Source organism: Patagioenas fasciata, chromosome 1, assembly GCF_037038585.1.
Source record: "Patagioenas fasciata isolate bPatFas1 chromosome 1, bPatFas1.hap1, whole genome shotgun sequence".
Classification (NCBI taxonomy): Eukaryota; Metazoa; Chordata; class Aves; order Columbiformes; family Columbidae; genus Patagioenas; species Patagioenas fasciata.
The window spans coordinates 23,567,501-23,670,427 of record NC_092520.1 but is presented as its reverse complement, the minus strand read 5'-3'; the positions used below and the strand labels follow the sequence as shown (position 1 = coordinate 23,670,427).

General features: G+C 45.7%; 3 protein-coding genes across 3 annotated transcripts; 2 read left to right on the top strand and 1 right to left on the bottom strand.

Annotated features, from left to right (window-relative positions):
• The first annotated feature begins 1,936 nt into the window (after positions 1 to 1,936).
• FLT3 (fms related receptor tyrosine kinase 3) lies at positions 1,937 to 44,889 on the top strand. The gene is made up of 24 exons (XM_065848164.2): positions 1,937 to 2,009; positions 14,971 to 15,095; positions 16,731 to 16,933; positions 17,695 to 17,810; positions 20,085 to 20,202; positions 21,041 to 21,177; positions 21,790 to 21,929; positions 22,011 to 22,164; positions 26,667 to 26,832; positions 30,772 to 30,878; positions 32,020 to 32,131; positions 33,699 to 33,877; positions 35,321 to 35,433; positions 35,535 to 35,667; positions 35,757 to 35,861; positions 37,499 to 37,609; positions 38,749 to 38,902; positions 39,255 to 39,382; positions 39,764 to 39,888; positions 40,251 to 40,373; positions 40,999 to 41,110; positions 41,200 to 41,299; positions 42,423 to 42,528; positions 43,565 to 44,889. The coding sequence occupies exons 1-24, from the start codon at positions 1,955 to 1,957 to the stop codon at positions 43,697 to 43,699; spliced, it is 3,057 nt and encodes a 1,018-aa protein (XP_065704236.2). The 5' UTR covers positions 1,937 to 1,954; the 3' UTR covers positions 43,700 to 44,889.
• Positions 44,890 to 53,589: 8,700 nt separating this feature from the next.
• Positions 53,590 to 56,904, top strand: CDX2 (caudal type homeobox 2). Its single transcript, XM_065862829.2, has 3 exons — positions 53,590 to 54,097; positions 56,320 to 56,465; positions 56,737 to 56,904. The coding sequence occupies exons 1-3, from the start codon at positions 53,590 to 53,592 to the stop codon at positions 56,902 to 56,904; spliced, it is 822 nt and encodes a 273-aa protein (XP_065718901.2).
• A 17,757-nt stretch (positions 56,905 to 74,661) lies between these two features.
• On the bottom strand, positions 74,662 to 80,705 carry PDX1 (pancreatic and duodenal homeobox 1). The gene is made up of 2 exons (XM_065856450.2): positions 80,268 to 80,705; positions 74,662 to 77,002 (listed from the first exon to the last, which is right to left on the bottom strand). The coding sequence occupies exons 1-2, from the start codon at positions 80,656 to 80,658 to the stop codon at positions 76,626 to 76,628; spliced, it is 768 nt and encodes a 255-aa protein (XP_065712522.1). The 5' UTR covers positions 80,659 to 80,705; the 3' UTR covers positions 74,662 to 76,625.
• Between the last annotated feature and the right edge of the window lie 22,222 nt (positions 80,706 to 102,927).

The following is a 102,927-nucleotide window of genomic DNA, read 5'->3' as shown; positions in this document are numbered from 1 at the left end:
CTCTGAACATCAGGAAACACTTTTTTACTGTGAGGGTGCTTGATCACTGAATAGATAGCCTGGAGAAGTTGTCCTTGGAGGTACTTAAAACCCTACTGGCTGTGGTCTGGGGCAACCTGTGCTCATTGATCATGCTTTAAGCATCAGGCTGGACTAGGTGACCTCCAGAGATGTCTTCCAGCCTCATCCATGCTGGAACTGTGTACTAGTGAGGGCTGTGCAAAAAAAAAAAAAAAAAAAAAAAAACAACCTGCCAGCCAGGAAAGCTTGTTGCCAGCATGACATTTCTCTGTTTGCAATTATGTCTCTAAGGCCTATGGAATCCTATACTTCCTTTCCTGGTTTTTGCATCCTTGCAAATATGTATCTCCTTGATTTTCATGTTATTTCACATGCTTCCTTTTCGCTGCATCACATACAAACTTGTCTTCAGCACCAGAGTATAATGCTATTGTCTCAGTTTGTGTTTCTAAGGCAATCTTGCGAGAGGTCATGTGGTCATCTTTTCTAACAACACTGGCCCCAGTGCCATTTTCCCAACTGGCCCCTGCAATTACCTTTGGGACATTTTCTGTGGCTTCTTTTACCTATGATATGTCTGTCTAGTTCTGATCCATCTACATTTTAATTTAATTTTCCTTAATGCAAAAGAAGCTATTTAGCAGGTATCAATAAAAAATCTAGATATCATCTCTGGCAGGTTTCTGAAAACACCTTACTGACATTGAGTTTATTTGCTTACGGATTCTTTTTATCCAGGTTCTGTACAATTGCAGAGTAGTTGCATAGTCCCTCACAAGTAAAAATATAACAACTAAACAAATAAAATAATGAAATACAATTTTATACATAAAATATAACAGCTGAAGGCATAACAAAAATTCCCAACATATCTTGGGGGAGATGCTGAGCTTCTCCTTTCAAACCGGATTTGCTTCTGCCTGGGGGCTGCAAGGTATGGCTGTGGAAGCCGGGGAGATCTGCCTGCCCCTCTGCGATGTCCTGTCCGGGTACAAGCAGTGGCCTTGCTGGGGTGAGAAACTTCAGCCACAGCTGGACTAGCTCGTCCCTTAACACATCTGCAACCAGGCAGCAGATCCTGGAGTGCTGCACTCTGAGGAAGACAGCGAGCAACGACAGACTGAGGACAGAGGGACTGTGTCTCTAGAGACTTGTGTCTGAGGGCGAGCCTGGAGGGCTTTATTTTTATCCCCTAGACAAGTCATCTGCAAAACAACTTCAGAGCAACTGTAGCTCAGTTTGAACCTCCCTGCAGGCAATGCTAGTTTACTGTTCCCCCTGGTGTAAACACAGCCCCGTGACACAAACATACTCACCATCTGGGTGGAAGCCCCCTGAGCTCTCGTCAGTGACCACAGCAGGTTCTCTGCCACCAACAGACCAAGTGCTCACCCAGCGCAGGAAACCTCCCTTGGCCTGTGATGACAGATGCAGCAGGGTATTCCCATGGTGTCACACAAACTTCATTTGGATTTTTTTTTTTGAGCTCTTTAGCTTGGCAGTGCCACTTGGTCTTTCCCTCATCGATACTCAGAGAAATTATGCAGACTGCTAGTGCATGAAAGCAGAAACTATAAATGCTTTGAAAATAAGAATTGAAATGAGACATGAAAAAGTCGGCTGCACCAAATTTACCCAAGAAAATATGTTTTTGTAGAAGTGTGAGTGAAGGGCTAAAGAACCAGGCAAGGTCTGAGCAGCAGAAGCGGAGGCAGCTTGGTAGAGGCGTCCTCCAACAGAAGGAAGACGTCCCTGACCCCCAGAGAGGCCCCTCTTCTCTCCATCCCACAGCCGTTTCCTTCAGGCTTGGGTCTCAGGCCCGCACTTTTGAGAAGTAGTTTCGCTGTGGGCAGTGACGTGCACCCTTAAGACAACCACCTGCGCGGCTCGGTTTCACTTGCTGGGGCCAGAGGACTGTAGGGCACCGCCAGCCATGGCAGCGGTCTGGCCCTACGGCTGCCCCGCTGGAAGCCCATTTCACCTGGCAGGTAAGGTCTCCTCACACTACCTCTTGGACCCTTTCCTCTCCATTTCACAGTCTCTCACTGCATCCATTCACATCTTGCCTTTGTTTCTCCTTTGACTTCTTATCCATTTATTTTCTTTCACATCTTTTATTTTCTGTCCCACATTTCTTCTCTCTTCTAGGGATGCTTTTCTCCTTCCCATCATCTTCATCCTTCTCAGTCCAACCTGGCTTTTGCTCTTACTGCACCTGATACATTTCATGCTCACGGCAAAAAGTATTTAAATATATTGATTTTTGTTTTCCTGTTATGAATCTGTTTCCTGGTGTTAATGTTAGCTTGACCTGATCATTTTAAACAATCTTCTGCAATTTCCCAGGTAAATAATCTGTGAATCTGATACCTTGGTGAAGTGAAATATAACAATGCATCTGTATCTAACCAGGTTTTGTTATTGTTGTTCAATAATCTAAATAGAAGAAGGCACGATATTAATATCTCGCAAATCCTTTGTTTTGTTAGAGTGAAGAGTTTTGTATTTTAAGGCTTGATTTGCTCTACTGAAAACCATCTCAACATTTAACTGTTAAGAGAAAAGGAAATAAGATTTGCTTCCATCTCAAATGCCTGAAACTATTTTTCTCTAGCTCTAAAATAAATGGCTTGCTGCTATCAAACATGATCTTGCTGATTCAAAATCCAGGACTGAAACAAAAGGACAGTGTGGTTTTTTTTCTGATTTATGTGTTTCTGATGTATGCCTGGAAAAGTTATTTAACAACCTACAGTCCATTTTCAGCTCCATGTACAGGGATAATAATATTTACTTCAAAGAGCAATTGTTAGATATTATTCATTCATGGCTGAAAGTCTACATGAGCTATTTGAGGAGAAGGTGGAGTAAGAATGAAAATGAGTATTTTATGATCTCCTGCTTTGCTTGACTGCTGATACTACTACTAAGCAAACCCTGTTGAAGAGGGATTTCTGTGTTTTCTTCTTGACTGAGCTTTGCTAGTCTTACAGGCTGCATAACAAAGTAAAAAAAAAAAAAAAGAAAATCATCTGGGATTGGGGTGTGATGGTGCCCAAAGGGCCCTGCAAGGGATAGACTTTGATGTGGCTAATAGACAGTTCTGCAAAGAGAGAACAAAAGGTGTGAGAGCCCCAAGGTGCGATTATCTTCCAGGACAACCAGTGTTCTTTCTGTTGAGATATTATTTAGTCAAAGTGAGGTATATAGGGAGACAGTGCTACTTCTTGTAAGACTAGCTGTTATAGGGAAAAATAGCAAATGCTTTTGGACATACAAACTGGCTAGGATTTGAAGGATCAGAGGCATAGCTGACAGCAGAAATCTTGAGAACTGCTAGCTCCATACATCTCTCTCTAGCAAATCACTCTTTTTTAAAAATCAATTTTGATGAAAAAAATGTTAAGCTTTTAATTAATTATATGTAATATCTTAAAAATGTGTGTATTCCCTTTAAGAATCTATCTACTTCTTAGAGACAAGACCTAGTAATAAATTGTGCAGACAACAGAGGGTATCCATATGATAAACCGTAATAATCAGAAGCTGCAGCACTTAACCAGCAAAGCTAAACTATAATAACACCTGGAGGAGAACGTACACAGCATCTGTAGACTTAAAGCATCAGGTCTGTCTTTAAATTATGGACTCAGAACTGCAAAAATTGCAGGAAAGAAAAAGCATCTTACCTGTGATATTTGCTGGAAATAAATGTTCCCCAGCAGCGAGGAATGTAATCCCAAGAACTTTAGAAAACAAAATGTGCAATACAATATATATGTAAATACACCTATATACATTAAAAGTACTACTCCAGTTCATCATCTTCTTAACTTTTGCTGGTCATCCTAAGCAAGAGCTTGTGGTTAAAGAGAATATTATCTAGCATATAATTAGCCTGCATTAGTGGATGAGGTGGAAGGGTGGATGGGGCCTGGGAGCTGAGGCAGTAGTAGTTTCATGTTTTGCAAACAGGGGAATTTTGTGATGAACAGAGGCTTTTGGTGACCTTTCTCATCAGGGGAAATTTTCCATTAACAACTGCTCTTGCTCCCTTGTTTTTATTGCACCCTCTCTTACTGAGAGCTGTTTATGGGATTACCTGCACTTTTGGAAAAACTGAGAGAAATGAAGTTGTCAGATACCGACTGAGATCTCCCTGTGGCTGTCAAAAGAGAAGAAATTTCATATAATCAAGGCCTGCAAGCTCAGGCCCTAACAAGCTCTGGATTAGATTATGGTGTGTCTGATTGCACAAAAACTATAGGACCATACTGTTGAAAAACCCCTCACAAAACATGCAAGTGTCCATTACATTCCTGTGGCGGAGACCCAGGAAAATATGAGATGGGCCAGCACACTTTTGCTTTTTAAGAAGGACCCAGAAATGCTTGGGACCCAGTTGTCTTGCAGGATCTGTCCATCTCCCAGCAGTACACCATTTTTTCTCCAACAAGCCAGCTGACAAACATTCCAGAGCAAGTTCAGGCACCAAGCCCTGCCACCGGCAGGAAGGTAAAATCAATGAGCACCCCAGGGAGAATCAAGTTTGATCCTGACTACAATCTCTTTCCTGAGACATGCAAAAACCTGGGTGCAAGCCAGCTCTGAATGTTGGGTAAGGCCAGTACATGATCTGCTTACTCAGGGAAACAGTCATGCCCGACAGAACGTATTTTCGTGGTCATCCATCACCATTTCATGGATAAGAAGATAAGGTATTACTTCTGAAGTGAAAATTCCTGAAGGTGAAGGGATTGTGCAGAAAAATAGTTGTTTTCCAGTGGAAGTAAATACAACTTAACACTATGGGTGTTTTATTTCTTTTGAGGTTTGTCCCCACTTGCTTCTCCCCTCTTATCTTCAGAAAATTCCTCAAGTTACCCACATTTCAAGCTACCGAGAAGCTGGAAGATGTCCAGAGCACAGCCCGACTGCGAGGGCCACCCCCACGTCTCTGCCCAGCAGTGCATGGGTTCACACTGTGCAGCTCAGTGGTGGCCGGTTTGTCACAGAGCAGAGGTGCGGACATCCTGTCCTTCTGCAGCATCCCGGTTGAGAACCCTTCCTATAATGATCTCAAAATAGTAAAGCACAGGATACCTGTTGTTTATGAATTTCAGAGAATGTGTCTTTCAAAAGATATGAAACTTTGTGGCATAAACTCACTCAGGTTAAAGATTCTGCACTGTTAGCTGAGAAGCTGTTTTGGTTCATTGGGTTGAGTTAGACTTTCTGAAAATCTTCATGGAGATGTTTGCTGTGAAAGGCAGGGATGAAAAAGTCCAGCAAATAGCAATGGGAGTGAAACTGGAGAGTAAAAAATTTACAAAGAAAAAATGTAGAAGAGCATGAGTGAAGCAAAAAGCCATTTCATTTTTTTATAGTAACACTAGAAAAGGACATGGACTGTTTAAAAGGAAAATAGGGACCAAAATATCAATCCAGAGCCAACAAAGAGCAACATTTCTCAAATGGACAGGAAGACCTTATTTCCCATATGGCTTAACTCTATGACTGTTAATGGAAACACATTTAAGAAGATACTATGGGACTCTTAACTGAAACATGATGCAAAATGCTACCTTAAGGAATCTGTAACTCTTCAAACACAGATAATACCCTAGAAATTGCTGGTGTGTTCGAAGTATAGACTCTTATTTTCTCTTCTATATTTCATGACAAATTAGATGATAACAAAGCTATACAGATATCTGGGTAAACATTGTGTGCTTATTTCCCATCCAAAGGAAGGAACAGCTCCTTAATTTTTTTGAAGATGTTTCTTTAAAATCTTCTGGAAAACCTGAACAGGGTAAACAAACAGAAAAGCTAGCTTATCACCTGGATATTTAGCTCTGTAACTGTTGTAAGACACTATTTACTCCTTTCTTTGTAGTCTAGGCTTAATTGTGTAGATGAGATTTCTAATGGGTGAGCTACAAGGACTGGTTTGGAAAGTGTTTTATTGTTACAATGTGCTCTTTAAGGAGTATGTTGGATTTTACATTTGTACAACCACTTGGAAATTGCAATTGTTTTTTAACGCTAACCTCATAATGATAGTATTTTTTTAAATTCATTTTTATAGATTTTGGTGCCAAACACCAACTACCATTTTTATCAAATACTTTGGATTAATTTTTATCTTTTTATATTTTGTAGCAGAATCTTTCTCTCCCACTCTTCCTCTTTCTGTCCATTCTTCCCCCAAATACAATTCAGGTCCTCTGTGTTCTGTCCTCACCTCCTTTTCCAGGAAGGGGTAGAAAATATACTATAGTCAGTTGTGAAAACTGTTGTTTTCATTTAAAAGGGAAGTTCTAAAATACTAGGATGACAAATAGTATTGTTTCATTATCTACCATCTGTTTTCATTTCTCTTTTGGGGAGATCCTTTTCTCCTTGTTGATGAGATGCCAGGAATCTCATACCTTTACCTTTAGGTACTTAACTCAAGTAGCCTTTGCTTGCAATAAGTTAGTAATTCCACTTATGTCAGTAGAAGTGCTAGAGTGTGTCAGGTAATGAGACTGGAGTATTTAAATACAGAGCAATTAAAAAAAAAAAAGAGTTAAAGCAAACTCACTATGTCATTAGATGAAACATATCTGTTTGCTTTGCTTCAGGGTTGTCTATCCAGCTTTTTAATGGCATAAACCTCCCTTCCCCATGAGCAAACATCCTCTAGAGGACCATCAAGAATAAGGACAGCCCAGTGCCATTTCCTGATTCATGAGGGACCTCTGTGGTGGCATCACACCAGTGCTTCTTTGCCCACAGAATTGTCCCTTTGTTCACAGAATTACAGAAATGTTAAGATGGGAAGGGACCTCTGGGGGCCATTTTATCTTAAACAGGGCCACCTAGAGCCAGCTGTCTGGGACACCGTCCAGGTAGCTTTTGAATATCTCTGAGGGTGGAGACCACCACCTCTCTAGGCAACCTGTATCATTGCTCAGTCACCCACATAGTGAAAAACTTTGTACACATTGCCTCTGACCCTGTCATTTGGCACCACTGAAAAAAGTCTGGCTCTGTCCCCTTTACACCCTCCCTTTAGGTATTTATGTACATTGATAGGATCCCCCCAAGCCTTCTCTTCTCCAGGCTGAACAGTCCCAGCTCTCTCAGCCTTTCCTCAGAGAAGAGATGCTCCAGTCCCTTAATCATCTTTGTGGGCCTTCACTGGCCTCTCTTTAGTATGTCCATGTCTCTCATACTGAGGAACCCACAACTGGAGACAGGACTCCAGGTGGGTCCTTCCCAGTGCTGAGCAGAGGAGAAGGACCTCTACCTGCTGGAAAAACCCCTCCTAATGCAGCCCAGAATACCATTGTTCACCATACTTAGTGGGGTGGAAAGGTCTCAGTGATGTGAGAGCCAAGAAGAAGCTCCCTTGAGAGGATGGAAGATGTGGGTAAGAAGCAGAAGAATCAGCCACCAAGGAGACTCTTCCTCAGAAAGGGAGATTTCCATGGTAGCTGAGGTTGATGGCATTTTCAGCCACGTTTCAGCCACTTCCCAAAAAGGGACATCCTAAGCAGTTGCAGTTATTCTTTGTAAACCAGATCACAAGTACCTGAAATGGCACCAACTGTGGGTAGAGCAGCAAGGATTTCAGCGAGTTCCTTGTATGCATCAGCCCAAGCAAAAAAGTCACCATGGGATCATGGTCCAGAGACCTGTGGAAGGCCTGTCATTCATTCAGCTAGTCACATGAAAAGCAGACAAAATGAATAATAACAAGCAAAATAACAGTTCAGCTGTTTGGGTAGAACCTTTATCTCAGATGCCCAGGGAAGGCAGGTGAAAAGTTATCTTAGTGAAATGAAAGACAAATAAGGGTTTGAATACAACCCTGCAGTCCTTCCTCACCCAAGCCCAGGTAAACAAAAAACAGAAGAAGCAGAACAGAGAGATAAAAGAGAGATAAATGTCTTGCTTCAGCCTTCAGCATTTGCTTCATGCTAAGGAGATATTTTTTTTTATTGCTGTTTCAGGTAAAAACCATAAATTACTGACATAGACCGAGAACTCAGAAAGATCATTACAAAGCAAATCTAGAAATTAAGGAGCAACATGGTGCTAGGGCCAGTTCATATTTAGCAAAGAAACCCACAACAGCTAAAGGGGTTGGGCTGCTTGTAAATGTACATAATCTCTCACTAACAGCAACTAATTCCCAGAGGAACAGCAGGTTTCATGTACTCAGGAGGGCAGGTATATGATTAGAAAGCCTGAAAAATGATAGAATTATATGAATAAGTCAAACTGGGTTGTTATTCTGCCTGGCTGAAACGAATACTGAAATCACAATATGAATCACAGATCATTATTTTGATATCAGACTGCAATAAAGTTAGTGGTGAAAGTAGTCAATAAAATTCAATATGTAGTAGTATCATGTGAAGAATGTGTCTGCACTTTGTGTTATCATTGGCTTACTTTTATAAAACACTGAAACAAACATACTTGTAAGTAACCAGTAAAAAAGCAAGAGTATCTCTGGTGACTCCCAGCTACCTGCTCTGTTGAATAAGGTTTTGTTTGGGTCTCTGGCAGAGGAGTGTAAAATACATCCCCAGTGTGATTCCTGATTTGAAATTTTCTGCCATCTCAATTATTCTGTCTTAAAACTTCTACGTAATTTATAAGCTGGCTACAATGAGCCATAGGCAGAGCAGCTGACTGGCCTTCTCTAAGAAGAAACGTACTAGCATCGAATGGCGTAATTTTATCAGAAAGATGAAATTTTCTGAAATCTGTACCAAAATATGTTAGGATGTAACAAGACAGAGAATAAATTATTGGAAATGATGCACAGGTCATTAGATATACCAGAAAAATGTGAAAAAGTAAATTCCTTGCAGCTGTTTTCATCTGAGACCTGAAAATGGAGGTCGAGGAATATGAAAAATATAGAAAATTGATTTTTAGACAGGCTTCCCTGCTGCACATGGCAAACTGTGGTGGAGTAGGTGGGTCTCGACATTGATGTTCCTTAGATAGACTGAGCGAAGTTCTTACTTCTTTCTCATATGTTGAAAAGAGATTCAGGCATAGATTAAATTTGTAAGGACTAGGGAAACAGATTTTGTAAGGCAGAGGCAGTGTAGTTTTACTACAGAAGCTGACATAAAGCAAATAAGTTATCAAGCAACAGAACCCTTTGATGGCACTTGCACTAGTTGAATTAGAAATGGTTATTCACTGTGACAAGTTCTGGTTTAATAGCTCTGCGAAAGAAACGCTTTGAGATCACTATAATAAATAGGGAGACAACTTATTTGAAACTGTTCTGCTGAGTAGGAAGTTTTAACTGTATATGTATGAGTAGTTATTGTGCAAAAAATGCCCTTTAAAAAAATTTGTTTCAAAATGAATATATTATATATAATGATATAACTGAGTCAGAATGTTATCTGAGCCACACGAGGATGACTGTGGGATCTCCCCAGAAAGAGTCAGTATTTCTAAGCTGTCTTTTAATAAAAAAATTGGAAAATATTGCTGCAGAAGAAAAGAAGGAAAAAATCAGCTATCATCAATTATCTAATTAATGTATGAAATAATTTCCAAGGATTTTTTTGTTTCCCATTTCACTTCCTAAGAATAAAAAAAAAAAAAAAAATGCAGGGCAGCTCCTCCGCAAGCGAACAGGAGCCACTCTGATGGAGTTGGTTACCAGTCGGGAAAGCACCCTGCGCTCCAGGGGGCCGAGCGTGTGGCCCGCGGTGCCTCCGCTCCTGACTCGGCCCCACCGGAGCGCCCACTCTCCTCTGGGCTGCGCGGGCCGGCAGCGCTCCCTGGCGGCCACCGCGCCCGGCCGCGGTGTTGGCCGCTATGGGTCCCTCTGCGCGGAGGCTCCTGACCCGGGGAGAAGAGCCCCGGGGAGCAGAGCCCCGGGGAGCAGCAGCGTGTGATGCCGTTGCCTGAGCGGCTGCAGGGGAAAAATGAGGTGGTGGGTGGGGAGGAGGGAGTGGATCCGGGTGGAAAAATAACCCAGGTGGAGGATTGCAGGCAATGGCAATCAAGACTGGCAAGTGACAGTAGCCTTCCAGGACGATGTATAATACGTATTGTTTCTCATTATTAGCTTTTGACTCAGTGCATGTAGCCTAATTAAGCACTTTCCTAAATGACACAGCCTTCCCTGCTCCCCTCTTCTCACTGCTTTCCTACTCAGTGATTTAAGTTTAGAGATTCTTGGTTCCTTTCCACCAAACCCTCCTGGAGAGCTACCACACTCTATAGGATTTTTTTTCCATCTCAAATGTCAGTCATGCTTGAACATGACTGTAAATAACTAAATCAGTTCACGTGATGATTGTTGTAATTAACTGGTAAGACCAGATAAGTGACTGGTCCTGACCTATACATACCCCATTTAGTGTTACAACAACTAGTCACAATTAACATGACCTGCAACAGGGATCTCTTGTCACCCACGTTGCTTGTTAAACCTTGTCCTAACATGGTTGTTATTCTGCCACACAGAGCAACACCTCTGGCCCCATCATCATGTAGGAATGAACAGGCAGGTTGCATTTTTTGGAAGCTAGGAGTTAGTTAAGCTGAAAGGGTGAAGACACCAAGGAAGGAAGGTGCGTTAAAAGTTGATGAAGGAGGAAAGTTTGATGGGAGAGAAATAATATATGGTTAAGAGGTAGGAATTCATTTAAGATCAGTTCTTTCTACCTATCCTGCCTCTCTCTGATTTTTATTGTATATATGCTGAGTAAAATTCTCACTTCAGGACCCACCTCAAGTTTCTTTTGAGGAAAAGGCAGCCACATGCAAAGGTGTGGGGTTTTTTTTAAGAGCTAATGTATGTGTGTTAGGCTCATCAATGTCACCACTTTGACAGATTTGTTTCTGGCAATACATGACTGTGGGACAACTGTGGCTTTCCTACGAAAAAGGGTCCTTCTACTTTCCCTGATCAGGAAGAAAATTTTAGAAAGTTGTTCCAGAGATTCTTACCCAGAGAAAACAGTCTGCAGCCAAATAAGAAGCAAAACTTTGTTTGCTTTATGTAAATCTCCTGAGCTGTAAAGCAGAGCAGAAGATTGTTCTATGTCTAGGAAAGGCCCGACTGCTATGTAAAATATTATACTAAGCACCCTGAGCTGAACAAAAACACAAGATGCATCCTTGGTACAAAGAGAAAGGTTTTCCCTTCATCCTTCACAGTCTTCCAGTTCCTCAGCTAATCTCTTTCTGACGAACTCAGACTTTCAACATATTTTGGAGTGGCTTTCTCAGTGTTCCAAAGGCTAATTTAGTCATCTCCCATTTGAGAATAAAATTTTGTAAGCAGTTCCATTAGGTGAACCATCTGATAGCTGAACTATCTTAAACATACTTTCTTGGTTTGATATCACTTCAGTAGATTCAGGCCTTTCTTCTCAGCACCATAACATGGAAGACCAATTTATGACTTGTACAGGCATTTCCCCATGTATGTGTCTACACATCCTGATGAAATCCTGACTCAGTTTATGGCAAGTAGAGGTTAGTCTGACTTCAGTGAGAATAAGATTTTTCCTACTGCACTTATTTTTGTATAACCTATAAGAAGATAATGGAGATGGAAAGCAGGCATAAACAAACATTGTTCAGAGGCCTCAATTTATTTCCATTCCAGCTTCACTACAGTTCAGCAATACACAACATGATTATGCACACTACATATCTGATATTCCTTACCCAGTGCTTTCAATCTCTGCTGTTCTTACTTTGAGCTTTTCGGAGGATGATTGACATGCAGATCATAACTACAGTCCTGAGCAGGCAAGCTAGAAGCTTGAAGATCAAGATGGTGAATCAGAGCATTACCATTTTCTCAATATTTATTTTCTAGATCCTGTTTCTTCTGAAAGCCTCAGTTATGCTCTGATTTTCTGCTTTGTCAATGCAATGTGTTTCTCTAAGACCTACACAAGTTTAGGCTACTCCATGTCATGTTAACACTTCTGACTATAACATTACTCATTTTTTCTCACTGTAAAGGAGCTGGAATCACCTCAGGTTCACAATACCCTTTCTAACCCTAAAAACCTTGTTGAATTTTACAGGAAAAAAAGGTAGAGGACAGCAGTGACAAGTTCTAGCAGTTAACAGGTCAGGGAGTCCCATTTTCTCTTATACATGAGGGTGTCATATCAGGGTGCTCGCTACTCCCTCTTCCAGCATATACTCCCACATACTGTTCTATACAGATGCAGTTCCAGTTCTTCAGACACCTTGTTTGCATGTCTCATTCACAGTCTCACTGCTACATCTGTCTGCTTCTGCCTAACTTGTAGCTGCAAATCTTTTCCCTGTTGGTGTTTAAATACATCTTCCTCTATCCTACTGCAGCAGTAGGCATCCTGCTAACAAGACAATGTGAGCAAAGTGGAGTGATGCCAGGATAAATTGGCTCAACTTGTACTGAAGCTAAAATTATTTGCAGATAGAAAGCTGAAGCAAGGGAATGCTTAACAGGCCAAATGAGTTGAACTTTTGAGGTTGTATTTTCAGGTGGTTTCAGTTGGTGTGTCTTAGAAATCAATAGACATAGGCAGGTTTCCATCAGCTGAGCCCCTGGTTGTGAGCCAGTGAGATGGTCCCTGGTTTGAAAAATGTGAAAAGTAGAGTGACCAACAAACAGAAGTGGAGAAAGCTGAGCAGAGAAAGACTTGGTGAAAAGTTCATGGGAGGCCTGGAAACGTGGGTTGCATTGATGGGGAGGAATTCAGCATGCTTGGTGTAGATACCTAATGTATACCTGACTTTCAGCTGCCCTCTGGCACTCACTGTCTCAAGAAGTGCCAACATCATCTTTCTCACCAATGGAGGGAGATACGCCTCCCTAAAGAAGTGCTGTTCACCTTTCTTGGGGATCACAGACAGATGGACAGGATCTTCACAGTATCACAGTATGTTTGGGATTGGAAGGGACCTCAAAAGATCATCTAGTCCAATCCCCCTGCTGGAGCAGGAATGCCTAGGTGAGGTCGCACAGGAATGTGTCCAGGCGGGCTTTGAATGTCTCCAGGGAAGGAGACTCCACAACCTCCCTGGGTAGCCTGTTCCAGTGCTCTGTTACCCTCACTGAGAAGAAGTTCTTTCTCAAATTGAAGTGGAACCTCTTGTGTTCCAGCTTGATCCCATTACTCCTTGTCCTATCATTGTTTGCCACTGAGAAGAGCCTGACTCCATCCTCATGGCACTCACCCTTTATATATTTATAAACATTAATAAGGTCACCCCTCAGTCTCCTCTTCTCCAAACTAAAGAGCAGACCTTCCTCAGAGGTCTGCAAAAGCAGACCATTGCCTGTGTATACTGTGGAAAGGTGACACCCAAAATAAAGTGTATGTTAGGTGCCTGAATGAGAACAATTCAGTCTTAATCCACATTTGTTAAGAGAACTGAGAATTGGTTGTCAAAGTGTTGCCAGCTTAGAGATCAGGCAGCTCTGGAAGGTACAAACATCAATGAAGACATAGCAGCAACTCTTCCTCATTTCTTCCTTTTTCCAGTTTTACTCCTTCCATCACCTGCAGAAACATTAATTTAACCTTTCAAGCACTTCCTGATATATTTGCCTTTTTTCCTCATTTCAGCTCTGCACCTTGCTTTATGTCCAGCCATGTCAGAAGATGAAGGAGGGAAAAAAAAAAAAAGGCAAAAAACCAAGACCCGAGGGCAGAAAATTCCCAGGTCGCCGGGAGAGAGAGATGTTATTTTATGATTCAGTGCTTATTTGTACTGTTGAGGACTGGCTTTAGGGACTTAATGGAAATCAGACACATTTAGCCCTGCCAGTTGTGCAGTCTTACTTCTGTTTTTCTTGTTCATGTGCAATGCTGGGAGCCTAGTTACTATATAGCTCCTTTAAGGCTAAAAGGTGACCTCTCAAGCTGCAGTCTCTGCAGAAAGACTCATATGAAGCATTGCAGAGAGACGGTGGCTTTGAGGCACCAGAAGCTTTCCCACACTGCTCCTTATGTGTAATGAGAAATGACATCTGCTACTCCTGCCAGGGCTGGGAGCTGGCAAGGGACACTGGGGTGTGACAGAAGCAGGGAGGTCTGAGGAAGAAGACAAGAGAAAGCCATGGGCTTACTCTTCCTTGCCTTCCACTTTCTGCATCTGCTTTCCTCAAAATAATGGTAATTACTGGCTTGTTTGCTTCCCGGAGGGGGAAGAGCTTAAGGCTGTGAATGACAGCTCAACAGAAGCAGCATCTAACCTGAACCTCACTTGTGAACTGCTGGGGTGCACAAATCCATGGCACAAAAGGCTCAGGAGAGTGTGTGATACATCAGAACAAATGCACCCTGTCCTGAAGAGAAGGGAAAGGGAAGACTAGATCTTGAGTCCTTGGGTGAGTTGAGTGTGGGCTCCAAAGGCAAGCCTGAGGGCTCTCTTTTGCCATTGCTTTCTTTTGCCATCACTCTGAGCAGGAGTGAGGGGTGCTTGGGGAATGTTTTTGACCTGAACATCTCCTTAGTGCCAATGGTGCATTATGATCCTCCAGCTCACGATGGGCAAATGCTGGCCTGGGGCTGCAGGGTTTGGTGCTGTAGGGCCCATTCAGAGATGGCGATCCAGAAGTGAGCTGCAAGAGGGAGCCTGTTTTGTAGTGTGGTTTCTGAAGGAGCCTCCAGAACACATAGAGGCTTTTATCTTTAGACATTTTCTGCAATTTTACGGAACATACTTCTGAAGTGTGATGGATCGATGCTTTTGAAAAGTTCTCTGAATACTGGTTCCACTCAGCTTCAATACACAAATACAGAGTTTGCAAAAGCGTATTGTATATCTGCATATTCCTTTTGCCTTAAAAGAAAGTAATCTTTCTACAGTTTTGTTGTATTTTATTTTTACTAAGATGGTTATGCCTGAGCAGAGATCTAGACATGATTACATTTGTTTCCTATTTCTGTTTTACAGTTCTTGTTATGACAGCAGTTACTTTCACTTCTGCAATGAAGCAAAACACATCTGAGATTGCATGTGTGTTTATCAGCCAGAAGGTTGAAGGTTCAGGAACACCAGAGGCATTAGTATCTCCTAAGGTAATCTAACAGAGAATGAGTTGCTTATAAAAATAATCCCATCCATTCCAGAAATACTTTCCCAGAATCTTACAACACCCTAAACCTGTAGGCTGTGGGGATGTCACAGTCAAAATAACCAGGGTTAGGCCAAATACAACTACAGAGGATTAGAGGGAAATACATATCACAATTCATACTTTGAAACTATAAGCAGATTTCTCTAGTTTTCTCTAGAACTGATTCTCTTGTTGCTACCTTAATGCTGTCTCACATTAGCATGCCTGAATGTTGCTGAATATAGCTGGAAATGTATCAAAGTAAAAACCTATATGTCCTCAAGAGGGGATTGCCAAGACCATGGTGTGAATCGGTGGCCTGCCACAGAGTGTGCCAAGGCTGCTGGGACTGATGGGGAAACTGCACCCCTCTCTGTTCCCACCAGCAAAGCCCATAAATCCCTGCCTAGTATAAAGCTTGGCTGAGACACCAAAGCTGGATAGGGAGTCAAATATGATTCTTACTTCTTCTCTTCTGACTTGAAATGGCAGAAGACCAAGAAGAGGTGGTGTGCAACTAAATTATAAAGCAGCTGAGACCCGTGATTAAAATATTTCCTGAGGATTCTTGTTTCAAGTTAGTCTTATAAAATATTTCTAATTCTTGGACAAATAAATTGATAATTCAGATAACAAATGAAGGTATACCAGTCAAAGCCATGCTGTCCTTGTATCAGGCAAAGCAGAATATGGCTGTTATCTCTAGATAATTCTCAGATCAAGAGAAGGGACAAAGAAGGAGCAAAGAATGGGAAGAATCAACTGGCCAAGCACAGTGCAGGCAGAGGATATGATGAACTCTGTCCTTTCATAAACTTACACCGGGTAAATTTCACCTACCAAAGTAAGGGAAACATTTACAGCTGCTCTTCAGACGAAGATATTTACTTCCCACCTTTTGCTGCAGTTAACCATAGAGACTCATTAATCTGTCAGTGGTTTTCAGAATGATTGTGGAATATTCTCTTTCTGTTTGTGATTCTCCTTTAGCTACACGCAATGGTGGGGAAATGAAAGGTGCGAAGGCGCCAAGCCCAAATATTCCTTGCTTAGTAAAGCCCCAAGGAGCTGAAGAGTAGTCTAGCTGGATGATGCAGTGTCAAGCAATGGAATGCTTAAAAAAAAAATAAATAAATCTGGCCCTGCCTTTGCACTGAGGTCGCAAACAGAAAGGTTGTATTACAGCTCGAAGTCTTCCTGTGGTTCTACATGAAAGGAAACAAAACATGAGAGTAGAGAATACCCTGTATCACTGTGAAATTGTCACATTTCTGGCGAAAATGGTTCTGCGATGTCTGTCTAGAGAACAGAATTAACTAATTCTATAGAAATCCTATAGTGTTTTCTCCTGCAGTAGAATTCAACATATTTATGAATAAGTTTGACAGTAGAAATGAAAAAAAAAAAAAAAAGAACAGAAGACGACATGATGAAGGTGTTGTTTCAGTATAAATTGTATTCATATTTTGGCATTATGAGGTATTACTAATTTATGAAAGCTTTTCCAGAGGTGCATCCTTTAAAATATTTGAATGCAAAAAGGCAAATAAAGATAATTGCTAACAAACACTTAACAATCTGTCCTCTTGCACTGCAGATTTCTAACATTTTGGAAGATCTTGGATGTTATTTGAATTCTCAAGGAACAGAAAACATCTATGAACCAACTCAAAATGTGGAAGTCAATTTGTTTGAAGATATTGAATTAAAAGTGATAATGAACATTTCGGAGGTCATTTCATGCTTTTGGTTCTTTAAAGAGAGCCAGCCTTGTAAACCTTCACTGGACTCAGAGAATCGGTAAGTCAAGGAATGTACTGGATCAAAGAACCTTTAAGAGATCATTTCTTTCAGAATACAAATGGAATATTTTCTGTGACTGTGCCAATTTAGTGATATGCATTACCTTTTAAAATCTTCAAATCTTTCTTAAGTGCTGTCACCCAGCAGCACGTTGCTGATTGTCATTTAGACACATGCACAGATAAGAATCTCAAAGCCAAGAATAGTTTGAAATAATCTTATTCTTTTAATTTGTATATCATCATGCATGGGGTTTCCAGGGAGTTTCTGGCTTTGATCAGTTTGAGCTTTGCAGTGCTCACGGGGCAAAATCATTATTTTATAGCCAAAGAAACTGAGACACGAAGAGTTATGTGACTTGTTATGGTCATGCTGCAGATCAGGAACAACAGCATCCTAATGCTCACAGCCAAACCTAGGCTAGAACCTGAGACTGGATTATTGCCTCCCCTTGCAAAACATGTAGGATGGGACTGTAAGTAAAGCATTTCCCTGTGGACCTCCACCATTGTCCAAAGCTTGGAAAATCCATCTTTCCCAATGCTCAGCATTAAGCTTCTGGTACCTGTTAAGTTCACACATGCTGCTTGTGTAGGAAGATACATGATGAAAACACTTCAAGTTGAAGAATGCTGTGTAAATAATGAATGCTAGTATCTCTGAAGGGTTTTTGCTAGAGCTAAAGAGCTAACATTTTATTGTGTGTTCTGCATATTACTTTCTAGATAGCAAATACAGGTTTACTTTCTGTTTTATAGATATGTTGCATCTTTGGCTTTTTCCCAAATAAAAGAAGCGCAAGCTGGAAAATACACCCTCTCAGTCATAAGTAAAACCAGCAACTACACAGTAGTTGTACCTGTTCTCATCCGAAGTAAGTATATCATCTCAGTTGAAAGGGATCACTCCATCAATAGATTCAAGGGGAGAGGCTCAAGTTCAAAGCCAATGAAGCTCTCATGTACTGCATTTCAGCCTTCTCCTAGATATTCATAGGACTTGGAGCTGTCTTCAGAGGCTGAAGTCAAAACCACAAACTGCATGAGAGTCAGCTTTTGTCAGCCAATAAACCACACAAATGAAAAAAGAGAGATGTAAATGAAGCTCACTTCTCCCTTGTGAGAGATTCCCCTTGTCCCAAAAGGGACAAATCAAGGGTGGCTTTTGCGTGTTCTCAAAGCTCGCAGGCTAGGTTTGTTTGCTTGTATCTTAACTTGTTTATTCCTGGTGTTGCCAGCTGGGCTGTTATCTGGACCACATCAGGATATCCCTTTTATTTTAGGGTTTTTGGCACTCTGAAGTCATGCTTCATCCCACTCTGCCACTTCTGCACCTGTGCCTGGTGCCAGGTGTCTTTGCTCTTCTCTCACAGATTTTTCCTTTTGCAGTTCTTTGGGTAGCAAGAGGCATCACTGAGGGAAGGGAAAAGAGGAAGTCCCTTTTCTCAGTGCCAGCCTTTACTTGTTTATTGGGTCTTAGGGTGAAACACATCAGTACTGCAGCTGCTCAGCACAAGGGTGCTAGAGAAGTTGAGATTTTAACTGCTGTTAAATGCTCATGACAGAGTACGTGCTTTTTGAAACGCTCACAGTTGGAGCAGATTTGATTGAATTTTCTCAAGGATGACAAAAGATACATCTTCGATGCAAAGGCAACTGGTGCAACTAAGTTTGATCTTCTGTTTCTAAGTAGGGGAGTCCAAGAACACCTTAAAAAAAAAAAAAGACCCATGTTGACATGATATTTTTTTTAACAGAAGAGAAATACCGTATTATTTTGTCTGGAAAGGACACAATTTAAAGATAAAATTTAAAAATATAAAAGAAATTTCAAAGAAAAGAAAGTTAAACATCAATCCAAACAGGAAAAACTGGCAAACCCTTCTAGAGACAGTTTCAACAACAAGCATTATTACTTGCCTTGTTTTTAATAAACTCTGACTAATAATATTTTTTATTCCCTCTTTACCTGTTTTTACAGTATTTCTTCTGTTTGTCTTTTTTTCTCACTCAGGTGTCAGAAGTATCACTTCCAGTCTCTCATTTTATTTTAAGGCCTATTGCATGTCTCAATTATAATTTTAACAGCTTCACTGAGGGGGCAGGGTATTAAATCTTTAATTAAAAATTACCTTGTCAACTACATCAGTTAGGCTTTAGAGGTAAAAAAAATTATTACATGTGCAAGTAAGAGTAGGTTGAAACAGTCTTGATAAAGATCTTTTCCATATCAATTGCTTGGATTGCATTCTCTTTGGTCCTGTGAATCTAATATCATAATTACATCTCTCATAAAATCCTCCAGGCTAGATAGGAACCCTTCAACCTAGATGTGAATCTCTATAGGTGAAAAAATCTCTTCTAGGCCCAGTTTATAAGAAGTAAATGAAGAAAGAAATTAAAAAGCCAGGAGTATTAGTCTCACCTTCACATGTTACCTTGCAGACAATGGAAGCATGGCTCTGAGGAAAATATCACTCTTCTGGGTAGAAGCTGCAATTTGATTGTAAACTGACCTAAAACCAGACTCCGTGATTTTCATTTTGAGTCAGATCTTTAACAGTTTTAATGCATCAAATTTTTATACTAATAGTTAGTCCAAGTCTGAGCCTGATAGGTTCAGGGGACTGAGAATCGTCTGGGAAGCTTTTCCTCTCTAAGTTACAGATATGGGATAGAGAAGTCTGCTGGTTATCAGAACTCATTATCACCCATTGTTTTTCCATGGTGTATCTGATCTGACTGAGTAGCATGCAGGGATGCGGTTTTGTGTAGAGACTTTGTAGTCCCAACAGATACTCCACCAAAAGCCACAGGGTGGAGATGTGATTTCAAAAGGTATCTCTGCTCCTGCCTAGTGAAATGAATAGCAACCACAGCAAATTAACACCTTTCAGTATCAGTCTCAGGATTGTTCTCTGGTGTATAGAGGCAACCCTTTGATACAGGCAAGCTGTGCATTTAGCAATCAAGGCTGAAAAGCTTGTGAGACCAACCCATAATATCCTTAGGGCAGAATAATTTTCTATTCCCTCGGTGTTGAAACCTGAAACAAATTACAACCCTGTAACTCAGTGTACTACGAAATGAGCAAAACACTGTTTCAAAATTATTTCAGTATTCTTAAATATTTGCATGATTTTTGACAGAGAAACCAGGCAAACCCTATTTCAGGAAAACGGAAAAATCAGATGCTATTGAATGCATATCTGAGAGCTACCCCCAGCCCTCCGTGGAGTGGATATTTTGCAAAACACCTGAAGATAGGTATGATGTATATTTATATGTATGTTGAATCCCTAGAGTAAAAGTTTAGCATCTTCTGAAGAAGGGAGAGGCTTAATTTTCCTAGCGAGCTGGGGAGAAGAAGAGGTTTGGGGTCAGAATTTCTGGAGACAGGCTCTGCCGTGTTGCACACCCACATGCTGATTGAAAACCTGTGCCTGCATGATCCACTTTTGGAGTGCTGCAACATATTTTTCTCAGAAATTTGGGCAATTGTCCTCTTTTGGAAACTTTCATCTCTTGGCTTGAAAACAGTTATGCCAGGTTCTGGTATTTTAATATCCCCAGAGCAAATCAAAGGTATGTCATTCTCTCTAGTTTTTCACTTCTTTTTTGAAATGTGAATACATTAGAACTGGGAAAATGTTACAAGCGATCATAATTTTATGAGATTTTTTTTCTATTCTATTAATCTATGAAGTTGATTCTATTAACAGTGGGAATAATACCGTTCTTTGCAATGTGGCAGTTTGGGATCTGGGTCTCAGAACGGGAGCTGGATTTGCAGCAGCTCCCACCGTCAAGAATTCAGAGATACAATGTGAAAGCTCAACCTCTATGGTTTCACTCTTGTACAGATTTTAGTTACAGTATTACCTGTCTATGGCCCAGTTTGAGCATACTCACGTCATTTCAGCTCATATTTCTGCCTAGATGGTGACTTTTTAATTTTCTTATCTTCACCATTCCTGGTTCCTTTTTATTTAGTGTTGTGAGATCCAGTTTTCCCACTATTGTTTGCATAGCTTGGAGATTTATCAGATTTATTTGCTTGAGGTTAACCATATGAGTCAATGAATAATTGTGCTTGTAATTGCAGTTGCCGAGATAAAATACATGATGAAACTGGGGAAATAGATGGCATACAGGTGGCACAACAGGAATTATTTCAAACTTCTATATGGTGCTGTGCAGTTAATGACCTGGGCAGAGAATGCAGCAGACTCTTTACAATAGGTAACTTCCATCTAAGATTTAGTAACATATAAGCTGGATCCTGTTGCTGAAGTTAGTTGCACTGCTCATCTGAGTACTCTTTCTGGGCTAAGCTTCTTGTTTGTAATCACTGGAACAAATCTGACAGTGAATATGATTGCTCTGTCTCATGTCTAAACTGTAAATTCTAATAGCTATTTGTGGCCTCTGTAAAAAATGTCTTGCCCTTTCACATTTTCTAAACATCTGTTATCTTTTTGTGCGTGCTTTTAGGACTGTGTTGCACTGAAATGCTCTTCAAATTGTTCCTAAATATATAAATGTATAAATAATCATGAGTAAACAGATAAATTCAGGTTTGTTTTTCTGTTTTGTTTTGTTTTTTAAATAAACCTGACCTGACCTAAACTCTGTGCTGAACTGTGCCTTATAGGCATCTTGTAAATTATGACAAAACTTGGTTTCAGACATCCAATTTACTAATTTCATGATTAATGAGTAGTTTTCCCAAATTCTAACTATCATTACAATGCAATAATAGATGTTTTTACAGCATTAGCAGAAAGATGTTGATCTGACCATTTTTCCAGGCAAAGTGATAGTTGTTTCAGTGATTATGTTTTGATTTTCTAGATTTAAATGAAACACGAGCAACGCCTTTACCTGAATTATTTCTTAAAGTCGGGGAACCATTGCTGATCAGATGCAGAGCTGTTCACCATAATTATAAATTCAGAATAAAATTGTCTTTTGAAAACAAAGAAGTTGAGCAGGTAAGAAGACAGGGCATATTTTTAAAAAGGTAACATTGGGCACTAAAAGCTGATTAAATGGGAATCTCTGTTGCAAACTAGGATCGTCAGTTTGAAGGATTAGAATATCAAACAGATCTCTCAGCAATTCGAGTCCAGTATGTGTTTGCTTCAGCGGCAGGAAGAAGCAACAGTGGACGTTACACCTGTTCTTCTACAGCTCATCCGAACCAAACTGCCTTGGTTAGAGTTTTAGGTAATTCCAACCCCAGTGTTAATTTTGTCCCTTGGTTGTTTTGCTTTGTTTTCCATGTGGCAGTTCTTTGCTTGTGGGTGTGTTTTGTAGTTCCTTTTATAAGGAAAAAGTCTGTTTGCTCTTGTTGGCAGTCCAGGAAAGCCAAGAGATTAATATGAACTGAGTTAGTCAGGTACCTGAAGATAATCAACCTTTTCTTTATATTGCCTTTCAAATAATTTAAATTAAAAGATGGTGCTTTTGGAAGTGAAATGAAATGGCACTGTTTAGAGATCTAGTCTGGATGATTGTTGCAATGGAATTTCTAGAGGCTGGAATTCATCTCTTGTTACTGTACATGACTCTTGGCTGGTGTGATGCAAAACCATAGTGGCTTTTTGTGGGGACAAAAAGCTATAGAGTTCCCAGGGGCTGTGCCTTGAGCTTCTTGAGTAGGTGGGTTAATGTAGTCGTGTGGCCCTTTTCCATGCCACCAACTCAGATGTAGGCGGTTGCAGAGCTGATACAAACAACTACATGTATAATAAAACACTGCACAAACATAATTTTTGGAGCTGACTGAGAATATAAGATATATTATCTGCCCCACATGTTCAGCTATTAATGCTCTATGTATTGATTTGGCCTGAGTCTGGAACTACCAGAGACTGGTCTCAACTGATGTGAGACAGAAATGTCCTGCTGTGACTCCAGTATGGATTTTGAAAAGCTGTGGTCACGGCCTCAGTCTTACCACTTGCTCGCACTGCATCTCCCTTTCACTCGTGTGCGGCACCTCCACCCCCCCTTGGCTCCTCTTTTGGAGCGGGTGAGATAAGGCAAAAGTTCTCATGGTCACTGCTCTACAGTTTTGTATGGTCTCTTTAGGTGCTCCTGGCTCTTATACAGAAAAAAGCAAGTAGAAATTCTGTACCAGGCTTGACCTGGGTCTTCCAGGAAGGAATCGAACAGTTGGAAGGTTCTCGCTGGTGGGCTTTTCCACTCAAAACCCAGAACAAGTGAGAAATGACCTTTTCCTCTTATGACAAAGGGGTGACAGACAATGGCCCTTTGGGTTTGCCAGATTTTTTATGGGAAAGTAAATCTGAGGAAGAATTTTAGCTCTGAAACCTGTAAAACTGGTAGCAAAAGAGAAATGAAAACTTTTGTCTTAATGGAGAATGCATGCCCAGAGAGATGGTGAAGAGCGAGTACTGGCAGAGCCGGCAAACTGCTGTGCGGAAGTGCTGCTGCAGCTGTGATGGATCTGAAGGAAAACCTGCAACTAGAGAGACAACTAGAGAGACAACTCTTCCAGCGTTATTGGTTGTTCTGCATGTTTCCTGCTTTCCAGGCACTGAAGGAAACCATCCTTCTAACATCAAGCTATACCAAGGCCTGAAAAATTTAAAAATCAAAACCATACCAAAGGAAACCTCATTCTACTTAAGTAACATGTTGATTTAAAAGCCATCAATGTTAACGTTAGTCCAGAACAGCCTCAGCTGCAAACCTTTTTCTCAGAAGAAAATAATATACAAATAGACATAAGTCTGGAAATAAGGCATAAAAGGGAAAGCTGTAGTTGGCACCATGTTGCTGGAGTAGGCACTGGGAGTAGTTTTCTGCCTGGTGTGCTTGGCGTTGGAGTCTGTAGCCCTGAGAACACAACACTCTGAAGCACTCATCACACATTTGACCTTTGATGTAGTTGCTCTCAGAGTTTACAACGGAATAGTAGGAAGTGAGAATACTTACCCCAATCTCTTCAGAAATCACTTTCCCCACGCAGTATCCTCTTTTTAGTTTCTGCCTACCACTGAGCAGAAAGTTCTGTCGTCATTTACAATAACCCAGTATGATACCTGGCCATTTTTTCTACACACATCCTCTTAATCAACAGGAAAGTAGGGGTGAGGAGATAGTTTGGAGGTAGGGCAAGATCCTCTTCTTTCTCAGTACTGGTGCCCAGTTCAGAAATAGTGGCTTCTTGGATCCATAAACTATCAGGCGTGAGTATGTGTCACGTTAACACAGGATATTTCAGTCACTGTCTGTATTCCTGGCTGTACTTCTGAGTGGGATATTTTTTGACTGGAGTACACCGAGCTATGATGATTGTCTGTACCCTCCTTAATACCCCTTATGCCAACAAAACCTTTGCAGTTTCTTTGGCTTTGCTGATGAAAAAATCTGTTTGTTTACCTCCACGGTGGATTAAAGTGGCCGGAAGTTTTCATACCTAGCTATCAACTGTGCTTCTCTCTCCAAGGTCATACAGGGACATCCTGTGCTTCTGATCCACCCCAGCCTAATCTGTTAATGACAACCACTGTTGGTGTGAATTTATGCTAGCTAGTTTCCAAAATGTTCAGCGTCCTACCGTTAAACCATCAGTGTGCATGAGTCAGCACCCATAACTTTACTGGGAATCATCATGATATAACTTAACCAAGAGAAAACATTTGGTTGGCACATACTGCATTGCCTGGGGAGCCTGGCTAGCAGAATTAAATTGATGGGAGTTCTTCTAATCTCTAGTGACGCCTTGCGGACAGACAGCTCTGGTTTGCTCTTTGCTGACTGATGTTTCACCAACTTATCCCACCTCATATAGCTGGTCAGGTCAGGTAGGGTGGTTGGGCCACTTCAAAGCACAACTGAGATCATGCCAATTGGACCTGCTAAACTCTTTGTTTCTGCAGTTCTTATGCTCAGTTTCCACCAGTGTTGAATAAAGAATTTTTAACACTATGCAATCTTGATGCTGTTTTGCAACACATTAGGTTTAAAGCAACAAATAAACAAATATGACTAATACAGAGACCTGAAAACTTATATTCCAGTCTCAAGGATTTCATCTCACTTCTCTGTCATTACTGAATAATTATGTTCACTGTTTCTCTGGCATAAATACACTCAAACCTGCCAAAAAATGATAAACCAAGCAATAACATGCTCTTTTCTTTCTCCTTCAAGAAATAAACTACTTTTGAGTTGTTTTCCAGAGAAATGGCGTACTCTACTCCAAGGTCCTTGTGTGCACTCGTGGAGAAAGCCTTTACTCTTGGCTGGTTGTGTTGTTAACAGTACACTCAGAGATGACGTTCTGCCTGGAAGGCTGAAATCCAAGAGATGATTCAAAAGATGAAGGTCCAATTTATAAAACCAAGAAGCCTTTAATATCAAAAAGTAGGAGAGCAGCCATGAAAGGAATTGCTTCTTGGTTTAAAATACTGAAAATTTTGTGGTTTATATGGGAGTTTCCAGATCGCATTTTTTGAACCAGTAAGCTAGACAGAGATAAGACATGCCAAGCACAATATAGGATTACAACCAGAAGAAAAACACTCAAAATGAAAAACCCAGTCCAGCAATATTTCAATGGTGCAGTTTTTTACCATGTGGCTGGTTAAAGTCTAGAACAAGTTTCCCAGAACTTGTAGAGTCTGCGTCCTTGGAAATACTCAAACTCAGCTGGACATGGCTCTGAGCAACCTCATCCAGTTGGACCTGCTCTGGATAGAAGCTGGATTGGACATCTCCAGAGATCTCTTCCAATGTATATGATTATGTGATTTTTACAGAACAGATGCTAGCCCCACCAGTGCCTTTAGGACAACCTCCTCCCAAATGTGTCTGCTGTTCAGTCTCCTTGGGTGGGATTCATTTCACTTCATGAGAGGTCTAGCCCCAGCAGAGACTTTGGTTGCTTTAGCAGTCAGTGTCAAGAAAGAGATATTTCCAGAAGCAGTTCAGTACATGTTTTGTTGTCTTCTGTTTTAGGATGAGATACATCTGGACATGCCTGTCTCATTCCACTGAGTCTATTAGAGGTCCAAACAAGTAACTTAGGTGGGTCACTGAACTTCAGACAGCTCCATTAGGTTAAACTAATCCCACCCTAGCAGGGCAAGTACCAACAGCTTGGTACTTGGTATGAAGATGTTCATGCACCTCTTCAGAATACCTTTTCATATTGCAGTTGTCTTGCACAAAATATGTCTAATTTAGATGGAGAAATAAAGGAGCAGCTACAAGACTCATTTGCAAAATCTTCAACTCCTTTCAGGTAAAGAGAAACAACTACTATCAACATCTGATCATGCTGGTGGTGCCACCTGGTTTTGTTCCCTCCCAGAGGAAAGACAGGAAATGCAGCTGTTAACACCTGGAACACACACCTAAACCAAATCAAATAATGACATTGTTGGGCCTGTGGCTCTGTAGGGTGGATGGGGAAGAAATGTTCAACCGTTTTGGAAGGGCTCTGGTCTGAACCAATATGCAATTTCAGCAGTCTCAGATCACTTGCTTGCAGCTAAACACAGTGTGATCATTTCAATGCTGTTTTGAAGCATTATCTTATTTTGATTAACAGGATGCCTTTTCTGATGTAACATGGTGGGTTTTTTTTCTTGTGATAACCAAAATTAAAAACATACGGATGTCAGAATTCCTTCATTAAGCAGTCCAGCCTTTGTAATAAAATATTAATATTTTCCTTTTTTTTTTTTTTCCAGAAAAGGGATTTATAAATATAACTGACTCTAAAGAAGATTTTGAAATTGGTGAGGAAGAATTTTGCTTTGCAGTTAACTTTACAGCATATCCCCCGGTTAGATGCATGTGGCTATTTTCCAAAAAAGCCTTTTCATGTAAACAAAGTTACAGTGTGGATGGACACAGGTACTTTAGTATTTTGGAATAATTTGATATGATAATGTTTACTCTTTATATCCTATTTGGACTACTTAGTGTCCATATTTTGTACTCTCTTTGTGGTTTTAAAATGTGGATGGCCACGTGATGAAGCTGTGTTAATAAAAGACACTCAAACATTGTTTTTGCTTTCAAAAACAGTTCATGCAGATAACTTCTAGAATCACTTTATTCTCCATGTTGTAATAAACCCTTTGGAAAGTTATGCCTCTAGCCACCCTTTAGTTTGCATGCATTTTGCCATTCCCCTTCTCTCTGACATAATTTCTCAGTTACAGATCTGTTGTGGTTTTCATACTGGATTACAAGTTCCATGTGTTACTTTTTTGTCATCTTGTTCTTGATGGTGTTCCCAATGTCTTTCAAACTGCTCAAATCAAATCCAGGGTCCCGTAGTTTCCCAGGCCACCATTAGATCTGTTCAGCTCTGCCTATGCCAGTTCTCCTCATTACCCAGGTCATGTATTCTTCTGCTACTGAAAAACATGTTTTGAATAAACCTATTAGTTATCTACCTTTTCTGTTATTTCCCACAATGAAGTTCTGGCATGAATCCTGTTTAAGGCTAATGTTTTCTCCATTCCCTAGGCTTTCTAATTTCTCGATAACATTATCTAATTTCCTTCAGAGTTTCTTTCAGAGTAGTCCCATGGTTTTCAAGGTAACAGCTCTTACTCACGTCAATGAAAATAAAGCCAAGCTACTCCTTTTAAATTTTAGCTTTAAAGCTAAGCAGGACCTAGGCATGGGTTAAGGTGCCTGCACTGATTTCTTCTCATATTTTTAAAACCTCTCTTTGCATCTGCATAAAACTGTCACAGCCTTGATTACACTTTTTACAGTTTCTTTCCGTAGTATTTTGGTACGCTTAGTTTTATCTGCTAGCTTGTCAAGTCATCTTTGCAACAGACTGGTCTTTTCATCTGCATCAGATGGTGTATTGGAGTCAGACCTTCACAAGGTTCAGAGACAGCTCAGTTCAGATTAGTGAGTTGTCATCTCCTGGCAATGGCACAGGAACTCTGTCCCTGCTGATAAAGTGAGGGCTGTCAGCAAACTTTGATAGCGTTGGGTGGATGTTGGTGACTAATCTGCAATGCCTGACATGGACTAGGCAAATCTGTTATTTGTGGTCAAGCGTGATTTGGGAAATGAGGTCTCAGGAGAGGGCCATGAGCATTTACTCATCCTTGTCCCACAGGTACCTCCCTCCAGCTGATAATGCTGAGCTGATTTGCTTTGCAGCTGTTGTGGACCTCTTCTCACTGCTTGTAAGAGCAGCAGTCAGTTTTGCTTGCGTGATTGACAGCTGGTGTAAATTCAGTCCATATAGGAAGAAGGTGCTATCGACTGGGCCGAGAATAACAATTGTGAGAACTCCTGATATATTAATAGCTTAGGTAACCCTCATTAATCATAAGGTGCAGCCACTGGTGGCCTGGGATTTATGAGTCACTTCAGATAGGCTGTGCAGTGCAGGAGTGGTGATTGCTGAGCGCTGATCACCACCTGCAGGATGGGGAAATATCCAGCCTGTGTCCCCGGAGCAGCATGTCCTGGGCCGGCTCAGCCACAACCACAGCCATAGCTTGAGCTTGGCCTGGAGGCTGCTTCAAACAGGCAGCTCAGCCATCCATCTGACTGCACTGTTGGTGAAACACTTTTTTTTTTAATGTTCATTTAGGTAGTTATACTTTGCGTTTACTTATCATTCTATTTATTTTATGGAAAAACATAATTGAGGGAAAAATACGTTCATTTGGTGATTATTTTGTCTGACAAGTACATTCTTCTGTACAAACATCCCCCAAAACTATCCAGTTCTGGCTGAATGCTAGCATTGAATAGTGATGTCTTATACCCGAGGAAAGAGAGTAGGGGTAGATATTTCATTCAGTTTAAAGTTTGCAGAAGCAGAAAGGAGTAGGGAGGTCAGGAGATTCTGCCTACGAGCTGTAGCACCACAGATTTCTATGTGATTTTTGAGCAGAAGGTTTCTCAAAACAAAAAAGGTCATCACATATCTTTATGCATTGTGAACCTAACTTTGCCAATTTTATGTGGCTTCTGTGTAATCCCATCTCCCAACAGTTCTACTTTATTCCTTTCATATCCTTTTTCATTTCCTGTTTTTTTCTTTTGTTTTGTTTTTAATATCTGCCATTTCCTTATCAATTTGTTCCTCCTGATTATGGATCATATTAAATGTTATTAATTAATTCTGTCCCCTTCTTTAGCTTTTAATTTCAAGTCCCTCGAATTCATCTCTCCTGTCAGTGCCCTTACGCGTTTTCAGAGATTTCTTCAGAATGTCCATTTTCTATTTGCTCTTGTTGTCTCTCTGTTTTAGCACACTGCTGATTTTCACTTCCCCTCTAAGAGCAAATGAGTGTTCATACACAGAATGACCTACGTTAAATTTATAATATTTATCTTACATCCCTTTACATTTTCAGGTATCAAAGACACTCTTTTTAAATTACTTTCTCATTTCATTAGGATTTAATTCTTCAGGCTTGAGATTTCAGAAGCAACATATGATTTGTGGTTTCTCCTGCCTTCAGTATCCATTTTGAGACATCTTAAAAGAGGTCTGATTTTTAAAAAGTCTCTGAGTTCTGAGGCATCTGTAAGGCCATTTCAGATGAAGACATTCAAAAGCCAATAACCATATGAAAGTGTTGCCTTAGTCAGAAGGCATAATTGCTGGGGACTTTGGTCTGAGCTTTCTTGCTTTAGAATTGCAAGATGATATTTGGTCTCTTAGTTCATTTGTATACATCTTGCTTAATGAGAAACACCCTGATTTTAACTACCTGGATTTCTTGTTCCAAGCTCATTACTGCTTTATTTTACTTTGCAGTTTACTGGTATATGCTGTCTTTTTTCCTGTCTGCTTCAAACTCCCTGTTATGCCTGCTTGCCTTTACCACTGAAGTTGCACTGGGGGCCTCCTGCCCAGTTTTCCTTGAGCAGTCAGCTAAAACATCTGGCCCCAAAAAGACAGCAATTAAACTTAAGATGAGATTTTGAGATTTTCTTAAGTTCTCTTCTAACATTGGTGAGTTGCTATAGCTGCAGTTTAAATATGACAATTGCCCTGACAACAATAACCTAGTCAAAATGACAGAAATAGGATGCCATCCCTCTAAAGTGATATATTCCCTTCTCCTTACTTCATCCCATGTCTCACAAACAGCAACTCAACAAGTCAGTTGTGCAGGAATCTTTAGGTCTGTGCAGTGCTCCATTGTTAGCTTCTGTCCAAGGACTTGGTAGAGCCCTGCCTCACCACTTCAATTGGCACAAGCCATTCCTGCATGGTTTGGGTCTCGGCTTGCTGTCATCTCCGTAGGGATTAGTAGGATGCTGGCCTTCCTCCTGCAGGAATATCTTGATGGTTGGTGCTTTGTCTCATTAATAATGAACTTGTGATGATTATTTCATTTCTGAGTTTCTGTCAGATCTTTCTGCTTGGAGAGATTTATCTTGTATGATCCTAGCTGTCATTGTTATTTCCTAATACTGTTTGTCATATCAGCTACAAACTCCCGTCAAAATCCTTTGGAGAGAGTTTGATCCATTGCAGGTCTTACCATCTGTGCCTGGATGTGACATATACCTTGTCTTCTAATGGACTGGAAGCAAAATCAGAGCCTGACAGCCCACATGCACTCCAGGAACTATGAGGCAAATTGCAGAATGAAATCAATATTGCAGGAAAAAGATATTCTCTTATCAAAACGGTTATATTCTGGGGTTTATATTCTCTAATGAAAAATCATTTAGGCTGGGTTCCTCATTAGAAGATGTTTATTTATTTCAGATGTACATAGTCTTGACTACATTTTAAATATTTTTCAAGTCAGTCTTTTGTCCTTTTCCTGTCTTTTCTTTGCTCCACAGCATTTCATCAAAGTTCTGCAACCATCAGCACCGGTCTGGGATATATGTCTTTTATGCTGAAAATGATGACATGGCCAAGACCAAAAAATTTATTCTGTATGTGAGAAGTAAGTGAGAAAACAATTCCTGTGAAGATTTAACAAAGTCTGGGATCTTACCACTGATATAAATGGATTTCATATGTTGCTTTTCCCTTGGTATTGCCCATTGCATTTACGTAGATTTATTGTTAAAAATGAAAAAGCACGAGGCAAAAATGTGATTCTCTGTGCTGCACTACTGAAATCCAGGCACTGAGTTGGGGAAGGATGCCAGCTGCTTGTGGGTCATATTTCTTGTGTTAGTCAGGGATAGAGAACAGAGGAAGGAGGAGGAGGTTATTAAGCTTTTTTTCTCTTCCTTTTAGTCTGCCATAAACAGAAAGGACAGAATATGAGAAATTAGTCATATACTGAGAAAATTAATACTTCTTAAGAAAACCCCAAAGCCCAGGAGCTCAGTAAAATACATTAACTGTATTCTAACTCTACAGAGCCAAAATAAAAGTGACTACTGTAGAAACCACATGAGACGCAGTGAGAGGAAACACTTATCCTCCTCAGGTGTTCACTTTCTATGGTGTGTTTATGTAATTTTTTTCATAAGAGCATTTGTGAGTTAATGCAGTTTGTCTGAAGACTCTTTGGTGTGTGACACGTATGCCAGGGCTGTGCTGCCTTGTGCACCCCTGCCCATGATTCATACACATGCACAGTCTTGCCCAGTGCTCTTGGTTGTCTCAGTTGTGCCATGTGACTGCAGCAGCTCACCCTTGCTCTAGGTCAGGGAGCATTATTTATTATATATTATTTATACAGGGATCCTCTGTACGTATTTTGTACAAGCTGGACACCCAGAACTGGGGTGGCAAGGGAATCCTAGAGCCAACTGCTTTCTCCAAGTCAGAAAAGCAGAAGTCAAGACTTCTAATTTTGGCTCTGCTGCTGTTTTGGTCTGGCTATGCCCGCACAGAGAAGTGGCTGCGCCCCTTGCCTTGCCCACAATGCCTTTCCACAGAACTGAGGCACAGGGCTGGAGGAAGGAGGAGGACCAAGACCTGCACCCAGGTCTCACAGTGACATGCGATCGGGTTATTTTGAAAACACAGAAGCAGATCTTGGTCTTGGCAGATGTAGCATTGCCACATAAACGTAAAAGCTTTGGCCACTGAAGTGCTGGCAGAAATTGTTTTGTGTTATCTTGTTGCAGGAAAGCCTGAAGTAACAGTGCAGTTGTCATTCAAGCAGATCTCCTGTGTTGCTGACAGTTATCCTGCTTCATCCTGGGTTTGGAGGAACTGTCCCGAACTGAACTCATCCAAGTAAATAATTTTCCTTCTTTTTGAACCATTGCTAAGACTATATCCAAGATATACTTGGTCAAATGAAGACTGGCTTGTAAGAAACTAAGTGTAAAATTCACCCTCAACCATTTGTGCAAGGGTGCATGGTGGCCCACTCCAGGAGAACTGAATCACCACAACTAGGCAAAGTTTTCAATTTCTTTTTTTTTAATTGACATCAAATGAAGTCTATAAAGGTCTGTATCTCAGGCTATTTACACTGAAATAAACCCCACTGGGTTTATATCAACAGTTAGGTAGTTACAAAGTCAAATCTAAGTTTTTCTCTTGGTCTGTCAAACTTAGAGAAAATTCAGGAAATGCATTGATTAATATGGGCTTGATTCATTAGTTAAGCTTTGGTTACTACAGCTGTTATGGTGACCTGTAACTAAAGCCAGTAAATCAGTGAGAGTGTTGCCAGTAAAGTTATTGAGAGTGTTTCCACTTCCTCTTTTTATTTAGGGCAATGAGTCAGGCCCTAATAGGCTGAAATAGCTTTGAGCTGTTTTATGAATTCTGCAGGTTTTATGTTAGATGTGCCAAACAACTAATAATCCCATGGTGCATGAGAATTTGGAGTCAAGTTACCTCTTGGGAGATTGTGGATAAAGTTCTAAGTATTTTAATTAGATTAAAAAAAAAAAAAAATCTAGACCATTTTCTCATCCATACCTCTGAAAAGGCTTCTAACATCAATCTGTGCAGAAATGGAAGAGGAAAGAAAACATCCAGCTAGTGATTTCAGAATACTCCTCCAAACAGCTTTCAGGAACGAAAATGCTGTGACATTTCTTTCCTTGGGAACTTCCACGTGTAGAAGCTAGTATGCATAGGTAGAGCTGAATAAATTTTATTTATTTGCTTACTTCCTCTTTATTTATGTGGACAGTAAACTAGGTAGTAAGCCAAGAAATTATAGAAAAACTAAAAGTCAACATTTTCTCTGTGTAGCCTTCCTTTCCCTCATGCGTAACATTCCCTCTACCTATCAGGTCTTAAATAAGTCACTAATATGGGTGAATGCTCTCCATCATGAATGAGAGAAACTTTGTGGTTGAAATCATGTACTCTCAGGGAAAGGAGTTAGAACTTCTACCGTGGCTTCATTTTGTATTTATTGTTTTAGTGGCGGCTCATTTGGAGCTGCTCAGTGCTTTGAGTGTTTGAGGTAAAGGTGAAACTAGTGGGAACAGATGTGATAGGGGAGGTCATGACAGCTGTGAATTGGTGATGGCCACGGGGGTCAGAGGGTGCAAGTGTCCTGCCAGGACAGTGGAGGAGAGTGGGAGTGAGCCCAGTGTAGAATGTAGGGAGCCCAGTTCACCCCCCGCTGACCCTGCCATGTCCATCACCAAAAAATAAGAATGGCAACTGGTCTGAAGCCTCACGCTAACAGTGACAAATAAAAAACAAACCCATCTATCCCTCCTTTCTTCCCTCAGTCCCAACACAGACAAAAGCCATGTTTTGAAGCATCCCAGCTCCTCCTCTGGCAAATGCCACTGTGAGTCAAAAATCAAAACTGGTCTGCCTTCTTTTTCAGCTGTACAGAAGAAATCACTGAGGGGATCCACAACTTCTTGCCAGAGAGGAGATCCCTGGGGTCATGGATTTCAAGCAGTACTTTAGATATAAAGGAGACAACAACAACCTTCTCTGTTGAGTGCTGTGCAAACAATTCTGCCGGTTCAACCTGCAAAAAGAGTTTAATTAACCTGGCAGGTACCATGAACAAGTTCTTTAACACAGGTTTTCTCAATTAAAGCTGGCATGGAGAATTTACAGTATTTTTTATCTAGCTGATGGCTGACCATGCAATGGCATTGCAGGTAAAACACAAGCACTGTGTGGGAAATGATGGGTGAGAGAGCAATAAATGTCTCCTCTGGTCCCAAAGTGGGGGCTCCCCTCATTAAAATGAGCAGGAATTTCACATTAGTAGGAGATGCAGATTGGAGCCATGGCAATGTTTGGGTTTGCTTTTTTATTTCCTCTTGGTAATCCATATCTGAAACCTGGAGTCATCAGCTTTGGGAAGAGCTTAAGCCACTTTGGTAGCTGGGAGCAGGTATTGGCTCTTGTTCCTCTCCTGGACATCATTGTGGTGCTATCAGAAAAGCCCATGGGAGCTCTTCTCACCCCGTGGAGGTCGTTGCATGCCCGAGCATGAGCATGACTGAGCCAACAGACCCACTCAAGGGACAGTCCCTGTCTGGGAAGCAGGAGTGAGTACCAGAGGAGTGACCTTCTTAAACCTCTGTAAGTGGGTGGCAGAAAGCTAAGGCCTGATTTAAGAACCACTGTTCAATCTCCCTTCTTGTAGGTGACATGACAGATTCTTTCCTTGTTGAACAAGTCAATATGATTACTTGCCCATACATTTTATACTTGTGGCACCATATCCATCCCATAGAGCAAAATATTTTAGTTACAGGAAACATGCTGTGGCACCTGGGAAGTGTTTTGAAAGATCCAGATGTTTGCAGTACAGAGATTTCATTTGTCATGGACAAACAAGCTGTTTGGTGCTTTTGACTGCAACTGGCAAAAGCTGTGACCACTGATAGAGTTTGAGCATTCATGTTGAAATTACAATAAAAAGTAAGCATGATACTTACACTCTTAGAAACTATGGGAATATGAGGACAGGTCTCATGTAACATTTACCTACCCACCAAAGCCTTGTAGTACGGTCTTGACTTATTAAGAGAGTTCCTGGCTGAGCAACAGATAAATGCTCTGAGCAGGTTGTGTCCAGTCCATCCACTAATAACTGGTACCTTGGTACCTAACGTACAGTGCTTGGGGAAAGGCACAGGGAGACGGGAGGGAGATGCAATGAGAGGAGGAATTGTTTATTCCTCTTTATGCTCACAAAGTCCAATCCATGGACCACATTAACATCTCCATGCATTTAGATTTATTAACTGGTGTAGCATTTTTTTTGTATGATAGACAGATGTCAGAATTGCCCAGCGCTTGACACCTCCTGCCTGGCTCCTTGCTTTGCACATGGCTCCATCTCATTCCCTGTGCTGAGGAGGCTCAGGTGTGAGAGGACTGCAAACTGGCCAAAACAACAAAATCACTGTGGGTTCTACTTGCACCTTTAGCTGTGCACACACAAGCTCTGATTCAGTGAGTAGTAATCCTTGTCTCTTAAAGTTGCAGGAGCTGTTTCTTCCCCCCTGGACAATGCTGCATTCTATGCCTCAACTGGATTTTTCCTCCTATTGATCGCTTTTTTATTTGTGTTCATTTTTCTTAAATACAGAAAGGTAAAAGCAAACGTAAATTTCTGCCCCTTCTTTTGTTCCTACCAGGCTCTTTCTTCTTCTCTAAGACTTATTCCACTTTTTTTTTTTTCCTTCTTCTAAAGCAATTTAGATATGAAAGCCAGTTGCAAATGATACAGATGGTAGGTCCATTGGATAATGATTACATCTACGTCGACTTCCGAGAATTTGAATATGATCTCAAATGGGAATTTCCCAGGGAAAATCTGGAATTTGGTGAGCAGTCCACAAGGCACATCACAATGCTGGAGTAGTAGCCTGTGCTGTACTAGCTGCAAATAACATTGGAATATTGTGTCTTGTAGGAGAGGTCCTCGGTTCTGGGGCTTTTGGGAAAGTGGTGAATGCGACCGCTTATGGAATTAGCAATGCTGGAGATTCAGTCCAGGTCGCAGTCAAAATGCTAAAAGGTACGATAAACTCGGAGTGCCTTTCACAAGCAGTGATGTATTCTGTCGTCTCCAAAGCAGAAGTAGTGGTGGAAGAAATTGTTTTATATACAGACTTAGCAGATACACCTCAGAAATGCTTGCTATCAAAATCCTGTCAAAGTGCTTTCAAAATCCTATTTCAGTTTGGAAAAGTATTGCTGAAGTGCCTTCTTCCTGCAATGTGTTGCATTTTGTCCTAACCGCCGGAGATCTGCATTGTGTAGGGAAGTATCGAGCTGCTCTGTTCTAAGAAGAACAAATGCAAATTCATGGTGCACATTAGCTTGCTGGTCACATTACTGACTCTATGGACTTTGGAGTAAGATACATTTTTCTCCTAGCGCTGCCTAGCTGTCACACTCCCTCCGCCTCCTGTGTCTGAGCTAGCTTGTTTGCAAAACTTCTAGCACATCTTCCTGTAGTCTTCTTGATGACACAAGCAATTTCTTTCCATCTTTCCTTATGGGTCAGGCTTCTTAAACCTCTAATACTCCTTACTGCTTTGCTCTGGCCTCTCTCTAAACTGTCTTGGCCCCTCATAAAAGCAGTGTCCGGGAGTGAGTCTCCCTGGCAGCAAGCAGAGGAAGAGGGCTGCCTCACTGGTTCCCAAGTACCACAACCCTGTGGATAGAATCATAGAATCGTTTAGGTTGGAAAACAACTTTAAGATCATCAAGTCCAACGGTTAACCTAGCACTGTCAAATCCACCATTAAACCATATTCCTAAGTGCCACATCTACACATCTTTTAAACCCCTCCAGGGATGGTGATTCAACCACTTCCCTGGGCAGCCTGTTCCAATATCTGACAAACCCTTTGGTGAAAAATTTTTTCCTAATATCCAATCTAAACCTCCTCTGGTGCTACCTGAGGCTGTTTCCTCTCCTTCTGTCAGTTGCTACTTGGGAAAAGAGACCAACACACACCTCACCCACCTGTTGATACATAATGGGATGAACTTCACATTGGCAGAAACACCAGGACCCTGTTCACCTGTGTGCCCACACAGCCCCTTTCTGACAGCACTGCTGTCCAGCTCTTCACACCCTATTTGCAGATGTACATCAACTTTACGCTTCCTTGGTCCGCTCTTCTGTGGTTGTCTTTATCTAAGTTCAATTTGATCAGTTTGGTTCACATCCCCAATTCACTCTGATCATAAGGACCAAATGCTTGCTGAAAAAAAAGCCTAAAGCTATTACTGAAACACAGGGTTGTCCTCTTAGCTATTGGATTGCAACTGTTTGCATGCCATATGGCTGTTAAGACATTTTTTTCTCTTAGCATTTCTCTCCAACAGGGTTGACTGCCATTTTTTTCTGGGCTTGTGGACACCTTAGTACATTGCTGTCATTCCTTGCCAGCCCCAAAATGACAGATATTAATGTTTTATGGCTGCTTTCTCAAACATTCAAATGATACACATTCACACACACATTTACTTTCCACCTTTGACTAAATATTTTTATACTGTACAACATTTTTGGGATGTTCTCAAATACACTGTCAGTGCAATGAATTTGAAATTAAGACTTGCATGTGACAAAGCAGCACAACCATTTAAATTTGTATTTCTTCATTAGAGATTTCCAAATCCATGTTATTACTTTTACAGAAAAACCTGATGCTTCAGAAAAAGATGCTCTAATGTCTGAGCTGAAAATGATGACTCACATTGGAAGCCATGAAAATATTGTGAACCTACTAGGAGCTTGTACTGTGTCAGGTAACTTGCAATTGTGGATAGGTACCAATTAAAACCTCCAGACTAATGAGGACTCCTGAACAGAAAAGAAGTATCAGAAACCGATTATTGAAAGCAGTATTAAAATCATCCAAGACATGATTAATCACCTATTCCTCAGGCTGCTGTTCTCCACCTCTCAATCCTGCCTTCGCCCAGCCAATTTTACTGTTCTGTGCTGACCCAAAATAAGATAAAGGTGAACTGAAAATAAAGTTGAAGCCATGCATCCATACAAAAATGGATCCTTTCTAATTGTACCTGGATAAAGTGATACTATAGCCCTTCTCAAGGCTTTCATATCCATCCTCCAATAGACTTTACAGTCTTTTTCTGGTGTGCCCTACCTTTCTTGACAGGGGCTTTCTGGCAGAAATGTCCACAAATACATAGTTGATCTTTCTGAGCCAGAAGTAGTGATGCCAATGCAAGAATTTGCAGGGGTGATGTTAGACCACTCCGAGCTCCTGGGCCATTCATTCTGCTCCTGCTCTCTTGTCATGGCTTTTCTCCAGGCCTGTCTGGATCAGGAAGAGGAGGTATTTTTCCTTTCTCAAGAAAATGGTCTGACTGGTGCTCCACTCAGACACATCCTCTAGCAAGGTCTTTCCCTCCTACAGCTCATCTCAGCAAGCACATTTGGCTTTCAGGTGGCCTTCATGGAAAAAGAGATATTTCTAGAGCATGGAGGTAATGCAGATAAATGAAAGGGAGTAGGCCAAAGGATACAAACTAACATAATCAAGATAATTAACAGGGGCCATCTTCTGCTTGAACCATGTATGGTTTAGACAATATGTTGCATCTTTATAGCCTGTGTTGTCCTCCCCAGTGCCATTGGTATGGGCAAGGATCTTTGTGCCTTCTTAGAGTTTTGCAATCCACCTTGGGAGATGCACCACGGGGAAAAATCAGCTGCGCAGACTTTCCAAAGGGACATTACAGTCAGTAACTACAGTCAGTAAACATTACCTGTCTATCAGTACCAGTCAGCTACCTGGGAAGAGGAGATGCTTGGGACATTTAATATGGATTAGTCCTAGGAGATGAGACATCATTAGGACACTAATGTGGAGAGTGCCATAGATAGTAGAAGGCATTTACATTTCCAACTATTTCAGGACCAATTTACTTGATATTCGAATATTGTTGCTATGGTGACCTACTGAACTACTTAAGGAGCAAGAGAGAAAAGTTTCACTGGACATTGACGGATATTTTTAAACAGCACAACTTCAGCTTTTACCACAATATCCATTTGAACCAAAATTCCAGGTAAAGCATTCAGCAACAGTTTAATACTTTACAAAGCTACTGTCTCTTTTTAAGCTGCATTTTCAGCTCTGCTGTAAGCTGGTGAAATTATTGAATTGTTGAGAATATGCACTCACATAGTTTAATAAGCAGCGCCTTGGGAGGATTTGATTCTCCTTAGGATGTTCTTCTCACAGAACTGCAAAAGACAAGCAGTCCCTTTATTCTCTTTCCGGTTTTGAGAAGACTCATGTCTGTGCCCAAATTTTTAATAGCAATAACTGATCATGCTTTTTCACTGAGAAACATTTTTTGTGTAGAAGATTATGTGACCCATTGTGTGTAACCTTTGAAAATATGTCACCCACTCCAGGAAGGGAATTCACCTGAAGTATGGTGTGAATACAACTCTATGCAGAGAGGATGAATTTGAAATCACACAAAGTCAAAACATGAACGTGACATCTAGATCAAATGGGATTGTGCTGTATTCTGAGGAAGGTAAGAGATTAATTGCTTTTATTTCTAGTAATTCTGTAATTAATGTATTTACCATATTCTTGCTCTACTCATACTACATTCAGTGACATAGGAGGCCTCTTTCTATCATATGTCTCTCTTCCCTCCTGGCAGAAATTTTGCTGGAGAAGCATTCAACAGTACTTAAGACCAGAGGCTGATGTTTCTGGTCCTGCTTTACATAATATTTGAGTATGAATATACTCTCTCATTTATTTCGTGTCTGAGCAAAGGATGCAAAAGAAGAATGTTTTTTGTGATGTTCTTTGTAGGAGCACATGAAGATGCTTCTAACGGTCAGTAGAACTAATCAGAAAGTGAGGAAGCCCATGGAAAACTCATACTCCTGGTTATTTTTTACAGATAAAATTGAACATGCAAGCAGGCAAACAGATGAAGAGGAGGATTTTAATGTGCTCACTTTTGAAGACCTTCTTTGCTTCTCTTATCAAATTGCCAAAGGAATGGAGTTTCTGGAGTCCAAATCGGTATGATGAAGGGTAGCAAATTGCTTAGGTAGAAAAGACAGCAAAAATAGGTCAGTCTAGTAAAAGGCGGAGTGAGGAACAGAGCCACACAGTGGCAGGCTTGAACCATACCTCCTTCCCCGACTTTATAGGAAAGACTGGATTGCAGTTTCAGGCATGACTCAAAGTAAGACATGGCTGCACACTGCTGCCTGCTCTGGCCCTTGCCACAAGCAACCGTGGACTGTCCAGCTTGCTCATTCTGCAAACAGCTTGGGTGAAAGGAGGCACCAGTTCAGAGAGCTCTGTACAAGCTCAGGGAATTATCTTCTTCTAATACCAAATGCTGCAGAGCATTAATCAATCCATCCTTTTCTTCTAAGTGCATCCACAGAGACCTTGCTGCCCGGAATATACTAGTGACCCATGGAAAAGTGATGAAAATATGTGACTTTGGCCTTGCCAGGGATGTAGTGAACGACTCCAACTACATCGTCAGGGGCAGTGTAAGTTCCTGAATGCTCTCTATTTTTCATACCATTGTAAGAATTGTAAGGAACTAAGGAAGTTAAGCTTTGCATTTTTGAATTCTTTGTTAGCTTTATAGATATCTGCACAGACAGTGCAGAATTGTCACTTTTTTCCTGCCCTTATAATTAACCAAATCAAGCTAATGATAGCACTGTAAATGAGATGATACCCATGTCCTTCCTAAAGCACATTAAAATCCATTGGTGGAAGTGCTGGGAATTGTTCACTGTTATGGACAATAATAGTACAGAAGCAACAGCATATGTGTGGAGTACGCCAGATCCTCCAGCTATATGAAGAAGTAGAGTGGACATCTCCATCTGAGCTACTCACGCTGGAAGTCAGCAAAGAGAAAAAGGCTCTTCCAAGGCTGAGCTCATGTCCTTCTTAAATAGTCATCTAAAATAGATGAGATTAATTAGCTCCTTAGAAGTGCCTATTTCTCACTTCTGGAGAAATTTAAAGGGATTGCTAAAAGAGGCCCAGCTTTCCATACAGCAAACGTGAATTGATCCTACTCAAGCAGTGAGAACTACAGTGAGATGTCTCAAAAACCTGCGTCACAACATGACCTGGCTTGTTTTCCCTCTGTCTGTACAGGCTCGTTTACCAGTAAAGTGGATGGCTCCTGAAAGCTTATTCGAGAGGACGTACACAATGAAGAGTGATGTCTGGTCTTACGGAATATTACTATGGGAAATATTCTCTTTGGGTACGAATTCTGTTGGATATGCAACAAAAGAACACTCCTTGGTTTTGGCAGCTTCTAAATGAACATATATTCTCCAATATTCTCTGCAGGTGTAAATCCCTACCCTGGTATTCAGGTTGATTCAAACTTCTACAAATTAATACAAAGTGGATTTAAAATGGACCAACCATATTATGCTACAAAAAATGTGTAAGTGTATTTTCTGAGTGATGCACAACATAGGAATTTATATTTACTATGTCACTATTTATATGACCATTTATTGTACACTGTACCTTGCTCAAAAAAATCGCAAAAGGTGAGATCTTCGTCCAACTCTGAAAAAGGCTATTTGATCACGTAGGTTTTGTCCTAAAGCAGAAATGATCAATGGTAAAGGTTATATATGTTTGAAAGGACTGTCTTATTGTCTGTATTTAATGGTGCCTTCCTCCCAGACAACTTCTTGTTCTCAGATCACAGACTTTTTCTTTTTTTTCTTTTTCTTTTCCTTTTTCTTTTTCTTTTCCTTTTTCTTTCTCTTTTTCTTTTTCTTTTTCTTTCTCTTTTTTCTTTTTCTTTATTTTTATTCTTTTTTTTATTTATTTTTGATTTTTTGGTCTTTTTCTTCCTCTTTCTTTCTCTTTCTCTTTTTTTTTTTTTTTCTTGTTGCAAAAGCAATGTTATGCTGTATTCATTTTGGATGTTAACTAAATATTCGGTGATTTTTTTCCTAAACTTTTTCTTTTTTTTAATTGAGCATGTTTCATTCAGTTCCAGGAGGGTATGAATCCTCTTAGAGAAAAAAACAATAAGAAAGAACTGGTGGGAGTTATTCCTGTGCTCTCAGCTTGGGCAGGGACACCTTCAACTAGTTCCTCAAAGTCCCATCCAACCTGGCATTGAACTCTTCCAGGGATGGGGCATCCACAGCTTCTCTGGCCATCTTGTTCCAATGTCTCACCACCTTCATGGGGAAGAATTTATTCCTCATAGCTAACCTAAACCTACCCTCTTTCTGTTTAAAGCCATTATCCTTTGTTCTGTAACTACATGCCCGTGCAAAAAGTCCCTCTCCACCTTTCTTGTAGGTCCCCTTTAGGTACAGGAAGGCTGCTATAAGGTCTCACCGGAGCCTTCTCTTCTCCAGGCTGAACAACCCAACTTTCTCAGCTTCTCTTTTCCTCATCTTTCTGTATCTTTTCCTCTGATGCAACACACTCAGTCTGGCCTCTTTCTATAAAATCATTCTGATGCCCTGTGATTCCCATCCAAATTCTGCACTTGCAGAGACTCCAACAGCTAAATGTGTTTTCTGTATCACCTCCTGCAGCTATCGTGTGATGCAGTCCTGCTGGGCCCTTGACTCCAGAAAAAGACCTTCTTTTTCTTGTCTGGTTTCCTCTCTTGCCTGTCAGCTAGCTGAGGCAGAAGGAGCAGTAAGTAAACACAGAAAGAAGAAAAATATTTGGTTTGGTTGATTGGTTATGTTTTTGTAGCCTTGTATGAGCTGAGAATCAGTCCTACACTTTGTACTGGAGTATGCTGCTGTGTTACGGATACATTCCCCAGGGATGTGTGTGAGAGTTTAGGGAAGTTTTTTTCTACCATCAGAAGTAATCCTGATCTCCCTGATGAGGTTTTCCTTACTCTCACTGCCAGCACCAGGACTCTGGAAGGCTGAAATGTCTCAGCCTGTGTGATGAGACTGTGCTTCCCTTCTGCAGGAGCCAGTGCAGTTGGCTTTGTTGATGCTGATAGTTGCCATGAAACATTGCTGAGCCTGGGCCACCTTCCAAGAGGGGCCACCATGTGTATGCACTATCGTGTCCTCACAGACAGAGGGCTATATGTCATTATCGAAAGTCAAAATACTAAAAAGAATAATAGGAGCTCATATTCTGTCATTACCAGGCTGTGATCTCTGCCTCAAGGAAGATAAACAACTCGTTTCAAAACTAAGAATTCCTACCTAGGAATCCACTCTGGTCGAGACACACACTATTTCTCTGTGCAGTGTCCTTGCAAACCTTTTGAGATACAGGGGGCTATGAATGACTCTTGTCTTTGCAGCCTGGAACCTCTCAGCAAGCTGTTAGCCTGGCAAAAGCTGCAAAGCATAGAGGCAACCTGATGAGCAACTTCAAAGCACTGTAGCTAGAGAAAAAACAAACAACAAACAAACAAACAAACAAACAAACAAACAAAACAAACACCATTCTTTATAGTCCAGCACCCTTCCTCAACCCAGCTCTTTTTGCCTAGAAAATATTTATCTCATTTAGGCAGTTGTCTGGACTCCCTTTGGAGTCAGTGGGAAGTAAGGAGCAGATCCAAGTGTGATTGTCCCATGGTGTACAGGGATGCCTCCTTCAGGAGAGATGGGTTGTGCCTTGTAAGTGCCCACTTGAGCAGCTCTCCAAATACAATACATAATATCACAAGATATGTTTTGTTTCCTCATCCCAATTCTAGGTTTACCAAAATATGAAGGAAAACGTTTCTACGCACAGTTCCAGTATCAAAACTAAACCACACGTAAATAGGGATGAGGAATCTCTGCTGTCCCCAGCTGTGCTCCAGCATGAAGACTCTCAGGTCGAAAAATAGTCTGGGTTCTAGATTTGATCTCAGTATTTTCATAAACTCTGTATACCATAAATGTTTTACATCACCACCAAGAAAAGAAAATGTTACCAAGTGCTGCTCTGTTCACGTTTCTTATGGGCCAGTCCATATTCATGTTATTTTGAGAAGATGATTCATTTATTTGAATTCAGCAAACATGTCTATCACAAGAGAGAAGCAATGGTCTTTCCACTGTCTCTCTACAAATGGATATCTCTTTTCCTGTTGTGATATAAACAGTGTCTAATCAATGCATTGAATTCAGACTGTGCTTGCCTCATTGCAAACAAATATAAGAAAATCCATGGGGTTTTCGTTGATGTTCGCAAGCATTCATCACACATCTGAAGAGAATTGGTGTGATTTCCAGAAGTACTACTCACATCTTCACCTCCAGATACATTTGAGTGTGTACGACTCTCTTATCCTGAACATCTCAATTGCTGTGAAGTTCCCGATAGGTGTCCTGTTCAGGTGAGTTCATTTCATCAGGCTTTGAGTACTGGGGTGGTCTCTACTCATCCAGGCTGCATTCTGCACCCACTGTTGAGAGCTAAAGTGAGTGATTCCTTTATACCTAAAAAAAACATCTAAAACAAACAGGAGGAGTGCTATTTGGAGGTGATGTGTTGCATATCTCGTCTAGAAAATCCAGGTGGCAGTCTCCAACTGTATGTCTCACTTTGACTGAGTTATAACTAATTCCACTCTTGGGGCTTTATGTGGTTTAATATAAAAAAAAAATGTTTAATTTAAGAGAAACTATCTTCTGTAGCAATTTAGGAGTGTAATATCATCACTCCCAATTCCCAGAAATCATCCTGGGTGTATGAACCCTGCTGCAATAGAATAAAAGTACATCTCTTTAACTTTCTCCCAGACTCCCAGGACAATACCCAGAGGCTTGATTTTTATTTTTTTTAATATAGCTAAAAAGACATGTTATTTTCATGGTGAGAGATTTGTAAATGCACCTTTCATAATGACTAATGGAATACATTTGTCTATACTCCAGTGAATCAAGGTGAGAATATTTGGTTAATAGTTTGCTTCTCTTTTACATTTTTCAAGATGCTAACTGCAATTAGGATTTCCAGTGGCAAGTGTTATAAAGGAATAACTGTTTGGATAGAATATGCTGTCACATAAATTGAACTGCTCTTTACTAACATTGTCTGAAAATAATGTTGTAATACAACAATTATTTGTATATTTTTGTTAACATTGTTGAATTAGCAAGGAATCCTTGATTTTTCTTTTTTTTTTTTTAATCAGATGTAAACCGCTGAAGATTAATTTGGAAATATAAAGATAGAAATAAAATTTTAACATTGCATTTTCTGGAAAATATGTATGGCTTTTAACATACTCATAGAACACTATTTCAAAGTGTTCAGCAACAAGATGTCACTATTCAACACCATTAATATACAGCCTGCACTGGCTGGAAAGTGAGAGTTGAGTGTCCTGTGCAGACAGGAGTTTTCAGCTTTCAGAGCCAGAGGAGCTGAGCACTGAACTGGTTGCATACAAGCCTAGCTGGTCCTGGAAGCTAAGCAGAAGTGAACTTGGCTCACAGACAAGCAGATGGGAATGCTGTGTGCTTTAAAACATGCCAGGGAGTTGTGTCAAGTGGTTTTCCACAAGATTAAAAAAGGAATGGACAGAGGTCATCTGGCCCCATCATTGCTACTGAGCTGAGACTCAGGAAAATAAAGGCAAATAGAGAACCTTGGAACTAACACAAAATCCTTGTGAGGCACACGTGAAAAGCAGCTCAAGCAACGTTGTGCCCTGTGAGGAAGTACAGGAGAAAGAACCTCCTGTAGGAACTGGGCACATGGAGGGTTGCACATCTGCTTCTCTGCAGAGCAGAAACAGATGGAACAAAACTAGAGGAGATATTCACTGAAAATATCTTCTAGGAGCACGTTTCCTTTCCAGGATACTTTCAATGCAACTTTGGAAAGCACTAGTCGATTCCTGAGGCTTATGGAGAGCCACGGCCGGTGCTTTTTAAGGAGTGTTTAAATGATTCTTGAAGGAAAGGGCCCATATTTCTCTCGTTAGGATCCAGACCCCTGGAGAAAGTGCTAAATTCGCCCTGTAGTGAATGGAGAGAGTTAAGCTTGTTCAAAAACATCCAAAAGAGATGCCATTAGTCTAAGTTAGATGCATTAAGTTGACAGAAACTAACGAAGATTCAGTAATCATTAAGCCAGGAAGAAGAGGAACAGAAGTGACAGAAGTCAGTTAAAAGTGCTAAATAGCAAAGGACACTGCACTCTTCTTGATAGCAAGGCCAGGCTGGACGGGGCTCTGATCAACGTGATCTATTTGAAGATGTCCCTGTTAATTGCAGGGGGGCTGGACTAGATGAGATTTGAAGGTCCCGAGGAGACCTGCCCGGGTGGTGCCTCCCAGGCGGCCGCGGTCCCGTCCCGCTGCCGGAGCCGGCACTAGGTGGAGCTCCGCGACCGCGCAGCGCGGCACCTCCCGGCCGGTGGCTCCCGAGGCTGTCGGGCCGCCGGAGAGGAGACAAGGAGCAGGGCTGGTGCTCAGCAGAAGGGCCTGGGCCAGCCACGGTGCCAGGACCAGAGCTGCAGGAGCCCCGTGGGAGTAAGGCTGGGGTGATGGTGACGGACAAAAGGAACCCGCATCCAAAACCTCGCAACACTAACAGGACGAGGCAGAAGAGCTGTTCTCTGTCTGATCCAAGAAAAACTGGGGGTACTTCTCCAGCAAAAGTCTCATCGTCGGGTTTGGGATATCTGGGGAGTGCTCTCAGGTCCCCCTGGAAGAAGCTGGGGCTAATAGTGTTGAACCAGAAGAGGAGAGCAAAAGTGTCATACAGGCTAGCAGTGGCTTTCAGTCCACATGTTCACAGAGACAGGTGAAAGGTGATTGAGAAATCCAAGGTCATATTTGCTACAGAGTCATTTGTGGATATATCATTTTTAAGAGTCCACACTTAAACTGGGATATTTATTAAGGGTGCAGAAATCAAAGCAGTCTGAAAATATGGGCATTAGCCATGCACCTAGACACACTGGATCTCAGCCCTCTTCTCCCAGGCACTGAACTAGATGAGGTACCAAGTGGTACGTACACTGCTCTTTCTTCCCATCTAAATGCACTGCTGTACTAGTGAGCCACTGTCTCCTTCCTTCCTCCAATAACGAGTAATTAATTAGGCCATGCAAAGTAAGCCAGCTTTTAAAAGAGGTATTTGGTTTGTTTAGGTACTGGTTAGTTGGGATGGAAGCCCACGGGAGATCCTGCAAGTGACCCACTTTTCCTGCCACACACTGCCTACACCCACCTCCATTGCACTGCAGCTAAGTTTTGGCACTTAGCTATAACTGCCCATATGTGCCAAGAGATGCCTCTTCTCAGCTGCACTAGAATTTCCCTCCCTTCATGCTCTATGCCATGGGAGACAGAACTGTTTTCCAACTGAAGAAAGCCCAAAATTTAGTTCTAATCATAGCCCTCCAGTCTCACCAGTGCCATGATACCTCCATCGTCAGAAGAGGGCTGGAGGTTTCAGATCCTAAAAAGAAGGAGGTGCCTAGCTGTAGTTTACACCATATTTCTCTTGGAGAAGTGATTACCTACCTGATGTAGACTGGGATCTTTGGAAAAGCCTCCTGTGCCTCAGGGTGTCCTGGGTGAAGCAGGGCAGTGGACCTAAACCCAGACTGAGCTGGAGCTGGTCCCCAGAAACTGAGCCATGAAGTGAGAATCTAGAGAAAGGCAATGTGGGCCACAGCCAGGAGTCTGACCCTAGGATCTGCGTCTGGTCCTGCCTTTCATTCCTGCTGAGCCCTCTTTGCAGACCAGAAAAAAAAAAAAAAAAAAAAAAAAAGTGGTGAAAGTCCTCTTCCATTCCAGGAACTAGAAGAAGCCAGATGGGAGCAAATGGGAGGTGGTGGAGAGTAATCGGGCACCTTGGAGACAAAAGGACTGAGTTTTTATTCATTTTGGAAGGAACAATTTTGCCCATGAAAGAAGACAAGTCTTCTCCTGCCTTCTTACACCCCTAGAACAAAGAAAAGTCCCATGTGGGAACCTCAGCCTTCTGCCTCCCAGGCCAAGGAGGCACTTGGCACTTGCCTGCCTTGTACTCCTACATTACCTAGCGTTAAATGTCTCCAAAACACCACATCCCTGCAGGGATGTGTACATTTCTGGCCTTTGAAACCTTGAGCCTAGCAAAAAAGCCATCTACACAGGACAGAGTCACCCTGTGCCTCTGCTAACCGAGTAGGTTTGCTGGATCGGGTCTGCCACGAAACATAGGCTGAGGGAGATGGTGGTATGTGGCAGCCACCCCATAGCATCTTGCCATGGGAGGCCCTGAAGGGAGGAATGAAGAGGCGGTGCTGAGATGTGTGAGAGGACACGGCCACAGGGTGTGCATCACCTCACTGCAAAGGTTACATTGCAAAGCTGAGAGATATAGAAAATGAATCAGCAAGGAAGGCAATGAGGACATTGGCCTTTATATTGCCCGTGGGGCGCGGAGAGGGTAGCCTGGAGGCTTGCTGGTGGCAAACACGTGCAAACCATTTTGCAGCTGGAATTTTATGTTTTGTTTGGAGTGGGAGTCAACATGCACGTTAGTGACACCATCCTGCCAGCTGAGTCGGGGCTTGCTGTTTCCCTAGGAGCGGCATGGTTCTGGGTGAGAGTGGGGCCCTGCGGGGCATCCCTGCTTCGGGCTCCCCAGACCGGCTCGTCTGTGCCTCGCTGCAAAGCCGAAAGCACGTGGCTGGGGAGCACGATGCTCCCACAACTTCCCCCTTGCCGGGTGCCGCAGGGGCCGGGTTGCTAGACGGAGAAGATAACAGTGGCCCTGTGTGCTCCGGGCAGTGTCCGTACGGGAGCGGGGCCTGTTCTCGGGGGGCAGGGGTCGATAACAGCCGAGCCCTAGGCTCCCTCCCCGGGAGGGGACCCGCACGCCGCCCGCCGGAAACGAGACCGCACCGTTGGGGCCGCCCCGCGGTTGCGTGCGGTCGGGTGACCCACGGCTCCCGTGACCGGATCAGGCCCGGGCCTTTGCAGGCGGGACATGCCAGCAGGGCCCGGGCACAGGCGTTCTGCAGGCCACCGCGACATGCACCGCGGCACGGGACGCGCTGTGGCGGCTTTCCTCCCTTTTGTTGTAAAGAAAAAAATAAAAGTTTTGCAGAGGTGTCCCGAAGGGCCTTCGATTGCGATGAACCAGCGACTCCCAAGGGAGCAGAGTGATGCTCAGCCCGCGTAAACAGGGTTAGGGAGCGTGACGGGGATCAGCCTTTGGTCCCCCCTCGGACACACCGAGTGTCTCTTCTGGAGGGTCCGGCCACTGGACGCGAGCAGCTGGGCACACTTCCACTGGCCTGTGGCTGCACGAATCCTCTGGTGCATATTTTGGCTTTCCGCACGGCTTCTCTCCTCATGTTCCGATTTCCCGGAGCGGAGCCGGAACGACACGAGCTCAGGCCTGACAGCACCTGTGCGAAGATACATGGCTGGCTGGGGCAGTGAGGGGCGACCGGCGGGCGGGTGCCGGTGCGGGGTGGCAGTGCTCCAACCTGGCACAAGGTGCCACCTCTCCCCACGCCCCCCGTCTCCGCTTCCTTCCCAGCAACGCGAATCCTCTCGGGAGGGAGCGTTTAGCATCTAACCAGCTCCTAGAGGCATGTGCTTAAACAAGGCGAGTATCAACCCCCCGATAAAAGTATGGGGTTATTCTGCAACGTAATCTACATCAAAGCCTCGGGGACTGCCGGCTTGAAAAGATCCAAGATGTTTTCTGAAGTCCTTATCATGTCTGTGCTTAGGGGGAGTCATAAATTCCACAGGTCGGACTAACTAACACACGATTCCTCCTTCTCTCTACTCAGCTACCAAAGGGCTTTCAAGCAGGCCTTTTTTTTTTTTTTTACCTTGCAAACAAAGCTCCCAGTTCGGCGTCGTTAAGGTAAGCGGAGAGGAGAGATTCCTGCCCACCCCATCCCGAACTTCTCATAAGTGATATAAAAACAATTTCTTTAAGCCTGAATACGATTAGAAATAAAGAAGGTGAATACACATCCCTGCAAGGGTCCCAGGCAAGCGGGAGTAGTCGACGGAGGGCAAATCGCGGGAGCTGCGCTGCACTTGGCCCTCCCCGGAGCTTACGAGGTGGTCTCTGGTCCGGAACGGGGCTTCTTGGGCTGTGCCCGCCCCAGTACCCCGCAGTCCGCCCCATCCCCGGGGCTCGACGGGACGATGAGCGCCGGCTCCGAAGGGAGGTGTCGGCTCCTGATCCGGGCACCGGGGGACCGGCAGCAGGCAGCACGGGCAGCGGGCAGCGCAGGCAGCGCAGCAGCGGCACCCTGCCTCTGGTGTTTCTCACGCAATCATGCCACTGACCTGACGCCCCACGGGGCAGACAGATATCCCCGGAAATAATGATTTCAACTCCAGAAGTAAGGCTGGGGCTGAAGGAGGAAGAAGGGGAATCGGGCGTCTGCCAGAGCCCCTCGGTGAAAATACAAGGATCATCATGGAGGGGAAAAATATATGTACTGCAGTGCAAACGGTGGCTTCGATCGGGCACCTGTCAGCTTGAGAGGCGTTGGATCGCATATCCTCGCTCAGGATCTAACAAAATAGGAAGAAAACAAACAAACAAAAAAACACAAAACAAAACAAACAAACAAAAAACACGAAGAAAAGAGGGAGACATCAGGTTTCAGGGTCCGGTCTCAGAGTGCCCGGTCCTCTCCCGGGGTTGCGGCTCTGGGTGGGAGGTGGAGGAAAGTAGCTGAGAGGGCCGGTTCGGGAAACTTCCCTTCTTGGTCATTGCTTCCAGGCCCACAGGGAGAAAATGGGGAAACCCAGCTGAGAAAGATATTCCGTGTCCCAAACCCACTCGGGAAGCCCCGATCTCTGTGGAGCGAGAGGGGCGACAAATCCTGCCCCAGTCGCAACGGAAGAAAGCCCGGCTAGCTCCCAAACACGCAGCCTCCGCGTGTGCGCGGCTCGGGATCCCTCTTAGTTTCTGAAAAGAGGGTCCTGGAGATAGAATGTCCCCGGTTCCAGCCTCCCGAGAGGTCTCTGCGGCGGGCCAGGAGCGCTGCTAGGTGTGCGGCGGAGAGGGCTGCTCCGGAACATCCCTCCGCGGGGACCACGACCCGCATCCTCCCTTCACCCCCCATTCCGAAAGGGGCTGTCAGGCCCCAGTCTCCCCAGTCCTCCTCGTACTCGGAGGACAGCTGAGATCACTGTCCGACGGGCAAAGACAGAGCCAGGCCGGGGAAGAGAGGAGCAGAGCGGTGCTCTCGCTGCGGTGCCAGGCAGGCTCAGTGCTGCCTCGGAGCCTTATCTTGTGCCTCCGCCGGAGCCCCGAGGCTCTCATCCGCCCCGCTGTCGGCGGCCCCCAGCCCCGCCAGCTCGGGCTGGCGTCGGGTCTCACCCCAAAGCGCAGCTACCTGCCTGACAGGGATTCATAGATGGAGCCTTAGACACCGAACCAGGCTGTTTCGAGAATTGCCTCGGTTTTGGTGCGTTTTAATACAATATGTTCAGAGCTCTGTCATTTTAATGGCCCTTTCCTCCGTTTATGGCATCATCAAATTCACATCCGCGTGGATCGGCTGTGTCGGTTCTTATCGGGAAAAGCGATTACACTGAAAGGACGGAGCATTTATTTTCCAGAGTTACATTTCAGTCTCCCGAGGCAGGGAGCGCCGGGGGCTGCAAGCTCTGCTCCCTCTCCCCGTTACCCCACCGTCGGGGCGGGTGTAAGGCGTGATGGTGGGAATGGGCAGCAAAGAGAGAAATACCCTCTGGAGAAGGTGGCTGGTAGAAGCCCTCGCATCCCTGCTCTTGTGCTGCTGTTTTCGTAGAGTCGCAACCGCGGCCGTCAGCGACAGTCCGCGAACGACAAGTGACGGTGTGGGCGCAGACACTGCTTTACCGTCTGTGTACAGAGTGTGGGGTACCCCGTTCCTCGCATCCAGGGTACCCGCGGAGGCTCCGAGGGGGCCGTCCGTGGTCTCTTCTTCCCCGGGAGCGATTCTCTGTCCTTCCGTTCTTTAGTGCCCCGGTTCCCCGGGCCACTAACATGGGACCTCCTCGGATACCTTGGGAGACGTCGCTGAACTAGTCCCCTTCGTGTTAAAGCATAGTTTCGTGGCAGCCCCCCGCTCAGCACCAAAGGCCAGGTGGAAGCGGGGGGAGAAGAGGGAGATTTTCAGGGACTACCTGTAGGAGATCTGCCTCCATATAGGTGAAATCCGTCTTCATCTGCAAAACACCCCGTGTCAAATACCTAGGGAGGGTCACTGCTCGATCTGCGGAACAACCACCCAAGGGGGAACGAAAATACCCTTGAGACACAGCCACACGGATCGACTCACGGAAGCCCCGGGACACGCATGGCAGGCACAGCACGGGGCCCGCTGGGGACCCCCGGCAGGACACAGCCGCACCCGCCACAGGCGCCCAGGAGAGCCGGCGGGAACGGCTGGTGCTGCGCTGCTCCTGCAAACTGTGCTGGGAAAACGGGAGGACGCCCCCGTCCACATTTTTTTTTTTTTTTCTCGGCGACTGAAAGGTTTCCTCGCTGTGTCATGAGAAAAGATGCGAATATGCAAACGTTGTCTGGTATTGTCCCCGCTCCGGGTGAAAAGTTAAAGCATAAAAGCGGCGGGGGAAAGCTGAGAGGGGGTTGCCTCTTCAAAGGGGGCTGACTGGGCCGGGGGAGCCGGCTGATGCTCGCCCGGGAGCTGCTCTTCCAGGGCCAGCATTTCCAGAGGGTTTCCAAGGCGTCGGGGTGGGAAAAACCGAGTATGCGTGGAGGGGCAGCTCGCCGGTTCTCTGTGGGCTCAGCCATGTTATAGCGAGGGAGTCGCCCCGCGGGTTGGCGGGCAAAGGCAGATGGGTCCTCCCGTGGATCCTCCGGCCCCGCACCCAGGCCCCTGCGGCGGAGGGATGCTCAAGCCTCGGTCCAGAGGAGGAAGCGAGGGCAGCCTGTGTTTTAGGCGAAGGCACCCTCAGCCCTCGTCCCGTCTCGGCACCGGGGCCCAGGCTGGGACAGGGACGGTACGTAGCACCTGACCTCGAAGCTCTGCAGACACACGCAGGGGAAAGGAGGCAGCGCCCTCGGAACAGGGGATTTTTCTTCTTACCTCTCCTCCATCGCCCGTGACCGAGTGGGAGCAGGAGCGGGTGGGAAGCGCATTAGAAAAAGCAGTGGGCCGTCACGGTGGGATTTGTTGCTTGAAACAACCAAGACAAAACGGCTTTGTGGATTTTTAATCAAAACTCCCACCCCCTCCGCCCCTTCCCCCCCCCCCAGCCCCAAGCACGGAGAAGAGCTGGTTAAAGTGCTGCCTACAGATCGGCCGCGATACACGGCTCCCATATTCCCACCCTCGCCCTTAGATCTCCCTCTCTGTCTTTTGCAAGTCCCTTGATTTCATCCTTTGAACCTGTGATTGGAGGTTAAAGTGCACCAGGTTGCAATGGAAGGAGGAAGCTCTTAAACAATAAAGGCTTGAATATTTAGCTGTGATCAGGTCGCTGCCCTCTCCTTATCTTTTTAAATGCAAATCGTCTTTTAGGGGTAGTAGCTATATACCCAGCGCCTCTCCACGTCACCTGCCTTTGGTGTGTCTGGGCCATTACTAATAGAGCCTTGTAAACAATCGTTAATCATGTAAGTGCTGCCAGCCATTGGATTCGGATCGGGAGCCGGGAGCGCGGAGCGCAGCGCGGGGCCGCGGCCCCTCCGCCTGCCCCCTCCCCGCCCCGGGCAGCCCGTCCCCAGGCAGCAGGAGCGCCGCTGCGAGAGCCCCGGGCAGCATGCGGAGAGACGCCGGCGGGGCCCCTCCAGCATGTACGTGAGCTATCTCCTGGAGAAGGACGGGCCCATGTACCCCGGCCCGGTGCGACACTCGGGGGGACTCAACCTGGCGGCGCAGAACTTCGTGGGCGCCCCGCAGTACGCGGACTACGGCGGCTACCATGTGAACCTCGACAGCACCCAGTCCCCCGGCCCGGCCTGGCCCGCGCCTTACGCCGCCCCGCTCCGCGATGACTGGGGCGCCTATGGCCAAGGTGCGCCGCCGGCCGCCAGCGCCGTTCACGGCCTCAACGGCGGCTCCCCCGCCGCCGCCATGGCCTACAGCCCCGCCGACTACCACCACCACCACCACCACCACCACCATCCACACGCCCACCACCACGCCGGCCCTGCGCCCCACTGCTCCGCTGGGGTCATGCAGCCCCTCAACGCTGCCAGCGCCGCTGCCGCCGCGCCCGAGCCGCTCTCCCCCGGCGGGCAGCGCCGCGGCCTCTGCGAGTGGGTGAGGAAGCCGGCGCAGCCCCCGCTCAGCAGCCAGGGTAAGTGCGGGCAGGGGGAAGGCGGGCGGGCTGGGGACTGCCCCGTCGACCGCTTTTCCGTGCGCCGCTGGCTTCTCGGGTCACTGTGCTCCGGGCAAAGCGGCGGCGGGTGGGAAGCACCCTGAAACAAACCCACTCGAGGGCCGGTCCTCGGAAGAACGCGTGCTGCCGGGTTCAGCCGACAGTGGTCTGCGCTCCGCAGTATGGGCCCGCCGCGGTGCTGGCCCGGCAGCGGCAAGGGCGGCTCTCCACCGGGAAGCACGGCTGCCAGCCCTACAGGGCCGGTGCCCCAGGGTGCGCTCCAGCGAAGCAGGGCAGAATAGCCCGGGATCCCGATGACATGATTGCTCTTCCTCCCGCTGCTCCGCTCGTCCACTTATAGCCACTTAGAAGATTTTTATAACCAATTATAGTCATATAAATCATCGGCCGGTGTCGCTCCGCATTTGTTTCTGAGTCACTGGGCGCCTATCCTTTATTAAAGTCTCCGTGCGGCCGGGCCTTCCGAGCGTGACTGCGGCTGTCCGCTGACCCCTGCGGGCTGTGCCCCCAGTCGGACCGGGCCGGTAGGGCCGGGAGGTGTGAGGGCGTGCCCCCCACACCCCTGGTACCCCGGCGACGGGATGCCGGCCGCGACTGCGGCGGGTAGGATGGTTCAGGCTGTGGCCGGCGCCGCTCTCCCTTGTGATGTTAATAACTTGGAGACCCTCTCTTTCATTTCCTTCCCCTTCATCTGCCAGAGAAGATGCGTGTCCCCCCGCTTTCATATACTCCCTCCACGACTGTTGTATCCTCTTTTTCTTTTTTTTTGTATTTTTTTTTTCTCAATATTTACTTTCATATACTGGCCGAAGAAAAAGGGTGGCGACTTTAGCAGCAAATAACAACCTCTGGCATTCCTCTCTCATCCCCTTGTCTTGCGCGACGGACGGCAGGGCCGGCGAGAACTCACCGGGCACCGTGGGCTTGGGGTCCCGGCCACGCCCGCGGTCGCTGCGCCTCGGCGGAAGCTCCGGTGCCCCAATGCCGGCCGCTGGCACCAGCTACGCTCCGGGTGGCGGTGGCGGTTGAGCTCTCCCAGGCCCGTCGGTCTTCCCACAGCAGCCCGTGGTGTTCCCACAGTTTGGGCTTGTGTGGTGGTGGCCGGTCCCTTGTCTCCATTCAAATTCTGCCTTTGGAGCCAGTGTTTATGTTAATGTGCGGGGCTGGGGGGATGAAAGCGCCTGCCGCCATTTGTTCAGTAGTGGTAATTCAAACAGAATGTGGCTGTCATTAGGGCTTTGAGAGGGTTTTTTCTTTGATAAGATCTCCTTGTCCTGCATTGTTTGGGATTGTGTTCCCTATTCACTGGCTCTGGGGAGTTTTCTCTGATCAGACTTGTATCTTTACAGGGTACTTTCGTTGTGGTTTGCAGAGAGTTTACCTGAACAAAGTCAGCCTGTTAGCCATTAAACACCTTGGGGGCAGAGACTCCCGCCTTGGCTCCCTGGGGAACGGGAGGGCCGGGGACACAACCAGTTAAACAAGAAACCCTCGGGAGAAAGGCGGTCAGCGGCTGCGGCAATGCGCTCTCGCCGGCTGCCCTCTGGCATTCGCCTTCGAATTTCTCTGGGTTTGTTCTTTGGGCTTTTTGAGATCCAAAGTTGCACGTCGCGCTTCCAGGGTCCCCGAGAAGTCCCTTTAGCCGCTGCCCTGACACCCGCGGCCGGGGAGGAGCGAAGGGAGCCGGGCAGGAACCCGACCGGGCCCCGAGGGCAGCTCCAGGTTCTCTGCGCTGAGATTGGTGTTTCTTGTTCAGAAACGAAGCTGCTGTGCCCTTAGCGGGGCTTTTCTTTCTTCTCCTATTTCCTTTCTCTTTGCAAAAAGTTTGTTCTCGGTAGGGAAGGTAAAACAAAACCGAAAGTCAACACCAAGTGCACAACAGAGGTGTTCTAAGAGTAGTGCTCTGTCGTGCGGTGGGGCAGGGGCCGGCAGCCGGGGCCTAGATCCCGCGCCGGGCTTGCCCTTACAGTCAGCACGCCTGGGGCTTCTGCCTCATGTCCACAAGGAGCTGTGGAACTTCTCCCGTCCCCTCTGTTTGCTGTATCCAGTCAAACCTCGGGCAGGGAGAGGCGAGCAGGAAGCCCAGGAGGCCCGATCCTGCTGGCCCTGTACTCACAGAGTCGCGCTTCACGCGTACCGCTTGACTTTGGCTTTCCCAACCCGGCTTTTGTTTTCTGCAGTTAAAACCAGGACGAAAGACAAGTACCGCGTCGTGTACACCGACCACCAGCGGCTGGAGCTGGAGAAGGAGTTTCACTACAGCCGCTACATCACCATCAGGAGGAAAGCGGAGCTGGCCTCCAACCTGGGGCTGTCAGAGAGACAGGTCTGTCCCACGAGTGTCGCTCCCACGCCCGCCGTGGACGACCGGGATGTGAGGGACAGGGATGCGTAAAGCCGGGATGCGGGGCAGGGATGCGCGGGGGCAGGAATGCACGAAACCGGGATGCGGGTAAGGGATGCGGGGCAGGGATGCGGGGTCGGGATGCGCGGAGCAGGGATGCGCGGAGCAATGATGCTCTGTCGATGCGGCCCTCCCCGGAGGGGGACGTTCCCGGGAAACCACCTCACTCATTTCCCTCTTGTCCCCCCGGTAGGTGAAAATCTGGTTCCAGAACAGGAGGGCGAAGGAGAGGAAGATCAATAAGAAGAAGCTCCAGCAGGCGCAGCCTGGTGGCGCGGAGCCACTCAGCCCCGGCGTCCCGCTGCAGGGTCCGGCGGCGGGGGCGGCAGCCGCTGGGTTGGGCCCCGCCGCCCCACAGTGACAGCGGCCGGGGGACGGCGGCGCAGGGACTGCTGGAGGGGGCGGCCGCGGGGGGGGCCTGGCCGAGCCAGGCCGGGGCCGGGGGGCGGGCACGGCGGGAGAGGCCTCCCCATATGCACTACACCGCTCCGCGGGGCCGGCCGTGTGTACAGATGTACAGTGTATGTGTCTCGTCGTCCGGGGGAAGCGTGGCCATCTCTTTATTATTATTAATAATATTATTATGATTAGGTGTTTTCTTTTTTTACCCTGGAGTTTGTTAGATAAAAGGGGGAACTGCCTGTCAGTCCGCCCCCAGTGAATCTCAGGGATCGGTCCAAAAGACCTTGGAAATGTTGTTGGGCTGTGTTCGGCTTTTAAAAGATCACTTTTAACAGGAAAAAAAAAATTAAAGTACTTTTTTTTTTTTAAATTTTATATGTTATTTTATTTTATTTTCTTCTTCTAACCATAAATCTGCAAAATGCTCATCCTGCCCTAAGGGCCAGAGCAGACAAGATAAGGCACTGTTTAAACGCTCAGAAATGAGTTGCTTAATGTTAGACACTTGTAAAAGAGCCCATAAATCCGGTGCTGATAGTCATCCAGCTGGATTTATTAGCTGCAGTACACAGAAACTGGAAGAATGAAGTCTTCTCTGCAAAAGGTGTCCAGTCATGCTAGAGTGAGGAGCCTTACTTGCGTGTGCAATGTCCTGTCAGTTAAATTATGTGCTGTTTCTCACCTCCTTACAATTTTTGTTTTGTTTGGATTTTTTTTTTTTCTGTTTAGTTTTCCAAAGTCTCCTTGGTTTTACTAACTTTACATAGGCTTCACCACAGCCCTGCCAGGAGCAGAAATCCTTAAATGAACCCTGTGCTGTACCAGAACCCACCTTGTACAGGCTGTGGCCCATTTCCACATGCTGGTTAGGTGATGGGGACCAGGACAGAGATGCCAAACAGCTTATCTAACTGGATATGAAAACAAGAAAAGTCCAGCTGATTTGGCCAAATCAGCCTGGCTGTTTTCCACGTGTTCTTCTTACTTATGTCTGAGAGAAACCCCACTGAGAAGTGAGGCTGTGCAGCTGGGCTGGATTGACTGTACTGCAGCCCATGCCCAGAGCTGGGTGTGGGACTATTTTGTGTGGTCCTGTGTCTGGTCAGGGAAGGGAGCAGTGTACAGGCTCAAACATGCCATACAGGCTTCAGACTCCTCCAAGTTTTGGCCCTGTGTTTGTCCTTTTTTCTCATTGCTTTTATTTAAAATGTTTGATTTGTCCTCCTTGGGGCACTTCATTTTTCTCCTTGCTGACACTGTTCTCATATTTTTGCTGAAAGCCAAAGCCAAAGTCCAGCAGGATCTGCAGGACTGCGTGGGTAGGACTGATTTGCTGGAGCCTGGCCCCATGGACAAGATAGCTCTCTCTGCCTGGGAGATCTTGGTGGAATGGTAAGCACAAACCCTGAAGCCTCTGTGCTGTGTTTTGGCCTCATGTAGCTCAGTGACTTGCTGGGCTAGGGGCTGGGTGCTGGCTGGAGGCTGACAGTGGACATGTGGCCATGCAAACCTGACCCAGGGCTCCTGTGCCTGGGGAAATACCATGGTGGGAGGCAGCACCCCCAGTGCAGAGAACCTGCTTGATTTTCTGCCTCTGAAGCGAGTCTGGCCAAGATACATACGTGTAGCACACAGGCAATTATGTTCATTGCCCATGGGCTTGACACACACCATGTCCTTCTGTGTCCAGTGTCCATGGTTCGCTCTGGACTAGGGGGAGGCAGGAGCCAGATCCATCCTTCTTTGCCTCTAAAGGTTCCTTGGATCTTTCTGGAGGAGCTGCTTCCCTGGGGACACCTAGAGCTAAGCAATAGCAAAACTGTGGGGCTCAGTTCTGCAGCATCAGCCTTAAAATACAGGAGAGCAGTTGCACCAGGGATGGCCCACTCAAAAGAGCTTTGCAAGCGCCATGACCCACTCCTTCCTCTGAGTGCTCCTGAAGTAGGCACAAAGGCTCTTGAGGGGCAGCGGTGATGCCAGCAGCTGGGGCGTGGGCAGCCGTGGGCGGTGCCGTCCCTTCGAGGATGCCCTCTGGCACCCGGGGCCGCCCCCACAGCATTGATCCCTGGCCGGCTGCTGCCCAAGTTGCTACGCGTTGCTGCGATACGCCTGTCAATAAACCCTGTTTGGATTGTGGAGCAGAGCGCAAGGTTTGTTTGTTTAGTGGTTTGAGGTTCAAAAGTCGGCATTGTCCCACTGCAAACGAGCACAAGTTTTTTCTCCCTAAGGAAAAGCTGACTGTAGTGAGAGGGAGGGAGAGATATCAGTGGGCCCTTTTATTTGCTTCCAGGAATAATTAATGGCAGCATGAAAAAAGATGACCAAGGAATTATGAAAGTCCATCAATAAGTAAATTAATCATAAAGGATCTGGGGATGTAAGAAGTGCTGCTTGGTGTGGTTTTGCTGATGTTTCTCCATGCCTGGGGGCTGGGATAGCACAGGACTGGCAGAGCTCAGGGTTTCTCACCGCCATGCTGGCACACAACTGCCCCTGGCACCAGCCTGGGCATGGCAACACTTTGGACAGTTCCTATAATCATTCAGTAGTGTGCTCATGGTTGTCTTTAATGCTAAACATATCAAGATTTCCATCTCTTGCCTGTAGGACTTTCAGGAAAGAGAGTTGCCCCCCTTGAAGTGAACTGCTTGATGTCTACGAAGTTTTGATGTCTCCAAAAGGTTCATCAGAGACATATGAACAAGCCAAATACATTTTAGACATCCCCATTAGAGATCTGCTCCCCTCTTTGGTAGCAGATGTTAATTTTCTGAGCTGTCCTCAAATTCTTGATGATGGCAATGCAGAACTTGAATTTCTCAGTGTAAAAAGGAACCAACCAAGGAAATTATATCCACACCCAATTTAAAACATTTCCCTCTCCCATCCCCCAAACAAATAAAACACCAACCTTCCGGCTTCCTTTATATTCCTCATATGCCATAAAGGAGTGTAAAAAGGCACGAACTGGATATCTTGTTTATTTGGGGGAATATGTACAGGCACCTGGACCAGTCCAGTGGCTGGACTATGATGTTGAACCTGAAACACCATTTGGGAGAGCTGAGCTGGTTGTGGTGACCTCTTGCCTAACCCATGGGTGTTTTCACTCCTCACAGAGTTCCCCACTGTCCTGCAGCAGCAAGCTGAGCCGTACCAGTAGGGCATGACTGGTCAGAGCTACTGCACCCTTCCTGCCTGGCAGGGGCTGGAGCAAGTGTCCTTGGAGAGGCTCTGCCCAGGCTGGGTACAATCCAGGAAATTATAAGGTTTGGCTCCAAAACTGCAGGATGGCAATCTCCTGCTCTCCCTCTCTTGACAGATTTTCCTGTTCCTATCACTGTACAATAAAAAAGCACTTAGGATCCCTTCTATTGGCTTAGTTCTTAGCCAAATGTAAGAGTTTCTCAAGAAAACTCATTGTGTTTTTGGAAACAGATGACCATATCTGTCATAAACCACCATAGGTAGAACTATGAGGTCCTTAGACTTGGATGGCATCTAAATTATTCTGATTCCTCTGATCTTGCATATTACCTAGAGGCCTGATAGCTGAGCACTCTGAATTTGCAGTATGAAGACAGCCAGCTTTTTTAAAAGTAAGAGAAAAATACCTTTTATCAGTAGTAAGCAACAATTCAGAGATTACCCCCACTTTTTGCCCACATGAGTGGCTTCAGTGAGGCTGCCTGTTTCTATTCATTGGTGAAGCAGTGGCTAGAAGCACAGACCCCAGCCATATAACAGAGGCCAGAGCCCACCCTTCAGAAATTGAAGGGAGTTTTGCTATGGATTACTTAAATCCTGGCTCCAGAGGGCAGTCAGAAGCCATAGGTTTCTCTTTGCCTCTTCATTAGCAAATGGAGTGGAAGAGGAAATCACAGTGTTTACAATTCTGTTGACATAGTGCTGCTGGATGCAATGCTTCACAGCCAAAATTCGTGAACAAATACTTTCCCTGGGTCCCACTTGGCTAATAGAACTGTGCTGAAGTTTCGAGAAGTTACAGCTGAAAGCAAAAGTTGAGTTGATGCCAGAGAAGCAGTGCTGGAGGCCTTCCAGGAGCAAACAGATCCTAAATGGTAAGGAAAAGCAGCAGGACAAGAGTCTGCTTGAAGGCATGTCCAGCTGCAGAGGTGGCTCAGCAAGAAAACGAGGCCACCTTGATGTGAGAGGGCATGAGATGGGTGGCCTGATGCAGCAGAGGACAAGTGCCAGGGAGGTGCATGCTACCAAGCTCCTTAACAAAACAGCTCTGATTACTGGGGGAAAGCTATGGCAGAGTAGTGTCACGAGCCTCTGGGAACAGATGGGGCCAAACTCTCCTGAAAGCCTTAGCAGCCCTCCAGCTGAACTCCTTGGTGGAGCAAGATGTTTCCCCTCTCCTCACTGATGAGGAAAGGCAGCTTCCTTCTCACCTACATGTTCTGCTGCACTATGTTTCAGGTGAACATAGGCAGTTTCTTCTAATTAATGTCTCAGCTGCTGCAAAACTCACAATTTGATCCTTCTAGAAGTCAAACCTACTTTCCTTGAAAGAGAGGCAAAGACGCTTGCAAAGAGACAGAAAAAATTTGAGCTATTCACTAACACAAATAGTTTGTTGCCAGGAGCCTAGAGTCAGAGATCTGGGAATCTCTTTCTAGCCCTGTATTTCCAAACTGAAGTATCATCTATTCTGTGTTGACATCCACTGGATCTTCCTGCAGATGCTTTCAAATTATGGGAAGTACAGGAAAAGAGAGGATGAAAACTCATGGAAGATTCTCATTTCATGTTCATGTGGATGTCTAGATACAGGTTTGCAGCATTCAGCAGGCCCCAGTCTAATTAACCACTGGCAAGATGGCAGGTAACAGCAATAATTTTCCTCTTGTTCCTAATTTCCTTTAATTATAATACTATCTAACCTAATGTAATATCTAACTTTATCTATCTACAATAGATTATCTGTTTAATGTAATATTGAGCCTATTGGTCAAGGTAGAGATTTTGATTTAATTCCAAGGTCTTGTGTGCTTCATAGAATCACAGAATAGTTTGGGTTAAAAGGGACCTTTAAAGGTCACCTAGTCCAAACACTCTGTAATGTGAAGCAACATATTCAATGAGAAAGAGCCCCATCCAGCCTGGCGCTGAATGTTTCCAGGGGTGGGACGCTACCCCTGGAAACCTCATCTAGTTGAAGAAGTCCCTGCTCAGTGTGGAGGGTTTGGACTAGATAACATTTGAATGTCCCTTCCAACCTAAATATTCGATGATTCTATGGGGCATCTGCCACCACACTGGGCAGCCTGTTGCAGTGTTTCACCACCCTCATCACACAAAAAAATTCTTTCTTAGTCTGGATCTACCCTCCTTTAGTTTAAACTTTTAACTAATCATTTCCAACCTGCTGATCCCTAGCACTTGAGCTGGACTGAAGACAACTAGAGAGATGTCAAATACAACATCTGGACTCATTATTTGCCTTCCAGTGCTCCTGCACCCAGCTGTAACAGGCAAGGTTGGAAAGACAGAACTTCTTAAAGTGCTCTTCCAAAAGAAGAGAACAAGCCAAAAAGAGCAGACGGACCTTTCCTGCTCTTAGCATTCTTCTTCCTTTAGTCAGACAGGTATTTTATGGCAGCTGTCACAAGCTCATGTAGTTTTGCTTTTGAGTCAGATCCTGTTCCACTGACATGCCTTGTTGCCTTCCATGGAGTCACAGCCCCATTCTTCAGATAACTTGCACAGAGCCAAAGACCTTTGTAAGAGAAAAGCTGCCTTATCTCCATCATTCTCTGGAAAGGGATGCTCCTTACTGCAGAACATCCCTTCCTCTGCAGGTAAACAAGATCAGCTTTCAACCCTGGAATACAAGAGTGCTTGTTGTCTAGTTTTTCTGTGCCATGGATTGACCATGCAAACAGAAAAATCTCTCAGGGGTACAAGACTTGCTTGTTCCCATGCTTCCCTGAGGGACAGTGGAAAGGTCAGTTAGGGCTTCTGACAAGGGCTTGCTTATAAGCAGGGCCTCAGAGAATGCCCTACTGCGAAATTCGAATGCTGGAAACTAGGGGCATGATTCAAGGCCTCCACAATCAGGTGCATCTCAGGATTTTCAAGATCACAGTTATGCATTTAGGCATCTTGAGTGGGAGACAGGCAAGGCACAGACACCAGAGACCTTCCACGCCTCCAAAGGCATTCAGGATCCTAAATCAAGAAGGAGTCAAGAGGCATTATCATCCAAGATTTTTCTTCTTTTTCCTACAGTTTGAAAATGAGCCAGTCCCTCTCACTGAGATTGTCAGAACTGATATAAAGAGCTGTGTAACAGTTAACTGTTGAGGTTTCTTTAAAGATAACTCAAGCTTTCAATTACATTTCAGGGAAATTCCAATCCTCACCTAATCTGGGGAGGAAATTTTTGTTATTTGTAAAATGTAAGAACATGAAAGGAAATTTACATTCACTCTTGGTGAGAATCACCTCCTATCAGCAATAACAAAGAGCTTTTGTTCTAGTTTAAAATAAAAATGTACTGCTTCATGAAGCATAAATTGTAATAACATAAAAGAATCAAATCACTCATTTTTCATATGCAATAAGTTCAGTATACTTTTTCTTTGGCAATAATGTTCATTTTTTAAATCTTCTTTGATCCTCATCAATATGCTTATATGTAAAGGTAACCACAGTGAGATGAAAAGGGGTCTCTAAAAACATCTTGCACAACTCCTCCCAGGAATGTAGTGAGTCAGAAGAAAGAGCGACTTTCTCTTATCAGAAGCATATTTCTTACTCCAGGACTTCAATCTAGAAACATGATCCCTTTTCTGTTCCCTGTAATGACAACCCACTCTTCCAAAGCCAGAACAACACTTTGGACCCCTCTTTAATTCTCAGTCACTCCCACACCAAGCTCCTGTTGTGGCTCCAAAGGTGTTTTCCACCCTCGGAGGCTTGGCCTCTGCTGATGGCTCTTGCTGGTAAAACATCTCCTGCATTATCTTTTTGCCTGTGGGCACACACTCCTGAAATGTGGCAGGAAAACAGACTTGGCACTGGTGCAACAACAGCAGCTGCCTGAGCAGGGGCAGCCAGGCTGGCACGATGAGACCTCAGGAGCCACAGCAAAGTCCATGGTAGTCCAGGGGCTGGCAAGGTTCATCCTCCTCCCACACACATCCCTCCTCAAGCATCCTACCATGGGCACACCTGAAAACTCATCTGCTTCCCCTTATGGCCAAGGAAGGGGAACCTCTGTCCCCCATGGGCTGTGAGCTGCTGTCACATGGGTACCCTAGTGCTGACCCCTTACACATAAGGCAGCAAAGGCCAAAGTGCCAAGTGCCCCTGGAGGCAGGAGGATGCCCTTCTGCTCCCCCTTCCTCAGTGGTACCTGCTGCCTCCCCACCAAGAGGGAGCCCTGGCCCAGTCAGTGCAGGCAGCAGTGCCACTCACCCTGACCTGGCAGCCACCTCTGCCCCAGAAGGTCCCTGTGGTTGGTGGGGAAACCCAAATAAGTCTTCTATCTGGTCTGAGGTCCAGAGCGAAGGGAGACCCTGCTGAGAGGGGCATGAATGAATACACCATGACAGATTGCAGAGCCCACAAAAGAAACAAAATCAAAGAGTAACACCCCAGTAACCACTACTCCATTCCTGCCAGGTCCCTCATGGTGTGCCACCATGCCACACCCTTCCCTCATCACCCAGCCTGCTCAGCTCACAGGCCCCTTCCTCCCAGCTCAGGGAAAAGCAAGGACTGGTGTGAACAGCACGTCAGCACAAACTGATGATCCATGCTGAAGGAATCAGCAGTGTGGTTTTATGTGACTTTAAATGTTTCAAGAAACAGTTCTGACATTTAATCTTACCCAGTATATTTTTTCTTTGTGAACATCACTCTCTCTGTACATTGTTTTATGAAAGACATGCGACTCTGCATTCTCCTAAATTGTCACTTGCTCAGACTCCCAAATCAGTGCTCTTCAAATTAAAATTCTGGTTTAGAGGCTCTCAGACTGGCTCCCAGCTGCTCACTGCTCTGGCACCCTACGGAATCAAAAAAGAGGGGAGTACTTGTCTCACAAAATCAAGTTCTGTATAGTGGTATCTCTTCACTCTGAAGGAAATTTTCGAAAGTCACCCAGAACCTGCTCAGATGACAGAAATCTTCCTTGTTACCGGTAGAATGCCCACACAATGAGCCACAGAATCAAAGGTCAGACTGGATTCCTTTGTCTGTCTTAATAGCTCCAAAAGTGTCAGGGAATACTCCTGAACACTGCAGATAAATCAACTGGGCTACTAAAAGGCTAGCATCGTCCACAGCTATTGTTTGCCCAAGGAACTCCTGGGCATGGTTTGAGATTTAGTACAAGCAAAGGGCTCTTCCCAGGATGGGTTTTGGCTGCAGTCAACATGTCCCAGAGGGTGAGAAGTATTCTGCATGTGGGCCATTTGGTGACAGCTGGCCTCAGTGCTGAGGAGTGATGGGGACATGCTCAACTTACAGGTGTAGATGTTGTCTCAGATTCATAAATGGCATTGAAATCACATAAGCCAGTTCAGAAAATTAGTGGTTTTGTAAGAAGTCATGGATACATAAAGATGTGAATACACTTAGTGAGTTAACCCAGAGGCTCTACTCCTTTCTGTTTACTTCTTCAGCAGGAAGGCAAAAGCAGCAGAATCAGTGCAGATGCTCCCGCTGTGCTGAACTTAGAGTGCTGACTCAGGTTGTTGCCAAGAAGCTGCCCAGAATTGAGCCTGTGCAGTGGGTAGGGCAGAATGGGCAGGATGAGACAGCTGTCAGGAAAGAAAGGGAGGGAGGGAGGGAGGGAGGGAGGGAAGGAAGGAAGGAAGGAAGGAAGGAAGGAAGGAAGGAAGGAAGGAAGGAAGGAAGGAAGGAAGGAAGGAAGGAAGGAAGGAAGGAAGGAAGGAAGGAAGGAAGGAAGGAAGGAAGGAAGGAAGGAAGGAAGGAAGGAAGGAAGGGAGGGAGGGAGGGAGGGAGGGAGGGAGGGAGGAATCCCATCCCGTCCCTCCCCGCCCTGGCCCGGCCCGTCGGTGTGGCGGTACGGCCGGCAGGTGGCAGCGTCGCCGCGGAAGGCGCCGGGCACGGCGGAGCCAGTCCGGGGAGAGGCGGCGGGGGAGCCTCAGGCAGAGCGCCCGGCTCTGCGGCCTTTCCTCCGCACTGATCGTAACCCCTCCGGCTCTGAGAGCGGTGTTCTCCGTGCGGGGATTTCACCTGGCTCCAGTTGCGTTCTGCCAGGCTCGACATGCCCCGTTGAATTACTGGCATCAACATCCAGGAGAAATTAGAGCTGGAAGTGAGAAACAGATTACCTCCTCAGGGCTGCATTATTGCCTTGACCTGACCTCCCAAGAAAGGTTGCCTCAGTTGGCACATCCTCCATCCCTTCATGGGGACTTTGCCACTGGGGATGGGTGCCAGGAGTTTTGAAAGTGGTCAGTATCCATTTCCTACTGAGCAGCACAGCAGCACTGAAAAAACTTCATTTGTCCTCCTCCCTCTGCGGTTTTATTTCCTTTTCTTCAAAGAGTGGTTGCTCCTGCAATGCAAGACATCAGTTACGGCTTTCTTGTAAAACAACCCCATGGAGTGGAACCTCCAAATGTCTATGGCACCATCCGGAGAGCCCTGATGGCACTAAAGAGAGCCATTGTATGTCCTGTGTAAACCATGCTTGAATTGCTGAACAGATCCCTTCTCCTCACTTTCGTGTGCTCAGATCTCCAGACACATTATACCCCAGTATCCTCCTTCACAACTGCTCTCCAAGAGTCTGCTCCAAAAACCATTCAAATCACTCCCGTTGGATGCAGTTAGCTTTAGAACATGGCCTAGATCTCCTTTGCTGGCTCTTGGCTTTATGCCTCTTCCACACCCTCACCTGAAACCTGAAGGCTCTCTTTCATCAAATTTCCCTTAGCCCCATTTCATGCAGGATGACTCTCTACACAGGGTGGCTTCCAAGAGCATATTGGGAGGTAGCCAGGACCATCTAGAGATGGAAGAAGATGTGTAAATTACTGGCAAAGGGAGATGTCTTCTGGAGTGTTATCAGGGAAATGAAGGTGGCCAACAGCCAAGATGTGTTTGGCCTCAAAAGGAAACTTAAGGAAGGTAAGGAAGTTCTTCAGCAGGACAAGACAGGAAGCTGACAGTGAGAAGAGCATCGAACTTTTACATGTCCCAAGTAAATGAGTGTATTGCCCCAGTTTCAAACAGGAATGTACTGGGGGGGGGCTGGGGGGGAGCTGAAGGTGATGTCAAGGGGAGTCCTGAAAAATAGAGCTGGAGCATTTTTAAGGGCTCACCTCCTCTAGCTTTCTTTTCCTTGGTTGCATAGACTGTAGTCATGGCATTGCTGACAGGGCTGTGCCTAACCTGCTTCTCAAGCTGTCTAGTGGGGAGATTCTTGCAGGCTCTCCAGGCAATTTCTTCTGTTTTTTCTCACTGTTCTTCACTCTTCTCACTGTGACGAAAAGTCCCATGACATCTGCTCCATCCGCATTTCTTCTTGTAATTGCAGTCCTCCCACAACGGGCACAGGGCAGATCTCTCCTCTTTGCAGCCATGTCCTTGTTTCTAAAACTTATTGTATTTTCTCTCAGTCTCCTTTTATCGTCAAATTTAAATACAAGCTCCTCAGAGAAATGTCTTTGGTTGTTTAAGTGTTGGGCAAACAGGACTTGCAAGGATCAAGCTTTTCTGAGCAGCCTTCATCTTTCTCTCATGCACATGGACTTGAGACCCACTCCTGAGTGCTGCAGTCACAACATTTCCCTTCCTTGGGAGCCCCACACAGAGGAGGCACCAGTGGAGGAAACTTGAGGCTGCACAGTGAACATCGCCCTTCCCCAGTTTCACTTTCCACAGGGACCTCTGAGGGTACCTGAGGTTGTCACTCACCTCTTACTGTCTCTTACGCGTTCATCTGTAAGCAGAAATCTGTCTGGGCCAGAAGCATGGTTAACATCCAGTAGAGGAATTAGAAGGAGTTAGAGGCACAGAAGTGCCTTCCAAGTACTCCACAAGCTGTTGTGTAAAATTAACCCCTACAGGGCTTACTCCTTCTTCCCACTCTTACAGGAGTTGTGCTGCATCCATTGTCCTGTGGATCACGCTCCTCTGCTTCCCTGTCTGCTTCTTCCTGGCCCCAAGATCCTGCAGGAGCACCCAGCTCCTGCTTTGTACCAAAGCCAGTGCAGATACAAGTGCGAGGTGACTTGTTTTCAAAAACTACATAATTGGCACTTTTTGCAGGACACCAAGTATTTTACTGGGTCAGTGAGACGAGCTGTATCATCCAGCTGCTTCTGTTTGCTACAGGGAGGGAGCACTAGCACTAGCACTTTGGATAAATGTGACATGCCACTGCATCCTCAGACGGGGATGTGACTGCTTTTTGGCTTCCCCGTCTATCAGTGCTCCCCAACTCTGCCCTTGCCTGATAGTTACTCCATCTGCACTGTTGCTTTCTGCCTCGTGCTTCATCCCATGTAGCCCTGAAGGAGAGAGAGGACCCGAAAGCAAATGGTGCCTCTTTTCTTCCTCTCTGCCACTCTCCTACCTCCCACTCCCAGCTCCTTCCCCATGCCATGGAGGTAAGTACTGTCTCTCCAGTTGCTCTCTCCCTGGCTGGCTTTTAGCTCCTGCTACATCCTCCTCCATCTACCACTCCAGGCTCCATAACCAGGCACATGATCCAGGCTGGTTTTGCACAAACGAGCAGAAGAAACCCCACATCTCCCTTGGTCTGGCTTCCCCAGCTTGGTGCTGTCACGACCTGCAGGTGCCAACTTATCTCTGCTTTGGTCCTGACTTTAACCTGTAAAGGTTTTCCCCCACCTGAGTCTCCCTCTCCCCATTCTCCCTGGTGTTTGCAGGTTTACAACTAGTGAAGAATGGAGCCCTGACAATATCTAGTGACCACACCTGAAGAAGAAACATGGACAGTAAGATTTTCAAACAAGCTATTGCTGCTTCCAGCCTTCTGCCATCTAATCACTGAGACTTCACTGGGAGGGCAGGATTTTTCAGACCTTCCATAAGCAGTGTTGGTGTGTGGCTTATCTCACTTCTTGGGGCCAAGCTGAGAGGATGGGATAAAGGTAGACGTAGGAACAAATGGGACTTCGCTGGAGCAGGACATAAATCTGCCACCCTAAATGGATTTTCATCTCCTACATCTCTGTAGTTTTCCTGACAATTTCCAGTGCCTGCATCTAAACCAATTGGGATGATTTTTCCCAGGAACTATGAGGCAGGTCTATGAGATGTTTTGCCAAAACTAACTTTATTTAGAGACCTGGACAAGCTGGACTGTGTGTACCTGGTCCATACTGACCAGGGACAGTTGGAACAAATCCCACATCTAGCAGTTAATAAATTCTAGTGCAGAGAAACTGGAAGAAAGGGAAATCTCTACTGAAATCCAAAACAGTTTCCCTTAGTGTATGGATCAGGAGGAATGTGGAGACAGCCGAGCAAACTCCATCACATCACAAGCAGGAGCTAAGCTTCTGCAGGGAAGGTGCAAGCTGCAATTAACAGCTAAGTAAAATACACAAAGCACCTGGTTTCTCTATCACGACTTGTTCCCTAGAAGCAGAACGGCATTCCCAGCTAATGAGCTCATTGACATCATAATCCTGTAGCTGTTTAGGTCTTGGCACTACATCAGTTACCTTTTTCTTCACCCTTCTCCATTAATGCCTCCCTGTGGCTTCTCCCCATAACAAACTAAACCACTTCAGCCTCCCCTTGCAGACCCCTCCTACTTTCAGTGCTAGCTCATCCTTCTACCTGTCCACTTGTTGACGGTGTTACCTTCTATCACTGCTTGGGGTACTGTTGCTCTGCTTGCCTTGTACGCTTACCCTCTCCAGCTTCTGCTTTTTGAGCTCTGGGGAAAGTGCTCTTGTTGATGTATCTAAAAGTCTCTAGTAAGCTTTTAGATGACAGAGCTTAGGAAATTCCATTTCTTCTTGAAATATTGTCATTTGGCTTCTTGAGAGGCTGTTACAAAGAGGACAAGAAACCATAGGTGATAATTGCAAGACTGGTTGGATACTGGGAAAATGCACTTATGGTAGGAATAGTGATGCACTGGAACAGAGAAACATTGAGAAATCTGCAGCTTTGTAGGTCTTAGTGAAGAGGATAGAACAATATGTCTGGAGTGATCCTACTTCAGGTAGAAGGATGGAATGGAAACCTCGGTGGTTCCAGTTTCAGTTCTCTATTTATTCCTTCAGGGATACTCCTAAGGAATCCTCTTCATTTCCACATAAGGGTCATGCCATGTGGCTCTACACATGATGGTCCCTCTGCCTTTGCCAGCACCTAATCTTATGCACAGCTCACAAAGCTGTCATGCACACCTGCCATCAGATGTACCTCTTTCTATTTGAAGTGTAGCTGTCTCACTAAGGTCTGTAGGATGAATATAACCAAACCATCAATGATGTGGCAGCGGAAGGTGAAGCTGTGAGCAGGTTTCCAATCACAACTGCAAGAACCAGCTGTGATTTTAACTAGTTTTACCACATTAATTCTAGGGTAAAGTATTTGATGCCTTCGAAGGAGAGCAGGTTCACCCTTGCCCCCCTTTTTGACAATTTTCATTCTTGGCATGAAAATCCATCTTAGAGAGTGGACTAAAAAAGCCAGGATTTGTTATTCTGCCAGCTTATCTTGAGCAATGTCACCTCACACAGTCTCACCCTTAGCCAAATACTGACTCACCAAGAAGGGGTTAGCAACAGAAAAGGAGAGAGGGCATACCAGATGACAGATCAGCTCTCACTGCTGGAAGCTGGGCAGGGAGAGAGAGACACGTATTTTGAATCAGAGGGAACAGAGCAGTTGTGCTGAAATATAGCTATAAGCCTGGATGTAAGGGGGCTGCTCTGCTACCACTTGCTACAGAGAGCTACAGCCTCCTCTCCAGGAGGGGCTGCACTCAGAATGTGACTCTGGAGCCCTACAATGCCACACCCAGCTAAGGCTTCCAGCAGGTAACTGTTTGCTTTTCTTTGGAGAAGGGTTTGGGCCCAGGGAAGTGGTGTTCAAACACAGGTCTCACAGCCCAGGACCTGGTATCCCTCCCCTAGCTCCACCTTGGGCCTGAGACAGCTTGATATCCCAGCGTGGGCTGCAGGTGCCCTCCATTCTCTCTGTAGGGAGCTCTCTTTCCTGGATCTGGTTTCTGTTTATGCCAGTGAAGTCACTAATCCTTGCCTGCCTCTGCTCAGTGCTTTGAGGTTTTCAGGGAATGACCAAAACAGGTGTACCTAAATATATAATGGCATGTACTGCCTCTGCTTACACAAGATATCAGCATGCTACCAATTGCTCATGGAGACAACCCTTTTCCACTATCCGCTATCACATCTAGTCCTGCAAGTGGAGACACAAACCATCATACCCTTTGCTTTCCATGCCTGCTAACTGTGTTTTACTCTAGAATTTTGGGTACACTGTGCCAAGGCTTCTCTGAGCAGATGTTCTTCTTTCCCTGGGTCTAAGTCAAGGGACAGGGAGCACATGAAGGTGCACTGGCACCAGATCATTGTACCGAGACCATCTCTGTCATGAAACAAAGCCCAGAACCCTCTCTTTGCCAATGCTTTCAAAGTGGGATGCTTCACACTCGCTTGAGGTGCTTCTGTTCTTGGCCTGTTGGTCCAGCTCACCCTTGCCTCTCCAGTTTCCTCCCTCGCAAAGTATTTTTGGGTCATCTGTGAAGAATACACCTGTTTTCCAAGGCACCTGCCTCTTGTTCCCAGTGAATCCTGGTGGGAGCCAGGCACTAGTGTTCCTGTGAACATGGAGCCCCATCTGAAGGCACCTTGGTGAGAGGGAGCACAACTGCAGCCTCTTCTCCTTCCAGTGGTGCTGCTGCCGGAAGCAAATGGTTCCTGGAACAAGCCCTGATATGAGGTAGCAACTGTGTGAGGCATAATAGTAGAGGAACCACGTGTTTGAGTTTCCTGCTTCACAAACAAGGCTGGCCAGGTCTGACTCATCACCAAGGCATGCCAGGGATAGAGAGGGACTCGGCTCATTTCCTCCATGTTTTATTTGTCCCTACATATGTTGTGGTCTCAGAAGCACCGAGGAACAGAGCTGCATACCAGGACAGCAAACAGCAGGAGGAGAGGAGACAGAGACAGGCAGACACAAGAAGAAGCCTTACATTCATGGACTTTCATATTTGCTCCATCATTCTTTGTGCCTGCAGCTAAAGCAGTGCTGTGGCACATCAGTGCATGGAAAACTATTGTAAAGGGTACTGGAAACCAGTGGGACAGGAGTAATGAAGATAAATGATACATTAAAATAAGTAGTGGATAAATGAATGTAGATAGTATTCTCTACTAACATGACTGCTGCAGTGTTTCCACGTTTTGTTGTACTCCCTAGATGTTAAATCAGGCGCATTACTGACTGCTATAAAAATATCCTTGAAGATCTGATCATTCTTATCCCCATCTGGGGTAGAAGAAAGCAGGGAGGGAGCTGCCTTCCCAAGTGACAATTTTTTGGAAGCTGGGGGTGTGTGTGTGGGTTGCCTATACTTACGTGAAAACCTCAGATGAGAACAACCCTGTAAGTTGTCAGGAGTAATGGGAGCCTAATGACATTTCTTTCTACTCCCAAAGTAAGCCCTGAAACACAATGCTTAACTCCCAACCAACTCTGCCCCGAGCAGTGGTCAGATTGTAAGTGGCATTGTCCAGCCCTACAGTCCCTGCTTCTGTGGTCATTGCATGTCTGGCATCCCATCCCTGGTGGCACTTCAAAGTGCTGAAGCCTTTCTGAGCAATGTCTCTTCTCTCAGTCTGCAACATCTCTCCTCAGCTGTGGTCATGGCACCAGCAGCAATTGCAGTGTGGGAGGTAGCAGCCTTTGGTGTCAGACTGGAAAGACTTTAACACCTTCAGTTAAATCACTACTTTCAGATTGATTTATGGACATAATTATTCATACATGGAGGGATTTTCAGGCAAATGTATTTTTTTTTAATGGAGGAGACAAGCACAGTCTCCCAAACCTACCTTTCACATGGCCATCACCTCGTGGGCCTGGAACATGGTCCTGTGTGTGGGAGCTAAAGCAGGATTTAGTGCATGGGGTGCATGAGCTCCTTTTTCTCTCCCACAGCCCCAACCAAAGCATGGTGGTAGCAAGGTCCCAACAGGGACTGATGGATGTGGCTTCTCAGCCATCAGCAAACCAACCACCATCTTGTGGTAGGATCTGGCCTGTGTGTGACAGCAGCCCCCAGCTCCTGGTTGGGATTTACCTAACTGTGTGCCGTTTGTGTCAGATGCTCAGCACTGCTTGGAGAAGGAAGAGGGCATTAAATATACCCTGCCTTGTCATCTTTGATGTAGTAACAGTCACTATCTCGCTAGCGCAGAGACAGAGAGGAAAGCTTTTGCTGCAGTATTGAAGGGTATATCTGAGCAAAGCAGAATCAGTAAAGGTGGTGTCTACACAAAGCTGCATCAAGACCTGCAGCCTCACTGTGTTTCCCTGGAGTCATAGGTAGGACTGATGTTTCCGTAGTTCCTGGTGCTGTGGATGTCTGTGCCAGGTACATGTGGGGAGTGGAAAATCACCCTGAATTTGTTCAGCTTTTCTTTAAAATAATTATCAGTGAATACATATGATTCCTGGGGACATACCTCTCCCATACATGCCTAAAGGACTTGAGTATTGCCTCAATAAAAAGACAACTCACGCTTTTCACCTCTTGCCTAATTTTAAAAGTCAGGATTTTTACAATGTCTTGTGGAAAACCTACCTTAGGATTAAAGGTGATTAAATACAGATTATGAGCTATTTAATCATGTAAATTATGGACTGTTTCATAAAGGAGGGTGTCACCTAGGAAAAATGGATGTATCTGGACAATTGGCTTTGGTGAGATGACACACCATAAGAACTCTAGCAGCCTTATAACTCCCTGTGTCAGCCATGCCTTTCACCAGCACAATGCAGGGCTGGCTGCTCTGCCAGGTGAAGGTCACCATGAACCTTTAACTCTACAAGGTCTCAGAGCTGTCTTGATTCCGTTAATGTTAATTTTTCCACTGATGCAGTTGTAAGAAGGATTAATTAAAAGAAAAAAAAAGTGCTAATCCCATATATTAAATAATGTCTTTAAAGAAAAGAAAAGAAAACAAACAAACAAACAAACAAACAAAAACGAAAAACAAAACAAAACCCAACAACAAAACAACAAAACAAATAACCCAGCACCTTTATTCCATAAAACTAAACCCTGCAGATCTGATTCTACTTCCACTCATAAAAATACTTTGGCACAGTGGTCAAACAATTGATACAAATTCTGCACCTTCTCTGTTTTTACAACAGTACATGGAGAAAATCGAAATGGAATGCCTTATACTAGAGAAAGGACACGCAACTTTTCAGCCATCGTGGATGCTGTTTACCCAGGGCAATAGGCCATAAGAATCTCACCAAAAAATCGTGGTATTTTGTGTGATAGACATCCTTTCTGCAGCTAGATCTAGTTTTGCAGTGGCTCACAAATTGCAATTTTAATGCTAGACATTGTAAAAGGTACATGGGAATTGTTCCACTGCTTGTTATTAGTGACAGGTTGGTGCTAATAGTGATGAGAAATGCTGAGGTTTAAAAATGGCTTTATGACTTCCAAAGGTTTGAGAAATGTTGCTTTAATTAATATGGTGCTTTGCTTCCTAAGCAGAACAGCTTTATTTGAATTTTGCTCATATAATCATTCATAAAGTTCTCACTCATTGACTGCGTTTTGATGAATAAAGATAGATAGGCTTGTATGATAGATTTCTCCAGCAACTTGCAGGAAAAAATGACCAGAAACGTCTCTGTTTGCACACACATATTAATGTCTCCAAAGGAAATAAAAGCAATAGAAGAATTACACCTTCACCTCAAGTCTCCACCTTATTGATAAAAGTCTCATGTAAGATGGGGAAAAAAAAAAAAAAAAAGAGCGAGCTGTGGCAAAGCTGCTTCCTCCCCATCTCTTTCAGCCGTGGGGCTGGGAAAATCCCCTGAGGAAGGTGGGACAGGACCTCCTCCTCCTCTTTCTCCTCCCATATCACTCCCGGAGCCGCAGCCTGGGGCGGACTGTGGCGGTCCCCGAGGGATGTTCGAGGGCAGGTCTGGAACCTCCCCGTCGAAGAGAGGAGGCAGATGCGCCTGACCCACAGCTCCGGCTCCCTTCCCGCCCCTGTTCTCTGCTTCTAGTTTGGGCGTGATTTTTCCCCACTTAGTTAAATTTTCGACGCTGTTTGAAGCGATCGCTAGAACAGCTCGTTTCTTTTACACAGAATGCCTGTTCCCGCCGTTGCCACGACGGGAAAGATCTTTCTGGCGGTATACGGGTAGCGGCGGAAGAGAAGCCCGTCTCGGACGGGAGGGCCGGTGGCGGAGCCCTCGCTGCCCGGTTCCAGCCCGGAGGAGACAGGCTCTCCGGTGCGTCGGCCCGGGTCGAAAATAACACTTGAAAAAGGAACCAGTCCTCGGCAGGGCCTTGCAGTCGGCCCCAAACCTCTGCCGGTATGTAAAACCAGGTCTGCAGAGAAAAAAAATATGCAGAGAGCGAGGCCGGGCCGGGAGCTTGTGCTGCGGTGGGGTTTCTTGTCCCCCAGGCAGAGTCCGACTTTGCAAGAGAGAAGGAAAAGAGGCAGGAGCTTTTTCCCGAAGGGAAATGCCCCTAGGACGAGCCCTACCCTCCCAGCCACGTCCCACTCTCGGCTCGCAGCCCAGTCCGCCGCTGTCCCTCTGGCCGGAGATAACCCGCGCATTTTCTGCCGCATCCTTGGGTTTTCGCAAACGTTTCGGGGAGGCGAGTGCAGCTCTGAGCGCTGCGGAGCCCCGACGGCCGCGGACCCATTGGCAAGAGCCCAGAGGAGGGTCTGGCTACCTGTGCCAGTCACCGGGAGCTGGTCACCGGGGACACAAATCCTGCCCGCAAGACACTCGGGCTTTTTTTTTGTCTTTCCCTTTTTTTTTTTTTTTTTAATCCCCCAATAGTGAAAGAAAATGAAACATATCAGGTTCCGGCTTCCAAAGAAGTGAGTAAAAATCATGCGGCGGTCCTCGGTAGACTCGATGTCCTGTGGCCTCTGAAAGGGACGGGGACGGCAAGGTGCCAGCCTCGGGAAGGTCTGTGATGATTAGTTCCGCAGCCGCGCTTGTGCAGCGCCGGGCATGGAGGGACCCGCGCCCCGACCGGGCAGTCGTCACCGGTAAGGCGACGTGGGCTAGATTCTCCGCCGGTATCCAGATCTCTCTGTGAGCTTAAGGTTGCACACACCGCCGTTGGCGGTCCGAGATCAGCCCTCCGGTGGGAAGCTACACCCCGGAGTACCCGGGAGGAACGGGGCCGGGCTCGCCGCCATCCCGGCCGCTTGCTGCGGCCTTGTTCGGCCCTGCGGTCCGCAGCAAACCGCTCTGCTACAGCTAAACACCTCGAATTTATTTTTTGGAGGACGATAATTTCGGAGTGGAGGCACGGAGTCTCCCGGGGGAAAGCGGGCAAGGGTCGGGCACGGCAAGGCGGTGGGGAGCCGGCGCCACCCTCTCGGCCCTCTCCCTGGTCCCTTCTCCGGCCCGGGGCTTTGGGCTCCCTGTAGCTCACCGAGAGTCCTGCTGCCTTCTGGGGGCGAGCAGGTCCCTGGAGGCCCCCGAGGACAGGTTCGCGGACGGGCATGGCTGGAGATCCTCCTTCCCCTGGAGCTCCCCAGAGGACACCACACAGTCTTGCTCGGGGTCATTGCTGTTGCCTGCCCCTCGCTTTTTGTCCTCTTCCTTCTTCCACTTCATTCGCCGGTTCTGGAACCAAATCTTGATGTGCCTCTCGGTCAAGTTCAACATGACAGCCAGCTCCACCCGCCGCGGCCTGGAGATGTATTTGTTGAAGAGAAACTCCTTCTCCAGCTCCAGCAGCTGTGCTCGGGTGTACGCCGTCCTCGTCCGCTTGTTCTCCTCCTGCTCCACCACGTAAGATCCCCCTGGAGAGAAGGGACAGTCAGCCCCGGCCCGCCCGGCCGCCGCCTCGCGCTGCGGGGGCCACAATCCCGCACCCCTGCGTGGACCGGGGGACACACGGGGGGGAAGCAAGCGGGGTGACGGGACGGAATCGGGACCCCCCCGGTCGGGCACAGCCAGGTGATGCTGGTGGCGCCTGTCAGGACTACTGTAAATTTATTTTATATCAATTTAATATTTTTTTTTATAATAATTTACTCGAGATTTTCAGGGAAATGCTGTGCCTCAAGTCGGGGGAAGGGCTCAAGCGCCACCATTTGCATGTCACCAAAAGCTTTGAAAGATCCAGGGCCTGGCAATCCCCGAGATTTACGAAGGAAGAAGAAGAAAAAGAAAAAGAGAAACAAAAAGAAAAAGAGAAAGAGAAAGAAAAAGAGAAAAGAAAAGGAAAGGAAAAGAAAAAAGAAAAAGAAAAAAGAAAAAAGAAAAAAGAAAAATATTTTTTAAAAAAAGGAAAATAAAAAGAGACACACACCCCAAAAGGCAGCCAAACGAAACCAGAACGGGGAAGGAAGAAAAAAAGCAGAAAAAACACGCACTAACAACTAAAAATTGGTCTAAAAAACACCAAAACACTAACAACAAAAACGAAATTTTCTTGTGTGACAGCACACGCATAAGCATCCAAACAAAATAAAATCGAAAAATTAAATCTCTCTACCCCGTAAGCGGCCGAGAGGAGAAGCCATCCCGCCAGCGGAGTGCCCGCATGCGGTGGCGGTGGGTCCCGGAGACGTGGCGCGGGGAGATGGTGCTGCCGCCGCTGGACAGGGCGGGCGGGCCGGGAGGTCTCCCCGACGAAACCTCAAATGGGGTCTCCGTCCTTTGCACAAGCCTCAAAAAAGTCAGGAGAAATTCCCCAGAACAGGAGGTTGAGGGCCGCGGGCCATCTCCCGGGATATGGGCACCGTGCAGCCCTGAGCCGACCGGAGGCTTCGGCCTTTCCCAGACCGCCGTGATCCCCGTGGGAGGCAATGGGGCGGCAGCCGGCGCAGCTGCGGGGCCGGGAGCGGGATCGCAACCTCTCCGTTTCTCCAGGTTTGTGAAACCTCGGATTTCTTGTTTTCAGAAACTGCAAAATCGCCGTTCTCAGCGCGGCCGCCGCCGTTCTACGCGGGCGCTGGGGCACGGGTGGCACGGGTGGCACAGGTGGCGGCAGCGTGAGGGGCCGGGGATGAGCACTGAAACTCACGGCCGCTAATGCCGGAGCCGGGATTCCGTCCGAGTGGCTTCTGGTGGCGATATCATCTGTAGGGCTCAGTGGTTTAGACAGCCAGGTGGAAACAGTCATTTCAACAGATAGCTACGCTGGCTCTCCCGCCACTGAATAATGTTCATAAATACAAACCTATGTAAGTAAACCTATGTATGTGTATATATATGTTGAAATATATATTAAATACAGGTATATACATAAGATGTCTATAAATCTAAACCTAAGTATATACACCCTATATACATATTTTTACATATATATAAAATATATGTATACGCATAAAAATATTTATAAATATAAACTTATGTACATAGCCTTATTTGTGTGTATGAGTCTGAAAAAAATCGTTCTGTTACGGTAAAGTAGTGCTGCGGGAGGCAGCACACCGGGGGTCTGTCGAAGAGCAGCGGCCGGCCGAGCCCCGGGGCTTACTTGGACGCGGCCGAGCCCCGGGAGACAGCCGGCAGCGGCCTCTCCAAGCACCTTTCCCCGGCAATAACAGCTCAAAGCTAAATCTCAAGGGTTCCTATAAAAAATAAATCCTTGTGTTATATAGTTTGAAATATATACAGTGCAAATATACTGGGGTTTAGCCACGAGCGTTGTGTAAGCGCATAGAACAGCGCTGTGCCTCTTCCGCTGTTTGGGTCTGCATGTGCACCCGCGATAGGAGCGGCCCGTGCGTGCGTGTGCTTGCACACACATCCCATGCACAGCACAGCCCTGGCCTGCACCTCCCTGGTGATCTGGGGAGAGCGGGAAAGAGTTTGGGGCTCTTATGCGAAAATTTCGTTTGGCTACGCGTTTTGTCATTCTTCAGGAACAGAACACACACACACACAGAAATAGCTTGAGTTTGGCTTTATCTGTTCTTGTTTTGGTTTTGTTTTTTCCTAAAAATTAATTCAACACGAGGGAAACGATCTGATTTTCACCCGCTCCTTCCCCCCTCCCCACCGGCACAATCTCTGCTGCCGAGTCCGCGGCTTGGGGCAGCGCTTCCCTCTCGGCGGATGCGCCTCCCTGGGGACTGCAGACTCCCCTCTGTCTGCCCCATGCAATTCCCAAACTATTTCACGGTGATGTTAATACTCCAGTCCTTTTTTCAACTGTCTATTTGAACAAAGCCATTAATATAATGTTTGCCGTAAAGGCGTGACAAAGGCGCAGGACACGATAACATTGTGCAGTCAGAGACAGAAATATTGTTGGGCAGCGGAACTTTCTGCCTAGATAGAGTTTCTTCCCCTCGCTGGCAGCTCTGTTTCGTTTGTGCATTGTTTCCACTGCCCTGGGGTTTCACCTGGGAAGGTGTAATTACAGCTAAAACCCACCGGGAAGCAGAGGGGGTGAGATAGAGGGGCCGGGAGAGGAGATGGAGTCTGCCGCCTGGGCGCCGGGGAGAGACGGGGGGCAGCGAAGAGAGGCAAGACGGTTGCCCCTGGGTTTCGGGGGCTGCTCCGCGGCTGCACGGTCTGCGCAGGGACGCGGGCAGCCAGGCCATGCCCAACCCTTTCCCGGCTCGCTGCATCCCGCGGGTGTCTCCGCGCCCCCGGCCTCGCCCTGCGCGATCGCGGCACTAGCGTGGAGCCCATCACACCCGCGGAGCCACCGCACCGCGGAGACCCCTTGCTTGGCGGGTTAGCAGCAGCCGGGGGGTGTTTGCATGACGCCCCGGCTGGACGACAATTAGATAATTATTGAAAAATAATTCGTTAATAATTTCCCAGGGCTTGTGCAGCACTGGGCGCGGCGAACCCGCCCGTGGGAACCGGAGGGCAGGCTCCCATCCCGGCGTTCTACCCGACGGTAGCAGCCCCACAGCAGTGGATCTTGGTGGGTTGGCAAGGAAGAAGGAGCGACTCGGGGCAGCGACCCCAGACCCGGCCCCTCCGGGACCTCACTGCGCTACACCCGAACGATAGGGACAGGCCCGGTGCCGGGAAGGGTCCCTGCCCGCCGAGAGGGAGAGAAAGAGTGGGTGAGAGGCACAGGAAGGCGAAGGAGCTTACCAGTCCACTGTCCCTTCCAAGCGTGTGATTTGGTAGACTTCATCCAGGCGAAAGGCACCTGCACTCGGGGCTCCTCTATCACCCCCGTGTCCGCCCCGTCTGCGAAAGGCAGCGCGTCCTGGTCGGGAGGAGGAAGATGAGGGTGGTGGTGGTGATGAAGGTGGGAGACCCCGGCATCTTCTGTGATGGCGGGCACCTCGTAAGGTGAAATGTCTGGCGGGCTGCCTTGCTCGAGAATCCCTAAGGCGCTGGGGTAAGGAGTCTGTTGCTGCCTGCCCATGTACAGGCAGGCGGGGGGGCTGGGATTGTAATCCTGCACCTGGGCTCTCTGAAACGCACACGATTCCTTGTAGAGCTGCGCCGAGGCGTAATACTGCTCTTCGGTGTTCATGGCGAGCGGGGCCGGCGCGGGGGTCTCGCAGCTTAGGGACACATAGGGCTGCTCCGGCTCCCGCCGCCCGGGATGCCTCTTTGACAGCTCGCCGCCCCGTCGGGCCCCGCCGCCCTGCCCGGCTCCCGCCGCCTCCCCATAGGCGCCGCTCCCCCCACGTCAGCCCTCCCGCAGCCCTCCTGGGCGGGGCGCGACCCATAAGAGGCCACCCGAGGTGGCCCCGGCCCCGCAACCTCCTTCCACTTCGCCCCGGGAGCACCCGACCCCGCTGCGGATTGCCGCTCCCTGCTTCTAGACGAGAAGTGCTGCGGTGGTGTTCTTGCAGCGCCGGGACTGGCGTCGGGAGATTGCCCCGACGTGCGGAGCGCTCTGGGAGGGATGTCCCCTAAACTCACCTTCTCCCTCCCCACCCCGCTTGCCCAGGGGCTGCTTATCCTCCAGCCCGCCCGGGCGCTGCTCGAAGGGGAAAACTCTCGGGAGGCGGGGAGGGGGACACGGGCCCTAGAGGGGTTTGGCATCAGGGCACTTTGAGCTGCGGGAGTACATCTGCCAGGGATGCAAATGTCCGGGGACGCGCAAGGTGCACCAGGGGGTCACTCCTTCGGGGGCACCCATGTGTAAGAGCCCTGGGAGTACACAAGGATCAGCTTGCTGACCGCTTCCCACCTGCTCGAGGGGATGCGGCCGGAGGGGACCACAATGCTATCACCAGAGCGAGCGATAGGCAGCGGATTGTTTACCCAAGGGGTAAATTTTGGAGCCTTCCCCGCGGCTTGGGCTGCAATGTATTGACCCTCGGAGATAATCTGTTCCAAGCTGGTGCCGGTTGACTTGGTGACGAGGCTATGAGGAGGCGGAGAGCTACCGAAAGGGACAAAGATCATTTTCATGCCTCCCTTCGCTCGGCCCGATAGCCACTCTCGCCGGCTCGGGGCAGGCTCCCTTCCTACTTGCTCGTCTCGCCTCCTCTCACTGCCTCTTTCTTCCGCGCCTTCCAACGGCACCGGGGCTCCGGCCACCGTTGTCGGGGCACTCACTCGTGGCTCCGTCTAGGGCGGCCGTGGGAGCACCTCAGCGGGCCTGTGGTGATGCGGCTCAGTCCGGCTCAGCTAAGCTCGGCTCGATTCGGCCAGTGGCGATGCGTACTCTGAGCTGACGGGGCAGGAGGTTCCCAGTACCTCTCTCCTGCGCCCGGTTGCATGGGATCATAAACCCGCCCAGTCCATTACGCTTAAAGCGAGTTTCCGCTCTGAATCCAAGCGGGTCACCCATCTCTTAGAAAGCGCACTGAGCCTTTGATTCAATATTGAGCCATTAAGCGATTGCTTTCCCAAGCCATTTAACAGCAGCTCTTATGGATAAATAAACAGAAAAGGCTGTAAACCAATTATAGTGCGGATAGTGAAAAAGTATTTTATTAGCGGGAATTACCGATAGACATCGCTGCTCCTCGGGCTCCCCTCGCCCGGCACCCTCCCTCTCCATCCCCTGGCACGCCGGGCGAGCCGCGCGCCCTGCCCGGACCTCGCAGCCAGTGCGCGGCCGGGGGGCTGCACTGGGCCGGGCGATCTCCTCCAGCGGTGGTCCCCACCGCGCTCAGCACCCACGTACCCGCGTTGCGTCTTCTGAGGTCTCCTGCAGGGACCAATGTCCCTTGGCCCTGGGACTTCTTGTGCACCGACCACCCGAGCACTCCCAGCCCCTTCCCCAGAGGTGTCCTCTCCGGAGCATTTACAGCCCCGAGTTTTCCACGGGGAACCGCCGCGGACAAACAGACTCGAGGCCATAAAACCCAGAGCAAATTGATTCGTCTCCAGGGAGGTCCATTACTCGGCGTCTTAATGCGGTCCTCTCTCTATAACGAACGTTTCTAAATAGAGTAAACACTTTCCCCTCCAAAGCAAATGAATTTCATATAATTTAGAGCTAATTCTCTCTTATTCTGCCTGCGTGAACATGTGATAAGGGCACGCTTTGCCGTGCTGACAACAAGGCGGCAAGCTGCAGTGCAGGAAAAGGGCTCCGCGGGGTATCCCGGCACTGGAGACCCCGGCAGGGGCCGGGGCATAATGATGTCCGGCAGCCGGGGAGCCATGGGGTGTGGAGCTGATCCCGGCAGGAGGCAGAGCCCAGGAATCACAGCACCTGCCTCCCTCTCCTGGGATGCAGCCACTGAGAGCTGGCTGAAGAGCCCCTCCACCGCTGGGGGTTCCCAGGAGAAACCTCTGTGCTCTGAGCGGGTCCCACCCAAGTGGCCACTTGGTGTGGGAAACGGGTGATGGCGGAGGTGGATGGGAATGATGGAAATGGCTCCTTTCACCCCAGAACCGGGTTCTGCACACACCGCTGTGCTGACCCAAGGCAAAGGTCCAGCGACCCCATAAACCGTCCTGAAATTATATCCATGTGCAGTCGCAACAGGGTGTGCACGTGAGATACCACACTCAGATCTTATTCCCAAATCCCAGAATTTTTTGCTCCAGGGATTTCCTGAGCCTTGTGTATGTCATAGTCCTCAGTTGATTCTTCCACATCTTGTCTCCTCTGAAACCCGAAGTAAACTTTTTGCCTCCCTTCACCTTGTGGCAAAGTGTTTCCCAGATTAACTGCCACTGTGTGAGACACTGCCACCCTTTGCTGACCTTGGACCTGACTGCGTTTAATCAGTCCTAGTTCTCCAACTAGAAGTGTCTTGAGATAGGTAGGCACACTGTAAGAAATTAAAAGGTATGGCATTGCCTCTTTCACTCATATGGGGACCTTACGAGGCTGGCAGCCCTTGAACACTTTGATGCGTGAGCCCAGGGACTCCTGCACACACATTGTCATCTCCCAGCTGAGAACTTCCCCTGCCCTAACTCTCCAAATCTGTGTTTTTTGCAGGCTTGGAATGACAAGAAACTTGGCTATCCTCCATCTATAGGTAACCATGCAAAGAAAAGTTGGCTGATAGAATCATGTTTATTCCCACTGACAAATGTACAACAGAGTTTTAACCACTGAAAACAGAAAAGTAAGGGACATGTTGCGCAATAGAACAAATAAGCAATGGGTCAGGTAGATTCTCCCTCATCTAAAAGCCCAGCTGGATCTATGCTGCAGTTCAGCTGGAGGTCATGTACTCCACCTGCAGTAGCAAGTCTTTATGGATGATAAAAGCCCCCAAAGATCTTGGAGATATTTATGGCTACCATGTTTAGATCACTCAGTTTCATCCATGGAGCTGGAAAGCTCACACTTCCAGCTCTGAATTATGTCTAATTCATTAACACGGTCCCACAACTATTAATACAGTCATAGCTCATTCTGAGAACAACCCTAGTAGATTCAGGTTGTTTCCTCTAACAGCATTTTAGTCCTTTGAGGTGACTTTTCTGGACTACTGAATCCTCTCATTAAAGTTGTTAGGAGGATCTATTTAGAAATTAAATCCTTATAGCAAGTTCGTTATTCTAATAGATTAAACAAAAATTAATCCATGAATCTGTATCAGCAATTGAAGGGTGATGTTGATAGCAATGTTAAGTAAAACAGACAGATTGTAATTATCCTCAACAAAAGCACATGAATTCAGATATTTGAGCACCAGTAACAAATGCTTCAGCTGTTGCCATCCTGCAGTAAGATCACACAATAACCACACTGCAATACTTGAACTACAGTATTAGATTAAAGTATGCTTTAAGGACTAGTTAAGGTCTGATCATATTCCTCTAGTCGGGTGTTTGCCTGACAGAAAAGAAGAGGTAGTCTGTACAGTTAACTCTTACTCGGTATTATATGAAGCTTAAAACTTCACAATATAATGCAGATGTGTCTGAATGCCCAGGGGTTTGGAAAGCAAAGCTACATGCCTGACATAATATCTATGTGGTTTAAAAATGTATGGCAACATATACAACATGCCTCTTTAAATTCAATGGCATTTTCAATGATTTTACCTTTAAACAACTAATTTAAGAGCTTAATGTGTGTCACTGTGTTTCAAAAGTCTTGTCCAGTCCTTCCCTAGTAGCATCAGACATCACTGCAGGCTGTTGAAATCAGTGAAATGTAAAACCATCTGGACACAGTATTATTGTTTTTTCCCTAGGAAAGGTGACAGGAGCATTTTGTTTGCCTTTCAATGCAAATAATTCTTGAACCCTTACTCAATTAGTTCCCTTTCTTGCTATTATCTATGGTAGTTTCATCATTCCTCCCACCTCCCTGACTGTCTAACTAGGGTATGAAATAATAGTAAGTATAGTTCAGTCACAGTTCCTCAAAGTAAACTGGTTTGTTTTTCTATATGTACAAATATTTAATGACTTCTCAGTGCCCAACAGCTTTTCTGCAATCCACATTTAGACAGAAGAGCAGTATTGAAGGTAAGTGGAACCTATTCAAGATAATTTTTTTTCTCTCACAGCTGTGCTCAAACCAACACAGGGAAACTGTATCCATGGCAAGGGCCAGCAGTGGGAGAAGTTGACTGGGAAACAGACCTTTCCCAGGGATTGATTTTTACCCCCCACCTCCACCCCCCACAACTGTATCTAGCAGAAAGGTAACCTTTCACAAAGCTGGTTAATAATCAATAACCACGTGAAAACAAAGCTGTCTTTCGCTCTCAGCACTAACGATAAAAACAAGAGCACGAACTATTCCACCTGCCTTAGAGTAACACTGGTTCATCAGCTTTTTTTTTTTTTTTTTTTTTTGCAAGAAGCCTTTTTGATCTCTGAGTGATTCTGCTTTCACATACAGCAACTTCAATTTGCTCTTCCCACCACTTATCAACTTCTTCACACTGTAGGTGTGGGCCACATCTTGAGCTGCAGGAAGACACTTTTACATAAGCCATTTTGAAAAAGACCCTGACCAGGAAATATTTAGAAAGGTTGCCTTGGGCGAAGCTGAGGGCAGGAGAGGATCTGACATGTGTAGTCACTTCATATACTTCCTCTTTTACACCTATTAATTCCCCCCCCGCCCCCCCTGCTTCATAATTTCATTTTCTGGTAGGAATATTGCCTTTCAACAGCAAAGCGCAATTTCATTGCCTTGTAAGAAGAGTTGAGGAATTACTTAAAAATACTACTAACCTTTCCATTAAAAATACAGAAATTTCATGTTGTCTGTCCCACACAACTGTCTGCTTTCCACTTCACATTTATTCTACCAGATAGAAGTAGAAAAAAAAAATATATGTCTTCAGATAGTTACAGATAGAGGAATTCAGGGCAGAACTATAATCCAAAGACAACTCCTCCTCACATGCCTTGCCTGCTTGATTTTCCCTCTGGATCCTCGGCTTTTCGAAGCAGGGCAGGTTTCGGGCTCAGCCAGAGCCTGGCTGTGCAGGTGGCACCTGGCAGTTCTCACCATAGCCCTCCCTTCTTGTTTATCCATTGTAACTTTGCCGGACTTCAACCATTTGGGTTGAAATTTTCCATTCTGTATCTCTGCCTCTCACCAAACACACGGGGAACATTTCCTTAAAATCATTTTGACCAGTATGAAAGTGAAGCTGGGAAATGGTGATGCACTGGAGCTGGCTGTTTGGGGAGGGCATGGAATTGCTGCCTCTGCAAGTCTCTGAAAACAAGAGCAATGGATGTATGGCTGATCTTAAACTGGAGTGGAATACTGGAATAGCTGAGATTTGGAGACAGCAACCCCACACAGAATTTTCCCACCATGTTTTCTTCTATTGCTGTGTTTCTTAGATTTAAATGTGTTAGAAGTCCTGCTGGGATGTTATCCCACAGTAAAGTCCCTCCAGACCAATCTCTCTGTGCAAAGCTGCCTACATTTAGTGGAACTCTGAACTGCTGCACTTCACACAGGCCCCCCAGACATGTCTTGAAACTTGGCAGCTAAGACCTTTGTTACTTCTTTCTACATTGAGCAGATCCCTGTCCTGGGCCTCAGAACTGAATGAGAGCTCACTGCATCACAGTTGTGGTGTTGGGCCCAGGAACTGAAAAGCTGGGAGATGTTCCTAATGCTCTGTCCTTTGGTCCCGGACAGTGTGGAAGAGGAAGGTGACTTATGCAGAGGGCACATAAGATGCTCACCCTTCAGAGGAAAGAGTTTGAAGGTCTAGGTTTGGGCGTGCTTCCAGCTCAGCTCTGGATGAGACCCAGGAACGCACCAGTCTGGCTTTTTTCCTCTCCTCTGTCCCTGTCCACAGGGAGAAACTTGGGTGTTGGAACCAGGAGAGAAGGAGGGTGGACTCTCATCAGCCCTCCTCTGCCCAGCTGGAAAACAGGACCCGGCCTGTGCTATCAGGTGCTCCAGCAGATCTGACTAGAGGCAGATAATGTAACCTTGATGAATCTCTTGGATTGAACTTCCCAGAAGGGGTTTCCAGCTTCAACAACCTTGCTTTTCTGGGTGACTAGTCTGCCACAGCTTGAGGTACTCCCAGGAGAAGGGGAAGATTTGGGGAAGTCTGGTTGTGAACATCCAAGGCTATAAGAACTGGGCTCTGGAAGTGTCTTGACCCTCTCCAGTGCCATCCACAGAGGCTTTTTCTGAGCGAGTGAGTCCAGTAGCACTTCTGAGCACTTCAACTAGGCACTAAGAATTAGTGGAGATTTTGAACTAAACTCCACTTGATCTAACTTGTATTTCAGAAGGTATTTACATGGTTATACAGTGATTGCAATCCATTTGAAAATCATGACACCAGATTTGATTCTTCCCTCTGTAACTGATACCACATACTCCCTGGAGGTGCTGGGAACTTCTCAGAGCCCTCAGAGGGAAGTACTAAGAAGGAGTCCATGAGGAAACCCCCGTTGCCTTCTGAGAATGGGTGTAATAAAATCTGCAGTGAATGTGCTTTTGACTCAAGGACCTCAGGAGGAAAAGTAGAAGAATTGCAGAATTGGTTTAACTGGTCTTTTTCTATAACATGTTGTAAATAAGAGAACAGTCTTGGGAAGGAACAGGATGAGGACAGGAGATAAAATACCATCTCATGGAGTATGTAGACAGCTGCATCAATTGAAGTTGTTCAATCAACATCCTTGCTTCAATTTCCTTGACTATGTATGTAGTATACTGCAATGGGCTTAATTCTTATGTTCATCCAGCAAGGGGAGAGACACACACCTACACCTTGCATGTCTGATCAGTAATTAACACAGATTGAATTATAAATACTTAAATAAATACATACATTTTTAATTAAGAGACATCTGACCTTTGAAAACTCTTTAGGACCTCTCATATTTAAAAAAAAGGAGAAAAGAAACTCAGACTTTCTCATGGATGACAATTCACAAACATGAAAGTAAGCAGAACCAATTAAATGCTATGTATTTCTCATTGCTCAGCTGCAATGACCACTGTTTTCCTTGTGTATATAAAATAATCTAAATATTTATTGTGCAGTGTAACATCTATTATTTTACTTATTTATTTATAGTATAATATTAAAAGTGAAATTTAGTCATGTTAAATGACTCAAATACTTCAATTTATCTGCAAAACTCTGCTCACTTTTCTTGCTCTTTTCTTTGCCTTGCCTTCCCTTCTCCCATTTTTTATTTCACTTGCTTTCTCTTTCACTTTCTCTTTCTTTATCATAATCTTCTTAATTGTATTTCCATCTAGTATTTCCCAGTCCCTTATTTATATATTTATTTCCTTGTCTTTGTATTCTATTCCTGTTCAGTACTTGTATATTTATATATGTACAACATTTTCAAGTTAAGTCCAACTCAAGTTTGAAAAGCTGGGATTTAAATCCACAATTACATAGCAGAGTAGAAAAAAAAAATAAATGTATTTATGAAGCGATGATGAAGTGTACACATGGGTATAACTTTGTATATTTAACTAAAAGCTCAACTAGATTTTCATTCTCTTAACAGTGCAGGTAGGTTTTATTGCTCCTTACCTGCACACTGGAAAGCACATTGTCAGAGCTTGAAATGTACCTAAACACCACCTGATTTAATGCATCAGCTGACTAGGACAAAGACATTGATTAAATGACCTGCCTCAGGTGTCCAGAAGGCTGGAAAAGGCTGTCTCCTCAAAATAACCAGTAAAATTCCACCCACTAATCATTAACTCAGTGTTTGGTCCAAGCTCTAAGAATAACAGGAGTCTTGAAAAAGCGACAGTCAGAAAACACTCTGTGTGATTTAGGAGACTAATTGGTCTTGTACATTGAGGGAGAGTCAAATGGGAAGAGTCTCTCCTGGCCGGTAAGGAATGCTTTGGGCATTTGGTCCTTGGAAGGGCACCTCTGGACTCTGTGAGTGGGTGGAGAGCTCAGGCGTGCACAGTGAGCACAGGAGGGCTTGTGGGGGGATTGTAAGACAGTCAGGCTGGAGTAATATGGAAAAACAGAGGGAAGAAGAAATTCCAGCCTGGTTACTCTCAGTTCATCTGGATTTGCAAAAACCCTGGGCTATCCTGTGCTGGCTTTTGACACGGATGGTGTCTGTACTGCCAAGGAATGGATTAAGGCTTGATCCAGTGGTGAAAGGCTCCGCTGGAGTTTAAACTTTGAAATGCCACTTGGTGTGCTTCAACAGAGCAACTCCTAGCCAGTGAGTTTCTAGCCAGCCATGACCTTTCGATCTTTTGATTTAAAGCTGTTCTCTTATATTGTATCTGCAACAGTTTTTCACAGTCAATAAAATCCACATGGTGTTGCAGAAACCTTGGCAAGAGTAACGTCATCACAGCAAATTAAGGAAGTGACATGTCATGTTTTACTAATGAAGCTTTCAGGACTATGTGGTCCCGGCATCAGCTCAACCTAGGACATGGCCTCTTCTTGAAGCAACGCACAATCCAAAAACCCAAACCAGACCAAGGCAGACAGACATCTGCCTTGGGGAAGACATTTGCCCCAAGAAATAGCTCCAGTGAAAGATTCCATGTGTCCCATCCATGACTGGTGTCCTATGAAGAGATCACTGCCCTCCCTCCTGTTGTGGTTAGGAAACCTCCAATTGAATAAATGAGTGCTGCAGTTGCCAAAATCAGCCTCTTAAACTAAATGATCCTCTTATGAACCTCAAATGAAATCAACTACTTTAGTGCTCAACTGATTTGTGCAGCAGCACTGCTAATACAGTTTTCTAATTTATGGAGTAGCCAGGTTCTGGTTAACAGTGCAAGGGGGGGTACAAAGGCAATTAGTGGTCTATTTTCTGTGCACATTGGAGCAGAAACCTGTATATAAAGGAAGTTCTTCTTGCAGGCACACCATGCTAAAAAGCTTTCACCTAAAATTATATAGCCTGACAAACAATATAAAAAAGCAGATTGCCCAATAAACAAATAACACATCAGCCATTTATACAGAACCATACTACTTAGACTCTTTGAGCTTGAAATGACTGTGTATTTTTTCCCCTTTAAAATGTCATTATGGTCTATGCATAAATTGTTTTAAATTCAGATTTGGTATCAGTGTGTTTTCAAAGCCTAGATGGATTTAACACTTTTCTCAAGATGAAGTGTTAACTCTGGGTGGACATGGAAACAATTCCAAGGATTTCATTCCCCTCTGGAGCCACAATGTGTGGGACCAGCAGCCTCTGAGACTCTCGTGCCCTTGCAGGAGACAAGTGGGAGAGATGGAAGGGATGTTGAAGGAAACAGTCTCTTCTGGAGGTGAGGTCACCCCGCAAACACCTGCTGTGCCCTGCACTGTACTTTCATCCAACCTTCTGGTGCCTTTTTATGGGGGCAGATTTAGACACTGTGAGCCCAAGGGGAGGAGGGGTCCAAATTAGTATTCAGCAAAGCAAAAGCACCCATTCTCCCTCCTGCCATCCAGTGGCTTGCACTTGCACCATGTGCAGCTGCACACCACTGCCACCCCTCTCAAATCAGGCCCTGAAACAGGTCCTGCTGCCTCCATGTCCCTGCCTTGCCAGCAGCTCCCTTTTTGCCCATGTGGCTGTGTGTGTTCCCAGCATACAGCTGTGAAGGTTTTAATCCCCTCTTGGTGGAAGCAGCAGGACTGGGCTCTGGGGGTGTCAGCTGCAGACCAGAAAGTCGCACATTTTTCCACAAGATTTTCCCTGTTGGCAAGGACCAGGCAGCCAGCCAAACCGTTTGGAGACAATGTCACAAGCTGTGCTCAGGAAAGGCAAAGGCCCTCTGATAACTACTGGTTTGACATGAGCACAAGGTAGATGAATGCAACTTGTTTAGTGCATGAGTCTTCACCCACCACAATGGGACCAGCTAACTCAGAATTGGAGATCTGTAGTTATGTGAGTGCAATCCCGCTTGAGTGTCTTGTTGTTTTAACTTGGTATTATCGCTAAATGAAAAAGCATGTACAGCACACTCATGCTTCGGTGCTTGGAGAGAAGGGAGAGGTGGGAAGTTGTGCCCAAAGCTTTTAATCCGTTTCTAAACACTGCCATTATCACAGCAATAGCCTGATACAAGCATGACGTGCAAGGTTCATATTGTCGTGTTTCCTGTTCTGCATGCCTGGGTGAACTGTATATGTGGGTATATTAGTCTGGTCTCATGTCCTTTGCTTGCCTGCTTTCCATCCCACAGACACTCAGGACTGTGCCTGGAGCCTGAGCCATGCTGGCTGCTTGGCACAGTCTCAGGAGAACTAAGAAAATCTCCTGCCTCCTCCTTGCAGAGGTCATGCCATGCCCAGCCAGGCAGCATTAGCCTCTCTACCATCAGAAGACATCATCCTCCTGGCACACATTGGCCAATGTCCTACCATCTTGTTGCTGGCCTATGTTCAATCTACACTAAAGGTTCCTTTATCAGCTGCTCTGTGGTCAGGCTATCACTTTCATGCATTCAGCTTACAGAGGCAAAGAGGGCTCTCACAAGGTAATGCTGACCTCAGCTGTCCTTAGAGAAAATGTATGTACTTGGTATAAGGTCCCTGTGACATGAAGCTGTCCCACAAGTTTGCCATAAGTTTCCCTTCATGACCCACTGAGGCCTGGGTGAGGATCCCCTTTGCAGGGGATATGTTTGCCTGCTACAGGAGATGCCTTCAGCCTCACTGCAACCTGTTATGTGAAAACAAGCTGCTGTTTCAGACCCTTGCGTGGGTCACTGCCCTTTAGTAAACCACTCTATTCATTACATGACTAACACCCCTGTCCTCAGAGCTAATGTTGCACCAGATAGCTATCGATCTGGGACAGCCAGTTCCCAGCTGATAGTCACTTCCCAGCTACGTTGATTTCTGTCATCGGTTGTGTGGGAAACATTTCCTGTGCTCCAGGATGCTTCTGAATAATGTGATCCGATGTCTGTACTAGCCTCCTGGCATCCAAACATCTGTCCACAGCTGGGCAATGCACAGAAATCACTACATGTGACATGCCTGGAGGGAACTGCCCTTGGGAGTGCTGCTGCCTTACAGGAGGACAGAAATCATTGATGATATGCCTTGTGCTTCCTCTTAGACCTTCCCTGTGTCCTTCTGCAACAGCCAGGCAGCCACCAGCCACTGCATATCTTGAAGCACAGGCTCACCCATGTGGCCCTGGCAGAAGAGGGTGAATGTGAGCAAAGTGCAGCCCTAAAGGTGTCTCAGCTAAAGAGGAAGGCAAAGAGCATTTCTGTCTACATGGTGGGGAAGGCAGAGCTGTTTCTTGCCTCAGGAAACAATACAGAATTTCACAGGTTGTGTAAGGTAATCAGGTCACCAAAGAACATGGGCTTCTCCCAAAGACCATCCCCCCAACCCTGGCACCTGCAGTATCTGTGTGGCCAGGCACAGAGGAGATGGTCACCTTCCATATACTTCACTGCAGCTCTTCTGCGTGGACATGAGAAACACCGGTTGACATGCACAAGGACCAGGCACAAGTCCATTCTGCAGTGGAAAGATGTCCTTGGAGCAAGTTGATGTATCAGCCTTAGCTCCTGGACTTCTTTGAAGGGAGTTTTTGTTGTTGTGTTTTTTCCCAAGCAGGAAAAGAGCCTGGACTAGGAGCCGGCTGAGATCGGCCAGGTCAGGTCCTGTGCTTGTTGTCTCTGGGATGCACTATCAATCCAAGGCCTTGGGCTGAAGAGTGGTCTGAGACTTTACTTCTCATCTACATATGTTTCCTTGCATCCACACAGTAGGCAGCAAGCAGAAGGCTCTCCTGCTCTCATTTGGGCATAAGCACAGTCTGATTCCCCAATGCATGGCAGAAACACACTGCTGGCAGCCTCTGCCTCTTCTACTGATGTGACTGCCAAGGGTAGGGGCTGCTTCAGCCTGGGATGTCAGAACTAGATAGAATCTGCAGGCTGCTCCCAGCAGGGCATGTTATGTCCAAGGTGCTCCTGAAGCCAGTCAAAGCTTCTTCTCTTTTCCACCTGCTTTCCTGGTGTATGTTTGACATGGTATGCTGGGAAGAAGACCCATTATCACATCCCACATGGACAGGCAGGTATCATGAGTAAGTAGGTGGCCATTGTAGGTGCTGATTTTTAGCAGAGCCGCCCTGCTGACTTAGTGTGTCAATGAGCAACTCTCTTCACCATTCATCTGGCCAGAAGTTGTCCCCTATCCAGGCTTCCCATGCTCTCTTCAAAGTCAACAGAGAAAAACAGCCAAAACAGATGGAGTTCCCAACATTTTCAGATGAATGCCATTGTCCCATGAGCCTGCAACACCTAGCTCAGATCCTGTACACAACTCGAGTAACATGACATGAAAATCCCACTGCTTCCTAATGTGGGATTTGTTTGATTTATCTTGTTGTTTTTCTGATAAAGCTGAGAACTATTTCTGACAGTTGTGCAAAGAGAAGCAGGCCAGGGGCTCAAAAACGGTTTCCTGATGTGAAGATCTTGGTCCTGCATTTCCAGATGAAAGCCTGTAGGGTGACAGCTGTTCAGCAGCTCCTTAGCTGTCTGTATCAGAGGTGTGTGGTGCTTTTCTCACGCTGTATCCGAAAGGCACCAGGGTGTTGAGTGGCTTTGGCAGCAGGAATGGTGTCTATGCATGCCTCAGTGCTCCTGCCAGCTCAGACCTCTTCCCTGTCTGAGGTCACTTCACAGCACACGATGCCCTTCAAAAGTGCTGGCAATGTGGTGGTTCCTACTAAAACAGTAGAGGCCTTCATCCAGGTAAAAAACACCTAGCGAGTGTCTGCAGAATTGTGGTTAAATGGTTAATGAAAACCTTTTTCTGCTAGACTTCTCTGCATGCGGGTCTTTTCCCCAGGTTGACTCATTACGTGGCATTGAATGGTGCAGCCCCATGATACCAATGAGTGCTTGAAGGGCAAAAGAAAATGCAGCAATGACATAAAGTGGTGCAACATCAGGGTATGATCTCAGCTGGAGGGTTGCAGAGCTCTGCAGCAGCAGGTCAAAGACTTCCAGCAAACAGAGCAAGATCTCAAAGCATCCGCTGTGGTCTGAAAGCTTGGCTTGATGTGAAGCACAGCTCAAGCCATAAAGGTCACACATCTCCCAGCATCTACATCAAACAGGCCCTGCTGTTGGAGAACTGAGCTTTTGCATCTTTCTGGCACAAATACCACATTATGAACTTCGTGCCTTCTATTTTATTTTCCTCCAGGAGAAATGTCCTTGCCAAAAGATTTCAGGTGCTGTTCCAAGAAAACTGGTGAGATAACCAAGTTAGCTCTTCAAGATAGCCTGGATGCTGCTTTTTACAGTCATTTTGATCCTCATTCATATGACTGAAGCTCATTGTTTGATTAGATGATAGCATACTAATCACAGTACTCTCCATGTTTGACACTGCCTGCTCCAAACTCCAAATCATCCCTGAATTTATGTGGTTGCCAACTCATCTATGTCTATGGATAATTAATAAAGATATGAGCTCCCACTTCTCACTGCTACTCTTGCATAGTGACTGCTTCTACTTGTGCATCCCAGGAGACACTCCTCTTCTTGCCTACCCATCTCCTGCACTGTGCAAATGGACACATTTTCCTAAATAAGATTCAGAGCAGTGAAACCATCATACTGCTGGTTATTCCCACTATGTCAGACAATCAAAACAACACAAGAGTTTGTAGATGCTTCTCCTCTAAAGTATTACAGGTTTGAAGCATGATAACATGGTGATCCTGCCAAGGAAACAACAGCCAACATTAAGCAGAATTTCTTGGTCCTGAAGTTTGGCAATGGGGAAAAGATGTGACATCAGTTCCTAGGATTCAATACAATTTCTCCAGTAATGCCCAGCAGGATCTAACACAGATTTGTCCTTTCCTGCATGTGTGGAACACATTTACCATCTGTATAGTATCACTAGAAGAAAACCACACAAGAACATTTCTTAAACAAATGGTGGACAGGACTGCTCTGGAGGCAAAATGAGCACTCCTGAGCCAGGCCACTGTGTTCTCAGGGACTGTCTGGTCTCCAGTTGCTGCTTTGCAATGGGGCAGTCTCCCACAGGTTCTATGTTATCTTTGCTAGCCATGGCTCTCGGAATTAAGATTCAGGCAACTGAGTGCCTTCTCTACTGTCTTTGAAATGCTTTGGTTGTTGCCGTGTCTTGTTTTTATAACAAAGATGATTGTATGTTATTCCAGCCTACAGTTCTTCGTCCTTCGCACAGCCCAATAAAAAGCACTCAAATGAAATATGAGTCCCTTGAAAACATTCATGTTGCTCACAGCAACCAGATTGCCATGGGGTGGTAATGCAAAGGCTTGTTTTAAATCAAGGACAGCCCTCATATTAGAGCTCTGATGGAAGTACTGATTCATAAAATAGCTGCTATTCCACATGAGGAAGGGCCATTAATCATGCTATGAACCTTTTCCGGAGCTGGAAATGCCAACATTAGGTTTTTATATGTTACTATTTTATGATTTATATTACAGTGAAGAATTCCAGTGTCTTGTTTCTCTTAGTGCTCTACAAGCTCAAAGGTTCAGAATTGTAAAGGGGCAAATTTTGTAAGAGAGGCAATGTCTTTAATTAGCCCAGTGGAAACCTGGGGAAGGAATGGACAGGCTTTCCTGAACACAAGCCCTTCTTCGTACTTCTATACCAGGTCTGAAATGGTTTTTGATTCCCCCAAGCTCTGTGCATTCTGCCAGTCCCACTGCCTGCCATTGCTTCTTGGGCACTTCAGTGTGGACTCAAGTCCACTCACAAGCTTCAGCTTGCCACAAACCCAGTCATCTTGGAGTAAAGCCTGTGTCAGGCAGAAATTTTGGGTGAGATGCAGAATTAGGCAAGGAGAAAACTCAAACTCATACCATCACTCAGTATGAACCCAAGAGTACTTTTGCTTGCAACATGGACCGACCTCAAGAGCACTAAGGCCTGATGGAGTCATTCTGTGCCTGGATTTGGTGAGTACACACAGGACCACGGATGGGGATGTGCTCTCGGCAAGCCAGGGTTCAAACCAGGCTCTAAGCTTTGCTTTGGCCAGTGTTCTGCCTACTGGTGAAGACATATCAAAAGGAACTTAATAGTATGGTGCAGCACTGACCTCACTTCCCCATGAGATACTTTTTCCTTCCACAGCCATCTGGATAACACTTCAGCAATGTTGTACCGTAAATTTGGAAGCATCATGATCATAATTATATCATATCTATTCACAACTGTTATTACTGCCCTTGCAGGCTTGGCTGAAGCTGGTGTTAGCTGTTTTCCTATTTGGTAGTAAATTTGAAGTGATAGGCATTATGCCTAGTAGCATTATGTATCTGTTGAATTTAACCTACTTGCCTCTTTGCTTTGGACCTTAAACACGCTTTATTAAATCAAATAGCAATTAACATTCCTCGGGGGTGAAGGTAGCTACATGGCGTGTTTACTGAGGCGGCCAGCTGTCGCCACTTGGCAAGCAACTTTTATCATAAGCTGGTTGAATTTAACATATATCAGCATTTATCAGCCCAGACTTTGTCAGTTTTATAAATGAAAACCAAGAGACAATAAATCATTGCATGCCCAGGTGATGCTGCATACATAAGAGAGTATATTTACCACACTGGGTGGATTCAACCAACATTTGATCTGTATTGAATAAAGTCTCAGATGTCTTTTTTGGTGCACAATCTACATCTGAAAGCTTTGTCAAGATGTGTGCAGGATGGTCCCATTTGTTTTCTTTTACTGAGCTGGCTGCTGTAGCCTTCACTCCTGCTCAGTAATAGGCATACATTTCTGCCAACTTCTGTTGGAGTGCATTTGACTCAGTATCCATAGCATTATTAATAATTCTTCTCACATGTACAGGATGGAGCACAGAGCTGGGAGGAGAAACACAGAGAGCTGGGACAAGCCTCAGTTCTTAGATGGCTTAAACATAAACAATTGCTCTATTAATTTGCAATCATGCTTTACACAGTCTCAGCAGACATCTTCCATGGCTAATCAGCACTCATAATGATATCTATTTCAGTAAATCAAATAAGTCAGAGAACAGATACCGGGGGGGAAAAGCAGAGTGCTACTCACATCCATGCAACCAAACCCTTGTCCACCTCAGAGTAGACGGTTCATCCATAGGACCAACTGGGTACAGCTTCGTGCTACCCCTGAACCATGTCCAGGCTGGCTGGCATGGGACAAAACACTGCCAGGGAGTGTGCTGCACTCTAAAACAGTGCAAGTGACTGCAGGACAGGGTTCAAACCCTGAATTTTGGGATAACTTAGGTCATGTATCACTGCCCTTGCGTTGTACGATATGTAAGAGGGATCATGTCTTGTAGTCAGTGATTTGCCACAGACTGAAAGATGAGGCTGATACAGTGGATGACAGCATGGGAAGTCCTGTAGAGCATCATTTGCTCTTCGTCATTATATCCACAGTACATAATGGCAACGGAAACCAAACCTCAGACAGTGTTTACACTTGTATGTCAAGAGGAGGGTGATGAAGCTGGTGAGGAACCTGGAGCACAAGTCTGATGAGGAGCAGCTGAGGGAACTGGGGCTGTTCAGCCTGGAGAAAAGGAGGCTGAGGGGAGACATTATTGCTGTCTACAACTACCTGAAAGGAGGCTGTAGCATGGAGGGTGTTGGTCTCTTCTCCCAAGTAGCAAGTGATAGGACAAGAGGAAATGGCCTCAAGTTGCACCAGGGGAGGTTTAGATTGGTATTAGGAAAAAATTCTTCACAAAAAGGATTGTTAGACATTGGAACAGGCTGCTCAGGGAAGTGGTTGAGTCACCATCCCTGGAGGTGTTTAAAAGACATTTAGATTAGGTTCTTAGGGACATGGTTTAGTGTTAGAGTTAGGTTAAGTTAGGTTATGGTTGGACTTGATGATTCTGAGAGTCTTTTCCAACTGAAATGATTCTATGACTCTTCTATGAGGGAACTGGAGCATTTGAAGTTCAGGAGCAAACTTTCATCTACCATGTCAGCGCGTCCTTCAGTCAAAGGGAGAACTGACAGTGAGGGCTGTAAGGCAGTAGCCATCAGTGAGGGTCATTAAAACTGTGTCTGTACTGTCTAATAAAAGGGAGACAGGAAGTTATATATGTTAAAAGCCAAATGGCACCAAATGACTCATTGCCCACCATGCAGTGTGCTAACCTTTCCTTTTGTGGGGAGCTAGGTGGGGAAGTCCACTCATAATAGCAATGGGGAGGGAGCTAACACCTAAGCCGTGCAGCCAAAAAAGAGTCCAGTGTTCAGGCTTTCCTTAGTCTGTATTTAGCAATTTTTATCATGCTGCTGAATTAAGATTTACCAGAAGCCACTGATCAGCCTCTCAGCACTCTTTACTATGACAGCGGCAATCTTTTTCCTTGACTGCAGCGATGGAAACCCTTGCATTAACATGCCTGAAGCCACCTGCTTCACAACATGAGCACAGGCTGGTTCAATCAAGAGCTGGGAGACTTTCTATGCTCTTCCCATAGTTCCTTCCAGAAGGAAGGTAGTATTTCACAGATGGCTCCGTTGATTTTGCCGTTCTCAGGGTGTCCCAATGCAAAGAACAGTTAGCTATGCCCTCACAACTGCCATTTGAAAAAAGAGAGGATGTAGTAATGTTGTGGGCTGTGCAGTGAATACTCTTGTCTCAGGTGGGACTAACCAGGCTCAGCACTGCAGAGGCATGTGCTTCTGCTCTTCTGCTGCCCCCACCAAAAACATAGTCAGTGAACAGGTTACGACATCCTCCTGGCAGTGCAGCGGATTTCTAAGGGCCTCCTAAGCTACAAAACAGAAACCTTCAAAGGATAGGTTCCCCACACCTTTATTTGTAGTGAACTATAATTATTACAATTGTAAAAACATGAGATTTCTGTACCATGTAATTCTAGATTTTCTGACAATGGTAAGTGATGCTCTGAAGTCTCTGAAGGTAACATGCTGTTACCTCGGCTTGCAGATTTTCATCCATATCTCTGCTACTGCTCCATTTGCTGAAGCTGATAGGTCCACTTATACCTGTTCCATCCCAGAAGCTCATACACCATGACAATTGCTTAAAAATTTCTCTTAATCTGGAAATAGGGAGCTGTTAGGAATGCATGCTATGCGCAGAATTGGTTGGCAGATTGTCTTAGACCCTGCTGAGGTCTGGTACTCTGTTTCACTGTTCATGCACCACAGATGTGCCCTTCATCACCCTCCTGCCCTCAGGGTAACCTCAATTATTTCAATACCAAATTGCGCTGGTTTATTTCTGTTTGGTCTTTGCAATGTCTGGGTATCTCTGTAAATTTCCACCTGTTTTCACAACAGTGAAGCATTCCTGGGTTTGTATCCTCTTCAGTAACACAAGAAATGACAACACCTGTAGCAGTAGTGCTATTTCCTACTTTAAATGGATTAAATATGTAGTATTGCCCACCTCTGAAGCCAATCAGTACTTCATTACTTTTATGTCATTTTCTGTGAGTCACAGAATGGGAAATAATAGAGACTAGATGGGCTCAGAGAGAGAGTTAGTTGTTTAAATTATGAACTCTGTCATGCCCTGACCCTAGGTGGCCATCACTGGCAGCAGAGACCCTACTGATGGATTGGACACCTAACTTTCTGGTTCTTGACACAGCCAGAGTAGTCACCTCAGGATGACTCTGCAATCCGCAATCCTTGTGCTCCTGTGGTTTTGCAGATGAATGCTGGGACATCCCATGTGGTTGGAGAAGAGCCTGGGAATCTTTTCTGTCACTGACATACACATAAATTCCCACTGCCATAAAGAGGGATTGTGCTTTGTGCTGCGATCCATTGAATTTGAACTGAGTCTACTGCCTGCGAGCCCTCTAAGGAAAACATGAGGACATGGAACTGGTGGCTCTTCATTTCATGTGATCACCAAACCCAAATTCTGCTATCACTGCCAGGATCTCTGGTGTTGCTATAAGTGACATACAACAGGCTAAAGTAGTGGTGCCCAAAGTGGGCTGTGCACAAGACAACCCATTGAGGCATGGGAAGAAAATATATTTTGTACCATTAATGATAAAATAAAGTAAAAAAAAAAATAGTGTTTATTTAATCTCATACTTTTTAAATTCTATTTTTGTATATGTTTTATAATATATGTAATATATTAGTGCAGTAGCACATGTACATGATTTATAAATAAATAAACGCAGATTGGCAGTGCACGCTCAAAAATATTTTGCTGATAGGGTGTGTGATCAAAAATGTCTGGAGACCACTGGATGAAAAGATGATGCTGCACAGGGGACATGTTAGCCCTGGAGCCTCAACAAGGGCTACAGGGTCACAGCCAGTCTGTGCTGTGGACTGTGACTCTGACTCAGGTCATCCCACAGGAATTTCAAGGGGTTTTTTTCCCTTTTTTTGAGGGGTGGGAGGTTGTGGGGGTTTTTTGTTTGTTTTTGTTTGGTTTGATTTTTTTGTTTGGTTTGGGTTTTGGGTTGGTTTGGTTATTGTTTTTGTGGTTTTGGGGTTTTTCTTGTTTTTTTTTTTTTTTTTTGTTTGTTTGTTTGTTTGTTTGTTTTGGTTTTTTTTTGTTTTGTTTTGTTTTGTTTGGTTTGGTTTGGTTTGGTTTTTTTTGAAGGAATACCTATATGGTCCCTAAGTTTCCAAGGAGGAAAACTGGAACACAAGAACCAGTAGCTTGAGAGAAGGGAGTGATCTTCTCAGGCATCTCTGGAGAGGTCCTAACTCCGAGACCCACAGCTCTCCCCAGCCCTTCCCACACTCTCCCAGACATGGCTTTGGCTGTGGTAGGGGTAAGAGGTGCAGCAAGTCCAAGATGTGTTCAACTGCTGGGACATCTCAAGAGGGCTGCTTTATGAAGGAAGAGGGAAAAACTTGAGTGGAGAAGGGAACCTACTGTAGTGCCTGTATGGCAATGGGGGTGTGCAGAGGAAGGAGCTGTGAATGTGGAGCCTCAGAAACCCTTGCCATGGCATGGTACAGACTCTGCAAGGGAAGGAGGGGCAGTACATCCCTCCCTCTGCATGCTGTGTGCCCAAAAGGGGTTACATGCCATCAGCCAGGCAGCAAAGGTCATCCCATGTAGGGACACAGTCTGGGGGATGTAGCAACAGTCTAAAAGAAGTCATGGGGAATGAGGATGTGCTGGTTTTTCAAATAAGCAAACACTTGAAACAAAATGAATCTTCCCACTGCTGCCAGTATGATAGCAGGACTCCAGAAGGGAAACTTAGACTGGGATCAGCCAGAGTTTTGTGAGTCAATCATAGTGAGCCTTCAGCAGGGTCACTTGGATCATTTAGGGATTTTTCAAAATTTGACATTAGAAGAAGGGAAAAGTAACCATGGATCCAAGGTGTGCCACAAACACTGTTTGAGCTGTCAAGTTCCAGTCCCATTCAGACAATAATTTCTAATCTCTCCTTTCCCTCAACCTAAATGTGAACATTTTCTAGACCTTGTAGTGACATTTCATTTCCAAATATGTTTGCCTGGACAGTGACCTGATTCATTTAATTGCATTTGAATAGGCTAAACAATTTTGAAACAACAACAAAAGCAATGGATGTGCAGCATATTAGTTTAGTTTTGGTTTTAGCTCCACTCTTAAAGTGTCGTCTCACAATTTCCAGGCTTATTTTCAATCAGCTGCTGTAGAAAGTAGCATATTTCTTGTTCATTCTGCTGAAAGTTATACGTGGCCAGTACCAAGGATGCCTGAAAATCTTATGCATCATACTGAAGTCATTTTATCTTTGAAGACTTAAAGTCAGATTAATGTTGATAGTCTATCTCTCTTGAATCATCATCCCTTTAAAGGCATGCAGGTATGTGGTTTCCTTATCCAGAGTCATTATGTGTGCTTGGCTATGCTCATGTTCACACCTTTCTTACTCCGGCATTAATCACCCCAGGACCCATTGTCCATTAACATCCTTCCATGCTTTGTCAGTAGTTTACAAGTCTGTAACAGAGTTCTAGATGGCTCTTTAATGTGTTTTCAGTGGAGTTCATATTAGATCATGTACCCAGCCCTGAAGTATTATTGATTTGAAGGAAAAGTGGGATGGTGGTTCAGCAGCAGTTAGCATTTGTCAGCTGTGACAATAATGTCTTAAGCATAGCATTTTTCAGGGCTGCCTCAACTCAGATTTCAGCAGGATTTAATTAGTGAGGCTTAACAAGCCTAAGTGCTCCAGAGACCTTTCCTGTGCATGCTGAAGAAATGAGGAGTAACTTGAACTAACAGGCTGCCAGCTGGCCCAGGCACCTCTTGGTCTTCTCAGAGACTTCTTGATTCACGCAAGTCCAAACCACAAAATTCTAGATGAAACTGAACAGAGCAGCTCTGAACAGAGCAGCTCTCTCTGAGCAACCAGTGTCCCAGAGACCTCCACAAGCTCTAGAGAGCTGTTCCTGTCTCTTCCGGCTTTACTGGACCACCTGACTGAGAGCTAACCCCTGACCTTCTGGACATTTCTGTCCCACCACAAGAGCTTTGCCTTCTCTGTTGTTCCAGGATCACAGGTATACGACATCCTTCTGGTGAAAAAGCTCCTGGACCCGAGGGAATGTGGCATCTCATGCAAAAAGTGTTACAGACACCAGCCTCTTCATCCCGAAAACCCAAGGACAAACCTTGCTTTCCTACCAGCAACATGCTGGAGACTTCTTCTGTTCCTCTTCAGAGGAAAGAGCATCGTGTTTCAAAATCACAGTAGTTTATCCTGGAGGATCCTCTGGAAGGAGAACAATATTTACAACTTATTGTAGCCTGCAAACAGCAGTTCAGGGGGCAGCTCAGCCGGTAGAGAGCAGATCCCCCGACAGTCTCAGGCCCACACTTTAAATTTGCCTCGCAGCAGTTTTCACCGTGTGTTACTGTGCACACCCACGCACAGACGTGTTCGTTTGCGTGGGCCTCCTGCCCCAC

Coding starts and splice junctions, on each gene's coding strand:
- FLT3 (XM_065848164.2), top strand. CDS start 1,955: ATGGCAGCGGTCTGGCCCTACGGCTGCCCCGCTGGAAGCCCATTTCAC. Junction 26,833..30,771: donor TACAGTGTGGATGGACACAG/GTACTTTAGTAT, acceptor TTTGCTCCACAG/CATTTCATCAAAGTTCTGCA. Junction 41,111..41,199: donor ATGGGAAATATTCTCTTTGG/GTACGAATTCTG, acceptor TATTCTCTGCAG/GTGTAAATCCCTACCCTGGT.
- PDX1 (XM_065856450.2), bottom strand. CDS start 80,658: ATGAACACCGAAGAGCAGTATTACGCCTCGGCGCAGCTCTACAAGGAA. Junction 77,003..80,267: donor TTGGAAGGGACAGTGGACTG/GTAAGCTCCTTC, acceptor CCTTCTCTCCAG/GGGGATCTTACGTGGTGGAG.
- CDX2 (XM_065862829.2), top strand. CDS start 53,590: ATGTACGTGAGCTATCTCCTGGAGAAGGACGGGCCCATGTACCCCGGC. Junction 54,098..56,319: donor GCCCCCGCTCAGCAGCCAGG/GTAAGTGCGGGC, acceptor TGTTTTCTGCAG/TTAAAACCAGGACGAAAGAC. Junction 56,466..56,736: donor TGGGGCTGTCAGAGAGACAG/GTCTGTCCCACG, acceptor TCCCCCCGGTAG/GTGAAAATCTGGTTCCAGAA.